The sequence below is a fragment of the Gallinula chloropus genome, assembly GCF_964237585.1.
Source record: "Gallinula chloropus genome assembly, chromosome: 3".
Taxonomy (NCBI): domain Eukaryota; kingdom Metazoa; phylum Chordata; class Aves; order Gruiformes; family Rallidae; genus Gallinula; species Gallinula chloropus.
Window position 1 is genome coordinate 97,654,230 of NC_140087.1, and position 112,971 is coordinate 97,767,200.

Below are 112,971 nucleotides of genomic sequence, written 5' to 3' on the forward strand. Positions count from 1 at the left end.
CTTTCACAGAATCACAGAATCATTAAGGTTGGAAAAGACCTCCAAGACCATCTAGTCCAACTGTTCCCCTTCCACCTATATTACTAACTAAACCATGCCCCTAAGTACCTTAGCCAATCTTTCCTTGAAGACTCTGAGGGACAGTGACTCCAACACTTCCCTGGGCAAACCATTCCAATGCCTAACCACTCCTTCTGAGAAGAAATTTCTCCTAATTTCTAACCTGAACCTCCCCTGGCACAACTTGCGGCCATCCCCTCTTGTCCTATTGTTACTAATCTGCGAGAAGAGGCTGACCTCCTAGTACCACATCTCACAACCCCAGGGGTGCAGCACAATTCTGCATCTCTGCTATAGCCTGAGCACAGCTGATGAGCTGTGGCTGTTTCCCCAAAGCCCCCTTCCTCCGTCCTGCCCCACAGGCAGTCAGCAGAGGGGTTATCTGTACAGGGGCACCCTTGGGAGCTAGCCCATAAGGCACATTTCCTCATGGCAAGACAGGATCTATTAGAGTTCAGAGAATAGCTTAGTCCATAAACCTCATCCCAATTCTTTCAGTTCTCTGATAAATTTTTACCACTGTTTTTCACAGGATGGAGGCTTTTTTGTGCTGTAAGGCCACGCCTCTATCCTACGTCATGGACTAAGTGAAAGCTTCAGAGTGCCCACCCACACACACTCTGGGCTTGACCTTAAAACAGTTTAAAGCTGTCTATACAAAGTGAGACAGTACCGAATGGCTACAAACCATGTTTCAGGTCTTTGTCTTCCCCCATATAAGCCAGCAGGAGCAAGGACAAACCTCAGCTTATGCTCTGTGACAGGTGAGTCTCACGGTATCTACCTTGTAACAGCTCCCTTATTTGCATCCTTTATAAACTGCCTTGCACCAGAAGCAGACTTGGACTTGCCCACGTACACGCAGAGCACCCGCCAGCGAGCCCAGCCACACAGCACTCGATACCTTCAGTGGAGGCTGCGGCACGTCCACCGCTCTCAACTCCTCCGGGAACCGGCCACTCTCGCTGCCTGCTGCCGAGACGGACGACTGCGCCTTCATGTTAGTCCCTGGCAGAGTCTTCCCTTTCACTGCTGACTTGTGCTTTTCTTGGAGACCCGTTCTGGTGTTTCTCTGATCCCTCATGCTATTGTCGGTATCAAAAAGGCTGCCGGAAAACTTGGAAACGGGTTCCTGGGGGTTAAAGATAAAGAAAGGTAAACACAGAGACAGCAAGGAGAATACCTATCTGATACCCAGACCCTGCCCGTGATAAACTGAATTTGTTCCTTCCTATCACACTGCTGTACATTAGAAATTATTACACTGAATGCCAAATTGCAACTTTTAAAGCAAATGTACGAGCATCTTTTTACCATTATTTCTCTGGGCATGGTTTTCCCACAACACAGATGGAAATGTGGGAACAGGGAGAACTTAGTTCATACAGCCTTTCTCTGGATTCACTGGCACATGCAAGCATATGCAACTCACATATACCCAAACAAATCTTGTGATGCCCTGTGAGAGCACCAAAAGGTGAGGCATCCCAAAGCCTGCCTTGAAGTCTGGCTCTAGGCCATAGCTACGCTGAGATGTAGCAAGGAAATGACAATGTCTCCCTATGCTTAGATAAACCACAGGGGCTTGAAAAGAGAAGCACACAGTTAACACACATCCACCAAGCAATTAAAGCTTCAGACAAGTTTCGCAGTTAAACACAACGATGTTTTCCAGCTTCCAGTTGTGCTGGTTTTGGCTGGGATGGAGTTAATTTGCTTCACAGTAGCTAGAATGGGGCTGTGTTTTGGGTTTGTGCTGGTCACAGTGTCAATAACCATAACTGATACAGAGATGTTTTCATTATTGCTGAGCAGTGCTTACGTAAAGCCAAGGCCTTTTCTGCTTCTCACCCCACCTGCGAGTAGGCTGGGGGTGCACAAGGAGTTGGGAGGGGACACAGCCAGGACAGCTGACCCCAAGTGACCACAGGGATATCCCATCCCATATAACATCATGCTCAGCATACACAGCTGGGCAAAGAGGGAGGAAGAAGGAACATGGCAATTTGTTTTCCCAAGTAACCATTACAGGTGATGGAGCCCTGCTTTCCTGGAGATGGCTGAACACCTACCTGCCCATGGGAAGTAGGGAAGGAATTCCTTGGTTTGCTTTGCTTGTGTGCACAGCTTTTGCTTTACCTATGAAACTGCCTTTACCTCAACCCACGAGTTTTCTCACTTTTACTCTTCTGATTCTCCCCCCTCCCCGGTCCCAGTGGGTGGGGGGTGTGAGTGAGGAGCTGTGTGGTGCTCAGCTGCCAGCTGGGGTTAAACCATGACACAGTTACGCTTGGGAAGGTGGATAAATAAAATTCAGCTGTGATGTCTGAATTCTCTTCACATTTTATGGATGCTTTATTTATATTTAGCTGGGTTTTGCTCCTTAATTTGATTGGTAAGATTGAATCAGATCTTCATATTACCATAATCCTTCCATCTTCTGTAGTCAGTAAAATGAGGCAGCAAATAAAGGTCAACCCCTTTGAAAGTAAAACTCCTAAATGTCTTCCTAAGCTTGGGAGTTTAGTACCAGAAATAAAAAGCAGCAGCATTACCATGAACAGCTGTGAAGAAACCCCACCGGACATGATTTTTCAATCTATATTAGAGCTTTCTCACAATCTCTTTTCTGGGATGGAAAGAAGCATCACCAACCCCAGGGAGAGCAAGCAAGGCATGATCGCTTCTTATTTTCACTTAAAATTAAAAGGGAATTTGTTTATCTTTAACTCACATAAAACTTTAATTATCTTTTCCTCTCTTGTGAGAGATTCCTCTATAATGGTGCCAGGCTGACTAACCCAAACACATCAGCAACGCTGCAGCACCATGGGTGACAGGGAGAGAGGCCAGGAACAAGGGCAGGGAGCAGGGTCCAAAGGAACAAACCAGCAGCAGTCAGGGGCTGGGACGGGACAGGAGGTCCTGGCAGAGGAGCAGAAGCCTCAGTTCCTCTGCAACTCCCAGCAAACACCCAGAGGAATGACTGGTAAGCAACACCCTGAAAGTCTGACAGTGAGATGACAACCTCCTCCTCCCAGGCTTAGACCAAGCCAAGGTGCTGCCCAGGTGACAGATGCCTGGTAAGTGCAAGTTAGAACAAAAGCAGCATCCAGGCTTTCACAGACATCGGCACCCTGGACGAGTGTTACCAAAAACTAAAGCTGTGCTGGAGGAGCACTGCAACCTCACCGTTCAACCATCCAGACCTTCTGAGACATTGAGCTTCAAGTGCTGCTCACAACCTTGCTTAATTGCAAGCACAGGGAAGGGATAAAGCACTGAACGTGACTCTGAACCCTCTGCACAAGCAAGGGCATGAAAGCACAGGCAGGGACACCTCCTGATAGCCCAAAAGTGCTCAGCAGCACCGCGCTTGGAGCAGGTTATAGCTTCTTGACAGACACACAACATTGTCCTTCTTGACTTCAAGGAAACTACCTACATCCTCATCAGGATCCTCCAGTTCCTCTGCTTCTTGCTCAGGACTGATCCTTCCTTCCCTCCATTTTCCATTAGCAGAGCTGAATTTGTACAGGTTACCACCATGAAAGCTTTCTTTTCCTTTCAACGAGGCCCAGCGAGAGCCCTGGGAGCTCCAGTTATGGCCACCATACAGTTTAGGAGACTTGGGAAGCCACTTAATAGAGTCCTGAGAGGAAGATGACACAAAGACAAAGAAAAAAAAAGGCAATGAATAGATTTTAAGAAAGTTGCAGAAGTTAAGCACGTGCAGAAATTATCAAGTTCTGCGAGGTATTTGAGCATCTCATACATACTGGGGTTTCCCCTGGTTACCTTGAGAAGTACCTTTAGTCCCAGAGACACATTTTGCCAGTTAACGGGCAACACCGGTGATACAAAGAGCAAGCAAAGGCTGCTGAAAACAGCGGAAGCCTTCAGGGACTTACACGAGCCTGGCAACAAGCCCACCTTAGGCATTGTAAAGAAGAATTGAATGATCAACAACAGTCTTCGATAATGTCATACTCTGTACTATGAAAAAACAAAGAAGAGCACTTAGACCTTTAGTGACCATTTTATCCCAGGGTTACAAAACCTATTGAGTCGTCTCTCCCTTCGTCACTATTTATTAAACGAAGTGTTCCGTTTATTGAACAGTTCCAATAGAAGACAGGATACCAAATTGATACTTTCATGTTTGCTGGCTTTCAAAGTAATTATGGTCCAGTTTTCACCCATTATGTATTTACATCAAAAAAAAAAACCCACCTCTCTTCTTCCTATACAAATAGTGTCAAGGTTGCCTACACAATTTCACTGAAGTTATTTTTCATGGTAATCTTTACCTTCCTTTTACACTTTATATTAAACTCGTCTTTACACTTTATTAAGGTGATACAAATTGAACTGCAGCCTGCCACCATCTTGATAGATATGTTAACACACGTGCTCCAACAAGGCAGAGGGAGGGAGGACACAAACCACTGAAAATCAGCTGCACGTGGTGACTTTCATGTTGCTTAAGCAGGTATTTGATTCAGATTTAACAATTCATTAAGGTTCTGGTTTTCCCTTTTTAATGCAAGATGCTGAAGTCCACACACACGAGAGATTTCTTGCTGTTGTCAGCACCCCAGACATCATGGCCTCTATTAGATCTAATGCTGACAAAGAGAAGGAGATAAGACACCATAGTCCACACTGGACACATGGATTCATCTTCAGCTGCTGGAGGAGCTCTCCATGGGATTCCTTATCTGCTTTTCGTTTTAGTATGGCTGAAAAGACGAGGAAAGCGACAATATAGCAGAGTCTCGTTGGAAAATACTATAGACCTTTCGGTGAGTCTTGAAAAGATCACAGCCCAAAACCAAAGGATTATTTGCATTGTACACAGGCGACAGGATAGGCCTGTATAAGGAATCTGCTGTTAAATCACATTTTGAACAGCACCAACACTCAAGGATACCACTGTTCCCTGATAAATAGCCAGGATTTCTGGTTATTCTGAACTGCATCACTCAGGACACTCGAGTCAATTGACGGTTCAGCTCAGCAGTGAACTGAATGCAAAAGCAGTACAAACAATAACGACGGTAGCAGCTCCAAAATCCCCTGGCAATTCAAAACACAAGGCAGGATATCTCCTGGCATTTCTTGATGCTTGCCTTGAATAAGATAACATACCGTACCTTAAATAGAAGGTTTGTTTCCTATGAATATTAACTAGGCGGATAGAAATTGTAATCAGATCGGGAAATAGCATATTAGCTGAAATTGTTTGCTACTGGTCTGGTTTGTGTCAGAATACCTAATGAGACTCCTCACTACATTCAGGGTATTTCCAGAGACGGTTTGAATCCCTGAAAACTTTTAAGCTCATTAGAAAGTCATAAAGCAATTTCACTCTAAAAATAAACAAAGCCACAGTGAAGCTTTTGACTTCTTCCAAGGGAACGTCTCATCCTTGTTTGACACCGATCCCTATTCTGAAACAACAGCCTCCCAAATCTAGCCCACCAAATTCTCTAAAACCAGTAAAAAGCTATTCCCTGGAGGTAACAGAAGCTGAAGAACTAACATAGCACAACAGGATAGATATCTAATTAGCTTATGCTGACAATCACTTCACCATCCTAGGCATATAATGAACTGCCATGGTAGCCTCTCGTACATATGATGTCCGACAGTAGACTATACATCCCTACACCCCTTGCAGCAGAGCCAGGACGGCAGAGCTGCAGGGCACTCCTGTCCCCTGCCTGTCTTCTCCTATGCAAGGATGCTTCTCCTCAGACTGACACACAGCTGTAAGGGAAAACCAGCATCTGTTCCACACGTCCCATCTTCTGTAAATAAGAGATTTTTGTTTTCAATTTATTCTTGATCTACAGAACGTGGAAGTAAAATAGAAACAAAACAAGAACTCTGGGTAAGAGCTGCTCACATTTTTGCTAGGTCTATGCAATACTGTGGATGAAATTATGACAGCAGTTACAAAGTTTGATTATATCAATGGCAAAAGATTGAGTAGAAAAAAAAACAAATTGCCTTTTAGCCTACACTTGCACGTGCCTGTTTGTTGTAAGCGAAACACCCTGTGGATCATGCTTTCGTGGAATAAAATGGAGAAATAAACCAATGAATTCTGCTGCTGTGAGCTTAGGCTAACACTTACTGGAAAACAAATCTTAACCCTCATTTTTTACAACTCGATCCTTTTTGATGAACAGAAAGGGTTAGGGGGTGGAAAGAAGGTATGGGCCCTAATCCAGAGCTCAGCAGCAATGTAAGGCGAGGAACAGAGAATGCCAGGGATGCTGTTGCTGGCCTGACTGACTGCCAGGCTGTTCCTGTGCCAGGCTGTTCCTATGCCCGGCTCTTCGCACCCTGTCAGACAAAGCCAAGAGCAGCCACAGCGCTAATGATACAAGTTCTTAGTGACGCCAGTCACACGCAGAGTTTGCTGTTAAGAAAGAGATGGAAGGTACAGCTCTGCTGTGCTTTGGTGCAAAGCGACCACTCAACTCTTTTTATTGGATCTTTTTACCCCCCTAACAGCCCCTCCCAGCTCTTTTTCCCCCTAAACCACCACACACATACACACAGCCCCCAGCTCATTACTCTGATGTAATAACGGGTATTAGACAGGCAAAAAGCTTACCACCCTCAGGGTGAAAATTGCCAGAACTCAAATAACACGTAGTAGAGCTGTACTCCAAAAATATCTTTACAAACCCTCCACCAATTTATTAGCTCATTTTCATTGGATTCAGTATGATAGGACAAAAGAGGCTACTGGCAAATACCCTAATAGTAACAGAAAGATCAGTTCTCCTTACAGAATTTTATAGGAAATAATTGGTCCTTTTGCTATCCAGGTGAGGTAGGAAGTTTCCTGTTGTGTTTTATACATGAGGAAGCTGAGACCCAAAAAAGATTAGAATGGTCTGTTTTAAAGTCATTAGTAGCAAATACAGAGAGATGCATGTACCTCCAGATATCATTGTGTCCAACCCCTCTGCCAAAGCAGGTTCCCTAGAACAGGTCGCACAGTAGGCATCCAGACAGGTCTTGTCCCCCAGCCTGTACTGATTCAAGCGGTTATTCCTTCCCAGGTGCAAGACTCTACACTTGCTTTTATTAAATCTCATCTGCATTCTTACTGCCCAGCTTTCCAGCCTGTCCAGGCCTCGCTGAATGGCAGCACAGTATTCACAGAATCACAGAATCATAAGGTTGGAAAAGACCTTTGAAGATCATCAAATCCAACCATTCCCATCCTAAGCTAAACCATATCCCTAAGTACCTCATCAACCCTTTTTTTGAACACATCCAGGGAAGGTGACTCAACCACCTCCCTGGGCAGCCTGTTCCAGGCCCTGACAACTCTTTCAGTAAAAGTTTTTTTCTAATGTCTAATCTAAACCTGCCCTGGCACAGCTTCATGCCATTTCCCCTTGTCCTATCTCCTGCCACTTGGCTGAAGAGACCATCACCCACGTCTCTACAACCTCCCTTCAGGTAGTTGTAGGTGGTGATAAGGTCTCCCCTCAGCCTCCTCTTCTCCAAGCTAAACAGCCCCAGCTCCCTCAGCCACTCCTCATAGGATTTGCCCTCCAGCCCTTTCACCAGCCTGGTTGCCCTTCTCTGCACTCGCTCGAGGACCTCAATGCCCTTCCTATGGTGAGGAGCCCAGAACTGCACACAATAGTCAAGGTGTGGCCTCACCGATGCTGAGTACAGGGGCACAATCACCTCCCTAGACCTACTGGCCACACTGTTTTTGATACAAGCCAGGATGCCATTGGCCTTCTTGGCCGCCTGGGCACACTGCTGGCTCAATTTCAGCCTGCAGTCAACCAATACCCCCAGGTCCTTCTCTGCCTGACAGCTCTCCAGCCACTCTCCCCCAGGCCTGTAGCGCTGCATGGGGTTGTTATGTCCCATGTGCAGCACTCTACACTTGGCCCCGTTAAACTTCATCCCACTGGTCTCAGCCCATCTGTTCAGCCTGTTCAGATCCCTCTGAAGAGCCTCCTCAGTCAGATCAACACTTCTTCCCAGTATAGTGTTGTCTGCACACTTACTGAGGGAACATTCACTCCCTTCATCGAGGTCACTGATAAAGATATTGAACAAGACTGGACCCAGGCCTGAGCCCTGGGGGACGCCACTCGTGACCGGCCTCCAGATGGATTTGGTTCCATTCACCAGCACCCTTTGGGCCCGTCCATGCAGCTGGTTTTTAACCCAGCTGAGGGTCCACCTGTCTAGGCCAGTGGCAGCCAGTTTCTCAGCCAGAATGCTGTGAGAAACCATGTCAAAGGCTTTACTGAAGTCCAGGTAGACCACATCCACAGCCTTCCCCTTGTCCATTAAGTGAGTCACCTTGTCATAGAAGGTGATCAGGTTAGTTTGACAGGATCTACCTTTTGTAAACCCATGCTGACCCATGTTGACTAGGCCTGATCCCCTGGCCATCATGCATGTGCTGCATGATAGCTCCCAAGATGACCCTCTCCATGATCTTCCCCGGGACTGAGGTCAGAATGACAGTCCTGTAGTTCCCTGGACCCTCCTTCCGGCCCTTCTTACATATGGGTACACCATATGTTCCTGTGCTGACAGAGGGGAGAAGGGGAATTCAGTCTGTGGACTTGAAGCGTCTTAGACATTTTGGACTTCCTAACACCAGTTTTGCAAATGCAGAAATGTTTTTTGGGGAAAAATACTTATTGGCCTCATCAGTTATGTTCCACGGAAATAACATTTTCATCAGCCTTCATTAGTAATACTCTTAATTGATTGGTAACCGGTAATTTTTCTACATTTTGTCAGCATCTCCTTTTTACATCCTTTCAAGATGTTTTTCACGTTTTCAGAGTTGGTCTCTTCAGAACATAAATACTCCTCTGTATCAAACCCCTGTATGTTAAGAGGACAAATTGTTCTCATAAAGTACAAGGTGTCTATTCCGATAAGATCTTGCTAATAAATCCTCTAGAGAATGAATTTCCTCCAGGCAACAAATGTGTGCAAATGCTATGTATCACCCTAAATCATTCTGGCAAATGAAAAAGCATCCAAACCAGCCTAAGATTAAACGCCAAGACACGAAAACCACCCATATTTCTGAAGCGCCGTACTAAAACCATACAGTGACAATACAAAACACCCCACTTACCGCAACAAGCTGGTCACCATCGGCAAGTAGAAGCCAGAATACTTCAAAGGTAATAGACCCGCTACTACAATTAAGCCAAAACCCCAAACACACATTCTCACCTCTTTTTCTATTTAAAAAAAGATTTGTGTAAATAGCTTTGTTAGTAAATATGGGAAATAAAATGTATTTCCTAGAATAGAAACATTCGCTTCCTTCTAAGTTCAACTACACATAACATACAGAATTCTACTAACTGAAAACTATTTCAGATTCATCCCTTTTTTAAAGCACAGAAGGCTCTCTCTAAAAGAGCTTTGTGTGATTCACATGAAATAAAAATGAAAGCTAAACAAAACACTGCCAAAAAACAAAGGCATCCTTGAATATGCTTTCAGTGTAGAAGAGGCAGCATAAAAGCTGCCTAAAGAGATTATTAAAGCAAGCCTTCCATGGGGAAGCTTTCCTAAAACTAACCACGTGACTTAGTAATTGAACATCTAAGTTTAAAACTAACTAGGCAGGGAAGATTTTTTTAAACTTCCTGACGACATCACTTTAAAAATAAATTTTAAAAATGCTGTAGGTTTTCCTAAAAGCATCCACACTATGCAAACGCTCTTTACACTTGCAGTTCTCTCCAATTTTGAATGGAGGAAAAAAAGATCTGTAGCAACATTCAAATAATCACTTTTTGTTAGTTTAGATTTTGATTTGGTGTTAAGTTGCTTGGTGGAAGTCCATGATGTTATAAACAAACTACCGAAAAATTCACTCGTGTTTATAACCATGTAGTTCACCGTTTAATCTTCCACAAATACAGGACAATCTTATTTCCTATGAATTACTTCAAAATGGCTTCATGCAGCCCATTCATTTGGGGTTTGAGTAAAACGGGCAAGTTATTTGCTGAGATGGGAGAATCAAACTGCTGACATCTGTAGTACAGTCCCATAATTTGTTTGAGTTTGCTTCAGGACCAGTAGAAGACAGTTTTAGTCCAACACAAAACGCATCTCGAAGAGTTAAGTCTTGTCTCTAGGTTATTCCGGAGACGGTTACAAAGTGAAATTCGAGGTGCTGGGGTTTGGTGGTACTCCCAAGCTATGCAAGCATCCGTGGATTTTGAGGAAAGTTGCCACAGTCGGTACCTGTTTTCTGCAGGGAACTTCGCTAATATTTTGGTATAGCTGTTAGCATGCTTCCAGCTGCACATCCAGAGGTTTCAGTCAAGACAGCATTATCCAGCAGCAGATGAGCACAAAGAGAAAAAGTGTTGAAGGTGGCATGATGTGTCAACTTCCCGGTATTAATGCCAAGAGATATTTACTAAATCCCTTCTCAAAACACCACCAAGGAGCTACAAAGTTCTTCCCACAGACAATACCGATGCTGTACTTTTCAGGAGAGGACTTCTCCTGCATAAGGAAAAGCTCTGTCTTAAGATCTCAGTGTTAATAGACCAACAGCATCAGTGTTAAGAGGTACACCTTGAGCAAGCTCCAGGCTGCCATGAACCCTTGCTCCTGAAGACAGTATAAGTCCAGCCACACACACCAAGCTCTCCAAAGCCCTCTGCTTTGGCAGAACTCACACCTGGCCATCCTGTTGCCACAAGAACCATACAACAGGAGATAAAGCACAGTGTCTCTAACATCCACCAGAAGAGGAGATGACTCCTGCAAAGCAGCTCACAAAGCTGTCCTCAAACCAGGTATCTGCCTGTCCACTTTGAAAAACCTCACATTTTTCATTCAGTTGGTTGAGTATCAATTAAATTCCTCACTTCAGAATGAGAGGCAGCCGCTGTCCCTCTGAAAATGTCACAGTTGGTTCAGGAGGAAGGGAACACTCAAAGCTTATATTGATAGCCAAGACCAGTCAGCTTTTGTCATCCTCTCTGATAGCAACCTGAGCAAGGAAGCAAACTTGTGTCTGACAGAAATTGCAGATGGGGAACACTCTCATCAAGTCAATTGAAAAACTAAAGTAATCTTATTTTCTGAAGCCAAAGAATGGCAGTGAATTCACCAGTAACAAAGGTCTCAAAATCTCTGATAAATAACATGCTTCAGTCACAGTGGGAGGGAGCCATTTACAGGGAATGAGGATAGGATCAACCAGTGCACTAAAGAATGTAATTTTAAAAATTTGAATTCCTGGTATCACTATTCTCCTCAAAAGCTGAATTTGTGAGCAGCAAGTAGTTAAAACCTGTGAAGTAGCTAATCAGTTAAAAATGGTTCCCCCAGCACTAGGACAATACTAGTATCAGACAAGAAGTGGCTGATCAGCTGGTCCTGGACACAAGTTATTTGCTGGAAAGGACAGTGGCATGCAAGTTCCCAGTAGGCCCTTTCCCACTATACACTGATTATCATAAATGTAGAGTGTAAGCCAGAAAAATAATCTCAACACATAAATTATACGGAAGCTTTGGAAAAGGCCTGGAACAACACACATGGGATGGAAAAATCTGTTTGTATGCTAACTGCACAAACAATGATATCAAGAGGGTTCCTTCCCTCCCCCCCCCCATTCTTGTAAGAGTGCAGAATTGTGACTTTCAATAAAGAGAACTTGTGTGCAGGAACTGACAGGTTAATATTAAATCCACTCCACCCCTACGGTCAATTGGCTTTCCTTGGTTACCTGTTTACAGCTAATAAAGCAGCGTGCAAATTTTGTAGTGTTTCTCTCCTTGAGTTAAACCTGCCTCCCAGGAGACTTACACAGCAATTGGAAAAAAGTAGAGGTTTGAGGGGGGAACAACACACACACTTATGCTTTACAAAATTATATTCATTACTCAGGCTCCTCAAAGCATTGGCAAGAGAAAAGAGCCAAACGGAGCCTGGGAAGGGAGGGCTCATGTTTTCAAGGTCACGTTGCTTCAGCATAACAATCAGCAGTAGCTTTTTTGGGTGATAAAATACAGTTAAAACTGCCTGGAACTTTATCGACCCTGTTGGGAGGACAAGTGTACCTAACCCACTTTATAAAATGGGACACATATGGACCATTTGTGAGACTAGAGGGACTGCTGGGGTCTAGGCTGCCGGAGGCTTGATGAGGTGGAATGACATGCAAGTCACTCCTGCCTGATAAAGCTGCCGTGAACCAGACTTTCCGTACTCTGGGGTAAGGGTAGCCACTTGTCACTGCTCGCAGAGGAACTATCCAAGCCCTGAACACAAATGACAGTTCAACTGTTATTATTCCATACTACCAGCTGCTGTTGTCATACCTGGAGGTTTTAGTAGCCTGGAAAAACGCACTCCTTGCCCTACACTAATTTGTACACAGGGCTGCACTGCCTGCCACAGAGCACAACCGTGAACTGCCTCACCCCAAGAGCATAAGCAAAAGACATAAATGAGACCTAGCACCACGTGGCGTGAGGGCTGACTGAAAAATACACCTCCTCTTTCTGATGTCCCCAGGTGCTCACTGAGAAAAAAAACGTAACAGGGATCCAGACTTTCATTATACAGAGATTCATGAGGTGAAGACAGATGGCATGCAGTGAAAAGCAAGGAACACTGATGTGCTCCTTTGGGGATAGCGGCAGGGCAGTCTGATGATGAACTTCAGATCGACTCTTTTCCAAGCTCAACTTAGTTTCTTTTACAAATGAATGGAGGCAAATACCTTCAATAAGCAATTCATATGACATTTCTTTGGCCAAGGTGCCCACCAGGAGACAATACTAGCCAGTCCAGGCTCTAAGAATGGAAAGCGTCCCAAATGAAGGCATGGAGCCTGGATCATTCACTTCTCTGTAGCCAGAGAAACCAAACCAAATTTTCATCCCGCTATTAAAAGTACAAAGGTGATCGCTGAGCAGTTACTCCATGTCAAAGCCAAGGCAGCAAGTAGTGTCTGCCTTCCAGCTAGTTTTCAGGCTGCGGTGCAGTCTCTACAAGCCTGCTGGAGCATACAGAAAGCAAATGCCAAGCACCAAAGCACCTATCACAGAGCTTTAACAAGATTTATGTCTTGTTCTGACCTCAGCAGGAGGGAATAAGGGCACACAAGCAGTTAATTATTTTCAATTGGTGGCATGTTAGGCAAGGCCCAAAGCCAGGCTTTAAACATTCACTTCAGCAAGCTGAGGGAGCTCTGCCCCTTACAACTGGAGCAGATACTAAAAACAAAACAAACCGCAGCCTCCAAATGAAAATCTGTCCATGGAGCACAGAGTCCTGTTGCCTTTGGCTTTGCTCTGTCTTTTTTAGGAACTCATTTTCATCTCAAGGTTTACTTGGACTCTGGGCACAGTTTCCTACATTTTTAAACTTTTGCTGTGTCAATCTCAGTAAGTACTTTAAAAAGAAAATTCTACCAAAGGTTGGACTCAATAGCATCAAAACCCCTCATTTTCTTACTGTTTTAAGAGCAGCTTACCAAGAATGACAGGCAGAGCTCTGCCCTGGGAAGAATGAAACCACCCTACCCAAACTAACCTAACACCTCCAGGAAGCTAGAGGACTGTTTGCAAGGGCATGCAGTGATAGGACAAGGGATGATGGATTTAAACTTAGAGTAGATTTAGATATTAACAACAAACAGGGTGAGGCCCTGGCACAGGTTGCCCAGAGAAGCTGTGACTGCCCCCCCCCCCCGCCCCGGAAGTGTTCAAGGCCAGGCTGGATGGGGCTTTGGACAACCTGGTCTAATGGAGGGTGTCCCTGCCCACAGCAGGGATGGTTTGAAATAGATGAATCTTCCTCCCAACCCAACCCAACCCAACCCGTTCTGTGATTATATCAACCTCCAGCAACCTCTGCAAAGAGACGATGCATGAAAGTTTAAATAAGGAATCTTAGGGATGAGAAGAAATCGTAAGAATGAATGTATTTTGCCAAGTTATAATTTAATATTTGGAGATGGTTTGCCATACCTACTTGTCCGACATCAAAAAGAAAGCAGTGCCTTTTGGAAAAGCTTCAAATCAAAATTTTTAAAAAGTCAAACTACAAACAACTATCAAATATCACAGTTATTAATCTTAATACGGGACTTGTTATGACTTCCCAGATCTCCTCCTTTCTGATGTTCTCCTAGAAGCCCTCAAACCACCTATGCTTACTTGAAGCAATGTTCAGCAGAAGAAGGGACATGGTTAGCTATAGACAATGCATCAGGTCTTTCATTTTGTTCAAAGTTGGGTTCACTACATTAGCTCATCACAGAATCACTGAATCGTAGGGGTTGGAAGGGACCTCAAGAGATCATCGAGTCCAACCTCCCTGCTAAATACATTAAACCTTTGCTCTGAACTCAAGACTCCTCATGTCCCTGAACGGAATGATTAGTGAATTTTGTTAATTTATGGCACATTAAGGACCCCAGAGTCATCAAAACCATTCTTGATCAGCCTTTTGCAAAATGGTTATTTACTGAATTCAGCTCAGTTAATACTTACCTCTATAAACAAACCAGAACCCACAGATTTAACAAGACCTTGAAATCCCCACTGGACCACTGGAAGTGCAACACAGTAACAATGATAGTAAATTCCAGTATTAATTCATACATACTTTAATTACTATTTTAATGATACAATAAATCTACTGAAGCTTTTAAAGATTATATTTTTATTATGGTTTTATATATTTATATAAAACCACCAAAGCACTTTAAAGGATCATGCTTTCTTGTGTAATACATAAAACTAGCTTCATACCGTGCTTCTGAAAGCCTACCGTGCTGCTTTTCAAGTTATTTTACAGATGGCACATTTTAAAAATAAAATTAAAAATAAAAATTAAAATTAAAAAAAAAATCAAAACAAAACCCCACAAGGGAAGCAGGAATTTCTAGTGACTGCACTGCAACATGGCATCCAAAACAAGATGTTTCATTACAACTAAGTTAAAGTGTGAGTGCATTATGTACGAACAATAGCAGTTTGGTCATTTTAAATCTCAATTCTGTTCACAACAAAACTAACATTTGTGCTTCACAACCTAAGACCCCATGATATAAACATATGTTTTCTGCTGTAAAAATCCCAACAGATTATTGTCCAAAAGGAAAAACGCATCTAAAACAGAAGACCAAGTTTAAATCTATTCACTCTCCTCAAGAATTGTTATATTTAAGACTAATATGACATACACGACACAGTAAGGCACAATGGGTGGTACAAACAAATGAATACAGTTGTCCATGAAAGTTGTTCTCATCCACAAATACTAAAATATGTACCGCTCAAGATAAATTTTCTCTTAAAAATGAAATACATCATTCTGTTATGAAAGTCCTATACAAAAATTTAAAATTTACACCATCTGAGCTGCCAAAAAAATAAAAAAAGTGTTATCAATTTTCCACAAAACTATATTTCTCACCAGCACATCCAGCCACTGGGGAAAAAAGATATCCCAGCACTCTGGAAAAGAAAAGCATTATTTCCCCTGTGTTTAAGACAAAAATATTGTATTCTGCATACAGTAGTGTATTATAAAAGCCTAGCACTATTAAAATTACAATATTGATTTGGAAATTATTGGTTGACTGCCTGGATGAAATAAGGCACTTTCTTCCAGTGGGCAGCACTTTTCACATATATGGAGATGATGAATCAGGTTCTGGTTAAAAACAAAAAGGGGCTCAGTGAGGTCCCAGAAGATGACAGGAACATTTCAACAGCAGGGGAAGACACAGGAGGTAAAACCTGGAGATGAAACTCTACACAGAAGTGGTCACTCTGTCAATGGCATTATTGACCTCGTTTTTGTTTGAATCCAGTCCTTTAGCAGCATTCATATCATTCCGTAAATTCTCCACTGTCTTTTTCATGTTCTTTAATTCTCCAGGGTGTGGAGTGGCTCGCCTTAGAAGTGTCCTCTAAAAATAAACAGTGCAATAAGAGGTTTTGCCTTCGTCTCTTTGAAAAACAACACACACTTTCAAGGCTTTAATATTCACATACCAAATATTAGGTATTGATTTTTTTACTGTTTTCCCCCCTTTTCAAACTATGATGCTCTAAGTTGAACACTATTTTCATAGCTGCTTGTTTATCAAGACAGTGAAAGAGGTTTCAACAACTGTCTAGGAGCAAAATTTTTCCCTCTCTCAACCTACTAATCTGAAAGCCACTCAAGTGAAGTACAATTACAAGTTATGCAGTGAAGATTCTTTCATCAATATTGGGATGATTTTTTTTCCCCCTAAAAACCATCCAAGTGATTTAAGATCACATTTCAAACAAAAAACATTCAGCTGGTTTAGAAAGAGTCCCAAAAGATCTCTTCAAAGTGAAAATACATGTTTATGTAGAGCTCTGTATGCCTTCCAGCCACACAGTTTGGTTCTCAAAGTCAATTGAGAACAAATATCTTGAAAGGAAGAAGAATTTATGAAAACCCCACTTAGCATCCAGGTTAGAGACAAAGAGAGCACTGTAATTGCACACATATAAACATGCAATTACTTTTCACTGGTATACACGTGTACTGTGCAGATTACAGCAGAACTGATGTCCCATAAATGGGTGCATTGCTTTGGAAATCTGCCCTTCCTCCTATCCAGTAGGACCATAAAACTCCCCTAAAAAGGTTCTTGTCTCAAGTCCAGCTGTAATACCATGACTGAAAACAGTTCTCATTAACACCTGAGCCCTTGTTATTATATGGACATTCTCAGGTTGGCACAGTTATTAAGAAGCATCATTCTGAACTTCCTTATCAGTCTCCGAACCACGTGCATCAGAGACATTTAGCTTCTGCTGCTTTGGATTAAGTAACCACCTTACTTTAAAACTTAAATAAACATTCCTCTACTAAGAATTTTTACAGTCACTTTTTAAAATAAGACCATGTTTCTAGGGTCCTACAATCCAGACAGTGCCCTGAAGCATCTCAAGCTGAGCTCTAATGAGGACCACCAGCAAGTTTTTAGAACATCAGAGAAGCACACTGAAAATCTGATTGAAGCAGTGTTAATCTTCACAAAGAGTTTAAATTGTTAATGAAAGTTATTAAAGCTAAGGATCACATTACATTTTGATCTTCCGAACGTGCAGAGTCCAACTTAATGGAGAGGTCTTATAAGTACAGTGACAGATGTTCCCACATCCTTTGTTTAAGTGGGAAACTAATGAGCAACATTCTTGCTCTTTATGGACACTACGGTTGTTGCAATGCAAATGGTGGGGGGAAAAAAAAAGGAAGAGAGAGAGAGAGAGAGAGAGAAGATTGGAACTATAAATTAGAGACACAAACAATGGCAAGCTTAATGGAGACACATGCCAGAGTGGTAGAATCCTAAGTTAGACCCTCTATACTTTCAGGCAGCAAAGCTTCACAGATGCAGAGAAAGATCCTATCTTGTTTCTGGAAAGAAAATATCCTGAGTAGATACAGGAAAACAAAATAAAACAAAGACTGTCTTGCATCAGAACATAAAAGTTATATTCAAAGCAGAAAAAGGAAGAGGTAAAAAAAGAAAAGAAAAAAGGCATTTTAAGTCAATATGAAAAGTTTCAGCAATCAGCATGAACAGTTTCTGCTACAAACAGGCAAAAGCACGTGGTCACAGCTGAAATATTTACAGCAAAAAGCTCAGAAATTTTTATACTTTTGCACTGAAGTCACAGTATCTGCAGGCATCCAAATGCTTGGAAAACATACCATTTCGTTATCCTCTTCATCTTTTTCATCTTCTAAGAAGCGAATTGCACTGACTCTATTCACTGCCCGCTCATTCCATGTTTCATCTGACATTTCATTTACCAAACTCTCCAGTGCACCACATCGTGGTAGGTTATCTGCCAGAACAGCAAAACATAACTAGAGATCCACAGCAGGCCTAAAACACCAACATGCTCTACTGTTAATAACCACGATATCCAACCAATCACTCATCCAGGATTTACAATTGACTTTTTTTTTTGACAGAAAACAGATCTTGCATTATTTTTCTGTTATCAAGTACACACCATAAACAGTTTCTGTGTACATGAGAAACTTCTGCACTTGCACTGTTTCAGGCTTGTGGCAGTTTTAGAACACAGATTATATAATTTAATATACTTGCCACTACACATGCTTTTCTTCTGCATCAGGGCTGCCACCTGACATTAGGCAGTTCCATTCCATAACACAGGATTGTTGCTTTTACTGACCTCATTCTTTTATTCAGTATTGCTAGGCAAACATGCCTAACAATCTTCATTTCAAACCTTCTATTCTTGGAGCCATGAGATTCATTTGGAGAGGAAGAAATCTGATTTCTAGTGGTGAGGCCTTCAGAGAAAGTTAGCCTGACTCAGTTGCTCTTCTTGAGCTACCTTAGTCTTCTCTAAATCTAAAGGAGCTAATTCACTTATTTATTTTAATTTTTAGTGCAATTTGCATTCTTAAAATTCAGAAGCTGACACACCAGAGCCATTTCTACACTTCTTCTGCTTTTATGGTTCCTATTTGCTCCAGCTGAAAGAGTGGAATTAATCTAGGTAAGTTTGGGTCACTACAATACAGATATCTGCAGCTGAACTTTTCTCCTCTGGCACCATTTGTACTCAATGAACAAGAGTCCACATGGTTTCTTTTAAAAGTCTATTCTTGAATGGGATAAATTACTCTGCAATATTTACAGCAAGAGTTTAAGTATTAGCTCAGATGAATCCTCTTGAATGTTCAGACATCAGTATAAAAGCTCAAGGTAGAAGTTATTGGAGCAGCAACCCAGCCAACACAGAAAAAGAGTTGATGGTTCCACTTGACTCAGAGGCAAGTTGCAGAACAAAAGGTAAAAGTACCTTATATTGCCATTCTACACTTTTGAAGAATAAAATAAAATTATTTTACAGTATTTTTGTTTCAAAGAAAATTAGCTTGTTAAAAACTAAAATGTCTACTGCTTACTACTGGCTATGCAATTATTCATCCGGTAAAAAGACTGTAGTAGGATAGCCACCAATTTTCAATAATTATATAGGTATTTAAGGAGTATAATCAACGTACACAAGTATGGACACCATTGCTTGCGGAATGGCAAGCATCAGAATAATTATATGATTCAGTTTTCTTCTTCTTCCAGGTCTGTATTTTATTTACTGCAGCTGGTGTCATTGTATTTTCAATAACACTCAGAGCCATGTTATCAAAAAATAGTATGAATATTAAAAATATTAAAAAAAAACAAAGTTTAAAAGTGAAAATCAAATTAGAACTTCGCTCATTAGAGATTATGCATGTATTTCAAAAAGCCTGTTTTGCAAATCTTTATGGAACAGGCAACACAGTAACCAAAGAAGTACTTCTGTACGTAATGAAAAGCTGACTCCAGGCACTTACCTTGGCAACCAGGCTCAGAAGGCATTTGAGGAAGCAATACGCAAGTTAAAATCTTTTCTCCTGTTTCAGGGTCTGTGTCAGTCTGAAACGTCAGCAAAGGTTGGGACTGGTTATCAGACAACCACAAAGCCTTCAGCTTTAACGTAGTCAGCGAGAGGGGGAGATACGTCAGCCTAGTTCAAAAGAGAAAAGTAAAATAGTCAGGGCAATCTCTAGGAGTGTTAATACGTGGTCATGAAGTCAATTCTGGAATAAACAGGATTGAGATTCGTGCCTCTAATAGACAGCATTGCAGTAGTCATCAAATCCAACTACCCCTTTCTTTTAAAAAGAATCTGCAGCTTTACTTTATACCATAATTCTCTGTAGCTGTGAATAACAGATAACAATGCTGAGCTCTTTCTAGTGCAATAAAAGGCCCTGGATGGCAGTCAGCTGCTTCTGATCTGGAGCTTTATGTATACACAATTGCCAGAACACAAATATCACAGTGCCTATGAGACAAGCACATTGCATAGGCGAGATGTCATTTGCTTTTCCCCTTAGTCTTTTTTCTTCCCCACCCCACCCTCCTCATTTAACCTTCTCCTAAGCAACTGAACTAAGTTGCTGGTTTATGCTTCAATCCACTTGCTTTTGCGCTTTGCAGTCTGAAGCACACCAACGGAGAGTCACGAGAAGCCACAAGGTCAAAGCGGCATTATCTGTTACGTGCACTCTGTCTCTAAGACACTCGCTGTTGGTGTCACCTGGCGCTAAGGCTGGCAGTTTCAGCAGAAGCTCTACCACACTGCCTAGACTCTCAGTTTTAATTAAAAAATACACAAATCCAGAGATGTATGTATGTTGTTTCTTTTCAATCCTATCTTTTCCTCACAGTCAAAGGAATCTAGAAAACACACTCAAGTCAACACACAGGTTACGCTACTTTGGGCCATGGGGGAAGACCATTGACCATTTCAACAGTAACAGCAACACAAAAGGTTTGGGTTTTTTTTTGTTACATCATCTTAGATGTAGTAACTTTTGTTGTTAGAAAAAAATTAAGTAAATCCAGGCAAAGAACATGACAATACAAGAATCTCGTACCTGTTTCCAGCAACATCCAGGACATGAAGTTCAGTGGCTTGTGAAATTTCAGAGGGAATTCGAGATAATCTGTTGTCACGTACAGAAAAGACGTTAAGACTGCAGCACCCCCCAATCTATATTAGAAGGGGAAAAAAAAAAAAAAAAGAAAAAAAAAAGTCTGGTTTTGTTGCAGTACAATAGTATAAAGAAAGGCATGCAGTACGGGTCACATAATATGTCATAGCACATTCAAGTTGCAATGCCTGCCAGGCACTTCACCCCGAGGTACAGACTGAAAACAAGTGTTAGCTTACAAGAAGTCTGACCTGAAGCAAGTCTGTAGCAGCAGTTTCTTGAACATGTGTACCTGTGAATAACCTGTATCTTTACAAACAGGTCAGGTTCTACCTACATTCTAGAGCCTTTCACACCAGGAAGGGATCATTAACCAGATACCACTTTGTAGACAGCCCTCACAAAATATACTGGCTTTAACTTTCAACTTTTTCTAGTTGAAAGTCTAGTTTCTATGTTTTATATTTAATTCTCTCTTTCCACACAGTAACTTTAGATACAAGCAAGTGCAATGGGCTTTAGGCAAGGCAGAGTGCAAAATAAACCAATCAACTCCCAACATTTATTGAGTCCACGAGTAATGAAGAGTTTACAAGAACCTAAAGACTTTATGAGTAACATCTTTGATGCCCTGTTTTATTAGAAGCATCCAATTTCAAGATGATTGCCATGTGAACTGGACAACCTAATCTAACATCTTCTGTCTACCAATTTATCCAAACATAAGCATCTGCATTCCCAAGGTAAATTACTGGTGCAAAAGATGGTATTTTTCAGTTTTACCCAGAAAATATCTACATTTTGCATCAAGGGTACCTGTTTTCAGAAAAATAAACCCTCTATATTTGATTAAAAAAATACTCTCGTTCCACCTTTTTGTTCCAGATGGCAATTAATGCTGCTATAAAGACCGAGATTATGTGTTTTAGCAAGTGGAAAGCTGTTTCAAGCACTCTTTGTTCTCATTCACAAAGGAAACTTACCTTTGTTTGCTTATCATACAGAGCTTCAAAAAGCACTGCTGTTTGTTTGCCAGTTCCAAAACTCACCATGACAAAGGAAAAAAGAAATAAGCTTGTTCCCTTACTCCAAGTATAAGAAGTGAAATATCCCAACACCCTTTAAGGCTTTCAAGTTAAGCAGACTTAGAACCTAACTATATACAGAAAATCTTGTGAAAGATCTGTGTTTAAAAATTAGAGGACTTCTACAGTTGCACACATATAAGAAGGTTCTTCTGTCACAATATAGCAAACGTATCACTACACCTTGGTCAGGACTCCCCAAATCTAAATTGAAATTATTTATGTGTTCTACCTGCCAAATCTGCCTTTGCAAAATCCACAATTTAGTCCACACCCAACTTTGAGATTACTGACAAATACCACAAAAGATTTTCCACTAGTCAAACTGTTGTCAATTTAACCTATGCTATTTACCAAAGAACAAAAACAATTAAAAGGATGCGACTGTGACTTAGACAATAAAACAAATGGAGCATTTATACCCTACTCACCTTCCTTTGTATTAGCTGCTCAAGGCTTCTGATTCACAAGCTACTTACAACGCAAAGTTACACCACAACACTTTCCTAACTAAACAAAATCTGGGGTGGTTTCCCTTAAATCATTGCACTCTAAAATGCAGCTATTTCACAAGAGTATAGGCTTTCCCAGCCCTGCACGGGCCTAGGAGCAGCAATCTCGATAGCCATTTTAGCTTGTGAATCAAAGCCCTAAAGAACCAGCCCTCAAACAGTGAGCAAACACATCTTGCTGCAGTAATTCTGCTATTGACTTTAAAGCATGTATTGATTCTTAACTAATGTGCCTTGACACATTCACAGAATACAGTGCCATGTAGGAAAAAAATAAATATATAGATACACACACACACATACATACTAAGTGTCTAAATTGGTGTATCTAACATGAGGAGCTGTGAAAAGCAAGAGATACAATTAGTGAATGTTGATGAGCTGGCAAGTGATGCCCTGGCCGTACACAGAGTGTTTGCTTTCCCATGAATGAACGTTGCGCTACTCAGTCTTGGAGCATGGAGATCCAAACAGTTGAGCCAAACAAAGTCAAGCCATGCAGCCCTGATGAGACCAAAACGTCTGTACTTGTGACAATGGAAAAACGCAGCAGTGGAACCAGCCGGCCTGCATCGACATGCACTTAAAGCAGTTTAATGAAAGGTAACAGGAGACCATGGACTGAGTAATACTTACAGGGTTATCAATTTACCTGACCCATAATTTTCCAAGCGGCTAACAATTAAGAAAATACAAGAGATGTTCAATTCATTTTTTTTTAAATCCATACTGGACAAGAGCATGCCAACAAATGGAGACACAACATACATTCTTCTACTGCCAAAGAGGGTTAGAACTCCTAAGCTATTTTAACCTCAGTTATTTTAACTTTGCTCTATCAGCGAATAGGCAATTGTTCAAAGGTTTTGTTTCCATCCAAGGTAGTGAAGACCTTTTTTCAATAGGGTAGTGAGAGGGGAAGAAGATACTGATTATTTTTTTTTAATGAAACTGTTTTCAGAAAACACAGGAAGCATCTAACAAGCAGCATCAGGTGAGATATCACAGAGAAGGAAGACAAGCTGACAGTTAAAAAAAACCACAAAACTTTGTCATTTCAGAAAAGATGGCACCCATCCAGCAGTACAGAAAGACATCAGGTCCAACACTTGAAACCTAAACACGAAGTGATACCACTGAGGCAAAGTGCACACACTAAATGGCATGCTGAAAGGAACTGTGACCACCATGAAGTAACATGGCATCAGAACACCGCCGGTTTGGCTGAGAGTCACTAGCTGACAAAGAGCCATGCTTTCCAAGGGTTTGATCACATGCTTACAACAGACTTTGCCAAACCACCAAATAGGCACTAAGTACACAGTTGAGACCACAAGCCCATTGAACAGTTAAGCACACAGTTCATCTCAAGCAGAGACTTCAATTAATGGGGACAAGTATGTGCTTAGTTCTAGGCACATGAGTAACTGTTCCAAAGACTGAAGGTTTAAAGAAGTCCTCGCATTCTTCTGTAGTGAGCTAGACATCAGGAAAAGGTCTCAAATGAGTTGTCCAGTCTAAGTCACGCTCCTGAGAATTATTTCATTCTAGAATCTTTAACTTGTCTCATTCCCACCATCTCCAAAGAGCAGTCAGCCCAGATAAAAAAATAAAACCAAAACCACAAAAACAAGACCCACACATCAGTCAGGGAGAAAATGATCACAACTATAAAGTGTTAATTCTGAGATCAATGATTTTACAGTACTGCAGAGTCTGAACAAAACTGCGTAATCGCAACCAGGTGGACCTTCTTCAAAGAATGACCAACATTCGGACCCCTCTGAGCTCCCACAAAACTCTAAGATCATGGAGGATTTTTTTTTTTTTTGCTCTTCTATCTCACTCTAAGGCTCATCTTCCTAACAGCTTCCTTGTTCAGGAAAAGCAGTAAGGCTTGGGCATACATAGAGAGGATGTCAGCCCGGCTGCTGGAACTCCTCTTTACATCCTGATCATGACCAGCGCTCACCACTTCAGCCTCCTGCTTTTTTTGATATCCACATACCCACTGCCAGTCCATCCTAAATAATCCTCCAGAACTGTAAATCTTACCATATCACTTCTCTGCCAATGCTCCTGCTGATTCCTCTACTGTCTGACTGTTGTTCTGACACCTTTATCAATTATATATTTTTTGATCACCTGACTTGATGGTTGCCATTTGTTTTTTCTTGCTGATGACACCTTTGAGGTTTTCTGTAGGTAAACCCAAGAGGAGTGTGCAGAGTCATCCTCTTTTCCCATTTAGATCCCTCCCAAAAATTCCCATTTCCTTGTTCCCTTGAGCCCAGCCATCAGTTACAGTCATCACCACCAAAGAGCAAATTTCACAGAATCACACACTGGTTTGGGTTGGAAGGAACCTCAAAGATCATCTAGTTCCAACTCCCCTGCCATCAATTTCACTGATTACAATGGTACATCCTTAGTGCTTTCAAGTCAAACCATAGATTAAAAATGGGAAACTTAGAACACCTTCAAGTTATTTCAGTTGAATAACACCTTTTGATTGCAGCACCTGGCAACTGCTCAAAAGCTATGAAACATTCTGCTGTCCTTTACCAGTTAGCATCTTTCCCATAGGTATAAGCAATGATAAATGAAAGAAAAAAAAAAAAAAGACATTAAGACAAATACTATAACAATTACTCTTTGGCATGTGACAAGTTAAAAGTCCAGTGACACATCTCTTTTATTCAACTCTCAGTACAGCCATCAGCATCAAAAAGTCCAACTAGGCTTATATAACTGAGACAAATACACTGGGAATTTAAATACAATTCCTATTTTGTAGTGAAATCCTTTCTAGGGTGTTGTAACTTTTGCCTTTTTTTGATTCAAACCAAAGCCAGAATTTTTCTTGGCCCCAGATAAAATAGAGTTAACCACACGCATAGAATCATTTAGAGGTGGAAGAAACTGCTCAATTCGCTATTATTAGCTATTATTCAGTTATTATTAACTTTAAATTGGCTAGGAAAATCTTCTGCAAACTCACTTCAACAACCCTTGCTCCACTGGTGAATAGCATGGGAGGAGCACAGCAATATTGCTTCTCTGCCCTCTGACTCAAGACAAGTTCTTCCACATTTTTCAGTGGTCTGTGGAGACAGGACAAGGGGCAGTGGCTGCAAGTTGGAGCACAGGAAGTTCTGCACCAACATGCGGAACTTTTTCCCAGTGAGGGTGACAGAGCCCTGGAATAGGCAGCCCAAGGAGGTGGTGGAGTCTCCTTCTCTGGAGATATTTAAGACCCGTCTGGATGCCTATCTGTGCAATATGAGCTGGGGAGCTGCTTTGGCAGGGGGGTAGGACGCGATGATCTCTGGAGGTCCCTTCCAAACCCTATGATTCTATGATTCTATGATTTTTCTTTACTGCCTTTTTCCCTCTGAGGCACACAAACACATAGTTTTACACAAATGAGGGAAGGGACAGGACATCAGAAATTAAAACCAGAAAAGAAAAAAAAAAGTGGGCCCAAGTTGCTTTTGGTTTTTTTAAAAAGTAAAAAGCACAGTTAATGTAAAAAAAAAACCCAAAAGAACAAAACCCTGCAGTTTTACCTACTGTAATAATAATTCCAAGCCACAATATACCTTAGATATGGAATGGACACATTACCAGATCTCTCCAGGTTGTAGCGACTCATTAACAAAAGCACATGAACTGGAAAACATTCCAAGGAGGTTATTTATGCAAGTGCCAAAATCAACACACCAGTTTCACCAGCGTTCCAGTGCCAGGGTGGGATTTCAAGACCAAAGAGTCACCTGGCAGGTCTTTCAAGTTTAAGGGGAAAAACATTTGTAACTGTGAACAGGTTTAGACATTCTCAGTTCTTGCTGAACTCTTGTTTCATCATTCAGTTCAGCAAGAGAGGGATTGAGCTGCGAGACGTGATACTGAAGATGAAATCTCTCAGTAACTCAAGCCTTGGTCAGACATTCAGCTGTTCCACAGTTTATCTTATACGGCACCAGATACAGAAGAACCTTTGAACCAGGAAACTTTGAAGAAGTATTTGCATACAAGCTCCTCAATAATCCCAAATCAAGAAGTCTTGCACCCAAAGGTGGAGACTGGTTTTACAAGTGTGCACTGAAGCAATCTGGCAATGTAATGGTTTGACAGGCTGACCCCAAATCAAATCCTAGTAAACTGCTAACAAAAAAGTGAACAACAAAACAAACAAAATCAAACCCCAAACAAGCCCCGAACCACCAAAGAAACCCCCCACATCACCACAAAAAGACTAGAACTCGTAGCCGATCTCACCAGGTTGTATTAAAGCAAGCACAGTTTCTGCCATCGTATCTATAAGCACTACAGGAATAATTCTGTAAGGAAGGACACAGACACCAGCAAGTAGACAGGATATTTGTCACATGTGATCTTCTTGCTAATAGAGTCCCATCGTTTTTGTACACGTTACCAAGCTATGTCTCTCTCCAACACAAACCAATAAAGGCCTGTCCCACACCCATCTCTTAAGGATGAAGACCACAAATGCACAACTGCTAGAGCAGCCTGTAAGGCAGAGAAAGAACAATAAAAAGCAGGAAGGAAGGAAAAGAGGAGAAGCAAAAGAGGGGAAAATACTGAGCAAGAATATCTCCAAGCACATAGTCCCGCATCTGACTCTTCTTCTGTGAAGGGAGAACTGGTGTACAAGCACTAATGCTGATTGATGTGCAAAGGTCCAAGACCCCAATCTTCACCAAGCTATCTCATCTTAAGTAACACACAGCAGGCAGGGATGTTGAAAATGACTGCAGTTCGAAGCTCAGGTCTTGTTTTAAATATTAATTAGTCAGTTTGACATGAAAATAAATGGAAAAGATGGCACATTCTCTCACTGTCAAGTAGAACCTTCCAACAGGCAGAAAAAAGGTGGCACGTTTTTCAGTTTTCCTTAAGTGCTCTACCAAAACAGTCTGCATTTTATGGTTTGGGTTTTTCCTTTCCCTCCCAGGTTATTAATGAAAACTGAACATTTCACCAAGACACCAAACTGTTCAGCTCTGCCATCCAAAGGGAAACTCAGAACTGGGATCTTTGTCATTATCAGCACCCCTGAAGTTGCTGCTGGGGATGCTTTGCGTAACAGCAAATACTTGTTATACCTGTGCACTCTGTTTACATGGAACAAATTTCTCTTAGAGCTATGAAACACAACACTTCACTGAATTCCTCTGAATTGTCACAAGAAAACTAGTACTACAGAAATATTCACGTTTGGTTTAAAGCAAAAAGTGACTGGTTAAGAAAAATTCTACACAAAGAAAATGTAGCTTCAGGAAGAGACAAAACATGAGTTGAGAGCAGCTTCTGTTTCTTTCTGTTCTCAAAACTGCCATTCCAGTCTTGTTAGTAGGCAACCTAGCCTTTGAGGGAAAAGTGTTTTATTGCACATCTTAAGGCCAAGGAACTGAACCTGAAACTTGAAAAATTGAAACTGATAAGTCTCGTTAGCCTCAGGGTAGTCTCTGCAATACATGCTTATTAACAGTATTGTTGGGACAAACCATTGCATCAGTTGTTAGTACTTTCTATTTGTTACCAGCTTGGAATTCAAATCCATCGATATAGAGGGTGGATATGACCCTCCAGCTGGAGATGGACTGATTTCCTTTAAGAATAAAAAAAACGTAAAGGGTTTTAAAAATCCACAGAGGAAAAACATAGTTTAATGGAACATTCTGGAAATATTACATTACATGTAATTTCAAAGTGTTTGCTCTAATGAGAATGATACACAAGTGTGGAAACATTTATGGGGTAGAGGGAGGGAAATCTATTTCAGAAGTGGATGCCAAGGAGCTCCATTTCCCTTGTTTCTCTGCCAAGCTCTCTGGGAATCATCCTCTCCTGTCTTTATTTGCCGGATTTTATACAACTGCCCAACACACCTCATTCCAGATACCACCTTCCACTTCCTCATCAACCACCTACTCCAAACACAGACCCATCCCTTACTTTATCTCACCACTAATGTGTGCACTAATGTTCTTCTCACACATTCTTGTCCCTCACTTCATCCTTGGATATCCTCAACTCCCAACACTGACTGGGCAACACTTTCCACTTCTGAAACCCATTTCTGGTTCCATCTCTTTGATTTCTTGTTCAGCTTAATCCTTTTATTTTTCTGCACTGAGCCCCTGACACATTCAATATTCATCCTGCTTTACCAGTCTCAGAAGCCAAACCTTCTCCTCTCACCTGCTCCCACACTTGCTCCTTCCAAACCACACTGCCCACTCTCATGTAGTATTTCCTATGCCATGAACTTCATGAAGTACTTATAGACTACATAAGGTATTAATGATCAATCAGGAAATAAAGCATATCAGTAAAATCCTACATGCCACAACAAACTCAGAGCAATTCTGCTCAAAGCCAGACTAGACACAAAATTGTACAAGTCTCAAGCACAGATAGTTTAGGACACCTGTGTAATGCATTAAATTCTTTGTCAAGACATGTAAAGTGCTGAATGACCAAAATTGCCATCACATCCCAGCCTAGAAACACTGTTTTCTAAATGTCCCACCTCTTGCTAGCATCTGGGCACACCCTCTGCAGTGTTCAGGACCAGAAACACTTCTGCAGAGGAGACACCATCCTGCTAGAGGATCCGCAGTACTCCCATCTTCTCTTCCTCCCTCACTGCATCAAATATACACTTGCAAGCCAATCTCTAAAGGAACAGTAAGGGCAGTTGTGGAGTCCCATTCAGGTGACCAGTCTGCGGCAGCTCAGACCTGGGCCACTGGAACTGTTGCTGCCAGTGCTACATCAGCATCCTCTGTCCCTGTTCAATTTCCCCCTCTTCAAACCACTAGCCCTCTCTCATCTCCTGGCTTCCAGACACTTTGCTTCCACCTCACACATCCTCCTCAAGCTGTCCAAGCTCCGTAAGTAAGCGGGCCTGAGCAGAAGTCTGTGTTCACTAGCCAGAGCCGATACTCCTCTCCATGCTCATCCATCGTCTGCCACCTGAGTACACATTCCCTGAAGTGACTAGAAGTGGTGAACAAAAGCTATGACCTCAGAGCCACATGTTAAGAACAGATAGGTAAATTAAAGGGAAGAACTACTTGGACAAAAATTACAGAGAAACAGTAAACAAAACCAATTGCAGTCCCATGTTCCAATCACAGGACGCAGCTTTCACTGATCTCTTTCCAGAATTTACTGCTGAACTGAACTTGTAAGGCCTTCGTTATATTTAGCTTCACAACAGAAATTCTAGCCTCATTTTATTCCATATATTGTTACAACAGATGCAAAGTCCTAGCGATCACAGATGTGGATGTGAGGTATAAGAGATCTTCATCAGGTCAAGTCCTCATATTTAAAGGCAAAAATAGTCCTGAGACCTCCAAAACAAAAAAGAATGTCAAAACAGTCTCTGAATTATTTTTCAGAAGATGAAACTTTCCCTTTGCTATTGCTTACAAGAGTGAGGCGTGGAAGACTCTGGCAGTATTTTTATACTACATGCAGAAGAGGCACATTGATATTTAAATGCATTCACTCTACCAGAACTCCCAGCCTTCAAATAGTGCTGGACCTGACACCCACACTGGGAATTACAAGTTACCAGCTAATTAGATTCATCCCCTCCTGTTCAACTGCAAAGACATTTTGCACTTCCAAGCTACCAAATCACCATAGCCGCTGTTTAGATTTAGGCTGTTCAGATCTCATGGACAAGTTTCTTGCTGTGATTGCTTCGGGAGGAATGCCCAGTGGACCAACGCTGCCTACTACTTCTTGTAAGCATCTGAAATCAAGAGTTTACTGTTTGTATAAACATATCTGTGAGAGTTAATTGTACAAAACTTACCTCTTTGGGCAAGGATGCTAACTTGTTTCTATCGGCGTTGAAATTGTTCAGCTTCTTTAGTTTTCCAATGCTCTTCGGCAATGACTGTGCCAACAAAAACAAAACAATATGCAAGCAGACTTTGTGAATTCAGAGTCAGAACAAAAACACATGTCACTTTAAAAATTAATTAATAGACCGATCCAGTGGAGTGTAGTTAACCTCGTTATTACCAGGCGTTCCAAAGGAGATCCAAGGGGTTTTTTTGCGGAAGAAATGTTCAGGAATGCCAGGCTCTAATATAAATACACTCCTGAGTTTTCTCTGCACTAAGGTGATAAACGTTCGACAGCTGTGTACAGAAGTATGCATGCAGAACGTTCATTTTATCTAACTCTAGGCTCCCTAAATAGCTAATTGAGAGGCAAGTTTCTAACTTAGGTGCTCCTAATACCTCTGGAGAGGCATCTCTCCAACAGACACAAACTCCTAACTCAATCAAGTATCAACCTAATTTAGGGAATGGTCCTACTTAGATTTTTATAAATACTTCTACTGTGCAAGTGTCCATGTCCTATGAAGGCAGTTTCAAAATAATGGAAGGAAACACCTAATGAAAGGAAGTCTAAGATTTCATTTTAATTGTCCACATATCACATAAATCAGCAGAGCACGGAACAGTACAGCAGCAGCTCTGCAGTGCTCAGAGTTTCTGTTCAGTTCCAGCAAGTCTGATCCAGATAATGCATAGCAAAAATTGGCAGCAACACAACACGGCACAAACTCCGCATTGAAAACACAATGAAGTAAATGATACCTGCACTCCAGGTGCTCCGATTCCCTTACTGATCATGAAAGATTCAAGAGCAAATAAGTAACTGCTTAAGCCTTTGGAGGGGAGGATCGTTACTACACACAGCTTGATCTTCAGCATTCATTTAACAGGTTAGAAATAAGATGCACTTAGAGGGAACTCGCTACTTAACAGTAGTCACGGTGTGTAACCTTACAAGCTGAGTGATTCAGCACTTAGCCACGGGTCTTACTACCACCAGCCATTTGAGCAGCCAGCGCCAGGCTCACCTGCAGTTGGTTTTCTGTTAGAACTAGCTCAGTAAGGCTTTCGCAGTCTCCAATTGAATCCGTTAGTTGAATGAGTTTGTTCTGATCAGCCTTCAAAATGGAGAGCCTCCTCAGTTTTCCTGGACAGAAAGAATAATGCATTTGTTTAGCTTAGTAACCTCTGACACCTGCTTCAATTACAGAAAATCAATCTGCTGCAAGACTTGGAGGAATATTCCTAATACAATTAATTTTACCTTTTCAGGTTAAAAAAAACAATTCAAGCAGTGCTTCACTTGGTGCTTGCACATTTTTTGCAAGTTTATAACATCACTTGAATTAATATTCAACAAAAATGCTTATATTCATATTTAAGCATATTAAATTGCATTAAAGTTTCAATCTGAATGGTAGCCCCCTGTAAATGTCAAGTACATGCCTACCAAAGGCCTATAAGCAGCAGAAAATTATCTATTTTTTCCTCAGTTGTGCAATGTTTATTCATAAAGGGGTGTTCAGAAGATCACCTATGCCTACTCAGCCACAGCAATTAGGCTTGCACTGAAATGACAGCTCAAATTCAAACAGAATCAAGCCCTAATATAGAACCCAGTTAGTTAGACATGAAATTCAAATTCATTTTTTTGTGTAGAAATCAAACTTCTGAAAGTCTTTTCCCCAGGAAGTGCAAAACACTATTTCTGAGCAGAAACCTCACCTTTCCCTTCCACATTTTTTTTGGGGCATTTTGTGAAGAGTTTTTTTGTGGGCGTTTTTTTTGTGGGTTTGTTTTTTTTTTTTTACAATGAGGGTGGTGAAACTCTAGAACAGGCTGCCCAGAGAAGTGATGGATGCTCTACACCTTTTTTTTTTTTTTCTGGGGGAAGAGGGGGGCAGGGGCCTGGCAAGCAGAGGGCACACTCTTGCACCACAAAACTCTCCAGAAAATCAGCTGATGAGTAGCAGAGAAACAACGCCTTGCTGACTCCTCATCACAACTACTACGGGTGTAAAAAAGCATTTACATTAAAAAAAGGTACTGGTAATGCTTCAGAAACCATTCCTCAATTATTAAACTTGTTTTAAGAGGTCAGACACAGTAAGGTTGTAGTTTGGATCCTTAGGGGCAAAGAGTAATATGCTGAAGCTGGAATAGCTTTCCACTGGGTTCAGTATAGGATTAATCACATTGTCCAACTGAATATAATTACACATCCTGACTAAAAAGGATGTCTTTTTTTGTAGTGATACAGTCTGTCAGTCTTATCAAGTGACCTACAGCATGAGACAAGCTAAAATTTTACAATGTTAAAGAGTTATGACAATGATGTGGACACAGTAGGAACAGGGAGGATATATTAACTTTTATTTTGTTCAGGTAGTATCAAGGGAAAGCCAAACAAGGATTAAGAGGCAGTCATTATGCAGACAATTAAAACATGAAATTAATAGAGCTATGCATTTCATACTAAGCAAAAAGAAATAAAAAGCTGAGACGAGCTCATCTCTTGCACAAAAAGATTTCAAAAGACTTGAAAATAAATGACTTGCAAATTACAACGGATTAAATGTGCGTGATAGCATTCACCTTGCACTTACCAATGCCATCAGGTAGGACCTGAAGTAAATTCTGAGAAACAAGCAAGTCTGTTAAAGAAGTCAGACCACTAATTTCTTCAGGAAGGCATTCCAATTTATTTTCAGAAACATCCAGACAAAGCAGGTTCTTCAGGTTTCCTACTTCCTGTGATACAAGTAAAAAAATTTAAGTCATGCCCAAACACGTAACAAAGCAATTTGAAAAATGTACCATCACCATGAAATTCCAGAAAGAAAAACAATTATCTGCATGACCTCTAAAGTGGTCCTTTTCTGTATGGCTTCTAAATGCAGAAGAAAGCAAATAATTACATTTCAACGATAAACCAACCAAGCGATTCAGTCACAGTTTCTTATTCTAAATATGAAGGCTGGCTTCAGCAGTCAGACAAGGTATGCTGAGCACACCCAGGCAAGCACCAGCCAAAACTGGAGTTTTCCTCAAGTGAAGACTGCAAAGTTGTTTTTTCAGAACTACAGATTATCAACCTCCACGTAATTAAAGTCTGCCCCTCCCAATTAACCCTAGGCAAATTAGGATTAGTTTCTCCTGGCTGATACAGCAACATGCCGTGACATCTAGGGATTTCATATCTTCACATCTCCCAACTGCAACAAATGTAGAAATAGGAATTGGGAGTGTTGCTCTAGCAAGCATGTTTGAACTGCCAAGTTATAGTGCCATCATCTACAATTATTAATGATTACTTAACTTTTTACAATAGTAATCTGCCAATTAGCCTAAAAGTCTGACAGAGAAATACCTTTGTCCCTATTAGCCATGAGAGCACCCTCCCACTCCCCATGTACACAAACACCCCTATAAACATTCTAGAATAGTTCTCACTTTAGTCACCCAAATCATCTTCCGGAGAACAGAACGGCTGGGGCAAAAGTGTCCTTTACTTTTTACATACATGAAATTTTCATACAGTGACAGCCTTGATCCTAACTCACAAGATCAGGCCTTCTGTTTAGGAAGTGTTTGCCTCTCAAGAGGATCTTTCATTAAACACACACAATGCCTTTATTCTGCGAGCTCATTTTTGGACATTAGAAAAAAAACACAACAATGGCAGCTGCTGAAGTCACACTTGACCTTTTATGAATGATTATCAGTGTTTAACTACATCTACTTAAAAAATTATTTGGCCAAGCCAACAACAACAAAGTCAACAACACCCACTAAATGGTAACTGATTTCCAAGTTAGACTGTTGACAATGAGATCAATACAGCAAATAACAGTAAACTCCATAAGGAACAGGGGAAACAGGTTTTGACTTGGCTCTAAAGGAAACAGAAGGAAAAGAAACTATCCTACATTTTATCACAGTTCTTAAAGGGAATTTAGAGTGCTGTAAGCTTTAGATGCTAAGACCCCTCATCCCGTGACGGATGTCAGATGGGGGATTTGCCAGCATAAATCAAAATTTCTATTTATGGCAACAGTTCCATCACTGTTCTCCCAACACTGTATCTGAATGGGAAAAGAAAAATAATCCATCTTCAAAACTATGAAAACTGAAATTTAGATCGATACAAAAAGTGAGGGTTAGTTCAGCCAGTGAGTGGTTCCCTGATCACTGGGTGAGGACTGCAAACAGATGATGTCTCATCCTACAAACTGAACAATGGTGCTTATACGGAAACAATTCCTTTGTCGAAATGTTTAAAAGAAAATGCCTGAAAACATATAATATCATATGCTATATACAATCCCTTGCTGGGGAACTTGAAAAAACCCTTTTACACATCTAAAACCAAACCCAGGAACAGCGAACAGAGAAAGCTACTCCGTTTTTAGAGAACCTCCCTTTAGGTATACACAAAGAGATTTTCTTTTAAAAGCTTCTTCAAAATAGCAGCAGTAGAGCTCATCTTTACCTGAGGTATTTCGGTTAATTGGTTTCCATCCAACCAGAGGTCTTTAAGATTGAAAAGTGCACCAATTGTTTCTGGCTACAACATAAAAATGAATAATGCTAAGTAACACAGGCACTTCAAGTAGAAACCAAACAGCTACTCCGTAATTACAGTCTGAGTAACCAACCCTAACTCCAAGCACGATTTAGAGGCACCCCAATTAAATGCACTAAGGGTGACTTGTAAGCATTTGGGAACTCCATCATACAAATTAATTGTTATAGCTTAACAAGCTACCTTACTTTACCCAACATGGACTAACAAATTGCATGCATACTCTTAATCTACAGCAAGTCCAACATCTGATTGAGTCAGCTTAAGGAAGATGAGAGATATCTTTTGGTAGATCTATCTGCTACAATGTCAGACAGTGCAACCCTTAACAGTTTGCCTCAGCCCTTTCCCAAAGATTCCTACTCCCACCCAGGAAATAGCTGAGCTTTCATTCGGGCTCAGCCCGTCCAGCTCCCTACAGAAACCCATGTGTTCCTGTAACTACAAGTGCAGACAAGAGTCCACTTCCACTCCTTTTTCTTTCCATAGAAAAAAGTCTGTGGAATGTTTTCATTTTCTAGAGATCAGATGGGTAAAGTAATATTGTACTGAACAAGACTAAACAGATATGGGAAGCACCCACTCACTGCCAGAATTCATCTGCATGTATACAAAGACTCTCCCTCCATACACTATTCTTTCTTCAATTTTGGACATCCTACGACCTATTTAATCTAAATGATGTGTAAAACGAGACCAATGTGCACTTCCAGCGGCATGTTCTCTTACCAAGTGATAAAGCTCATTGCTTCCTAAATCAAGTTCTTCTAGTCGCTGCAGCTGGGCAAGTGATCTGTGAGATGAGATAAGTCAAAAACAAAACCACATCAGACTAAACCAACAGAAACCCCATGTATTTGAACAAGCTCATTTTACTGAAACTCATATTTCAAATTACAACGTATTGCAGACAGAGAATTGTACTGGGCATACACTATTTGCAGCATTATCTTACTGAAACAAGTAATTTTCTTTGTCAGTGTAACTGTATGTCCTTGAAACTTAAAACTTCGTATAGGCAATCAAATCATTATTCTTTATATTAACCATCAGTCCCTCAGGGTGGATAACGTCACATAGTTCAGAATAGTTGGTTAGATTTATTTTTAGGGGGAATTTACAGTTACGCAAGTGGATAAAAACTCCCCATAGTGATCACATGTCACAGTGTGACTCAAAACTCAATAAATCCATCATTTATCTTCTCAACCTGATCTCTCCATTTCTGAAGTATTTTACGTTGGATTTGAGGATACAGATATAGAGGGCGTCCCAGAAGGACGTAAAAGAAGTTACCTGAACATGGACATAGAGATAGGGCCATCCTTCTACAAAAGCAGTCTGCAGTAGAGCTGCTGTTCTTCCCCAAAGCCTCAGTAGCACAAAAGCCAGGAAGATTCCTCACCTACACTACCGACAGCCACAATTTTCTGGGTGCAATAAAATTGTCAAGACTTGTGATAGCTTTATTCTGACACTGGCATGGCAAAACCCAACTGGCAATTCCTATCTTCTGACCTGTCAAGTGTCTTGTGGCTCACAGCTATAAACAGCCTCAACCAAGGTACTGGGTAGATGGACAAGAAAAAAGGACCCCAAAGCAACTGGGGCACAGATTCTGATTAACACAGGTTATATGTATTACAGTATCTATTAGATTATCTAAACAAGAAGAATAGGAGTCACCAAAACCTTTGCAAAAGCAGACAGGTAGTGAAGGAAGGAAACTCCTTTACTAGAGAAAAGGCCTCTTCCAGGCAGCCATAAAGAATCTTCAAACTGTAAGAGACCTGATTAATTTTACAAAAGACCAATTCCTCTGCCACGATGCAGGCAGCAGTGAAGACATCTAGGTGTTGGGATTTTTCCCCCAAAACCCACCATGGGTGGAGTCAGGCATCAGCAGGCCTAGTTTATCACCAAGGCCTTTGTTCTCCAGGCTTTGGGAGCCTTTAGTTACTGAGCCCCAATCCAAATGCTTTAAATGTTCCAAAGGCCTAGAGTTGAAATCTCCGAAATCCTATTGCCCTGCTTTCAGGGAATTTCAGTGTGAGAACAACCCAAACCACCACTCCCCAGTGCAACACTTGAAGGATGAAATTTTTGGTGCTGTTGTATTTTAATCAGACTATTTTTATAGAGCAATCAACACAGATTGCAGGCTCCTGCTCCTAACCAAGCACAACTAGAAGTAGTGGTTATAATAGGTGCTGCTAAAACAAAGCAGTTGATAGCATTTAGGTGACATGGGCACTAAATATTCTTTCTAGCTATCATTGTTTTGTATGTTAGCAGATTTTAAGAATAACAACATTTTACATTAATACAAACAAACACATTAAATGTCACTTACTCAGGTAAATACGTCAGCAAATTTTCTCTAAGTTCCAGTGAAGCCAGGTTATAAAGACTAAAAAAAAAAAGAACAACGAACCACATTTTAAGGCAAGTTTATTTTGCATATTCCACACTTTCAGAAGAAAAGCATGTGTTTACACAGTTTAAAACAAAATTGCTGTGAGTGGATTTTTTTGTTGTTTCAATTCAACCAGCCCATCAGGCGAGAGGCAGCATACAAAGACTGGAAGCTTTTGTTTGTTTCTCTGTGATACTTCAGTGTGGTGAAGCTAGAAAGTAAACAGCTAAAACACAAATTTCTGTTTGTTAAAAGGTCAGTAGTTCCTAATTACTGCAAAGAGCACATTCAGATGAATTGCATTTACTTACTCACTTTCAGAAACTGGCGTGGGCTACCAAAGTTGCAGAGCATCAGGTAAACCCATCACTGTTGTAATGACGGCATGCTCATTACTGTAAGTGACATTATGCTTCTAAGCGGCTCACTTACTCCCTATCCCAGGCTTTTACTAACATCACCATAGCAACCTTCAGATTTTTCAGGGGCTTATTTATGACTAAATGGAACACAAGGAATCAGACATTATCCTAACACTACAATCTGCTCTAATCCTCCCGCATCCCAGGGAAAAATAAAAATCAGATATGGTGACTGCAAATAAGTAGTTCCCTAAAACAGAGTATGTTCTGTCTTGGCGTGCAGGGGAGGGGGACAGTGTGCTAGGCCTTCACTAAAATCTAGATTTAAAAAGGAATTCCAAAAAATTTTAAATACATTTTAAATCTAAACCCAAAAAGGTTTTGCTTGTATACCTTACAGGGAAAAAAAACACCAAGTCCATGTATTCAGATCACATGAAACAACACCAGCATACTGAATTACAGGATCGTTAGTCATAGTAAAAAAGCAGCTGATAGTATGAGTAAAACTGAAGAGAAACTGTCATACTGGAACTCCAATACAGCGATCTAAGCTTGGAAAGCAGCATAACTGATAAAATCAGTTATTAAAGGAGAAGGAAGATTTTTCATAAATTCATTTTGAATGGTGTCTGAAAAATGCATCCTTATTTTAACTACTGATTTCATACTTCATTCAGGAAACAGTGCACTAAATCTCACAGGGGCTTTGATTATGGTCTGAACAGTCCTCCACAGCTTTTAAAATAGGCGCATTGTACCCAATGGGTTCTGCATTCCTCCAGCAGAAATAGTTACAACATATCATATAGGTGAAGATGTTTTAGTAAATTAAAAGATAAGTGAGAATAACTCAGCTAGTGCCACTCAAAATCTTTTGACAGAAAGAAGGTAGCAAGGAAGCTATCATTCCAACGACACAAGAGAAAGCTCTCACATAAAAATTCTAACACTATAAAACATAAGATGGGACGTGGTATCTGACATCCTCATGTAAACCAAATCAGTGGAAGGGGACAGGGAAGAGGTGATTGAGAACCCTTTCTCTCCAAGAGGAGCATGGTTCTGCTCTTACTCACATTGCCACCCACAGACTGCCATTACATTTTTGTTTACAGGTTTTCCAGAAACCTATTCCAATCTTCCTTCGAATTTCACACTTTCTCTTCAGGCTTCTATTAGGCGAGGCCGTGATTCACTTTTATCAAGAGAATACAAAAAGGATGCGCATGCTGCCAAGCTGCCTTGTAATCTTGTGTTTACAGATCATCCACTATCTCCCTCCCCATCACACTGAAGTGTCGATTAGTAAAATGGTGCAATCTCTTAATTTCTCTTCTTACATCAGACACCACTTTGGCTGTGGTTAAACAGAAATCTTTGTCAGCAAAATCACGTTCAACAGCAACAACTTGGGAACCACCATCTTAACCAGCCTCATCATATCATTAAACTAGGGCAGGCCAGCAAATCAGCTCAGGAAATTGATGCTGTTTAAAAATAACCCAGCAAAAAAGAGCAACACAGATCCCTAATCCAACATAGAATAAATCCCCTTAAACACCTGGGCAAGTACAACTGCCAAGGCAGTGCAAGGAAGGCACCTAGACTGCCCAAGCCAGCAGTGTGGGGTGCCCATACCCACAAACAGCTGCCTTTGCGTCCAACAGCAGACCCTGCATTTCAGAGATTGTCTGTGGCCAACTGCAGTCCCAGGCTAGGTTCTCTTGTTATGGGAGCCAGCTACACAGTGCTTTCTGGAGGAAAAATGCTTAATTTTTATTCTACAGCTGTTCTCACCCACAGCAAGCTCACAACTATAACTTTATCCTGGAAGAAGACACTGCCCTCCACCCCTTTAATATAACCTTTGTACTACTTCCAAGGTCTCAGGTCCAAGCACAATGTAATGGGACCCCAATAGGCAAAATAAAGTTTCCCAACCATGTAATTTAAAATAGAAAACTCAGTCTATGAAGTTTACACCAGCAAAGCTACCCTGTTCGATCCAAGTATTATGTTTAAGGTGGATCCATCTGAGAGGCCAGAAAATGAGAGGAAACTTTTGACTCATCACTCTTACATTTCAACTAGTTACAGAAGAGGCTCCCGCCAAACCCACGTGCTGCAATTTAAATGGGAAAACATGACAGTTATAGTACAGAATAGCAGGCAGAAACAGAAAAGGTGTCCTGATGCACTGAAGCTCCAGTCTGTGATACATTACAGAGGTATAGCTCCTCCTTAAATTTACCACCTGTTTCTTAACGTGTTCACTATCATTTTACTGCTTTAAGGTATGTTAAGAGAAAGGATTTTTAGTCATTTGTAAGAAAAATCCTAGTTTTCTTGCTATTTTACATGTTTTTTCATATAATAATACATTCTCTTCAAAACGTGTTATTTTTCCTCTTCTACAAATAAAGGTTTTCCAGAACAAAGCAGATAAAGTACATTTTCTTCTTTTCTCTCCACCCTTAACCTTGTGGATGCACTGGTAGTTATGAGTCTTTCTGAAGGAACTAAAAGAAGCCATACTTTACAATTTCCAAATCTTTCTCTACTTTTAATCTTCACCTTCAAGAGAAAACCAATCACAGGGGGTCAACTTGTATCGGTACATAAAACAAGAAGGCAACAGCAATGCAGTCTCCTTAAGAGACACGGTTCTGCCAGTGGTCAGTCACCAACCACATTTAGGAACACAGATGCACCATAGAGGACTGCAGGTTGCTCTCCAACAGAAACAGCCCTCGTTCCCCCTCCCCCCCCCCTCCAAAAAAGAACAAAACAGCACAAAAATCTACAAACAAGATGTCACTTACATTCTAAAGGGGAAAGAAACTCAGAGAAACAAACACACAAACAAAAAGAATTAAAGTACTCATGCATGACTACTTATCACTAAAACTTGTAAAAAGCATTTATAGTGTAATAATTCTCACTGCAAAAGCTACCACACGCACACACCGAACACTTAATGTATGTGTCAAATTACTGAGCACAAGGTAACAGCTAAAACAGCGGATGCAGTAATTAAAATAATTACAAAGTTTTCCATCTCAGCATTCCAGATCATTTATGGTATAAGGGTGGAACCCAGTCACATTTAAAGGTACAACATGTCTAAAAATGCCATTTTCAGTATGGACCAGGTAGGCATGTTCAGCACTGTACCTCAGGTAACTGTAGAAGTGGGTATTCATCATATGAGTTAGAAGACCAAGAAGAGATGTTAAAGCAGCAATTGGGAACAAAACTAATAGTAAAGTAGTCCAGAAATGCTGGAAGTGTCTTTCCAGAGCATTCCTGTCAGGATTTGAGAGAAACCATCAATCCAACATGGTCTACAGAAAACCATGCACCTAGAGAACTCTGCAAACAAACCTTCATGTCAATCATCATAGTTTCCTCCAAAATAAAGGTAAGACTAGTACCAGCCACTGACACTGGCAACAAAGCATGTTGTTTTTCCTCCAAAGCAAGTCTGGTTTTCTTCAGCTTAACTGCAAAAAGATTACCAACACGCCCCAAAAACCACTTCCAAAAGCAGGTAACTCAGTGGGCAACAGCAACTCACAGCAATAAGAAGAGTATCAAATGAAGATTAAAAAAAGAAAAAAAAAAAGAAACATATTCCCTAGTTTTCTTTCATTAAATTAACAAGTCTTCAGTGTATCACATACATCAAACACACTATGTCTTATAATGATATAAAATACAAAAACTGAGAGGAGTTATCCTAGTGCTTTATTAGGGACAACCGTATCATTCCCCTACTCAAGGGGACAAAAAGCCAACCTTAAGAGTGACAACATTGTCTTGCCCACTTTATCCCCACCCAGCCAGCAAGAGGGCTGGGAGAACTCAAGCCCTAGGGTACACCAGCAAAGGCTTCTGAGGAAAGCACTGGGAATCAGAGTGCACCACACACTATTTTCTTATGGAAATTAAATTTAAAATGCAAAGGTAGAAAAAGAAACACTGAAGAAGCTAGGAGAAAAGGAAGACAGATGATAAAAGGATTAAGGTCAAACCTAAAGGTGCTTATTCAATAAAAGCTGGACAACAACCTTCTCGTATTTGTGTAATGAAAGACAAGAAGTCAGGATTTGGGAAAAAATGGAGCAGAGTTGGAAGACATGAAGATCTAAAACACCTGCAGAAATGCATGGCCCCATTTGCACCCTTACCAGCAAGTTTCAGCTGGTTAGGGGAATGCAAAAGCCCAAATGTAGTTTGACTAACAGCAACATATGGAGAGAGGTCTTTTCCTCACGCCTATAAGACTGCAAAGAGAAGGGAAATAATGGATAATGGCATCTTGGCTTGTATCAAAAACAGTGTGGCCAGTAGGTCTAGGGAAGTGATTGTGCCCCTGTACTCGGCATTGGTGAGGCCACACCTTGAGTACTGTGTCCAGTTCTGGGCTCCTCACCATAAGAAGGACACTGAGGTCCTTGAGCGAGTGCAGAGAAGGGCAACCAGGATGGGGAAGGGGCTGGAGGGAAAATCATATGAGGAACGGCTGAGGGAGCTGGGGATGTTTAGCTTGGAGAAAAGGAGGCTGAGGGAAGACCTTATCACCACCTACAACTACCTGAAGGGAGGTTGTAGAGAGGTGGGTGATGGTCTCTTCAGCCAGGTGACAGGAGACAGGACAAGGGGAAATGGCAAGAACAAGGGCGACCAGCAGGTTGAGGGAGGTGGATCTCTCATCTCTCATGAGACCCCACCTGGAGTACTCCATCCAGCTCTGGGGTACCCAGTACAACAAAGATATTGAGCTGTTCAGGTGGGTCCAGAGGAAGGACAGAAAGATGGTCAGAGGGCTAGTGCACCTCTCCTGTGAACACAAGCTGAGAAAGTTGGCCTTGTTGACTCCGGAGAAGAGAAGGCTCCAGGGAGGTGTTACAGCAGCCTTCCAGTACCTGAAGGTTAAAGCTGGAGAGGGATTATTTCCAAGGGCATGCACTGACAGGACAACGGGCAATGGGTTTAAACTGAAAGAGGGTAGGTTCAGGTTGGATTAAAGGAAGACATGTTTTTTTTGGGTTTGTTTTTTTTTTTTTGAGATGATGGTGCTGAGGCACTGACACAGGTTGCCCAGAGAAGCTGTGTAAGCCCTATCCCTGGAATTGTTTAAGGTAAGGTAGGTTGGGACTCTGAGCAAGCAGATCTAATGAACAATGTCTCTGCCCACAACAGGAGGGTTGGATAGAATGACCTTTGAAAGTACCTTCCAATTCAAGCCCTTCTATGATTGTCTGAAATTAGGTGATAAAACTTGGGTGGTTTCAAGAGCTTCTGTAGCACACACCCCTTTCCAGAACTAACCACCGCTTCAATTCCCCCCTGAATCTGCATTATTTCACCCACACAGTTACTATACCTGCCAGCACCATACCCTGCCTCTGTTCTAAGAACCAGCTCATGTGGGGTTTCGATTTAATGACATTTGCAACACTACAGAAGCAATATTAGCCTTATAGGGAAGGATTATGCCTCCCGAATTTCCTGCGGTTCAGTTAACATATAACCATGTAATTCATGGGCTATATGCTCCCAATATGCATTCTGCCCTCCTTTGTAAAAGGCTCAACACTACGTGCTTATTTTGCTTCCAAATACTGCTTAATGTTGACATATAATTAGACGAAGTTATCATGAAAGAACCTTAAAATTCCCATCCAGTACAGAACTGCAGCTAGTTTTCTTCTTTCAAGATTATTTCTCAAAAAAGTCCATCTTAAGCTTAAAGCTTTTTTCCTTTTCCTTTTTTTCTTTTTCAAACGTCAGTTTTAACCAGCCTCCTGCCCCTCTCTTTGGTTACCCTTTGGCTATGGAAACCTGTCTTGCAGTGTGAATGATAGAGAAGCACTGATGAATTTTTGTAATATTAATCTGATAAAATTGGAAGACAGACCTTTAACTAATAGCATGCAATAGAGGAGAGGGATTTTTGCAAATTCTTAGCTACTGTCTCCCAGAAAATCTTACACAAGCCAGAAATTACCGGAAGCTATCAGTTTCCTAAATGCAGGCATTTATCCACCTCAAAGCAAACTGCCTTCACAGTTCTCCCTCAGAATATAAGGGATGCCCTAGAAACAACTGCAAAACAAGGCGACTAGATTTAGTTTTGATGAAACCATTGCGTCATCTCACCAATATTGTTAAAAACCATTCCCCCTCCTTTTTGGAGGCACAGCTACTCAAAATAACTTGCATCTACGTTAAACACTACTCTTTCCTCTCAAGTTTAGGTGTACAACGTGAGAGGCATATGTGCTCTCCTTAGCAGTATGGTTCTGGAGTATAGCAAAAGCAGGACAGTATGCTGGTAAGAACGATTCCATTAAGAAAATCTGAAAAGTAAGGATTACGGTCCTAAGGCTTGCTGTTTTCTACAAAGCTGGGAAAAGTGGACACAAATTACGGGGGGAAATTACTCCTTCCTTAGAAGACTGATTTTAAAAATAAAGTTGTAATTTTGTCATCCTAGACATAACAACAGAGACAGTAAAGCCAGGGGGAAAGCATCTGCGTCAAGTTACTTGAACTGGCAATACCATTAATTGGCTTGTAAAAAGCGGCAGATCTTCCACAAGCGAAAACAGAAGGATAACACTTATTAGTATCTTATCAGCCACTAACTGGATGAAAGACTACACAGATGGCCAGTAGTACAAAAGTCACATCCAAATTTTGAAAACAAAGGGAAGCTCTACAGTTTACAGCCAGGGATTTCCCTAAATACATAACAGAGGTAGTCTAAGCTGATAATTAAGCCTAGTTTTCTATATAAGCTTGGTTTTCAAATTGCTGAGATCAGTTCTACTCTGTGTCTCCTACACACAGAGCAATGACCATGGTGTAAAAAACGGACAGCAGTACTGAACTCCCTACGACCTTCAAAAGGCATCATTAAGAAGAGACTGAATCGTAATTACAGCTCAGCCTGCTCACTTTTGAAGGGTTTAACTGCACATTCTCCAATTTGCTTATCAAGATTACTGAAACTGGTCGGGGAGGCTGAGCCAATTCATGATTACAAGAAGATTGCGTTTTCAAAACATCTTCCATTCCACTCACGCAATGTCAATCTTCAACAACTTTAAAAATGGAATTACTTTATTTAAAAAAAAGTACTGTCAAATATATGTTAAACATTTCTCCCTTGTGCAACATACAAGATGCAACATTTCTTATTTAAAGGCCAGATGGCACTGCATTCACTATTACACTGTTAAACACTGTTCTTGAAAAAAAACTTTCAAGTTCCTTAACATTCAGTTTTGCCATTTAGCAAACAGCTGTGATTAGCACATTGGCATGCTCTACCTACTCAAACTCTGTAAATATTACTTGGCATGCTAAATTCAGATAAGCCAGTGAGAGCTTTTAATACTATTTATATCAGCCTAGCCAGACCACCTACAAACACTCCTCCTTCTATGTATTTGCAAGATAAGCCTCCACATCGCTTTTGTTGTATCATGTAAGACCACATTTTAATCAGACATTATTATGCTAAACCTTAAAACAGAATTACATTGTCTTGTTCCACACAATTTTAAGGGCATTCTCCATTCTGTGTGATGCTACCAGTTGCATAATCTATACTTGGGGCATCCTAGGAAAAACATGGTGAAGGACTGGACAGGAATACATTCTGAGAAATGGATTCTGGTCTGCTTCTGGACTACCTGCTTCAAGCACATCATCTCTGCCCATAAAGACCTTTTATTCTCCAGTTATTTCTATTCTGAACAACATTAAGTATTTTGAGTTCAGAACTTGCTGGAAATTTCCAAACATCTAAAACTAAGCACACATATGCATTAAAAACCAAACCAAAGCAAAACAACCAAAACCAAAACCAAAACAAACCCAAAACTGAAAACAATCAACCAAACAACCCCCAAAAAACAACCACCGTGCTCAGTGATTTCATTTCCCTAACACGAAATCTCTTGGCATTTGTCATTCCACACACTCTTAAAAAACATGCCTACAACAAATCTTTCCATAAAAAACCACTCCTAAGTGCAGTCACTTTTGCTCTACTCTTGTCATTACGTATGCTGTCATAATGAAACGCATTCCTCAGCATTCTATCTGCTAGCTGCAGACATTTAGGAGGAAAATGTCTCTGCTTACCTGGTAGTTCCCTTTCAGTAGTAAGGTCCACACATCCATTCAGCCTGCTTGCAGCTTGGGGGTAAACCAAACTCATCAGTCACTGGCATCAGAAAAGTATCTTTCCCATCTAGAGAAATTCAACCCTTCCTACATCAAAAGTTTCTAAAGCTAAAATAAAGCTATTTTACTTTCTTGTGTCACAGATTGTGCACTTCTCTGAGAAAGAAATGGGGGGGAGGAAGACTGTGAATGATGGGGATACCACAAATCATGGTATTACTATGATCTTTTATTGAACACTCATGGTTTGGAGATCATGTCCAAGTAGAAAACCATCTGTGCCATTTAGAGCAGGGAGGGGGCAGGGGGAAATCACAACTCTGTATAGTACAGAAAAGCTTTATTTATTTGCCATGCTAGAGTCCAGGCAGAGAACTTCCGTAACACACTCCCTGCCAGTCAGGAATAATTTCATACTTTAAAAAAACTTAGCATCCAAAAAAATAAAAAAAGGAAAAAAAAAAAGAGTTTATCATTCCCAAGCACAGGCAAGCCTGATGAAAAAAATGTTGAAAGCTACAGACTGGGTAAGAGTTTGATGTTTGGTGACCTGATGGACAGCAGGCCTTAAATCCCCTCTAGGCACAGAGGTGAAGCTCAGCTTCTTGCCTCAGCCAGTAAAGAAACTTGTTGATTTTGTCGTCCCAGCAGAGTTTGACAGATAACTGTCTTTTTCAAATACACATTTCATGCTGAAAGGACTGGCTTTTTGGCTTGGGACGATTCCTTGCGAAGCACCCATCTGAGAGTCCAATGCTAGATTAAACATCAGACACACACATAAAAGGCTTTCCAAAGAAGGTACCTGGACTTCACTCAAGCCTAAAAACCACAAATAAATAAACAAACATACAAAGCTGACACAGTCTCTCTTCTCTTTCTAGACCTTGCACCATGAGAGCACCGTATGGATCTCTAATCTTTGCTGGTGAAAAGCCAACATCACAGTGGGCTGGTGGTAGTGGGGAACTAACCCCAAAGTCAATGCTCAAAACGAACCCACATGGACAGAGACAGTGCTGGGGACAGACAGACAATAGATTATTCAAACTCCTGTGAAGTACAGCCTAGGAAGCCGTCAACACAAACACCCTGATTTACCCAAATACCCTTACATACAAACATAATTTCAGTTAAAAGTGTTTTTTGGGAATGACACAAGTAAGGAAGTATTACAGATAAACCCTGGAAGCAAGTGGAAATGCCTAAATGCTACCTACTCTGGGAGGAACAGGCTATGCTTGCTTGTTGGGCAGCTCTACTGATAGACACAGTCCTGCAGAATAAGCAAGGAAATTAGACGCACGCTCATTAGACTGAGAAATGCCGTAAAAGACACTCCCGCTTTCAGCTTACATTGTGGAACTTGTTTCTCAAAATGGTTCAACTCGCCAACAGGACAACTCCTGCTCCAAGCTGCACCCAACTAATTATTAGCTAAAATATCTCACACCCATCAGCATTCACTGTTTTACTCCAGACAACAACCACACAAATTAAAAGAACACAAATCACAGCAATATTAAGACGTCTGTTACCAAGTCCTAAACCAGTGTCACACACCTTTCTAGCACACCCTAAAACAACACAAGAGCTTGAAAGAGGAATGCTTCAACTAACAAGGGAAAACTTCCAGCACATACCAGCACTGGATAAGCAAAGTGAAGTGGTCACACAAGAAGAAAAGTTGGCATACACCAAGTATGGCTATACACAAGCAAGTGGAAAGACAAAAGGTTCAAGGGACAGCTTGCTTATGTTCTTCAAATGTCCGGTTGGGACTTTTAAAAACATCCCTTTTGGCAACACAAAGAAAAATATAAAAGGTTTATGCAGGAGAATTCATAATGGCACAGGAAAAACCTTACAGCAATTCTACATACCAGTGGCTTGAACAAGGTCAGACATGGTCCTGGGACAGTGAATCTGAACACTGATACCTCATATATCAGGCTGTTTGAAAAATGAATACATGAGGAAGACACGCTTCTACTAGTGGCTCACCACAAGGCGGTTCAAGTTCATTCTCTGCCATTAGGAAGAACTTCTCAACTAACCTTCAAAGTACTGCTTCCAAAAGGATTTGACATTGCTTTCGTTGCTTCCCCATTTAAGACAGTAGGGCAAATGTGCAGTGCCACAAGATTTGAAGTAAATCAAGAAAAAAAGCAACAAGAGAGAGACACTAAATACATGCTGCTCACTGTGCTACATGAATTTGAGATTACACTCGCTGTAGTAGACAGTTTCCCAGACAAAGAGTGTAGGACCATAAGAATTTAGGATGCATTTCCCCAAGTTCACACATACTCTAGTGGCCAGAAGACCATCAGCAAGCACGGGGGCTTCAAGTTTTTTCCCGAAACAAGCCCAACTGTAGCAGAACAATGACCAGAATATGCTTGTTTGCTCACTATTTGACATACCATATACAGAGCGCATATATATAAAATCCAGCCTATTCCATCCAACACCACCATGGATTATTATCCAAAGCACACAAACTCCAGTAAGGCATTTGCAAAGCTATCCAATCACCTCTAAGAGCCTTACAGGCTCTGTTCAGCCAGCAAAGCACAACTACTTTTTCCCTAATCGAAGCATTTTCTGGGTCCCAGAGCAAGTGCAGACGGAAACAAACAGAAAAGGAAATGAACAACACAGTAGAGAACCTTTGGAGAAGCCACAGAGCATTTCACTGGTTTTAACCAAAGACAATGAAGCCAGCTGCACCATCAAATTCACTTGCAATAAATGATGAAAATTTTGTGAACTAAAAATGAAAAGCACTTGTTGGTAGCCAGACCAAAAAAAAGAACCAAACCCCCCAAAAACCCCAAACACAAACAAACAAAAAATATTATTTACTGATCTGATGCTAAAAATTTGATAAAAAAAATCCCTCCCAACAAACCTAAGGAACAGTTACATTTTGGGTAGACACCACATGAGTTTCCCTTGCATTACATTAATACTCTTCCAAGTTGGAAAGCATATGTCTTTTGTACAAGCTTACCATCCATTTGCCAGTTGCCATATTCCCACCTATCGCAAATACCCAATGAGCCCAAAACAACAGCCCCACATATTTGTCTCTGCTTCTTTAAGCATACATCTGATTGTGGAATTTTCTACCAATGAGATTACAGTGTTTCTGTAAAAATAGAGTATTCATATTCTAGATAGCTAACCTGGAAGCACTTCCCACATCAAAGCAGGCCTGTCAGACCTAATGTCCAGCCCTCCAGGAGAACTCACCAAGACCACCAGAACAAACACATGGCTCTTCCCAAAGCAAGTGAGGGTCCCTGGTTTTTTAGCTTCAGTATTGGGAATCAGATACAGCTTTGAGGGAAGACAGGTTACACTGCTCTGTTCTACAACAGCTCACGCAGGGCTGAGAAAGTATCACAGCATTTCCCTGGACTGCTTAGGATCAAGAACAGACCAATTTTTACCTTTATTCTTGCACAGCTCCACATATTAACATCTCTACAAATGTCTGGTATCCCTGTTTTAGCCAAAGTTGTTTCGAGTCATTTGCTCCAGAACAGAGGCTGTTGCTACTCACGCTACCAAATGCCTGGCAGAACAAGCAAGAAGCCAGAGCCACCACAGCCAGCAACCACTGAGGGAAGCCAGCAGCCTGCCTTTAGCTACTGTCTGCAACCAGCAGTCCAACTCATACTTTGGGAATCGTTTCAGCTTGACATGACTCTTGTATTTATTTTCAGAATCAGGCAGGATCCCAAGTCTTTACCCTTGGTTTTCAGTAACCGCAAGGACTGAACAAGCCTGTTCTTAGCTGCCAGCGCTGCAAAAAGCTGCATGAAAAGTTTTGTGAGATTTTAGAGAAAAGGAGAAAAGTCACAAAAGCCCCAGCCCATGCAACTTGTAGGTAAGATTTTGCCACAGTCACTGGACGCACATTAGCTGTGCCTGTTGGTGCTTGCGGAAGGTTTCAAAAGACATTTTCCACTTCTGTTGCTGCTGGAGTGGTGCCAGCTGACAGCTTTCATACCCATGGGAAGTGGCTAAAGCAATGCCAGTCTGAACTTGACTACAGAGCACGAGCTCTTAATAATAAGATCCCTTCTGGAGAACTCCTTTCTTCAGATGCAGTTGGGTTTTATTGTCAGTGACTGCGCTGACTCCCCAGAGAATCCATGTTAGAAATATTCCACATTATGAAAGGATGTCCAAGATTAATAGCCCTCTACTGATACTCAAGACTCAACAGCTGAGTTACTGTAGTTTTGTGGAGAAAGATGGAAGTAGTTTAGTACTTAGAACAACAATATGGGCAAGGTAACCATAAAGGCAAGTGCAAATTAAAAAGAAAAACGGTGGGGGGCTGGGGGGGGGGAAGCCAGAGAGGAAAAAAAAATCTAGATAACAATCAGGCATTGTAAGAAATTTCACATTCTCTAAAACAGTTTCCCAGCAAAAAGTAACAAGCTGTAACTTTTCCAACTTAAAGCACAAATATCTTAAGTTCTGTGAAGGCTATTCCTGAAGTTGAAATCGCAAGTTAGATTCTTCAGCCTGGAAAAAAAAGCACCTGAGCGTATAGTAGAAAATTACAAAGGTATCGATGGCAGATCAAGTGCATAGGGATCAACCACTCGCTACCTCTTCCAATACTAGGAATCATAAGCAAGGTAGGTAAAGTTAGGCTCAAAAAAACCCATCCATCAACAGACCTGGACAACTATTTGCCAGGGCAGAATAATACTAAACATGGCTACAAAAGCAGAAGCAGAAACTGGATGAGCACGTGGAATTGGGCTACCAATTAGACAAACCAAAATCCAAAGCTCAGTAAATCCTTTGAACCAGAAACAGTCAGGGGACAGAAAGTAATCACGCACACATTTTCTTCTTGATCCTCACTAGGCATCTACTTACTGCAACTGTAGAAGGAAGTTGAGCTAGATGAACCTTTGATCTGAACCAGCACAGCCATTCTCACACCTTCAAGTGAGGAGGCATGGAATTACCTCTTTTCCTTCAATAAGGAAGCAATACCCTTCTCTCTCCAAAAGTGAAAGAGATTTCCCTTCCTCTTCTGCAGGTATGGATGACAGTTTCAGTCAAAATGAGACAGATAAACTATGTTCACTTACTTTACCTTCCATGTGTCTCCACTTTGGGAGTCTGTCCTTGCAAGCCTGCCCTACTTTCCAGAGTTAACAAACACCTTGGAAGCTTATCAGATTTCATCTGAAGAGCTGTTCCATGAGTTTTCATCTCCACAGCTCCCACTGGCATTTTTTTCAGAACCACACTGGTCCTGTAAGTAGGAAATGTCTAATTTCCAATCTGATCAGAGCCAGGTTTTACCCTTCTGTTCTTGTGGCAACATTGTCTCGTTTTGAGCTAAGCTGCAAGCCATCTGCCATATTCACAACAATGAATCAATAGTGCACTACAAGCAAAAGGTCAGATCTGCACCACCACAAAACACCTATTTAATTTTGCACCTAAAAGTCCAAATGACTGCAAGTCCTGGAAAACAGAGTCAAAACACACACATGCTTCAGGTTCTGCATTGGCTTGCTTACATCACATGAAAATGCAAAAGGACTTTTCTTAAACAGATCCTTCAGACTGGAAAGAACATAAAAAATAAGCACAGACCTGTAAATAACTTTATAGGTATATTACATATAATTATGCAAGTTATTTATGCAATAGGCGTAACAATAAAGAGAAAATTAATTAAAATAGTAATAAAGTATAAAAAACTTACTTCCCAATGTTTTCAGGTAGTGCTTGCAGAGAGATGTCATTTACTGAAAGACACGTTAGATTCTGTAATTCAGGAAAGCTTTCGGGCAACCTGTGGAGATATTAATTCAAATCAAGGATTTCCAGCAGTAGCAATCAAATTCATGTAATACATACTGGAAAAAAGAACACGTAGCAGAAAACAAGAGTCTGTTTAGCAAATATACACAGAGGGAGGCATGCCCAGACTCCAGCACAACTCTCAGAAAATTCTAAGGAACATAGTAAGGAAAAAAACAAAGAAAACCAAAAACATGACTTAGAGACTTTAAAGTTTCTTCTGTGTCAAAGAACAGGTAACATCCCTGACTCCCAGCCCCCAATTTGCAACTTTAAAAACTTTGAGAACATTTCAAGCATTTTTAACAAATTTAAAAGTCAAACAGGTTGGGTTTTTTAAAGTGTTTTTTGCTATCATTTTCCTGTATTACCTAGATGGTAATATAATCAACTGAATTATTTTTATTCAGATTTCAGTTACACATGTGCTTACAGCGTGGCCATTTTGTCAGCTCACTCTGAAGACAAGGTTCCACTCCAATGCATCCATAAGCAAAACATTCTTGAAGTTTCCAAAGCCTTTAGGTTAATCACCTGGTTGGTCTTCTGCAAGGCTCAGCTTCTCCTCCCACATACACATACCAGTCACTACTTGGTTTGCAGTTGCAGAGACAGAGTGGTGTAGAAGGGGCAATGAGGTAGAAGATGAGAAGCCCCTGTCCCAGCCATACGATTTCTACTCAACTCCCAAAGCATGCAACCTAAATTCAAGCTGTAGCATTTGTTTTGGCTCCTGCTCTCCCCATCACCCAAGGCAAACGGTATGACCTGTAGGCCAGAGTCTCCAAAATGTGAACGTCATTTAAACTCTATCAGGTTTAATACTGGAGTTACATGGTCCGGTTCTCTTTTGGTCAGCCCTGAAGCAGACAGGTAGTTGGACTAGCTGATCATTGTAAGTCCCTTCCAACCGGAGCTATTCTATATAGTTGAGCTACTGTAGCATATAGGGGACTTCCAGTCTAATTTACAATAAATGCACCTGCTCTTTATTATTATAAACCTGAAATCATCTGAGAGCAGCTGGAAAAACAGTCTGCCAGCCACTTTTAATGCTTCAAGTTCATCAATGATTAAGTTTGACAATGAGGCAACATAGTGTATTAGTGGTAGGACATTGATTGGGAAGATCTCTGACTGGCTTTTACGCTTAGAGGAAATAAGGACAAGAATCAATGGCTAAAAAAAGTTCCAGGATATCACACAGGAAAGGAAAGCACTAATAGATTTTCCCACTGTGCCAGGGCAAATTAGTACCAAAACCTATATGTAAGGTAGGTTTATATAGGTAAAACTGAAATTCTGGATCTCATCACAGAAAATACCTGGCAACTGTGTGTAAACAGCTGCTAGTATCTGTGTTTTCTAACTTAGTAAACTGCTTGGCATGATGTTTCCCAGGACACACTTCAGAGCCACTATATCAAGCGTTTTTAAAAATTTCCTTAAACTGTCAGCAAAGAGAGATCTATTTTAACACTGTTAAAAAGCCTTTAAACTCTTCTGTTAATGCCCCTCAGCGGTAACGTGCTGTACAACTACAGTTTGAGGAAACACCTAACTCAGGCCTCAGGCTTTAATCAGCACACAAAATGGAGAAGGGCACCTAGCACACTACTACAGACAACTTGATTTCAATACCACAAGATGCAGCTCTGAGCTTTAAATACTGCATACCAATGCCTGGGAAGAAGCTGTTTGGTGACCCTCACCGCTCGTGTACCTAAACATCAGTTCAGCCTCAGTTTGCTTTGCTAGATTTTTGTGGTATTATTGTCCTTGCTGTATAAATGGGCTACAGAGGCACAGGGATTAAGATCACAAGTGTCCCTTTGATGCTCAGAGATGTGTCTTTCCAGAGAACTCAGGCCACACTATGGGCAATATTCAAAGTACACTTCTGAAGAATCTCAGCTGCACACGTGGGAGAAGCCGTCTTGCAAAGCCACCGGAGCGGCTTAAGATATCACAGACACTCTCCTGTTTGTTCGCACTCCTGCACCCCAGCCAGCCAGCTAATCCTGCAAGTACTCCTAGCCCGTCTCAGTGCAAGGCAAAGCAGGCCAGCGAGCACCCACTCTGAATACTTTGGCTTATGTGACTTGCTCAGCACCACAAATGAGCTTTGTGGCACCAGCTGGTTTAGGAAACTGTTCTCCAAATAGTATTCAAAGGCCTTAACTAGCAGATCAGCTCTTCCTTGCTATCTGCAGCCTCATCTCACTAGATAAATTCCAAATTCTTCAGCAAATGGAACAGAGAAATGTAAACAAAACTCCTGTACTAAAAGCAGGCTAATCCCCAAACCCCAGCTCAGCAGAACAGAGACCGGCGGCAGCCGCAGCAGCCACCGACATCCGAGTGCATTTCTGCCACATGTTACTGCATGTCACTGTGTCCCAATTGATGGGAGGGTGATGAAACGGCTAGTCCAAGCTTTAATCATTAGTAAAAGCCATTATCTGCAGTGGCTGATATAAAGTCTATTCCAAATCATCAGGCACCTGGGCTTGTGCCAATGCATTCGTGCTAACCATTGCCTTATCTCTCTCAAGTACGAGCACGAGCACGGCTTTCCTACGTATTTAAGGGGAGGAGTTAAAACCATTTAAGACTATCAGATTTACATTTTTCCTGGTTGGCTAACAAATTTCATCCCCTCCTAGAAAAGATGCACATCACTCTTTAAAGCTGAACTTTTGCTGCAGTCCCTGCCAGAGACAGACACTGTTGGCAAGGTTTCATAGAGATCCTAGAGATCACAGAGATCACAGTTTTTAAGGGCTTATTTAAAATTGTAATTGTTACAGCAAGATTGCAATTCTGGTATGGCAAGTACTAAGAAGAAGGTGGAAGTTACCTAGTCAGTGGATTCCCACTGAAATCTGCTACCTGTAGTGCTTTGCAGTATGAGATGCTTTCTGGTATTTCAGGAATATCTGCAGAGGAAAAAAAGAAGAAAAAAAAAAAAGGAAAAAACTTGTCAACAACTTTACAGCATCTACACTGAAATTATTGCCTCATTACATTCAGCAACTTGCTACTGGAGTTATCTTGGTATCTTTCAAGACATTTCAACATGCAAGACTGCTTTGTATCCAAGTGCTTTGTATCCAAGTACACAGCTATTGGGGCAGAGCCACTTTGTGCGTTTTCACATCCCATTTTCCCCTCCTGATCCTGGACTACTCACCTGTCCTTGGACTGATCTTTATCAGGCTCTGCCCATCAAATAAACAGATCCTTCATGTGCGAGGAGTGCCCTGAAGAACCCATTAAAATCTGAACCTCCTGTAATTTCATCAACTCACGCCCACAATCTGTGCAGGCAGAAAGTATGTGAGAAGGGAAAACAAGGGGAGGAGGAAGAGAATGTGCAAGTGTAACATACACTCATGGGAGCAGAACCAGCCGCCTGCACACTAAAAGCCAAGCAATTTGAAAAATATTATTCAAATTGACAGGTCCCAAATAAGTGTTGGTGCGTTGTTTCAGACTGCCAGAAAGTAACCAGTGGTATTTGTATGTGAAAGAGAGATGTTACCATGAAGATACATGGAAAAAAACATTTACCTATGGAAGTCAGGCATGTTATCTTAAAAAATAAACCCATCTTCTGGGTCTCTTACATCAAGTTATATTTCCACAAGTAGGCTGTGGGTCCTCTGTGTAGAGTCCTTGCTTACCATTACTGAGCTCCAGCAAATACGACACAAACATGTTTGGTTTCCCTGCTGAACAATTTAGATTTTTATGATTTTTTTTTTTAATCTTTGAAAAATAAGGCAAATATAAAGTAAAAATCTGACTTCTGTTTCCATGGCTCTTCCTATTACTATTCTTCAACAAAGCATTAAATCTACTCCATTTCCTCTTCCTTCTGTTCTCATCTCAAAGAATATCTCAGGAAATGTCTGTATTTTCCTCATTAGGTGGTATCATTGACCTCAGCAGCCATTAGTCATCTAAATATGCTGAAAAATATTTGGAAATTAGGTATCTTCCTACCTAGCTGAGTAACTCAGAAATGACTTACATATTTCATTCTGCTCTTCTCCCCAAAAGCAGTGCAATGGAGGGACGAGGGGAGGAGGGAAGAAGGTACCTGCTCATAAGGTTCATCTCTTGCCAAGTAATCTGAGAAAATGCATTTATTTTTAATGATTCCCAGCTCAGAACCAAACCTGGAGCCAGCAAGAATATATTCCAAATCCATAGGCTGTGGACAATCAACAGAAGGGTGGTAGAGGAACATCTCCTGGGAACTTTGTGTCTCCTGCATGAGTGGGAAGGGCTGGAGAGAAGGAGAGTGATGGGCACCCCAAATGGGTTTCATTCCATCTCAAGAAGTGTTTCCTCCGGAACGGAATCAAATCACTCTTGCCTCACAAAACCCAGTGCTCCCAGAACACCCACCAGGGACAGCTTGGAAAACAGCTGGGGCAGATGGAGAAATGGTTCCTAATCATGGAATCATAGAATCATTTTAGTTGGAAAAGACCTTTGAGACAATTGATTTCAACCGTTAACTTAGCACTGCCAAGACCATCACTAAACCACGTCCCTAAGCATCACATCTACATGTCTCCCCTCCAGGGAGAGTGACTCAACCACTTCCCTGGGCAGAAGGGACAGTTCATACCCAGTCGCTAAATCAGGATCAAGAGAGCTCTCTCCCCTTAGCAGGTTACCTCACAAAAAAAACCCAGATAATGTGGGAGAACAGCATTCTGGTGCAAATACTGGAGAGGTGCAAGGACCTTGTGCAGGAGGTGTCAGGCTGGAGAGGAACGAAGCCTTATGGTCAGGTTCTTCAAACTTCTTTGTGGGTTTCATCTCATTCACAAGCCCAAATCCAGCACAACGCATTCCAATGATGCAAACAACAAGCAGACCCTACACACAGAACCTCAGAAGTAGCCATGAAGCTGCTGCAGGAGTCACAGGGCTCCTGAATTTATGTTGGGGATATTCAGCCCACTTCAAAGTGTCACGTTCATAAGTGTTTCTGTTGACCTCACTTCAGGAGTTAAAGCCTCACATTTTATTCCTCTCATATGGTAGGTCTGAATCGTGGCATTTGGGTAACAAAACAACAAAAACAAGTACCTCTAAGATTGCCTGATTAAATGATGGCCTTAAAGTGGTAAATTCTCATAATGCTTTAAGTACTTAAAAGCATTTGCCTGTCACTAACACTCCAGAAAGTAAAAGCACTGACGTCATTGCAGGGACATTACTCTGTCTTCCAAAACAGATGGCAAATAAACTAGTACTTTTATCTGTTGTGAGTTTGTTGGTTTTTTTTTTTTTTTAAATTAAACATTAAGAAGCATTCATTTTTGACAGGGTGTTTTAAGAAACAGGAACAGATAGAATTTGAAGTCTTCCCTTTCTCTACATAGAAATAGACATAAAATCAAAACAAAAATCAAAACTGCATTTAAAAACTGCAAAGATAATGGTTTTACCCACTCCAGTCCTCTATGAGTGCCATCTGTACAAGACTCTGTACCACAGGACTACCAAAGACAAAGGTCCTACATGCACTCAATACACGTTGTTACTTCTACCTTGCATTACTGCAAAGACAAACACTGATACTGTACTTACCACTGGTTAGTAGAGCTAAGATATCCACCATCTAGTCTTCATACTATCCCCCCCGGATAACTAGCTGGACAAGTCCTGAAAGGGACATCACTACTTCAAAGCTTCTGAGGGCTCAGAATAGCTCATTTCTTTGTAAACAAGCCAGCATCTACAGCTTCTATGCTTGGAATGATATAATCATAGAATCCCTTGGGTTGGAAAAGACCTTCAAGATCATCAAGTCCAACCACAGGATAGCCCTTCCTACTCCACTTCTAGACCATGTCCTGAAGCACATCTACATGCCTTTAAAATACCTTAGGGATGGTGACACCACTGCTTCCCTGGGCAGCCTGTTCCAATACTTGACTACCCTTTCAGTAAAGAAGTCCTTCCTGATGTCTAACCTAAATCTCTAATGGTGCAATTTGAAACCATTTCCTCTCGTACTATTGCTTGCTACCTGACAGAAGAGACTGACCCCCACCCCTCTACACCCACCTTCTAGGTAGTTATAGACAGCGATAAGCTCTCCCCTCAGCCTCCTTTCCTTCTCTGAAAAACCCAGTTCTCTCAGCCACTCCTCACAGGACAGGTGCTCCAGGCCCTTCACCAGCTTCAATGCCCTTTTCTGAAATTAATCATGCTGGGTTTTTTCCTCCCCCAATGTGTAGCTTCACTGCCATACTGCAAATAGGTTCTTTTCTACTTCTGTATGACAGGCTAGGAAAACCAGAAAATATGCCTTCTCAGCAAAACTGTTTAATAATACTTAAGAGTCGTAACAAAACAAAAAAAAACCAACTTATCTGTAAAAGCCAACAAATATCTGAGTTAAGTGAGAATTACTCCAATATAAGGTAGTACCTGAAATAAGACAGTATAGGCACATAATTGACATAATTGCAAATTACAGAATCTATTCTGAAAATGAAATATGCTTTCCCAGCCCAGACTACAAAGGCACTACATGAACAAGAGTCTTCAGTAAGAAACAACACGCACAGGAAAAAGAAGGGAAAAGTCATTTCTACACTAAGCTGGCTTTTTTTTTTTCCTTTCCCCTGCACATGAAGTGCATTTTCCTCCCTACATGGACAATTTTTTCTGCATCTGATTCCCTTTTCATTTCCACCTAACTGGACACGGGACAAAAATTCATCACGACTCTTTGAACTGAGGACCATCACACACTTAGTATGTTCAACAGGGTTGAAATATAAACTCATTTTAATTGCAAGGCATCTTAAAAGGATTTCTCAGGCAAAAGACACCTGGCAAGTCATTAGCAGATACTTTATCACTACATGTGAAGGCTACTGTAACAGGGTATTCAATAAATGAACTCAGACGAGAAAAAGCAAGGAGCATTTTAGTATATGACAAAAAAAACCCCTGGAGTGATTATTATAGCAGAGAAGCTGATGGTCCATAACAGAAGCATTACCATAATCAACTGAAATGCAACAGAGGATATTAAAATATATAAAAAAGTCCTTCTGTCTCTTGATGGATTAAGAAGCTTTCACCATTACTGTTGACTACTCGATTTCGTTACAGACGTTAGCACATACGTACATCTCTCAAGCCTCAGCAGCAAGGTTGAATGCTTTTCTTGCCACTGCTGGATAACCAGCTCAAATCCTACTTAAATATCTAGGATTCTTCTAATGCTGCACACTGACAAATGCTCTACATTTACACGATGCCCCAGATGCTCTGGCACACAGATTGTGCAGCACTGCTAATAATGAAGCCATAAACCCAGCCTAAGCCCTGTGACGTGTGACAATAGAAATACACTAGCAGCAAAAAAAAGTCGTGCCAGCAGAAGTGAATGAAAATGAAGCATGGTAGTTGTGTGTATAAGAGGACATATTTCTCCCACACTCCATTAAAAATAACTCTTCAGGCTTTTATCATAGTTCACACAAGAATTTGCTGACAATCTAGCAAGTCATGTACAAGTGACTTAATAGCCAAGTTTGACACTAGGGAATTCTGTACTGCCTGAATGAGAACAGTACTTCTAAAAGTCCTTTCGTTTGCTTATAATATTTTTTTTAAAAGATTTTTACAACAGCAACATCTCTTGTTTCCCCCCTCCCTCACTTTCCTTCTTCAAATGGCTGGGAGGCTCGGGGAGAACGCAACCTTCATTTTAAATTTATAAAACCTTTTTCCGTGCCCATTTTTACAGCATTGCATATCAAATTTCAAGAACTGACAGTATCATTCTGGCAACACAAAGACTAGACAGCCAGCATCTTTTACACATTCTGCATCACTGAATGTAATTTCCAATACCAAATCAATATCAAAACAGCAATGGCCGGGAAGGTTCTAGGCTGTAGCAGGGCTACCAGACCAGAGCTACTCAAGCAGTGGACTCCAACTCATGTAAAAAGTATTTCACTCAGGTGAAGTCTCAGATGCTCCACATTCCTGAGGGAGAGTTCAAGAACAGCCTTTCAAGGCAGCAGCTACTGGTGCCTGTTTTATATTCCAGCTGTAAAGGTCACACAGAGCACTGTACTTCAGCAGGGCTGGAGAGCTGGTACACGCCACACGCCCCAGCAAAAGTCAAGTGAATAGTCCTGATCTAGACAGTCACAGCAGAAGGCCCACCACCAGGTATGTACAACACAGGTGAGACACCCTAACCACTTAGTTATTAGTAATATGTTAATGTATTAAGCAGCTTAACAGTTTATACACAATGTATACCCGGGGTTGCCTGTTCCAGAATCAAAGACTGTCAATTCATGCAGCACTATCCTTCAGGAGTGACCTAACCAGAGGCAAACCAGATCCCACCCATCCAGTCAATACACAGAGGTTATTCTGCTCCCTGCCTTTCTCACACATATATCTAACATACAGTACCTACTACAGTACATCTCACATACACAGAATATCCAGCAAAGCATTAAGCACTGCAGTGCTCAAGGGATCAAGGAAAGTAGAGGCTCTCTTCCCACTTCCACACAGGTTTCTTCATGCCACCCACTGAGGAGTGGTGTCTGAGACATCTGCCCTTGGGAAAGCTCTCCCACCCGGCTCTCCACCATGGGAGGAGGAAAGAGCCCATACAGCCAAATACCTGGCAAGAAGGAGTTTGAGATGCAAATATTTGTTTGTCCTTACAAAGGGCTCTTCAGCTGCCAAGCCCAGCTGAGTAGGCTGTTGTCTCACAGCGGTCACCACACCTCACTACCCTCCTCAAAGCAACCCAAGTGCAACTCCCAGAGGTTCTGTACCCCTGGGGGATAAAGGGATGGACGAAGGTCACTCAGCCTGTCCTTCCATTTCCACATGAAAATCATGACATACCCAGTGATCTGACAGGCTGGTTTTTCCCTAGAAGCCGGAAGGTTTTGCTACTATCCCTGAGGGCTGCAGTAACCCTCTTTAGGTAAATGTTACAATGTCTGTGGCACAATGTGACAGGAATCACACGGTCCTTACAAAGTATATTGAGATTAAGTGGCTCCTGTACAGGTTGTAACATTTTCCTCTTCAAGCCAGGAGGCTGAGGATATACAAAATACCACAGATACAGCTCTTTTAAGACCTGTCTTCACAACTTTTAAGAAAAATTCACAGACAGGTTCATCTTAGGGTTTCTCAACTAAATCCCTTTCTGTATAATTGACAAGAAACTGAAGCACCTCCTCATCGCTGCTTCTGGACACATCCCTTTTTCAACCAAGGAGAGGAGCAGAGGAAAAAATCCTCATAAAACTGCATTTCACAGACATGTAGGTATTAGGTAAGTTAAAAAGCGGTGACAGGGCAGGGAGGGAAGGTCAAAGATCAGACTGCAAGGAAACAATACTTCCAGGTGAATTGTGTGCAGGAGTCCAAGTTGTGCAAGGAATTTGGTCATATACCTTTTACTGATGAAGAGTTAAACAAGGCTAGGAGACATTTTCATAACAATTTCCATCTTGGATCCTGAGCCTAGCAGGAATTACATACTTTTAGTCTGTGAAGCAAGGAAAAAATTAATCCTAGTATTCTACCTATTAAGCTGTGAATGATAGAAAGTGTATGAAATGTTTTAATAGTAAAGTTACAGATTTATTGGTTTAATTCTTCAGTAACTGTGTATCATGGTATCTAACCTTCTTATTAAAAGAGAAACCAAAACCCAAGCAACTCTGTGGATAAAAGAAATAACACCACCTGCTTGCAGATTGCCATTTTATGATCTCTAATCTAGATTATTCAGAAAATGAAGTATTTATTTTATGTCACTCCCATATGGACTGTCTGATGTTTATCTGTTTAGCTGATACCACAGCAGGCCAAAGGTTTCTGCCTCCAACTTGCCCTGCTGCTTTAAAAAAAAAAAAACCCTCACCCAAAGTCAATAAAAAACAACCCCCAAAAAACCCAAAGCAAACAAACAAAAAAAAACCCCTCAAAATCCATAGTCTTCTCTTGAATTTGGATGTAGTCAAAGGTACTCAGTGACTATTTTGCCTCAGTCTTTACCAGCCAGGTCTCTAGTCACACTTCCCAGGACAGAGAAGGCAAAAGCAGGAACTGGAAGAATGAAGAAGCACCCACTGTGGAAGATGATCAGTTTCAAGACCACCTACAGAACCTGAAGGTGCACAAGTCCATAGGACCTGGTGACTTAAATCCACCAGTCCTGAGGGAACTCGTGGATGAAGCAGCTAAGCCACTATCTTTAATACTTGCAAAGTTGTGCCAGTCTGTTGAAGTTCCCACTGACTGGAAATAGGGAAACATAAACCCTGTTTTTAAAAAGGGAGAAAGGCCTGGGGAACTACAGGATGGCCAGAAACAGAGCTGAGACTGAAAAGATTATGGATCAGATCCTCCTGGGAGCTATCCTCAGGCACATGGAAAATAAGGAGGTGACTGGTAATAGCCAACGTTTTCATTAAAGGCAAAACATGGCCAACAAGTGTGGTAGCCTCCACAATGGGGTTACACAGTGGATAAGGGGAGAATAACTGACATCATCTACCTGGACTCACATAAAGAATCTGACACGGTCTCACACGAGACAAAATCGTAGAATGGCATGGATTGGAAGGGACCCACCCAAGGATCACAGAGCTCCAACCCCCCTGCCACAGGCAGGGACACCAACCTGCAGGCCTGGATCTACACAAGGTTGCCCAGGGCCCCATCCAACCTGGCTTTGAACCACTTCCAGGGAGGGAGCATCCACCACCTCTCTGGGCAGCCTGTTCCAGCACCTCACCACTCTCTCCGTAAAAAACTTCCCCATCTTTGACTCTAAATTGGAAAGACACAGATTTGGGGGATGGACTACTCAGTGAATAAAGAATTGGCTCGTTAGTTGCAGTTAAATATTTGCAGTCAACAGCTTGATGTCCAAGTGGAGACCAGTGACAAGTGGCATTCCTCAGGGGTGGGTATTGGGACTGGCAGTGTTTAACAGCTTTGTCAGTAACATAGACAGCGGAATTGAGTGCACCCTCAGCAACTTTACTGACACCACCAAGCTGTGTGGTGTCATCAACATGCTGGAGAGATGGGATGCCATCCAGAGGGACCTTGAAACGTGGGCCCATGTGAACTTCATGAAGTTCAATAAGGCCAAGTGCAAGATCCTGCACGTGGGTTGGGGCAATCCCAAGTACAAGTATGGGTTGGGTGGAAAATGGATTGAGAGCAGCGCTGAGGAGGACTTGGGGGTCTTGGTAGATGAGAAGCTCAACATGACCCAATGTGCATCTGCAGCCCCGAAAGCCAACCATATCCTAGGCTGCATCAACACCAGCATGACAAGCAGGTCAAGAGAGGTGATTCTCTACTCCAATCTCATGAGATACCACCTGGAGTACTGCATCCATCTCCGGGGCTCCCAGTAGAAAAAAGACATGGAGTTGTTGGAGCGAGTGCAGAGAGGGGGCCACAAAGATGATCAGAAGACTGTACCAGTGAACACAAGCTGAGGAAGTTGGCCTTGTTGAGCCTGGAGAAGAGAAGACACCAGGGAGACCTTACAACAGCCTTCCAGTACCTGAAGGGGACCTATAGAAAAGCTGGAGAGGAACTGTTTATAAGGGCATGTAGTGATAGGACAGGGGGTGATGGGTTTAAACTACAAGAGGGTAGACTTAGATTACATATTCAGAAGAAATGGCTTACTGTGAGGGCAGTGAGGCCCTGGCACAGGTTGCCAGAGAAGCCTCCTTCCTGTGGGGGCTTCAAGGCCAGGTTGGATGGGGCTTTGGGCAACCCGGTCTAGTGGAAGATGGATCTTTAAGGTGCCTTCCAACCCAAACCTTTCTATGATTCTATGCACATGCAAGTGCATTAGTAAAGTTTCCTTAGAAAAAACAGTTAAATCTGGCAGAATGCACGATGATGGAAAAATCTACTCTACTGTAATCCATTTAAAAATAACACTTTCTAAACTTCTCTAATTAGATTATTCTATCATGAGGTTTCACTTATCTTCTCTTTCCCAATCATACTTGCTGCTTCTTCCTTCCTCTCCCTGATGAGCCTGGCACTATGAAGTCCAATTGTTTCTCCCTTACTTTACTACTTGTGCTGTATGTAAAGCTCAACGCCTCCTCTGACAGCTTATGAACATCAAATTATTTTCAGTGACACAGATTCACTAATTCCAACTTTACCATTGCTTCTGCAGCGCTCCAGAATCTGAAATCCATTTGCAGTACAGGTTACTTGCCTAGCACTCTGCTTTGTACACCGATCCTTAAACTCCATGCGTAAGACATGAAGATGGTAATGCTTTTTAAGCACAGGTTTTAAACTAACCTCAAGGGAGTGAGATAATACAAAGAAAATATGTGTCACTAGAAATCAGATGCATCAAGAAAGAAGCAAACAAAAAAATCAAACCATCCAACACAGCTGCCAGCAAACAACCACCTGCAACTGAAAAAATCTGTTATCTTCAAGTCTGCAACAGGGAAGCTTTGCTTTCATTAGCACATGAAAAAAAAATACACCAAAAAAACCCCAACCACAGAACAAAAAACAGCCACTGTTCTGCACTGTTCTGACACTGGTTAAAGCTTAAGATCACCTGCAATAGTGCTCCACCACCATACCAAGCCACAACAGTTTTTATTGGGACCTTCCACAGGCTTCAATTACTCCCAACTAGGGCTGCAGTGATTGCATTCACAGGATGCTTTCTTGAACCAGATAAGACACGTCCATTGAGGAGCAAAAACAATTTTTGCTTGTCCATAAGTGCTCACCTGGACACAAATCAGTTCAGAAGGTAAATAAGCAACAGCCAACAACTGCATATGTATAAAAAAAAAAAAAAAAGAAAGCATTTGCCAACCACACCATCTCTCAGCACTGCTTGATGGCTGCTTTTTTTTCTTTTTTTCCTCGTCCACCAAGCAAGAAAATGTCGATTTAGGTTTATTTCTCAGAAAGCTGAGTTTTGCTATTTACCACCACACTTGTGCCAGCACATTCATGTCAGGGCAGCTAGTGGCAGGAGGATTTCACAGAGGAGGTCTCTGCTCGGATGCTGCAGACAGCCACATCCAAGCTGAGAGCACAGGACAAAAGGCAGCAGCTGTTCGATGCAAGAGCAGCGTGTGTGGGGCTGCAGGACAGGATCAGAAGAATTAAGAGTGCTGCTGCCCGATTAGCTGATGTCCTCACTGTGAAATGGCTGGGTCACCAGCTAAGGCTGAACTGAAACAAGTGTTCAAGCTTTTCCTTTGTCAGTATTTCTATTTAGAAACACCAGTTATCCTGCTTTCCATGGGAGAGGGGAAAAGGGGGACGCCCAATTTCTGAGTAGAAGGGAGGCAATCTCACAGTACAGATAACAGGTATGTCTTTGAAAGCAGATAGCTGAATTACAAAGGGAAAGCTGAAGCCCCTGAGAGCAAAGCAAAGATTACACACCGCTCTTCAGTGGCACGGACTAATACTCTGCATGAGCTGCTGTGTGCTCACCCAGCCTTCTAAGGAAGCTTTAAATTACTTGTTGAATAAAACGTATCTATCACACAATACACGATGAATGTGGTGTCCTGAGGATGACTAAGAGCTGTAAAGAGACTTTTCATTAAGTTGTAACGCAGCTGAAAAGAACAATTTAGGGCTACAATGATGATGAGGGGACTGGAGCACCTCTCCTACATAGAAATGCTGAGAGAGCTGTGTCTGATTAGCTTGAAGAAGACCGAGAGGGGACGTCATGAATGCTCATGAATATCTAAAAGATGGGCATCTAGAACCAGGGCCAGACTCTTCTCAGTGGTGCCCAGTGACAGGAAAAGGGGCAATGGTCACAAACTGGAACATGAAGTTCCCTCTCAACATGAGAAAGACTTCTCCACTCTGAGGGTGACGGAGCACTGGGACAGGCTGCACAGAGAAGTTGTGGAGTCTCCTTCTCTGGGGACATTCAAAACTTGCTTGCACGTGATCCTGTGCAACCTGCTCTAGATGATCCTGCTTTAGCAGGGACCTTGGACTAGATGGTCTTCAGAGGTACTCTCCAACCCCTACCAGTGTGGGATTCTGTGGATAAATGCTTCAAATAAAAAGCAGTAATATAAAAAAGCAGTCATATCAAATGCAAATGAAAGTAAAACAGTTCAACACTGTTGCCGATTTCTCAAAGGACTTTGATAACTGAGGTCAAAACAAAAGTTTCTAAATCTGCAACTCCAATCCACTTTGGAAGCAAGGAAAAGGTAAAAATAAGGCTCACTGAGTATTTGGGACACTGGCCTACAGCTGCCAAGCATTGACCTTCAAGATTTTGGACACTGCTCAGACTGTCAGCCTTGCATAGCAGCAGCTTTTTCCTTACATTACAGTGCTGTGACTACTGATATACTCTTGAGGAACCATCTCTACTGTGAGAGTAATCCTGAAGCGCCAGAGATTTCACAAAAGATAAATATAATTATTTTTACATAAATTATAACCTATTTGCCATAATACGGCAACTGTGTTGAGAGAGAATTTAGGAATAAGAAAATCTTGATGCCATAAGACTTGTGTCCTGAACAACTGCACTATTAACTCAGCCATAAGCTCAGTTTAACCAAAACCTACAGAAATGGGTAGTAATTAGTGTAACATGTAGCCAGAATCCATCTCTACGGTAGGTACAGAGCTGTACACACTGAATAAGCAGTATTATACTTATTGGATATCAAAGTGAAGAACCACATTGATATTTTGATAACAAGCATCATGCAGAGTCAAACACGGCTTAACGAGATCTGCCCACACACAGATTTCCTCAGGAGATACCACAGCAAACCCATCGCTCCTCAGTACACAGAGTAACGGATCTCAGCTCCGCTGGGAGCAGAGTCAGCAACAGAACCAGCATAACCTGTCCACAAAGATTACAAAAATCCACTGAATTCTCCAACTGTACACACACTTGTATCTTTTCTACTGTTTTGAGACTTGGGGCTTGGATGCAAGACTACACCATAAGGTCACAGAGCACTTGCAGGGAGGAACAGCTAATGTGAATCCCCTCACCTGCTGCCAGCTAAAGAGCCACTAGAGACAGTGCAAACCTAACAGTACGTAACAACTACATTGATACTAGTGGCTTGCACTACCAAGCCCTTGGTAGGCATGTTGAACAGCAACAGAGAAGCCTGCCAGGCTTTTATCACAGAGAGACAGCAATGTGCAGGCAGACCCAGAAGCACAGGAGGTTCGTCTCCTACATAAGCAAGGGGGTTAGTCTTCACCCAAGAAGGGTTGGACAGCGGGATGGTTCAAATGGCACTTCTGCAGTTGGGAAGGATACAAAAGCCACCCCAGCACCTCATACTCAGCAGCCATTGTCCAGTATTAAAGCTCACAGTGATTTTCCTCTTACCCTAAAAGAGCTGAATGAAACAAGCTGCTGATAATCTGTCAAAGGCTGGAAAAGGTATAGAACATTAAAAAAAAAAGAAAAAAGATCTCCAGGCTTCCACACTGTACGTGAAGAGAAAGCACGTGTGTGGTAGCCATTTCTTTCAAATAAAAGTAACTACAGTTTTAAAGAGCATCCAGATCCTGACAAAACCTATCAGTGGTACCTGGAGGATTTAACACTTGTCAAAGGCAAACAAAAAGCCCTCTGCTTGGAGAGGACAGATACTAAAAAGGAATGCACCACATCTGCAAGAACACAGCGTACATATGTAGCAGACATAATCCCAACTATCATCACGCATTAAATTAACTACAGAAACTTTATGCATTACCCCTCCCGTCTGGAAGAAGCTACAGAACAAGAAAAGCCATTAACATTTTAATGAATCTGGGATGGCAGGGCCCTAAACCCTAAGAATCCAGCCTCCAGGGGTTGTGCAGAAGGAAAGGGGGTGGGAGGCACTGGTGGAAGCCTCTGCGGGATGAGCAGCATGGGTAGCAGCCTACCACAGTTCCCAGGGATTTCAAACCAGTCACAGGCACCTTGGGAGAAAGCGAAAATGAAGGAAGTGCCAGCTCAGGCGTAAGGAAAATACTGCAGAAACTCGAGCCTGTCTCCCTTCCTTTGGAGACTGCGTTATTTCTGAATTGCAGGGTCCTGAGAGACTTGTTCCAGAGAGTGCCCAAGTGCTGTGGGACAACAAGCAGCACACAGGCACTTCCAACAGTTTCTACATCCACAGCAGAATCTATTCTTTACCACGTACAGCAAAGACTTGCACTGAAACTCAATGCAAAGCACAGGAGCCCTACCCAGACTTCATGGACATCAGGCAAGGATGCTTCAGGGACCCAGTGTCCTTGCAGAATTTGCCAGGGATGTGAGAATCCAGGAAAAGATTTACCAGAGCTTGGGGAGTCTGAGGGAACCAGTGGTAGTTTCAGAAACAAAGGAGTTGAGTATCTATCTCAGAAAGTGCTACAGAGAATACTCAGTCTCAGACACACTTTGCCAGCAACCTAAAAGCTCAGTGATCCACTGTTGAAATCCTACGAGCCTGTTTTCTTTAGCCTCAGAAAAAGTACATCAGCTTTTTGAACAACCTAAGACCGAGGGGCAGAGATAAACTGCATTGCCAAATAACCTTCAAAGTGTTCGCCATCACTATGCTGGGCTGTTCTTCTTAGCACAGCTTCCCTGCCTTCTTATATTCCCACCCTCGATTCATCCATTCAACCTCTGCTCAAGTAACAGCCTCAGCCAGACTAGAAAAGCACCGTGGGGATGATGCTTCCTAGGAAATCTGCATGAACACATGACCTTGCAGAGGAATAAGAAATAGCATCAACATGCAAATAATCCAGGAAAAGTTTGAGATTATATGGCTCCTAGCCTTCCCCAAATCTTTCTTCTGCACCTCCAAGGTTCTCACCCTCCCCAGACTTCTCTCACGTACACTCAAGATCACAGGAGCATCAAGTTTACATCTGTTGAAGATCTTCTAGTTTTACTTGGATGAATTTTGTAATTCTAGATTTGCTTATTAACCAAAAACTGCTTAAAGAATTATGTATGTTACTTTTAACACACACCAGCATGCCTTAGGCATTTTAAAACACTTGGGAATTTACGAAAGCCACGCTGAAGAATTTCCATATTCACCTTTCCAGACCACCTATGAACTAGGGATACTCAGGCAGCAAGTAACACAGCATTGCACAGGCATCCATCCATAGTTCCCTCTGAAGAGCTGGAGGGATCCTGACAGGGAATGGGCATCAATTCCACCTCCAGATACACCACCTCACCTGGTCACTGCAGCTTGGAAGTGCCCCTAAATCCAGCTATACTACACACCCACCACATCACAGAGCTTCAAAGATTGTACACTGACCAGAGGATCAGAAAGTATAATGCAGGAAGACATGTTACCATTCTATTATGAGGGAAATGGAAGTATTTTCTGCATTCAAAACCCTTTCCTCCTCCTCCTGTGATGAGAGGTTAAAGTATAAAGGGCTATTCCTGTACACACAACATTAAATTAATTTATATTTGCGTTTTTAAGCTCTTGAGGGAACAGAATGGTCAGAACTGAAAGCAATTAGTGCACCGAACCAGACAGCTAAAACAACAAAAACCACAGAACAATGATCTCTTATTTCCACAGTTCAGATGTCACCATCACACTTTCCTATTCATGCAGCATACTGTGTTTTGAAAAGCTGGACTGTTTTTCTCTGCCTGAAAGGAATACAAAGAGTTCCTATTTTTTCCCAACTACTTTGGTAGTCAGAAAAACAAAACGTGGAGTGCGAACAGGAGAAGCCTTTGGCAGGGTGAGGATCTGACATATTGGAAGGTGGGTTCAAAATGAAATGAAAGAAACGAAAATACTGAAAATCTCCAGACCCTTATGTGAGAATTCCCCCTGCAGCATCCCAGATGGTGTGTTTTGCCTTTTAATTCAAAGAGCTGTGAGACAATCACAACATGGAACAGCAGAAAGTCACATCAGTCATCTTCTGCCGTGTCCCGCACAGTCCCCCCCATCACCTCCTGGTGCAGTAACTGTGACGTGATTAATTTAAGCAGAGGGAGGGAGGATCAGTCACCTTCTGCAATGAACCACAGAGAAGAGAAAGCAATGCAATAAAATGGGCCATTAACGCTGAACCTTGGATATAGGAAAGCAACTGCTCCCTGCCACCTGTGTTGGTCCAACTCGTCACTTGAGAAAACACTTCCCTGTGCAGTAACTTCTAATGACACGTGCATCTACCCAACCATAAATGTTCACCCATCTGTTCTCGTTACAGTTGAGCTCTCAAGCCAACTTCCAAGTCAGGCTGACAAGAGTTCACATGGCTCTGATCCACCAGCTCTTTTGCAGCTAGTTATTCATTTGCAAAGGGAATTACTAAGCCAAGAGTGTTTCCTTTTGCAGAAGGTCTGTCACAGACAGCACCCAACTCAGCCAAACTCACTAGCCAAAATACTGCATCAATTAGTGCTCATGTATTTCTAAAATGTTGTAACTAGAGTATTTCTTCTGTCTCTCAGATGTGGGTTTGTTGGTTGGATTTTTTTATTCCTCAGTTTTCTTCTCTTAGAAGGTCGTGCATAAAACTATATGGTTCACAGACATTTTTCAGCAACTGCCTGGAGACTCATCACGCTTCATCAGTTATATTACCTGATAAAGATGGCAATAAAAGCACTGAACAAATAAAGGCAAGATGCACATTTCTGATAGCTCCAGGAAGGTAAAGTGGCCACTGAATACTCTTCGGTGGCAAAGGGTCAATGTGAAGTTAAACCATAAGGAAAAAAAAAGAGACTCCCTGTTGCACTTCTTCTCGTGAATATTCACTTACATCCCTCACTTATTTACAAGGTTATGCAACCCTGCTCTCTTCCACCCCATCCATCACACCTCACAGAGCATTCTGTGCATACCCACTGCATACAAAAGAGGCAAAAATAGCTGAGAGTTGCTCTAATTCAGAAACACAGATTTGCTGTTTCTAGATCACTGGGTCATAAGGCTGCTTAAAGGTGACCCACCAGCCCCTGAACTTCTTGCAGAACTGGTAAGTTCACCACCACACACACACACACACACACACAAGTTTTCACCCCATCACAGCGCAGGCCAAATGAATTATAAACCTGTGCCATTTCTAACAGCACATTTTAAAAGACAGTTTCTCCCAGCATCCTTTTCTGAATTTATCTCTTTAGGTGACAGACTGATGATTCTTCCAGAAGTACAGCTAGAAATACCAGCACTCTGCCACTTGCTAATCATGGAGAAGGAGAAGAAAAGAACTGGACTTCTAACCTGTAGGCAGCCTTTTTTTTTTTTCTTTTTTTCAATAGAAAGGAACTTTTCTTCTTTCAACCACTTTCCCCCCCCCTTATTAAATGCTAGGTATTTCAGAGAGCATCAGGAAAGAAATCAATGTTGTGAAATACACATATAACAATAGGATGTAAAGAATTCTATAGATGGAGAAAATAATGCAGACCCTCAAAAAGACATAACTACAGGCAAGCATTATTACTGTATTTCCACCATTGTCTCTCCTCTGCTCTGTCCCTCCTCCCTATCTAGAACTACAGACAAATCCACAAATTACACACAAAAGCGTTCTGCAGGACACAGATAGCAACTTCAGAGACAGAAAAACCTCCTAACCCAATTTTATAGACCATGTCATAGGACAGTACAGAATCAAACAAATTAACACTGGACCTTACCATTTCGAGACAAATCAAGTTCCACCAGATGCAAGAAATTAGATATTTCTGAAGGGATCCGCTGGATTTCGTTATCACTGAGTCCAAGTTTCCGTAACTTCACAAGTTGGAAGAAAGGCTGAAAGAAAGAAAAGAATTCCATGTCAGGAAATACATAACTCACATCCAGGCATGACAAATTATAAGCAAAAACTGGAAGCCACTTTCAAAAATCTGAGCTAATGAAAGTTGTTGCTTAAAATTAGTTATGCAGACCTCTTCCAGACCTGCATTAGAATGAACATTTTGGTTGAATTTTTACGTGCAACCAGACCATAATCTGTGTTTTACCTAAAATGAAAAAGTATTTTTTAAAAAAATTTAAAGTCTGTAAAGCTCACTACTAAAGATCACAGCAGGCAGACACTAGTAAAATCCAGACTGCTTGCTTCAAAATCATTAATGGGGTGAGGTTATCCAGCAGGGTAATTAAAAGCATCCTAATTACACACCAAGTCTCATTAAGAAGTTAATGCAGAGGGACACTTCTAAAGCACTATACAGAAAACCCACAGAGAGGGGCTGCCGAAGCCTTCTTCACTGGAGCGCCATCACCAACTAGATTACAGAGCCTTCCCTTGGGAAGGCCTTTCCCCTCCCTTCCCATCTTGTACATCCTCCATTCCATGGCCCAGTTTCAGGAGGACTAATGAAAGATGGGCAGGATACATATGATTCCAGGTCTTCCCAGCTTGAAGAGAAACCTAACTCAACCCTGTCTCTGCAGTAAGGACCCAGGCATGTAATGCAGACAGGATGCTAACTTGCCCTGACCCCCAGCTTTGGGCTCAGAGTGTCTGGCAGCCCCCAAGACAACCAACCATCAAAGAAGACAAGCCAAACTGCAAGTCAAATCAACGCCAGGCACTGGGAGCGGTGTTACAAACCTACTGAGATGCAGGTATCCCTAGGAAAGCTGGTCTTATCACAGCTTTCCTCTCTTCCAGGCAGGCTTTTGAATGAGAGTGACTGCAAGTGACTGCAAGCAGTGAGGGTTTGTGCAGAATTAAATGACTTTATATACAAGTCATCTTGATCATAACTGACCAGACTGTTCAAACGTTAGGAGAGTTTTGTGTGCAAGGGCTGGGAATTTTTGCCAAGGAGTCAGTCAGAGCCTGTGGATCTCACTCACCCACTCATGGCACGTGTGTGTGCCCGTAACCTCGTGGGTATTGCCTCTTGGGGTAACTAGAAGATGCTGGCATGTTTAAGACACCTGCTTACATGTAATCACCTACAATCCTCTCTTGGAAATTATTACCTTTTAAATTTAAAATTGAAAAAAACAGAAAACTTTAAGTGCTAGAGTGGGTGCTTTGAATGTCAATTCTATCTTAGACTGACAAGAAAAGGGGCACTAAGACAGGTATCTTACTAGGACACAAGTCTTCAGCCCGAGATCTTTAATCAGGTTTTAAGCAAAACGTTTTGCAGCCTCAACACCAATCTTTCAATATACATTGCTGTTCCTTGTCATAAAAAAGTAATGCACAAATGAAATTAATGTGTTTTCCCCTCAAAAACATGGGTTTCTTCTAGAGGAGAAAAAGGATAGAGCTTTAATAAGTTTATATACACTCTGCAGTCAAAACATGAACCAGATCTGAATGTAAAAATTCAAAGGCATTTTTTGAGTCAGAATAGCACTCCTCCCTCCCAGGTATTAAAAGCCTTTGATAACAGAGTTGAAATTGTAAGAGGAAGGTAAAAAACCTTTACAATTCCACATTTTTAGCTCCCTAAAAACATATATTACAATTAAAATAGTCACAAATGTTTTTTTAATCCTTCTTTGTCCTCACAAGATCCCTAAATGCATTTTCATATCATTATTTTTTTCACTTCTAAAACAAATGCATCCCTTTTGCTAAATATTTATTAATATGACTAAACCAAGAATCCATCAGAAGCTTAGAAAAGCACTTAAAGAAACCTTTGTGAAAAAACAGCAGGAGTACACTCCACAGAAGAAATCCCAATCTGTCCTAACCCTGTCCAAAACAAATACTTGCCAGAAAGCATTCGTCTGCCAGTGCGTAGCTGCTACACTATAGGACGATTATAAATATTGATGTTGAACTACAAATCTTCTCATAAGCAGCAGTTGTTCCTGCCAGAGATGCTCTACAATGGCAAGTGAGGAAAGACAGAAGGAACGTGGCTAAAAGACAGAAGGGTTGTCAAAAAGCTATTAAGAGCTGGGCAGCCCTAGGGAGGTTGGAGGGCCCTCGCTGCACCAGGCGTCAGTCTGGTACATAGCTGTTGACTGTGCAGAGCACACGTGTGCAACTAACAAAATTATGCAATACTTAGAGGCATTCCTGGTTCTTTAACTGCCTTCTTAAAAGAAGAATTAACCGGGAGCTTTATTTCTAGTTTGCATAACAATTTTTAATGGGTGGCCCCGTTTCCCAGATAAAATCAGAAACTGCAGCTAGGTGAATGGCATTTCTTTCAACTTCGGGCTTGCTGGGGTTTTCTTCCTCCTTTAAACTACAAAACTCACTCACTCCTGCCTGTTTAGTACATCCTACTCCCATGTCAGTAACCATTCTTGCTTTATGCAAGGCACATCATTAGTGCTCTAAAGCACTACTAGAGAGCCAAGCATCTCCTTTTTTGCTGTATTTGTTTTACCTGTCAAAAAGACTGCTGGGAAGAGAAAGAATTGAAAGCTTAGTGAATAGAGTTCAAAAAATGTGCGTGTGTATATATGTATCATCTCTCTACATCTATCTATACCATAGATAATAAAATGTAATGTATGTTTAAAAAATAAATATTCTATAAACAAATCTGCAGCTTGTTAAATATATGTGAACCAGAAACTTATTCCTGATTTGATATATCAGACACACAGAGTGCAGCCGCTGTCTGAAAAGCTCTGACACAAACCAAAGAGCGCTGGGGTTGCTGGCCAGAGCCGCACATCCACCCCGCGTGCTGGAATAGCAGTTTCTGACTGCAGACCCGATGTCTCTACAAGTATCTTGGCAACACTTTTAATGCTGCTTAGTTTAGCCAGCCTAATTAATAGTGCTTCAACGAGACAAATAATTCCGCGACCCTCAGCACTACAGAAGCCTACAACTTTCTACTTAGCAGCCATTCCTGACCTTCAACTGAAGCTTTTCCTGCTATCAAAGAATTTATAGAGGTTTCTCTTACATGGATTTTCTAAGAACATGCATCTTGAATAGAGCTTTTCTGGCACTGGAAAACTCACCAGGTCTCTCTCCTCCAGCCAGCCACATATATTTTATTTAAAAAAAAAACCAACTTCACTCTGACAAAACTGGGTCGATGTCAGAGGATGGAAGAAAAAGAGTAAGAGTTAAGTGCATGACTCACTGAAAAGTATAAACTGTGAGCCCACAGTCCTCATTTTTATACTTTATGCCACCACAACTCACTCAGTTCTAGGCGTAAAAGTTGACAGAATTAAGCCATGCAAGGAGTATTGATAAAACTCAAGATTATCTCCTGCAAAAGTGGCCAAAACAACACAGCTCTGGCTTCCTTTCAATTGCTCACTCCTGGAACAACCACCACTCATGCCTGAGAACCATGCCTGAATGCTTCAGCACCTTGTCTTGTGGGAAAAAAGTTGGAAATAGATGAAAACAATAGACAATTGGAATAAAAATCACAGGAGGGCACGAAGCCCTACTTGCAGCTAACACTGTTTAAGGAGAGGAGCAACAGCTCACTGCTAGAGCCTTTCCAGAGCTAGAGACACGTCACACTGCAAACCCATTTGGCATCAGTAGCGTAAGTGAATGCTTACTGCATTAAGCAAAATGCTTCCATAAAAAGGCTACTACTAGCAGCAAAGGGAATTAAAATTAGAACCTTTATGAAATCCACTGCCTAATTTTCAAGCCAGCACAAGCAGCAGATTGAGAGGAGGAAGAAAACTACAAATTAACTCCAATTTCAGGGTTATATTCACAGGATAAAAAGAGGTTTTTTTTTTTTTTTTGATGCAGGCACTTGAGCTGTTAGTAATTTGTAAGTAACTCCTCTTACGTCAAGTTTCCCTTAGACACCAACAGGGATTTTCAACAAGCTCCCTCAGCTTTTAAGGCTTCTTCAGGAAAGATACTGCTTCTGGAATACTGTGTCCAGATCTGGGCACCTCAGTTCAAGAAAGACAAGGAACTCCTTGAAAAAGTCCAGTGCAGGACCACCAAGATGATTAAGGGAGTGGAATATTTTTCTTATGAGGACAGGCTGAGGGAGCTGGGTCTCTTTAGCCTGGAGAAGAGAAGACTGAGGGGTGACCTCATCAATGTTTATGAGTATGTAAAGGGTGAGAGTCAGGAGGATGGAGCCAGGTTCTTCTCAGTGATGTCCAATGATAGGACAAGGAGCAATGGGTGCAAAATGGAACATAGGGGGTTCCATGTAAAAATAAGGAGAAACTTTTTCACTGTGAGGGTGACCAGTGGGACAGGACAGACTGCCCAGAGACACTGTGGAGTCTCCCTCTCTGGAGACATTCAAAACCTGCCTGAATGCATTCCTGTGTGACCTAACGTAGGTGATCCTGTTTTGGCAGAGGAGTTGGACTACATGATCTCCAGAGGTCCCTTCCAACCCCTACCATTCTGTGATTCTGTGAAATTACACTATTATATTGAAACAGGAATTAAATAAACTACCAAGATACAGTACATTACTAGGTCCTGTTTCTTAAACACCATCTATATTTATTTCACCCATTTTCCAAACCTGTAACTGACCAGCTAAAGGATATCCATGCTTCAGAATTAAAGTCTGACACATAGTAATTTAAACATAGTTTAACACCTAATTGCATTCCCGCTTCAAATCTAACTTCAGGCTCTGCTTTCTTCTCCTACATTATATAGAAAAGAGTCAATGGGGGAACCCTGCATTTTATTTGTTTACTTCCATTAACCAGCTACACGTCCTCCTTCAGTAACCACATAAGGAAAATTTCAGTCAATCCTTCCCCCACCCTTTTTATACTACCTTAGAAAAAGGTCTTTCTTCTGGCAAACACAAGCAGAAGCTGCAATTTGGTTTTGGTAAGCAAAGCAGTGAACAAGATAAGGCATCAAATTTGTGAAATAACCTCGCAGCATGGTTAACAACACTCCCCTGGGAGGTCCCCTGCCACCAATATACATAATGACTTGCTTTTGGCCCCTGGAAGCTGGGTTAGTCTCTTCTGTATGCACCCTTCCACAGCTTCAGCAAGATAGCAAGGGAAGCCCAACCTTTCTTTTCAGAAGAACATACTGCTTGGTGGTCAGGACACTACAAGGAGAATGAGGATTAAATCATCTAAGGCAAAGCAGCACTGAATTCAAGCATTATGCTTCCTGGGGATGTGTTTAATAATGGGGGTCTCCTACAGGCATACGTACAAACTCATTCCCTATGATGGCCAGAAGGGCAAAGGTGGGGAGGGAAGGGCAAGCTTTTCCTCATTCCTTCCCCACCTCCATCTGTAGAAGCCTTCAATAGTCAACTCTTTGAAAGACCATCCAGAGGGGACACTCAATGCTAAGGATTCCAAAATGACAAGACACTTCCACAGCCCACCCTAAACAACTGGTGGGATTTCAGCCATTGCTTCTACTCCAAGTGAGCCACTGGACAGACCAGCCTGAAGCCAACAAGAACCACAGCCACGCTTACACTCAGCATGAGCTGTAACACACTCTGCCCTTCACTCAAGCAGCAAGGCTCCCCAGCTGAAAGCAACAACTAACTTGTAAGCAAAACACTCAGATGCAACCCTGTATATCACTGTCTTAAAATTCATCCCAGAGAAACACACTAGTAGCACAAGCACTGAGCCAAAACAGCAAGAGCACTGGAAGTGGACACCTTCCTCTAGATACACAGCCTAACTTGTTGCACAATGAAACACTGAGGAAGCTGGATCCTATTCTGGATTCACAAACAATGTAATAAGCTCCCAACAGACTCCAGTGAAGTCTGGTATGAAAGCTATCAGCTTGGCATCTCCCACAAAGCCTGGGATCAACAACAGGATCCCTCATCACTCCACCTCCTTTCACCTGCGAGCCGAGGACAGCTGGTGAGGGCAACAGGACTTCACAAATGTGGGTATCTCATATTCCTTTGGGCCAAACTTTAATTTTCAAACAAAGTACTGAGATACAAAACTGATTTCTGAGGGCAGGAGCTAATTCACAGTCTAGCACAGCAGAGCAATCATGAGGTTGATGACTCTGTGCTGGAAGCAGCAACTCAGGCCATGAAAGGAGATGCAGCAGCAGCTGGTGATGGACCACAATGTGCAGACCTGTGCCCACTTGGTAGGTGGCAAGCTGGGAAACAGACTACTGCTCCATGTAGCTGAGGTCTCAAATTCTGCCTTCACATATTTCATGGCAAAACCAGAACCCCTACAGTTTTTCAGCATGGTGAAAGATTGTTTCATGTGCCCAAACCATGTGTGTTGAACATGTTCATGGCGTACTTTGGTCTCACAGCACACTAGTACCACATTAGTCATTATGAATAATAATGGCACATGGCACAGGGCAGACATTCAAGAAGGAGCCCATACAAAACATCAATAAAATTACTACATTGCCTGATAAGAGAAAGTATTAATGAAAGATCACAGTTCACTGGCATTTAGCCTAAACAGAACCGGATGTTACAACTGCCACCTCCACCTCCAGTGGATGCTTTACAGCCCATGAGGACAGATCAGCCAGGCAGACAGTTGTGGGGGAAGGGTCTACAGGAGACAATGCAAAAACAATAACGGATGCCTCACTGAAGCTGGCATTCAGCATGTACCCACTCCACTTCTGGCCTCTATTTTCAAAGCATTTTCGTGTCGTTTTCTGAACTACTGGCAATGCTGGACCAGTTATAGCTCCTGGTCTCCACTACTACCGTCCATTTTTTTAAAATTAACAAAAAGCAGCACTGAACATCGAAAGGCTGAGCTGTCATTCAGAAACATCTTGACAGACTGGAGAATTGGGCAAAGAGGAATCAAATGAGATTTGAGAGGGGCAAGTCTAGGGTCCTGCACCTTGGGAGGAATAACCCCACACACCAGTGTAGGTAAGGGGTTCACCTGCTGGGAAGCATGCTGCGGAGAAGGACCTGAGAGTCTGGTGAGTCTCCATGAGCCAGCAATGTGCCCTTGTAGACAAGAAGGCCAATGGTACCCTGGGTTGTATCAAGAAAAGTATGGCCAGCAAGTCAAGGGAGGTTCTCTTCCCCCTCTACTCTGCCCCGTGGGGCCACATCTGGAGTACTGTGCCAGTTCTGGCCTTCCCAGCTAAAGAAAGATGGGGAACTACTGGAGAGAATCGAGCTGAGGGCTGCAAGGATGACTGAGGGCCTGGAGCACCTCTCATGTGAGGAAAGGCTGAGAGACCTGGGTCTGTTTAGCCTGGATAAAAGAGAGGGGATAACATGAATGCTTATAAATATCTAAAGGGTGCATGTCTAGGGGAAGGGAGCAGACTCTTCTCAGTGGTGCCCAGTGACAGGACGGACCAGGAGCAATGGGGACAAAACAGAACATGGGAAGTTCCTTCTCAACATGATGAAAAATTTCCCCACTCTGTGGGTGACAGAGCACTGGGACAGGCTGCCCAGAGAGGTTGTGGAGTCTCCAAAATGTGCCTGGACACAATCCTGTGCAACCTTCTCTATGGGATCCTGCTTTAGCAGGATGGTCTCTAGATGGTCCCTTCCAACCCCAACCATTCTGCGAATCAAAATGCTGCTCTATTCAGCAATGCATTAAACAGGTTGTCTTGTACAGTTTCCTGACAGGCAAGGGTTTACTTTCTCTTTGATGTTGATTAAGAAGAGATAACAAAAAGCACTTGATGACATAGTCATTACAGTACAGTGCAGGAAGGGAACATTTCTCTGCCTTTAAGAGAGTCCAGAAAACATCTGCTACAACAAAATACGGATTCATTGCAAGTTAAATGCATTTGCCACTTGGAGAAAAAACAAAAAACAAAGCCTCACATTTAATCTCACTAATGAATTTATAGCATGCATTTTTCCAGTATACAAGATTACTGGTGGGAAGTAATATCTTTTTTTAGACCAACTGATATAATTAGAAAAATAATTCTGTTTAATCATGAGATTTATTTCAGTACTGCAGATATATAATCTCTGCCCACAAATCTTGCCTTACCTGTTTACATCACACAGAGAAGGGGATGCTCCCACTTTAATACGACAATACACCCCTTAAAAAAAAAAGTATTGAAATAGAACCACTGAATTATTTTCTTCCACCTGAGGTAAAAAATCAAAAGAGTTCAGTTGTTAAAAGGCGGGATGGGAGACTACAAGAAAAACTGCTGTTAGAAAATATTTCTAACCAAGCAAACCTCAAAGTCTTCTAAACAATCTTACAGACACTAACAGAGAATTCAAAGTTCAAAGGGGACACAAGACTTAAGTTCTCCCTCTGCTCCCATCACACTGCGGACTATCAAATTTGATGTCAAAAGTTTTCTTCAAGTCTTAAGCAATACAACAGACTGACCTAAGTTAGCAGAAAAGCTAGAGATATTTATCTGGTAATAAACTCATTTGGAGCTTTCAACACCATACTTTATATTTAGAGGGATTTTAATATAAGGATCCAATATTGCTTCTCTACAAACCATAATGTATTTTAATAATTCACACGTGCATTGCACACCAGTACTGACTATACTCACAGAAGGCTTTTACAGAAGGTATTCTCAGGACACTGAATTTGCGAAGTTGCAGAGCTGTATGTGTTCTTAGAAAGTATAAAGAAAAGAAAAAATAAATTCTTAAACTTTCAGTAAAATTACCTTTAGTGGCTGCACACAGTCTCCTTCAGTTTCACATGGTGGCACAGCTCTCTCTGTAATACTAAATGGCAGTGCACACTGGTTTAAATTGTATAGTCCTATTTCTTCCACGATTTACAGCAAGATGTGCAAAACCACCATAATACCATCAATGTTAGAACTTAAGAGCAGTAAGATCTTTGAGGGTGAATAAACAGGAAAAATCGTGACAATTCCGCCTGCACCATTCCAAACATCAGCGGTTAAAATCCTTGATATGCCCCCACAGAACCACAAACAAGGTGAGGTTGGACCTCTGGAGATTATATAGCCCAAACCCCTTGCACAGGACACCTAAAGCAGGCCACCTGGGATCATATCTAGTCAGGTTTTGAGCATCTCCAAAGAGGGAGACACCACAACCTCTCCAGGCTACGTGTGACTGTGTTTCATCACCCTCACAATACCGTTTTTTCTTAATTAATTATTTGAGATAATATTTCCCATTTCAGTCTGAGCCAATTGCCTTTTATCCTGTCATGGGGCACCACTGAGAAGAGTTTTGATGTCTTCTTCACAGCCTCACATCAGTATTTGTACACACCAATGAGATCCTACTGTTTCTTCTCAAGGCTGAACTATCCCAGCTCTTTCAGCCTCTTCTATGTGACAGATAATCCAAGCAGTTAATTATCCTTATGACCCTGTGCAGGACCCAGTCCGGTATGCCCATAACTTTCCCCTTCTGGGAAGCCCAGCACTGGTCACAGCTCTTGATTTGTGTTTTCCCCAGTGCCAGCCAGCGGAGAAATTCCCCTAAAGCAGCCCAGACACTGTCAGCCGCCTTTGCCATGAGGTAACGTTGCTGATTCACAGGCAACTTGTCCACCAGGTCACCTGAGGGCCTTGGTTTTGCAAAGCTGCTTTCCATACGGTCATTACAGGAGAATGGGGTTATCCCTCCCCAGCTGTATGCAGGGCTTTGTCTTTCTCTTTACTGAGCTTCATGAGATTCCTCTCTGCCCATTTCCCCAGACTGCCAACGTCCCTCTGAAAGGCAGCATAAACATCTTGTTGGCCACATCCAAGCCGATCCCTGAATGTGCCAAAGTCTGTTTCCTGAAGCCCAGGATTGTGATGCTGCTTTTTGCCCTGTTCTGTTCTCTCAGAATCTTGAGCTCCACCATCTCAGGGTCACTACAGCCACTGCAGCCCTGACCTCCACATGGCAACTTGTCTTCAATCTGTATGAGAGATCCCCCCAGAGCACCTCTGTCCAACAACTGCTTGATGACCCATGTTAGGAGGTCATCAACACACTCCAGAAAGCTACAGGATTACTTATGCCTTGTTACACTGTCCTTCCAGCAGGCATCAGGGTGGTTCAAGACCCACACCAGGACATGGACCTTCAAACATGACGTTTCTTCCAGTTATCTAAAGAAGGTTTCATCTACTACTTCTTCCTGATCAGGCAGTCTACGGCAGACACCCAAAGCAACATCACCCACTAATCCCAACCTGCTCTCTGCCACCATCCATCCCAAGGCAAAGCTTCATATGCCTCTGCTGCTCTCTCACATGAAGGTCAACTTCCCACCCTTGCCTTCCTGGACCGTCCTTCTTAAAGAGCTTGTATTCATCCACTGCAGCACTCCATGTCTCTGTGATCCCAATTACATCCACACATTTGAAAAAAGGAAATAAAATCTCTAGTTATTTACATCTTAAGAAGGGATGGTTACAACTCGTAAGCACAGATTTAAAGACAGGTATGATATCATCTCTTTCCACAGAAGATTGTTGGCCATCAACCATGCAAGTGTCTTTCAGGCTTATGGTTGCATAATGGGAAAAAGAATAGTACAACAGTGAAATTACTCTAAAAGCAGGGGGTTTTTTTCCTCACCAGAGAAGGAGGTGTGGCATGGGAAGAACAGAGGGACTTTTTCTTGAGGAGCTTTCACAAGATTTTGATATGATAACAGCACCCTGGATTTCAACACCGCACACAACAGATATACAGGCACTGCCTCAGCCAAATGCCAAGCAGCAGCACACCATCAACTTCTCTAACACAGAAACTGGGACACGGGAGGAGGCCACGGTTTAAACAGATCTCATGGAAGTGGTCTCACATCAATCAAGTGACTACAGAGAAGCTTTAGCATGTAACAACAAGAAGGAAAAAATATATAGATGACAGATACAATCTGTATGATCAAACAGAGAAGTGAAATGATTCAGAGTTGCATCAGTTTAGGTTCAAAACCACTACATAATTATCATCCCCAAAAGAGAAAGAGTTCAGCTGAATCTCAAGCTAAACTAAGTGCACACATAAAATTTCTAATTAATTTTTTGCCATTGGACTTTTCACAGGAACAACATCTGCAAAAAGTCTCACAGGGAAGTGGGGTTTATCCTTGGGAGTAGAACAACTGAGCAGCAGCAAGACAAAACAACAGCAAAACGAGTTATAAGCTATTTCCACCACCCACCAGTGCAAAGAATGCTAGTGATTTAATATAACAGCCAAAATACAATACTGCATTCAAAGGTTCATAAAAAAAATCTTCCCTTTTTTTTGTTACAAAACAGTGGGGAAAAAAATTATGCAGAGATCCAGTTGTGTACTGCCAATTCCACACACAGAGAAATTAAGCTGACAGGACGTATCGGCCCTTAAATTCCCATGTACAAGAATCAACATTTAAGCAACTACAGGCTGATCTGTTGAATTGAAAGCATTTTATTTTTATCTGATGCTTTTCATTAGAGAAGCTATTGAAATGCATCGTGCAGAATGTGTTATTTTCTTCTATCAAAGCAATTTGCCAGAAAGCCTACTCGTTGGTGAAGTATAGTTTTTGACGTTTACCAAATGATACCCTACACATCACAGCCTGAGTTGAAAAAGCCCTCACATTTTCACTCCCAAGGAAAATAAAAATGGTCCAGGATTAGGGGGGAAAAAAAAAAAAAGTCACCACAAACTCAATCTTTAAGTCTCTCTGTGCACACTGGTGGCCAAGCACCGTGGTTTTTTCCTATCAGATCCGATATACCGAATATTCGATGGAAGGCGCTCAGGATCCAGCACAGGAGGAGGAATTATTGAAGCAGGTAAGGGCCTCACCGCTGTACCACTGGCCCTACAGAAAGCCCTTCTTCCTTTTGAGATGGAAGAGTGCAGCTCTTGAATTTGTCTTGTAAAGCAGAAGTGGTGAGAAGCATGCTGACAGCTAGAAATTGCTGTTCTGTGGGAAAACTGCCACATCTGCCAAGAAAGGCTGGGAGAGACCTCAATATTGTGGAAAACCACCGGCAGCTTAATAGCACACAGTCTGCTCCTCCAGCACATCCCATCGGGGTGGCTCTTCCCACAGGAAGGGCAGGGGCAGAGGGGGGAACCTGGGAGGCAGCAGAAAGGAAGGGGAAAGAGCAGAGGGCAAAGGGAAGGGGAAAAAATAAAATGTTTGCAAGGGCAGCCGAGAATCTGGCGCAGAAGGGACAGGAGGGGGAAGCAAAGAATGAGAAACACAAGGCAGACAGCGCTGTTTAGGTCAGAGGAAGTGAGCAAGATCCTGGGACGTCAAGGACGGGGGAGGATGGAAAAGCACGAATGTGCAGCGCAAGGAATCCGAGACACCCGTGGTAACGGCAGAGGAGGTCGCTGTCAACATGAGCACATGTTCTCCATCACGTAATCGGGAAGGGAGGGAAGAAGGGATCTGGGGATCCAGCACAGCAGTTAAGGAGACCTGGGAAAAGAATCAGAGTACTGACATGGGAAACCAAAATATCCCTGTGCAGTAGCAAAAGGCTATTTGTAAACTGCTGCGCAAACAAAAGTCAGAAACTTGTATTCCTGAGAGGCTGACAGCTATAGCTTAGGGAAAAAAACATATTTATAGGGAAAAGAGGGTCAGAGAAACTAAGCTAGCCCACTCCCTTCCTGGTCTGCGTATGCATTAACGCACAAGGGAGCAACAAAGGGAGGAGTGGAAATAAAGGGGGTAATGACATCTATCTGCTTCTTGGGCACTTCTTTCCAGATGAACCCTTCCTACCCCCTCTGCCCTGAGAGGTGAAGAATTCTACCATACGTTTTGGTCAACCAACACAACAAAAACAAACCAAGAAAGTAATACTTTCAAAATAATTCCAGCATACTTCGTTTCTCCTCTACCCAGGACACTCCAGATGACTCACAACATACAATATTGTTGGGTCTTTCTGCTAGTCCCCTCCCACTGAGGTGCTGCAGCAACTCTTTTAAGCCGTCAACTGGCTTTTGAGGGGATTTTTGTGCTTTTGTTTCACTGGGGTTTTTTTGGTGGCACCATAACATACACCCTGCTAAGGTAATACCCTAAAATACGTCCTCAAGAATAATACAGGTTTTAAGTATGCTGATTAAACAAAGCCATAGACTACTTCTGTACCTCAAAATGGAGGATTCAGGGGGTGTATTGGAGCAAGCCAACTGAGGAACACTTTTCATCACAACTTAATAGAAACCCTGACAGGGAGAAAGGAGGATGAAGAGGGCAAGCACGTGCATCCCACACAAGTTGTCCCAACAACTTGAGAAAAGTGCAAGGAGTTGACATATTCCAACATGCCACTCACTGATACTTGCCTGCTTAAACAAACTCTGTGTTTGAAAGGATGAAAAAATTTGTGCAAGTGTAAGGAAAGTGGATGTCTGGAGATAAAACCATTGAGGTATCTGAACCTTGCTGTGTGGCAAAACTGGGAAAAGAACTCAACAATATCTACTTGGTTTCAGAGAAGTATTACAAGGCCTCCAGCCTGCTGTACCAGCCGTTTCAGACCACACCATCCCACACTGGGAAGATGAGGGCTGAACTACCAGTGTTTGGAGCAGGGTACCTGATTTGGGGTCTTCTTCATCTATCCAACTAGTCCAAGTTCTGCTGCACGGCACTGAATGCAAAGGGCAATTCATTGCTATTTCAAGGTGATCCTCTACAGCAGCAGTTTCCCAAGGATGATCACAACCATCCCAGTAACAGGAACACCTTATCGGTGTTACAGGATACATAGACAGCATCAGCATAGCCTACACCAGGATTCGACATAGATCACTGTGGACTTCATCAAGTATGGGAAGGCATTCAGTGACCCAGTCCCTGAGAGTTGAACAACCAGTCCCTGAGAGTTGAACAAGTCTCCTGACTTGCTTATGCCTGAACTGAGCCCAAAAGTGGTTTGATTAATTAAGGTAAGACCAGTACAATGCATTAGACTAGATTAAGGGCATAACGACCACTAAGATCTATAATGACCTAACGGTTTGTTAATTGTACACCTTAATGGTTTCCCTCACATTTTCTCTGCAAGAGGTACGGTGTATCCCTGCTTTTTATACCTATTTCCAATTCTGTATCTGAAGTTTGCATTAATACTGTTATTTTAATATAATAGGGAATAAACCCTGCAGAGCTCCTTTCCAAAGATCATCCACTATTCTCTTCAGACAGGTTCCTACAGCAGAACTTTTAAAAACCAATTGCTAGTTAGTAGAGATTTTAAATGAGGACCTTCCCATCCACTTCCAGATTCAACAGATCAGTTTCACATCCAGAATTGCAGCTGTATTTTTGTACCCGAAACTCCTACAGAGTCAACACATATCTGAGGTGATGGCACTATATTCCACTTCTCAGTAAACACTAATAAGGAACTGACGAGAAGAGTTCATAGGTCTGTGCAGGAAGCCCTAATAAAAATGCCTTCCTACATTGCTGACAAGGCATGAGGTACTCGGGACAGGTACTACAAGTATGTGGTTATATTTTATCAGACTCTTCCTAGTCCAGCTAAAAACCCACAAACACATTCTGACAGTATTTAGGCACTCCAGGAATCTGATCCATGCGCATTAAAAAAAACACCCCTAAAACACCACAACAACAAAATCTACAGAATTTCAACTTTTCCTTGAATCCACTGCAATGCCAAGGAGCCTGGATTTTGGGTTTGGGTTTTTTACCCTCTCAGTCATTTTTATATGTATGGGACTTAATATGCACTCATACGTCAGCAATGGGAAGAAGTGGTTGCCATCAGAGCATGCAAGAAAGGTCATTTCAGGTATTGCAGTTCTTGAAGAGGAGAAATAATGAATAACTGCACTCTATTTACTGTCAGGGATGCACAAGGGGAATCGGCCAATCCAAGTCACTTGTCCATCCCCTTTGGACCAGAGCTGTGACATTTACAGAAATAAATACCATATAATACCACAAACAACAGATGTCACAGTTTACATCTGTACACAGTGTCCAGTTTGCATGGCATTTATTATTTAAAAAAAGAAAAAAAACCACCAAAAAAATAGAGCCATGAGGTCTCCACAGGATTCCAGTCAGAAGCACATTCAGTAGCCCTCCAACAAGAAGCGTACAAGCCTGAAAGCCAACACTTAAGAAGAAAAGTCTAGTATAAAAAGAGAGACTCACAAGTCTAGCCTGTGCACAAAGCCAGCAGAAAGTGCTGGAAGTAAAAAACAGCACCCACACGGAGGCTATAGAAACCAGTTTTGCTCTACTTCAGAAGGATAAAGAGCGCAGTCACAACAAGATGCAAACCTGCACCTAGGTTTTTCAAAAGAAAGAAAGGACTTTAATCCATCTGTTTAACTGAACATCTTTACTACTGTCTGTAGGAAAACTACTCCATCGTTACTTTTACTGCCTAGAGTGGAAAAAAAAAAACAAACCAGTTTATGTGAGTGAACTGAGTTTAAAAAAAGAAAAGTAAGGCCGTTTAAGTTTTGGTATGAACAGCCCAACTTTGATTCGAGTGGAAACAAAGGTGCTTTTGAAATTTTTTCTGGCTAGTTAGTTCCGTTTCTTGGATTCCAAGTTAGTAAGAGCTCACACACTTTAAAGGTGCAGCTTCCAGATAACGCTTCCCCTCTGATATCAAACTCTACCAAACCACAACTCACAAAAAGCTTCTGAGGTGTCCAAAGTTTAAAGCAGCAATACTGCAAACAGCCTTTGGTTCATCAAGTCAGAAGTTGAGCACGCCTCCCGCTCGCGCTGCGCCTGGGGAGCCGAGCAGCGCCTCGCTGCAATCCCTGTGATGGAGTTCCTCTAGCAAAAATCAGCAAGCACCAGCTGGAGAGGCACGCTGGCGGGTACCAGCCACCTCGACGGCGCAAAACGACGCTGAACTGGAAGCGAACTCACCTTTGGCAATACTAACAAGAAAGCATGACACACAAAAACCTGGCTACGCGTTTCGTGCAAGAAACAAAACCACTGACAACCGTGTGGGGCTTAAGACGGAGAAAAACAAGAAGCTTATTCGCCTCCCTGGCGTTCGGCGTGACGAAGTTTCCAGGAGTGGAAGGCAGGCACGGGAACGCTGGTATCTGCCAGAGGGTTTTATGTTTTTCCTACGTGCAGAGCGGATAGTATCTACTGAAAGGGGAAAAAAGAGGAGGGTTTAATGCCCTCCAAGGTCTCGTAATTCCGATGACGTGAATGTTAATCACAACATATATTCACATCCTGTGACTCCAGCCCCAACCCCTGAGCCCTCGCACAGCACTGTTCCTCCCGCAACACGCGGGTCTCCTCCAGCTTTGGCTCCTGAAAGCTCGCTCGCCATCAACTACCGGGAAACGCTAAACCCGCGGCTCCGGTTCGTCCTTTAGCCCCCGCCACAACACCCCCGACCCACCAGGAGCCCCTCAACGGCGCCTCGGGCCGGGCGCGGAGCCGCCTCATCCCGCCGACGCCGGGCCGGGGAGCTTGGCGGGCACCTGCCGGGGCGGCTCACCTGCGCCCCCCCCCCCTTCCCCCCCCGCTTCGCCCCGGGCGGCGTCGGGGCTGGGACGGGCCCGGCCCCGATGCCGTTGCTGGGGTGGGGAGGCCCATCCCGTTCCCGCTCCCCGCTCACCTTGGGCAGCTCGCGGAGCTGGTTGGCGTCCAGCAGTAGCTCCTCCAGGCTGCGACTGTAGCGGTAGATCTCCTCGGGCACGGCGGCCAGCGAGCAGTGCCGCTTGTCGATAGACTCCACATGGCGGTTGCACCGCCACAGGGGGATGCAGTGGAACATCGCCCCGCCGGGCGGGAGGGCCGGGCCGCTGGGGGCCGCGGGGCGGGCGCCGCCGCCGCTCACCGCTGCCCCCTCCTCCCCGCCGGCCGCAGGAGCCGCTGCCTCCTCCGCCGCCGCGCAGCGCGGGTCCCGGCGAGCCAGCGGCGGCAACCCGCATCCAGCGCGCCGGCAGCGGGAAGCGGCCCCGGGCGAGCGCGGCGGCCCCGGGAGAACAATGGGCGGGAGCCGGAGCGGAGCGGGGGCCGCCCCCCTGCTGCTCCTCGGCGGGTCGCTACCCTCCCAGTAGGGGCATGGCGGGGCGCCGGGCGCAGCGCTGGTGCTGCCGGCCGCCGCGCATTCCCGCGCCTGACCCGGAACACGGGCAGCCTCTCCCCCTCCCTCCCCTCCTCCCCGTCCCGGCTGACATCAGCAGGGCCGGGCCCGGCCGCCCCGCCCCAGCCCCGGCCCGCCGGCCTGCCCGGGGAGGCGGCCATCCACCCGCACAGCACCACACCGCCACCCGCCCCCTCGGCGCCGCCTCGCCCCGGGGCAGCCGGGCGCGGGCGTCCGCACAACTTTCCACCGAGGAGGACGCCGCGCCGGCAAGGAGTTTCCCCCCGCCTGAAAGTCTAAAGTCCTGCCCGAGGGGCGGGGGGGCTGCCGCGGCCAGCGGGGATGGGGAGTCCCGGGAGCAGCATCCGCTGCCCGCCGCGCAGGGCTCTGCCGGAGCTGCCGGGCAGCCGCCCCGGGTCGGCTTGCCATCGCTGCAGGCCGCGGGACGGGGACGTGGGGCCAGGACGCTTTGGGCCAGGCGGCGTGACACGGTTGGAAATGAGTGGGACGCCGTGACAGGGGTTGGGCCGCTCCTGTTACCTGCTCTGAGGTGGCTGTACCGTACCTGAGGTGCTGGCGGACGTCAGGGCGCGGGAATGTGCGCAGACGGCAATTGACATGTTCTGTTCAATCGTTGGAACACGACGCTCTCTGGAAAGTAACGTGACAGAGTGTGAGGAACGCCGTTCGGGCACCACGGCCGCTGCCGATGGTTTTTCTCCCTCTCAAACTACATTGCTGCGGCATTAAAATCCCTCAGTATCTCTCCTCGAGGCTCTCTGAAACGAGGGGTTTTAAATCCACTTTCAAAAGAGCTAACTGGAAGGTCAGAGGGTTAGCAAAGGTAAATACCCAGCAGCCCTCCTCGCACCCCTGTGCGCGGGGCCGTGCGCTGAGCTCTAGCAACAACACACAGGCTCAGAGGCTCTCCTCTCTGGTTGCATAAGAGCAATTTTGTCATCTACTCGGTGACATAAAACACTTCTGAAAACAGGCACTTAGCATCAGAGCTGCTCTTGAAATACTACTAATATCTTGCATAATTCTGACTGGGTGCAGGTAGAGGAACGGGGGAGAGAGGGAAGTTTGTTGTAGCCGTGTCCATTGTTCAATCCCTGCACAGCACTGGTAACGCTGCAATGTGCTTATTGTTATTCTACCTTCAATCAGCCTTGCTTGCTACACTTCTTTAATTTCTGTGGAAACCTGCCAGCCCAGGGGAAAGAACTAAAGATCACTGACACGGTAACAACAGAACCAAGGTGGGTTTGCAGAAAGCCACAGGACATTATGAGACTTCTGACCACGCCAGGATTAAAAAACGTGTTGGAGAGAAAGTGTTGGCATTTTACCTCAGAGAACCGTACCTGGGTTCCAGGCAAAATTTCCATCTACTACAGGTGTACAAACTGTTTATAGCACACACAAAAAGAAAGCTGTGATTGACCTTTTTCATCCTGCACTTGAAAGGAAGATCATTACCTGATGGTATTCTGAGCAGGGCTAGGAGTAGGTTTTTTAAACGTATCTACGATATTTTCAATGTGTCTACCATATTTTGAGGTACAGACTTTCTCAGGTCCTACAGTTCCTGTGGAGGGAATGTTCATAAACGTGTTCACGTGTGTTTGGAAATAGGGTGGGCACACATGAGCGCTTTCAGGCCTCCCCAGTCCCTGGGGGTGGAGATTAAATAAGCTGGAAGACAGGAGAAAATCAAATAAACGTGTTGCGCATCGGCACAGAGCTTGGCAAAAGCAGGGATCCAGGAGGCTGGCCAGCAGATCTTAGAGGTGGAGGTGAAGAGGACCGTGTCCATCACACTGGAACCCAACCAGTGGCCAGCCGGGCACTGCCAATGCACTTCCTCCAGCTGCCCGTGCTGCCAGTCCTCCCTGCGGGCAAGCAGAGGGGACGGGTTCAGAAAATCAAGCTTCTCCTTCCAGTTCCAACCCGATCTCTGACACAGGTCATGACCCGGACTCAGGGAACATGGTGCTCTCAGCAGAGACCAACCAAGATCTGCTACCAAGATTGCCTTGCCTAAATTCAATGACCACTACAGCTCCTTGGTGCCTTTATTCCATGGGAACCCTCTGGAGAAGCGGGGCTGCAAGGGAGCCGTGCAGCAAGGGACATGCACAGGGAAGGGCTGCAGCTGACTGCCCCATATACATCGGACATGTTGTCCTATATGGGACTACATCATAGTAATGGGGTGACATCAAAACACTTGACACTGAAGAATAACATGACTTGCTTGATTGCCAAACAGAAGAATGAACAGGTTGACTCATGAGCTCCAGCTCTTAAGAACGGGCTTGTGAGTGGCACTTCGGGATCTCCTGTGCACCTTCTGCTCAGCTGGAAGCATCCACATTGTCCCAAGCTGGGTCTGACACCAGGCAAAAGATCCAGTGGTGGCCTCTGTGGGAGGGATTTCATACCAGCTTGTGGTGTTCTCTGTCCTGCTGCCTTCTGTGCCTTTGGGAGAAATGCCCAGAACACTCTCCAGACAAAGAGGGCTTCATATGCCACCACACTCATGTGTCTCAGAGGCTTATATTTTGACCCTTGCTTGCATGATGCAGACACAAAGTTTGGCATGAGATGTCACTTATGCAGATGCTGTCATGTGTCTCATGACTAGGTCTAACTGTGACAAGTCTAGACAGTAACAGGAGGGTGACAGTGAGTCTGTGAGCTTTAATGAAGGATGAGGCAAACTATTAGCATGCTTCTCATGAGTGTCAGGGAGGCCAGGGGACAGAGTGATGGCAAGAGAGATTTATGAGATTTGCCTTCACCAGCTGACATATCCATGTAAGGATAAAGAGCCTCTTCCCTTTCTCTGAGATGGACAGCTGCTGTCACAGGGTCTTTGATAAAATCCTTGGATACCTAGGACATCAAATCAGTGCTAGTAGCCCCATCCACAGCACACCCAAAGATACGGCCTGAGGCTGTGGAATGGAAATAGGCATCAAGAAGGTCAAAAAGCGAACCATGGCTGTTGTTGAGCATCATCCTGAGCAAGTAAACCTGTTCAGCGTTGGTCAGTGCAATGAGTTACTAGCCTCTATTGTTCTGCTGCGCTAAGAAATACCCACAATAAAAGGTCCTTCCCTAAACCAAGAAGAGACCAGTTCTGTATCCTGTGTGGCCAGAAGAGTGACATAGTGTTAGGGGAAGTTTTGGTGGGAGAGGTCTTTGAAAAGGAACGGGGAAAGAGAGCTGGGATGCAATAGGGTACCTAGAAGCACACAGAAGGCACACAAAAGTTGCAGGCAAGCAGAGAAGGACAGCAAATTGCCAAGGTTCATACAAACACATACCTGACAGCCTTCTGACCTGGGGCAATTGTGCCTCCCAGGGGTAGAAGTATTGCCCTCTCCAAAAGCAGCAGTCCTGCTGTGTTACACATTCACAAGGCAAGGCAAGGTGTGGCTCACATGCAGAAGGAAATAAGCCAGTTCTGCAGGGGATTACCTGTCTCCAAACTGCCATTCGATAACCATTTGGTTTGCTTTACCTTCTTTTTTCTTTTTTTCTTTTTGGATTTTTTGAGCTCTGTAATTGAAATCTTTCAATTTTTTTTCTTGGTACTTCGTATTTTAGTACTTTAGTATATTGGTTGGCTGAATTTTAGTTACTTGGGACAAGCTAATATTATTTTTAAGACTCTGCCAGCAATTCCAGGAGCCTTCAAGCTGTATGAAATCTGTAAGAGCAGTAATGCTGCTAACTCCTGGGAGAGCAATGGAAGAGTGTGAGGAGCAGCTTTGTGCTTCTTCCCTTTCTTCAGCCTTGCGTGGACAAGGTCAGACCTATACAAACTCTGCTTCAGAGGAGAACAGATGAAGCTGCTGTCAATGTGATAGCACAGTTCACATTTCTTTCACACTGTGATCGAGCCACCCACATCAGGTTTTGTGGCAGTCACTGTTGCCCCAGTTAAGCAGCAGCGTTCAGGGACATAAAAGCAAAGGTTGCGCCCTGTCGGGGCTTAACCCAGCTGTGGCAGCCCAAACAACCACACAGCCCTTTTCTCACTCCCCCCGCACTGGAAAAGGTAACACTTGTGGGTTGAGATAAAGACAGTTAAACAGGACAGGAAAAATAAATATGATAAAAGAATATACAACAGGAGTGATGCCCAGCACAGCTGTTTACCACCCAGTACCGATTGATGCTCAGCTAGTTCCTGAGCCGCGCCGCCTCCAGACAATCCCCCCCAGTTACACATGGAGCATGATGCCATATGATAAGAATATCACTTTGGCCAGTTTGGGTCACCTGCCCTGGCTGTGTCCCCTCCCAGCTCCTTGAGTGCCCCCCACCTTCTCATTGGCAGGGCAGCATGAGAAGCTGCAGAGTCCTTGACTGCTTGGCAGCAACTAAAACACCCATGTGTTATCAGCACTGCTCTCATCCTGACTCCCAAACATGGCATTCCCTCACCTGCTTGAAAGAAAATTAACTATCCTTGCTGAATCCAGGACAACCCGCCCCCCCCTCCCCACATACACACCCCCCAGTTATTCATAGCACATACACAGCAGGAGAAGAGCAGGCTCTCCTGCACGGGATTGCCAGCGGGGATGTGTTGTGTACAAGAGATCACCCTGCTGAACAGGTCAGCGCTTCCAGGGCTCTGTGGCAATGACAGCAGAGATACCAGTTGCACGTGTAATCACACCATAGTTGAAATTTGGGAGACAGGTCGTGACCGAAAAATTAACATCTTACAGTCTGTCAAGCAAACAGCCATCCCTCAATCACCACCAGTCTGGCCTGGGTACACAGCCAAGAACTTCAGTGCTGAAAATACCAATTCCTAGATACCATCACCCTGCCTGCTCCTGAACCAAAAATGCCATTTTAAGGGATTCAGACAATGAAATGTAAAACACAGATAAAACTGGGCTGATCTTCGGACTATTCCTGGAAGTTGTTGTTTGAAAGAAGCAGGAGGAAGGTCACACTGCAGCTCTCCCTTCCTCAGCACAGCTCAGGCACAATTGCTTTCTGGCTTGTCAAAAGGCAATTCAAGCAAACACCAGCAAGTTTCAAATTCAGATTCTTATAAAAATGCCCTAAAGCAAGGATATCTATGGATTTAGGTGAGTGTGAAGGAGGTTAATGCTGCTACAAAGAAAGCAGTAGATTTCAGAGTGATCAGAACTTAGCAGTAAAGTACCTTTTGGGGTAGAGAGGGGGAAAAATGAGAACGGGTGGAAATAGATTTTGCATCACCATTGTTTAAGTAATTCAGAAAGCTCATAGTTCAAAACCCACTTAAATTAACACTAGGGAAAGTGCAGCAAATAAAAATAAAGCGGTCCAAGTTCCTGAAGCCTCTTCTGCATTTGGGAACTTCTTCCCTCCCCCAGTCAGATTTCCTGAGCCTCACTGGAGAGAAAGAGATGCAACTACAGAGCAGGGAGAAGCCAGGGCCAAACAAGCAGAGTACGAAGAAAGACCCAAGTACTACAGGCAATAGGACCAGTTTGGGGAATAATAATTTATCCAGCCCTCGATTGCTGCTGGAAGAATAGTTACCCACCCCCTCTGAACACATTAAATGGGAATACTACGGAACCCGCAGTAACCGCAGTACAGCCTGCAGAGCTGCTGAGAGCCAGGCCTGGCAGGGCGCTGGAGTTAATTAGCGCCGACATACTTCTCTCATTCTTCGTTTTGCTGGCTGAGGACTCAGGGCACATTTACTCTTCAGTTTCTATTTAAATTGTTTAGAAGGGGGATTGTAAAAGCAGCAGGTAGAAGTGGCTGCAGAGTGTTCCCATATTGATTACAGAGGTACAAGTGCAGTTACACATTGTGCTTACATCACCGCAAGTTTTTGTCTGTCTGAAAAAATGATGCAGAATAATATTGGTTTATTAGTAGTATAAAGGCACATCTAAAAGTTGTGACGAATTATTATAGCCATATTACCAAGCCTAAGCAGCACGTGCTCGTGGCCATGCGTTTAACACATTCACTATGGCTTTGCAGCATTATAAATAGCAATTGCTGTGAGCAGATGCTGTAGCATCTCTTCTACTCTCCACCCCCACCCCCAAACAAACCGCTCACGATAACATCAGCTTTTATTTGAACACAATGAGCTGTAATCACATGAGGTATTACTCTGACTTAATCCTATTTGCTTCAGTTTGGTTTGGAAGGAGTGGCCAGTAATATGTGGCTGTATTGTGTCCAGTGGTTTCTTATTTCACACCAACTTTCAAGGGCTAAGACTCATCATCTTCTTTGACCAGAAGAACAAAGCAATGGGTTCTGGCAGGTAAGGAGAAGAGATATGTTGGTGGCTGGCATGGTGTTTTCCCTTCTTTCTTTACCCCCTCCCCCCACAGTTGCTGGGTTGGCTGTCACAGCTGATGTCACAACCATTCTTTCATGTATTCACTATTTTCAGCTGGCCCGATAAAACCTCTCACAGAAAATTTTGCTCCTCCAACCACCACAGAAAGAACAAGTAGAGACACGAATTCAGGCCTCTGTTTATTCTTTCGAATCAGAATCATGATGCAGCTAAATACCACTTGACTGTAGGTAGTTTGGTGCTCTGTTTCCCATGGCCATCAGACACAACCATGCTACTGGATTTGGCACGAAATGAAAAGGCAGATACTGGCACAAGGTGGGTCACCTTGCCTATCAGCCTGGGTATTTTGGTAGGCATTAAGCCACACCTTCATTTCGTGCCATTTCATGATCTTTATCCTCTGAATGATGAGAGATGCGTGGCTTCCAGTGGGCTCTGAGCCAGGTTGCATTGAGCATCGTGAGCATCAGGAGGAGACACTTGCTCATGGGGAAGCTTGGCTGGTGCAGGGCTGCACCAGCACAAGGGCTGCAATGAGAAGCATCACTCCTCCTGTCAAGAACTTTTATCAGGAGCATCCTTACGGCCCATCATTTCACATATTGATTAAGGGACCTGGAGAATGTTTTACGGATGGGAAGTAGAAGCAGCTAGCACTTGGGCTAACATAAGTTTGACAGCTATGAAAATATTTTCACTTAGAATTTTTTTTTTTTCTTGAGGTTTCTCATTTCCTTTCTCCTCTCATCTTAGCTGGAAGGGAAGTCTAATACCCCTAGAATAGTCAAATGAGGTCTTATCTACAATTACACACACAACATGATTCCATATTTGGTATTCATAAATGCAAGCTCAATGTTCAGTCTACTCTTCCCTCATTTTCTGTAGTAGTTACTTAGCTCACATAATGTAAGTCAGTCAGCTCTCCTTCAGTGACTTTTACCATGCAATCCTTTTTTCTTCAAATTATTAAGTGCCATGTTAGTAAAGTGCTACTGATCCTCAAAACAAAGAATGATGAAATTTCTGATGTTTCTCCTTAGAGTGCAAGGGACTGATAGACTGTGAAACTCGCGTATTTAAAGAATGAAGGAAATATAAATGGAATTTATTTGGAATGCCAAATTGAAAGATTGTAGTAAGTAAGTAGTTGCACTTAGATAAGTAGTTGCACCAGGTAAAATATTTTTTCTGCCTTTAATTGTGTCATGGTAACAACTGGTGTTACAAATGGGCATCTGAATCCAGCGAGTTACCGGGACTGGGACAGCTGAACGTAACCAGTCAGTGAGAAGCACGATTGTCTTCAGAGTTAAATAACCTTTCTGAAGAGATGCTATGCCGAGTACCAAAAGGTAAACTAGCAATTTGGGGCATATATATGCAGAGCTCAATCTTCTAGTTAGAAAAACAAAAAGTTTAAAGAAACAGATAACTTTAAAAAAAGGTAAATAAAATAGAAAAATAACTGCCTGTGTTGTTGATAACAAAACGGCAGAGCTTGTGTGTCCAGGTCACAGCGTTTATTAACCAGCTACCCCCTTCTGTAAAGCCTGCACCACAGTTGTCACAAACGATGGTTTTCAAAAGAATTTAGGTCAAGTAAACACTTGGCAAACAGACATACTGTGGTGAACTGGGAAGTTCAGGCAGGCACCTCAGAAGCTCTGCAGACCAACAGGAGTAAATGGAAAGCAAGATGAGGTGGAACATGACCCTGGTATGCCTTTAGCGAACTCCCAACTGCAAGAATTTCTACCAGTCCAGCAGTTGGACTAGATGATCATTCTAGGTCCTGTTCAACTGAGCTATCCTATCCTAATCCCATCCCATCCCATTTTTTTTTAATGAGAGAACAGTTTTTTCCAGGTACCAATGTGCTCATTTGTTTTGTATTTGAAGAAAGTAATGAAATTAATTTATGTGAAGATCTGACATAACTGCAAGCACATGAAAACGTGTGGACCAGAAAAGAATCTGGTGATTCCACTGGACACAAGCCCCAAAAGATAGGCTTCTTCCAGCTGACACCAGTGATGCAATATACCTCTGGTCTTGTCCATTGGTGGGAATACGTGCACAGAAGTACCGTCACCCACTGTGGATGGTGCTCAGCCCACTATTTCTTCAGGCAGCGTGCAAACACAGATCTTGACCCTCAATTTTTCCTTCAAGTTTTTTCATTCTGTGTTTCTATTTCCTGTTTTCAGCACTTCATGTAGACACCCAGGAGGCCAGGAGAGGGTTCAAGTGAAACACGGCCTGCTTTGTTGTGCTCGATTTAGCCACAGAGTTGGCAAGCAGCAGCTTGTAATTTTGCAACCTATACATCCACACCCATTACTGCACACGGTGCTGGGCGCTCTCAGCTTGTGGCACGGTTTTGACACCTCATCCACCTATAACTTCACTACTTGTTGTAGCTTCACTTGGTTTAGGCTGTTCAGATACGTCAGTGCTTTCAGATTTAGTACAGATGGGGCCATCCCAGGTAGAAATTCAGCTGGGATGTGGGCTCCTCCAAAGAAACAGAGCCCACACAGGGCCCCCTTTCCTATGTATTATTTTCCCCCCAACTGTCCCAACACAGCAACATTCATCCCGTGGAAAATGGTCTCTTCCCAGCAGGAAGCACAAGCTGCCCTCAAGCAAAATCTGAGCAGAAATCTGATCCCAGGATGCAGATGTTGGCCCTAATGCAGATCAGCCTGGATGATGCTGTTTTTCCTCTATTCTTTTGTCTCCCTCTTCCTCCCTTGTCTGTCTACCACAGGGCTCACGTGAGATCACATTTATTTTCTGGAAGGAGAGAAGTTCTATACTATATTCTGAATTACTCCTGGGGCCGCAAGCTGAAAAGAAGGGAAGTTGAGAGGACACAATAGCCATAAATGAAGCCAAAAATAAAAGCATTTTGCCCTTTCTAGCTCCTGAAGACACACTGTATGGGCAGCTTCTCCTCCCACACACAATGCCCATCTCCTGCAGGTTTCCTACCTTTGTTTCCCAGAACCTTCCTCAGCTGAAATCCCCCCCCACCCCACCCCCGCAACAAAAAACAAAGCCTCTCTCTTTAGTTTGGAAACCTTCTTAGGAAGTAGAAAGGCACCTTTTCTACTTCTGTCATCAGAAGCGATGGGATGAGCTGATAATCTCCATCATTTGCTGGCCCAGTACTTCCTTTTGTAAGATCTAGTTTCTACTTGCTTGCAACTTCCCCAGGCTCCAACTGTCAGGATAATGTTTTCTACCTTACGTGTCAGGCTCAGGTATTTTTAAGAAAGATCCATCTAGAACAATCAGCTGGTTCTAAGAACACGCTCACCAGAAAATATGCTGTGCCGTACCTAGAAAAGATGCGCAGTAAGTTTGCTGGTCTGATCATTAGCTTTGGAAAAAGAAGAGTCCATTTTAGCAGAGAGGGCAGCTGAGCAGATCTCAGCCTCCTGTCACCAGCGTGCCTTCTGCTGCCACAGCCGGGAAACTCGTCCAAGATCCTCTGGGGAAAAGAAATAAATCAATTCACACAGGCCCAGCAGCACGCACACCTGACAAGACTAACATTTAGCTGCTAAAAATCCCCCAAATCCTCTGTGGACTCAGTCAGCTCTGCACCATGCCACCTGGGCTGCCCAGGCACCCCCCACGAATGGCAGAAGGGCTGGGGGGGCTGGAGGACCTGCCTGTCCATGCTGGGCCAGGGGAAGAAGGGGGCTGCCTCCATCGAGGGCTGGGTATGATACAGGGGGGGGCGAAAGGGACAGGGATCATGGGGGCAGCAGTGGGGGAGGAGCAGTGGGGGGTCAGTCCCCAGAGGCACAGCCCCCAGTGTGCCCTCAAGAGCTAGACCTCAAGGCGAACACCAGCAATTACTTCTCAGGGAAGGAGATGACCTGGGTTTGCCGCTGGCAGTGGGAGCTCCCACACCCCAGAACCGGGTTTCCAGCAGCAAGTGACATCCTGGGGAACATCCCAGGGCCCTTCCCCATAGCAGGGTCCCAGCAGGATCCTGCAGCCCTACTTGTTCACAGGGTACCATCAGCTGCAGTGACATCTCCCCAGGAGTAGGGGAGCAGAGAAGTGCCTGCCATGGGCCCCCTGTAAGCACCAGCCAGAGCAAGACACCGGTTCATTAACTGGCTGAAGCAAAACTGAAATTCCTGACAGCTTTGTTGTTAACATAGCAGGAATTTTTCTCTATATAGGCACTAAAGGCATGTGACCCACAGCCTTACGTGGCTGCAGAGTCAGTGATCTGGGACACAGAGCACCAAACAGGGTAGAGTCAGAGTACGTCTGCTCAGCCTTGTCCCATATTATAGCATCACAGGAAAAAGAAAAGAAAAAAGTGTTTATTTTGAGCTCAGCCTTACAGGCTACATCCACACTGCTTGTTTGGTGGCAGATTTGCTGCCCATGCAATGTACTTACTTTGGGGACTGCTGTCTTTTCTCAAGAGGTAAATCCTGGCTGCACCCTGAGCTATAAAGGGCTGTGCACTTCTCTAATGAGCAATGTAACAGTTCAGCAGCTTCCATCTGTCTTGCCAGTCCTCCTTTTGGCATCCAGCAGAAATGAACAGCTCCAGCTCATTCCTAGAAGGGACCTAACATTGCCCACTTGATGAGCAGATATATTTGCAGGCAGCCTGAGTACAAGCTGCTCAAAAGGAAAATGTGCGCACAGGGATAAGGTTTCCAGGCTACATGAGTGTAGATATATCTGTAAATGGATGTAGATCAATTATTAATTTTAATTTGAGCTGCATCTGGACTTTTGTACTGAGGAAGCAAAATCCTCTGTGTTTGCTATAAATCTAGGGTTTGCTGCTTGCTGCTTGCAAAACCTTTAATCTCTTCTCAGCACTCCAAGTCAAAGCTCTTGTTTTGCAACTACTAAAAGCAACGTCCCACATTTTCCATACAGCCCTTCAAAAGCCACAGGAAGGAAGAGTATCTAGATCCTCCAGAATCACAGTGGCTTCAGCTCTTTAGCGGTGACTGTGAATGCCAGAGAGAAAAGTTGGATGTGTCCGACCCCAGAACATAGACATTGGAGTCCAATCCCATTTCTTCTTCATCTGTGCTTGCCATCACCATTAGCATGGCCCACAATGCCCTTCCATATGACAGAAAAAGATCAATGTCTTCTCCAAGAGGGTAAAGGCTGAGCAGGCCGCAGGCTGTCACCAGTTCCTAGGCAGTTTACAAGCCTAATTTTCTGGGAGACAATTTAGTTGCACCATCAGCGTCATTAGCCTAAGGCAAGCAAACTTCACAGCAGTATCACAGTTTCTAAAGCACTGACATGGTGTTTAATTTGCTCCCTGTGCCTGGTTAAGTCTCACACCAGGAATGGAAAGAACTCATTTCCAGTCAACTGTGTCTGGCTCTGACTGCCGGCAGCTCTGGGAAGAGGGGACACCTGCAATACATGTCCTCTGCTGAAGCTGCTCTTAGCTCCTCACTGTGCCTGCAAAGCAGTCTGCTCCTACCACACTCTGCTGCTTTCCCAGCTACAGAAACATGGCCCGTACTTGGGGTTAAGGTAAGAATGCTGTGACAAGCGTTGGGACATCCAGATCTGCCAGGGTGGTTTTCTCTCTGTCCTTTTCTCCGTCCTCCGAATCTTGTCCCAGCTCACCTGAATGTTAGGCTTGTTTTAGAGCCCGGAAACCAGCACAGTTACTGAGCTGGGAACAAATCCCAGGACTCAACAGTCTTTATCAGGAGCACCACAGGTTTTCTGGGCACCTTTGGACATGTCTCCCCTTCCACAGCAAGCACGATGGGATGCACAGGGGGAGAGTGAGTTTCCATGAGGATCTACCAGTCCTGCAGAGCTGTGTGTGGAAAGATAACACAACCATCTCTTTTTCTGAAGCACTCATCCACTGCTGAACCCCTGAAAAGAGATGTTAGCAAGAAGATAAATAAATGCACATCCTGGCCCTGGTCACCTTAAAAAACTTCAGCAGCTGATTCCTGCTGGAGATACCACAGAATTACAGAATGGTTTGGGTTGGAGGAGACCTCAAAAATCATGAGTTCCAACCCCCCTGACATGGGCGGGCACAGCCTCCACTAGACCAGGTTGCCCAAAGCCCCATCCAGCCTGGCCTTGAACACTGTCAGGGAGAGGGCAGCCACAGCTTCCCTCAGCAACCCATGCCACGGCCTCACCACCCTCACAGGGAAGAATTTCTTCCTAATGTCTAATCTAAATTTACCTTCTTTCAGTTTCAACCCATTACCCCTTGTCCTATCACTCCATGCCCTTGTAAACAGTCCCTCTCCAGCCTTCTTTATAGGCCCCTTCAGGTACAGGAAGGCCACTGTAAGGTCTCCCTGGAGCCTTCTCTTCCTCAGCCTGAACAAGCCCAACTCTCTCAGCCTCTCCTCATATCCGTCATGCATCAGCATGGTATGAATAAAATTACACACAGTTGCACAAAAGTGCACATATCTAGGGTAAGTATGCCTGTTTATACCAGAAGGTGAGTTTCCTTTACAAGGGAAAGATGTCTAGCCTTGATTTTTCTTCTGTGTTCGACCTCCTTTCAGGATTTCAGATGCGTTTACAGAGCACAAGCTGCCCCCTTTTGGAAAGACAACGTGGTCTAACAGTGGCTTAGGTTAGAGAAATTAAAAAATTAACACGTTTTCCACGTTTCATGAACAAATACAAAATCCACGTGTGGCTACAGACAGCCCTTTGCCAATCTTTCTGACAGCTCGGATTTTTATAAGTTGTTGGAGAGTGTCTGACAAGCAATGTCAAATCATAATCAGGAGACAGGAATGTTTGGCAATGAGGATGATGCCATTAGAGCAGCAAGAATGAGGAGGCTGGATGAGAGCTTTAGCTGCAGGGGAAGCTCAGGCTGAGAAATGCCCTCCGTGATGGTGCAGGAAGGGGAGCCTGCAACAAAGGAAAGGTGGGCCCTCAGCTGCAGGAGAAAGTGGGCCTTCTGAGAAAAAAAGTGAAGCTCTGTGGAGAGATGTGATTACCCATCGCTGACAAAGTCTTTATGGGATCAGATCAGGATTCCTGTGAGCAAAGGGATGCACTGTTGAGAATTCACAAGAACCTGGAAAAGCCAAGCTGCAGTCAGAATCCACAGTAAAAACTGCAGCAAGCTCCAGTGAATGTAGCACTGGGAAAAGACAGATATATAGTGAATTTCTCTGTGTTTAGGAATGCAAGAGTCGTCCTGCAAAGCAAGCTGTTACGTAAATTACACAAGTCATCCAAAAAAAGGGAGAAATCTGGAGAAAGTGGCAGATTAAATACATGTTCTGCATCCAGTAGGAGTTTAATTACCTTGAGAAGTGAAACTCATTCAATCGCTTTATGGGTGGTAAGCTCGGTGTTTGGCAATACCCAATAGGCAGAGAATATTTTTACGCAATGCTCTAGGAACTGTCAACAACTCGTGGCTTTGCAGCCCTTCCACCTCTGCAGGCCTTGGAGAACGAGGACATCCAGTGGCCGAGCCTTGTAACTGGTGGTTCCATCTAGGATTTACGTCTGGGGCAGAACCTCGACAGTTCCAAGCCAAATTTCTGCCCCTCAGAGAGACCTGAAGTAAGCCGTGTGTGGAGCAAAAGGCTTCTGCAGAAGCCCTCTGTGCTTCCATATAATTAAAGGGCTCACAGTCGTGAGTTTCAACCAGTAATACTGAGAATATTGCTTCACCTTTCTTTTCTCTGCTTCCCTGTAATCATGCTTTTATTTCTACTTTTTTTTAAAAAGGAAAATAAAGCTTTCAAATCCCATCATGTTTCTCGTTTGGCCTCTAAGTCTCTTATTTAGTTACAGAGAGTAAACACGGCTGTGGGTTTTAGAAATCCTTAGCACCCAACCCGTCCCTCTGGAACCAATCAGTGCAGCAAGCACCACACACCAGGCTTCCAGCAATTCAGCCTTAGATGCGCCAATTTGAATATTTAAACCCAGCTCCTTTATTACAGCGATTGCAGCAATTAATCACCTTTCCAAATACATTCTGTAGGAGAGGAGCTACAATATTAATAGATGGATTTCATTTTTTCTGCCGTAACTCAACAATATAACGTTCCAGGACAAGAATATTTTGGGTTGTTCGAATGATAGCAGGAACAGAATGAAAATCAGTCACATGTGCTTTTGCATATTTACAAGCCATGATTTCCCCCGGGAATGGCCACACAATGTCACTGTCTGCAATAGGTAACGTCTCTCCCAGCGTGAGGAGCTGGATTTGGAAGCACTTGCAGAATTGTGCTGAGTTTCCAAGACGAGCTGGGTAAGGCTGGTGGATAGAAAAAAACTTGAACCTCACTGAAAGTTGATTTGAACTAATGCCTCTTAGGACTGCATCTACAACCCCCCCAGGGTAACCCCTTGAAGATTTGTTGGGTAGCCTGTCATAGAATCCAGAGCTCTGAATCAGTAAAGCCAAGTATGGAGAAGAGAGAGGCAGTAAGAGCACCCTCTCCCATCTCCCACCAGTGCATTTCAGCACGGAGTGCATGGCCCAGGCGTGAGGGCAGAGACTTGTGTAGTCTCAACCTTCTCTCCCCAGCTGGACAGATGTAATCTGCTTCTCGTCTCACTCTGAATACAAAACATCATTGAAGTTTAAGCCTAAATTGGGGTGGTTTAAGCCTAAACCTAGGCTGCTGCAGTCTTGTCATCCTCTGCCTTGCTCTCCCTCTTGTGCCAGCCAGCACTAATGTTCATGCAGGCACATTATAGCCGGTTCAGGCAAGTCAATCCAACTGGAAACCAATCCAGCCATAATTTAATAGTTGTATCTACTCTCTGAACCACTTCAGTTCCCAGTTCCATGTGACAAGTACCTATCTGGAACACTTCTCCTCAGTCACATGTTTTTTGGCTCCGAGGCTACACTTTCAGTTTAAGCTTAAACCGCTAGACAGTCAGCTAAGTTAGGCTTATACCACCATGTCAGAAACTGAAACCAATGCCCTTGTGCTCTGCAAAGGAAAGGGTGTAGCTGTGAAATGCTTCAGGCTATACCCCTCTAGTTGCAGGCTTCAGCTGAAAATAAATGCTTTTCTCCTTCCTCTCTCCTTCTCTGAGCTCTCTTGTGCATCAGTTGCAGCAGCCGGGTAAATTCAAGCTTGCCGACCCTGTGGGAAACCAAACCAGTATAAAAAATACAAGGGTTTTATTTCATTGGCTTTGAATGCTGAATCAACATAGCATATACTACATGAGCATTAGATCTGATTTGAGAAAGGAGATGGAAATGTTTGGTCAGCAGTTTGGAAGCCTGTTTTTACCAATTTGACTCACTGCTAAGTCGGAAAAACGCTCAGCTTGGTGCAAAGAAAGGGTCAGGAACATCCAACAAGAGAGGAGACAGTCTGTGGCAATGCCAGTTTTGATCAGCTGCTATTGCTGTACATTAAAGAATTTATAAATTTTATCATTTGGGAACTATATTTAGAGAAGAAGAAAAAAAAAAGAATGCTGGGCAGTCCCAGGAACTCAGTCTCTGCATGACTGGCAGTACTTGTGGTGGTCACAGCAGCTGGCTAACAGCATATGAACTCCTGTCATCATTCACATGTCGTAACATGGAAGCAAAGAGCACGAGTGAGGAGTCCAGGTTACTTTTCTCCCCATTAATGTTGGTATCTCTGCCCCTCTAGTATATATTTCCTGTACCATTATAATTATACCCAGCTACTTATTTGATTTTACACATTGGTGAAAGTTACGTTGCTTTGGGAACAGATGCTTAATCCAGCGCACTAAGCAAAGTTGAGTCAAGGTTGCCAAACAAACTGAATTGCCTGATTTTCTTCTTTGTTCCTCCATAAAGGCAATTTTATTTACATAAACCTCACTGAGCAGCTCATGAGCAGCAGCTAGATTAGAGACAGCAGGCAGGGACAGGTGAGAAAAGCATCTTGGAGCTGTGAGGTGTTGCAACCTGTGCTGTAATGCAGGAGAATTGGCAAACCAACTGAGTATCATCAATACCAGGAGCTTCAGGGCTCTTTTCAGCACTGTGTACGCCTTTGGCATAGAGCACCCCACCAGCTTGCTAGAACTTCATCCTGAAACTAAAGAAATCTTTCCAATTCGCTTAATCTTATGGCTAGATTGTCCTGGCTTTATACAAGATACCTGCATTTTATTGAATTCATTATGAATGCAACCATGAAGCATGCACTTATTTCTCCAGAGGCTGCCTCAGATTCTGTGCTGACAAATTACATATTGACAGATTATATGGTGACAAGCAATTCATCCATCTGGTCCTTTCAGCAGTCCATCACAGACAGAAACCCCACTGCACCCTGGCTGGAAATGACAAAACAAGCACATTAGTTCCCTCTCGTGTCTAATTTGCCTTCAAATGCTTGTGTTCAGCTGTGAGGCACAAGGGCAAAAGCATTCTTTTTTCTAGTGTAGAGGAAAAAATCGTGTGCACAAGTACTTTACATACAAAACCAACAGCAAGTACCTATTTTTATTTTTCCAATAGTACAAAATTTACATGGCCATTATTAGCAGTAGAAACAACCTCAAATGTCTGTGGAGGTGACCATTTACCCCCCTCCCTGCACTCTGTAAGGCATCAAAATTATTCCATTAACAACCTTCAAAAAATGACGTGGTACCCATGCCTCATCCTCTGCAGATTAAAAAAAAAAAAAAACCCCAAACAAAATCCCCCCAAAACATATTCTCCCTTTTCAACAAACTACATTATGCCCAAGCTACAACATCATCATTTTCTCTGTGTCAGCCTGGGCCAGTGATTTGGCTCAAAGCCAGCTGTCTGGGATAAGGCAGAAAATACCAGGCTGAGAATTGCCTGCTGTTTCCTGCTGAGGTTTGAAAATGGCAAAGCAACGTATACTGTGTTCTGAAGAAATTTATCTATAGTTTCACCAGGCTGGCTTGCAATTTTGAAGTCCTAGTGAACACAGCCATACTTACTGTACTGAAAAAATAACAGATGCACATCACAGAGCTTTGTTTTTCCAGTTTAGTGACAGTGGACTTTTAGTTCTTTTTTTGTTGAGCCTAATGGGCTGTGAATGTTGCAAACTGAGCAACTCATCTGCTGGTCTGAGTGAATATTGCCATTCCTGTATTTCTCAAGTTCCAGCATAAATTTTCTGGAATAAATCCTAAGTGTTGGCTATTAGCACAGATTTAAATGGTTCAGCTTCAGAGCTATCAACAGCCAACCGGGCACGGAAAGAGCCTTCGTGTTTGCCACGTCTATTTGTCTGCTGATCCCCATTCTGCTTGAACACAGGCACTACGTAGGCATTAACAGAGAGACAGGATCTCACCCTGATGCTCAGAAAACAGATTTTGGAGGGATTATCCAACCAATGGAAAATTAGTTTTCCTGAGTTCACTCCAGCACGCCCTCCCCCACCCATCCACTGCAATGTTGAGAGTCAACATCTCCACTCAGATTTATTCTCTGGGGATTTCAGGGGATAACTCCTATTAACATTCGCATGAAGTAAGTGTTTCCACCTCTCTGTCCTGGCAGCAGCAGGTTTCTCTAACTTTCCAAAACACCTACTTTGCCACAAGCATCGTCTCATGCGAGCAAGAGATTTTTTTAGATGACTTTTGCTATTTAGAGCAGGGAAAAGGAAGATGATTAAAAGGGGCTGATGGGGCTCCCCCTGAAGAGAAGCAGCAAGCCTCACAGACCGTACACAAATGCGCTGCGGCATATCCTGAAAGCAGTGTCACTCTCCTTCCACCTTTTGCCTTAATTTTCCATAGTGGGAAGTGGCAGGCCATTAGCAGCACGCTGATGTGAATTGCTAACTCACCCCAAAGGAAGTCGGGAGGTTTGCTGCTTGCTGCAGCCCCGCTGCCAGCCACCGGGCTGTACCACGGGGACCGATGTGACAAGGGGATATATTGTACATAGCCCAGATGTGAAACGATGGAGCTTTTGGAAGATGCTCAAGAAAGACTCTCTCTAGCAAATATTCCTCTTGTTTAATAGGGAGAAGAAGTGACATCTGATTAAAGGTGCAAGCTCAGATGCAAGCTCTGGTCTTTGTAGGATGCTACACTGAGGCCACCAGACCTCCAAACAACTGAGCCATGCATGGTCTTGTGTGAAGATCAGCATAGCTACTGCTGCTTCCAAGTATCTTCTCTCCACTAGATAGAACACCATGGTTTTTCCTCTGTGGAAAAAAAACCCAAACAAAAAAAAGCCAACCAACCCTACAGTCTTTTAAAAAAGCTGCCAAAAGGCATCAGAGGCAGAGTTCGGTGAGCAGAGGGCAGCATGTTTATCTTCTTGCTTCAAAACAAGCACAGCCCACTCATCATGCGAGACTGTCAGCAGAGCTGTGGATGAGCAATACCCAAGAGCAAGTCAGGTTTCGGGTAAGTAAAAAGCTCAATTTTTTGAAAATTCCCATTTTCAAACACAGGCATCAAAACTAGATTTTCTAAACCTGAATTTGAAGCATCTGCTTTTGGGAACACAAGCACCTATTTCACACTTAGCGACAAATCAGCAAGTCAAAGTGTGAAGAAAACAAATTTAGCAGACCGAAAAGCATGAACAAACACTTGAAGGTAACAAACACATCCTCATTTTTGAGCACATTGACAGCATTCTGATTAAGTTTGGATACATTAGCAGTGAACAGCTGCATCTCTGACTCTAGAAAGATTTAACTTCCCGTAAGAGCACTCTGAAAAAGAAACATGCCACTGGAAATACATTTATAAAATTACCCATGATGGGGAATAGGGCATGAAGTTCAACGTGGGAACTCAGGTGACACCCTCAAAAATAAAAGAGAGAAAAAAACATGCATGCATGCATGCAACATAAAAAGAAGCAGAATATACACTTGGGCACCTCACAGAGATGTTCCTTCACATGGTGTTGTGTTGCTGTATTGCATCAGGAGCTGAAGGAGGAAGGGTCGTGATAAAAAGGACAGACAGACAAGAGTTGAGAGGACAAAGCAGATGCCAGGGTAGGGGAGAAGGCACAGCATGGATTAATGAGACTTTCATTTCCAAGGAGAGGCTGGAAACACCAGCAGGCTTTGGTCAGAAAAGAGGTAGAACCCAAAATTGCCTTACTCAACATGACTGGGGGAGCTGGAAAGGTGAACAGCTACATTAGTGTTTTGAATGACAGACTGAAAAACCAGTGCATTATTCTTCATCTCACAGCTGGAGATTAGCCTGACTTTTCTGTGATTTTTAAGGTTACCCATGCTTGTGGTCTGGCATCTATCTGGATTAAAAACCCTCTAAGCTGCATGCCAGCATGCTTGGAAAGAGGTTGTTAAGAGGAAATGGTTCAGACCATCAATTTCATAATTGTCTGGGGGAGTTACAGAGCCAAACCATACCCAGCTTTGGGAGGAAATGGGGACCTAGTTCTCATGGGCACTTCTTGCACCATTTGATAACCTCTGTAGCAAACCTTCCTGGGCCACACGGCAGTTGCAGGGAAGGACGGACAAGTGGGAACAAGAGCCACGCTTCAAGAAGGGCAGGAGGTGGGATGCACAGCACCTGCTGGACTCCTTACCACCCTCAGGACTGAGCTCTCATGGTGACACCATTGTCTTTCTGCTGTCAAAATTCTCACCAAATTCCGCTGCCTAGAAGCCACAGTATAACAACCTTAAAAAAGCCAAAAACTTAGGTAAGTGGGTCATGCCTCAGAGCGTAGAAAGGAAAAGGCAGCTCACTGTCATCCCCCCCATAGGCAAGAGCCTCTCCTTCCTCCAACAGCAGCACGGCTACAGGGAAGTGGGAGCCAGGCACTGCCAGAAGGAAGCAGGGAGTAATGGATGAGCACCAAGGAGGAGGGGCCAGTACCCCAGGAAAAGCATCTTCTCTCCCATGGGAACAGTAGTACCACAGGAAACTGTCACTCTAAGAATGACAGCAAATCATCAATATAATCCAACAGATTGTTATAAAAGATAGATAAGAGATGAAGCTTCCTGTTCCAGAGCAAGGAGAAAAAATAATGATAGGAAGAATAGTTGTCTTGACCCCAGGCTCAGGATCTCAATGGGTTCCAACCACTGAGAACAAAGAATGTGAACCACAGCACCAGCCATAGCAGCACCAAAAACATGGCCTGTCACACCCTTGGTTTTCCCCTAAATCCTCAGAAAAATACTTTCTGTGCTTTAAGTGCCATAATTGAGAAAATTATAGTGCATTTTCAATGTTTAACACTGGCTTATATGCAAAATATAGCTCAGTCTTACTCAAACAACCAAGACAAATGCTTCATACATTATGCATGAGTTCTTCCACAAAGCTCTTGATACAGATTATAGAGAACCACGATATGCTGTCATCTTAGTGTTGAAAGTTTTGATAACACTGAATGATTAAATAACTTTGTAGTAGACCCACTCCAAGGGGTTTTTTTTTTTTTGAGGAAACTCTTCCCTAAGCCTCTCTTGTTAGGCAGGCCAAAGATATTTGAGTCCTCAGTAATGAAAAACGTGTTGCTGTATAAACAGCAGAGAAAACACAGGTACAGCTTAGTGCAGCTCTCCAGATCACAGACTTCTGGAAACATGCAGTAGAGAACTGGGACACTTCCCTCCTTAGGCACCAGCATCTTTCTGAGAAGGTTGCATTTCAACATCTTCTAAGGACCACTGAGAACTTATTAGGACTTCCAGAATAAAGCATTGTTTGGACATTGATAGTTTCTGTCTGCTCGTGTTTGTTCTCCAAATAGTCACAGGAAAAATCGGTTCCAGAAATCATACATTTCCTGGTTTATTAGGTGCCAAGAGCAGATGGAGAAGTCAAAGAGATAACATAAGTCTTATTTCCTCAGGTACTTTCCCCCTCCTTAAAAGCACTGAACTGTACTTGCTGTGATAACAAAGGTCAGGGAGGCTGTTAGGCTCCTCATGATGCAATGCCTCCTTATCAAAGAAAGGAACTTGAAACCATGTTGATTAATCAGCTGGTGATCAACATCCAGATCCCAACAAAACCTCATGGCACAGGGCAGGGAACTGCTTGTTATAATGAGGCCCCAGATACATTGATTTTGCATTTTTCAGAACCATAGAGAACATTCTTCTCCTCTGCTCAAGGTCTCTAGTGTTCATCCCTCAGCTGCACAAGTAAACTCTAGTCTTGGGCTTTCTGGAAACCTGGAGAAGCTGCTTTGTGCACAGGCCTTTGGGGCTGCTCTACAACATGCCATTCCCTCCAAGCTTTTCTAAATGCCTAAGTCTGGAACACAGCTGTCAGCACAGCTCCAGCACGATACTAATGCTTCGAAAAGTCACACTTTAATGCCCCACTTTAGTGTTTATCTAAATTTCAGACAGACTAATTATCTAACTTTCAGGCTGAAAGGTCTGAAAGCACTGAAAAGCACATCAACACAGGTAACTCTGGGAAAATGTGTTTTGCAGAGAGCTGGCTACAGCACATCCGTGGGAGAGAAAAGCGGAGAACTCCCTGAACATTGTGAAGAGCTGGAAGTAGGGAAGTGCCTTGTCTGCTGAAAGAAACTTGTGAAATATAGGGAGCAAGGTGGCAGGAGGACAAGGGCTTCACCTTTTTTGCTCCCCCTAGAGAGGTCAACATCTTGAAAAGAGGGAACATTGCTTCCTGGTCAGGTCCCAGCAGCTTTCTCTCTTGCAGAGTTGACTCCCTTCTTCTTAGAGGCAAGAAGCAACCTGCTCCTCTTCTTCCTGACCAGCCTATTTTCCTGCTTCTGCAGGCTTCAGCAAGCAGCATCCCTTCTTCTGCAGCCTCCACAGTACCATAAACATTATCACTTCTTGAGGCCCTATCCCTTAAAGACCCTCGTCTACTGCTCAGATACCCACTTGCAGTTCCATAGGACAGCTACATAAGATTTTCCAGAGCTGTTCAGTCCCCTCCCTGAGAAAATGCCATTTTTAGGTCTGGCACCAGGGATAAGAGGAGGCAATGTCTCTCCATTTAGAGTTCACAAAACATACTCCCACTGAAAGTTTCCACTGGCACTTCCTGCAGTAAGCACTCCACTCAGGGCTTCAGCTATGAAGATGGCATTCCTGACTGTAGTTTTACATTTAAACCAGGGATTTTAAAGTCTTGCCATTTGAGATGGAGAAAAAAAAACAACAACAAAAAAAAACCACCCCAAAGAAAACCAAACAAAAAACTCTACACACACCAAAACCACACAACTATCTTAACCTGAATAGGTTCAACAAAGACACTTGGATTCTAAACTTAGAGTTCTATGCCTTAAAATATTCAGCAACTTCCTTGAGTATTCGATGCTTCATTTCTGGAAAACTATGACAGTCTCATTACATATTTAATTCTACAGTTCTGCCACTTCCAAGCTCCTTTATGTCTAGGGCCAGATTGGTGAGGATGCTGAGGAGTGTTAAGTGAGCAGGGATGTTGGATCTCAGCTTCCAAGATGCCTCATCTTGGAGAGCACAGCTTCTCCCGCCTTTTATAGTACTAGGCCAGGAGACATGGACTATGTACATCCATCAGCAGAAACAGTTCTCCCAAGTGTTCTGGGATTAGTACATTCCTTCACACATTTAGAAATGCTTCTTTTCCATCTACTTTCTTGTTTTGGTTTGCTTTTGTTGTTTTAAAACACAAATTACATTTATTTTCTAAACAGCCAATTCTGTCTCTAACATGCATGTAGTCAGAAGGCCCTTTTTGCTAAAGATTAAGGTTGAAATATTCAAACAACTGAAGACACGTAACCAAAGGCAATGACTGCACTACAGAATAAAAGGTAGTTCAGCCCTCTGAGGAAGTTGAGATAAAATCCAATAGCTGTATCAGGATACAAGTCACAAGTAGGCAGAACTGAAAATTTAACAGAGCATTTTTAAATGTTTACTAGAAACTGCAAGAGAGGAGGATAACAGACATCTCTACATTGCACATCAACTCCATTAAGTACAGGAAAAATTCTTTTTTCCCCATTCTCATGCCAAAATGGGAATTAGAATCATCCTCATCCACCTTCCTGAAGAGTTTCTGTGCTGAACAATGGTGTGCAATGCAGAGATCCACTGCAAACCAAAGGCAAACAATCACAACAAGAAATGCTCAACCCATCCCCTACAGTGGATCAAAACGGATTGATCACAAGGACATATCACCATTCTTTTCCCTGGCTGATTCAGCAGATCAGAAGGGAAATGCTCTGGGGACCAGTGGGAAGGTTGCTCATATAGAAGTTACCAACAAAAGGAAAAAAAAAAATGTTCATCCTGTAAAGAAACAGGGAAAAGACCATTTCCCCCCATAGATGGTGAGCCAGGAGAGCAAGCTGCTGCTCCTCCTTGCCTTGCCTGGCAGGACTAAGCTTGCCACAGACAGACTAAGAATCTGGATGGAGCTACACTTGCTCCTCCAGTTAGAGTAACTAGTAACAACTGCAGAAAAAAAGATCTGGATTATTTCTGCTGTGAACACTGCTTTGGCAGCTCTGTGGGAGGAGGAAAACCTCTGCAAGGGAAGACAGTAGGCTAGCCAAGGCTTCAGTCATCCACTCAAAGAGCTCTCCTATCTTTACAGGAAGGGCAGAAGAAAAATGCAAATAGAACAAATAAAAAGAATCTGGCAACCCTCACTGGTTTAGTTTTTTTTGCTTTGTTTGGCAGTTTTTTCCTCAAAAAAAAAAAAAAGCAGTGTAACTAGAAATGTCTTCTTACTCATCAATCCATCAATGTTTTTCACCACAGTAAGTCCTGGCACAGACCTTTTCCTGGGCTTTCAGATGGCAAGCCTAAAGATTCATGCTGTGCAAGGGGATTTCTTTTCCCTCTGGTGAGATAATCCTTTGACTACCAGAAATCCCCAAGTACCAGCCAGCCACAGCACCAACTCTTTGCTGGAGTAACTGCATACAGGGACGGAAGGCAGGGGACTACAGAAACATCTACATAATCGTTTTAATTCAGATTAAAAGGGTTTTGAAGTAAGCTTTGAATTTATCTCCACATATGCTTTGAATCATGTCATGAAGCAG

The 112,971-nt window shown here is 43.0% G+C and overlaps 1 protein-coding gene across 1 annotated transcript; it reads right to left on the bottom strand.

The window, feature by feature from the left end:
- Positions 1-15,886: 15,886 nt before the first annotated feature.
- LRRC1 (leucine rich repeat containing 1) lies at positions 15,887-88,279 on the bottom strand (the record flags this gene model as incomplete). The annotated part of the gene is made up of 14 exons (XM_084262441.1): positions 15,887-16,045; positions 17,833-17,969; positions 19,501-19,673; positions 20,590-20,705; positions 30,102-30,185; positions 31,164-31,282; positions 32,742-32,886; positions 34,628-34,702; positions 35,450-35,513; positions 37,074-37,130; positions 51,456-51,545; positions 54,414-54,492; positions 71,319-71,436; positions 88,121-88,279. 14 exons carry the CDS (start codon positions 88,277-88,279, stop codon positions 15,887-15,889), a joined length of 1,575 nt encoding a protein of 524 aa, XP_084118567.1.
- Positions 88,280-112,971: the final 24,692 nt, after the last annotated feature.